This window comes from Quercus lobata, chromosome 8, assembly GCF_001633185.2.
Source record: "Quercus lobata isolate SW786 chromosome 8, ValleyOak3.0 Primary Assembly, whole genome shotgun sequence".
NCBI classification, from domain to species: Eukaryota; Viridiplantae; Streptophyta; class Magnoliopsida; order Fagales; family Fagaceae; genus Quercus; species Quercus lobata.
The window spans coordinates 37,274,337-37,418,515 of record NC_044911.1 but is presented as its reverse complement, the minus strand read 5'-3'; the positions used below and the strand labels follow the sequence as shown (position 1 = coordinate 37,418,515).

The 144,179-nt window shown below is 35.4% G+C and overlaps 9 protein-coding genes and 10 non-coding genes across 21 annotated transcripts; 4 read left to right on the top strand and 15 right to left on the bottom strand.

Annotated features, from left to right (window-relative positions):
- The first annotated feature begins 7,809 nt into the window (after window positions 1-7,809).
- LOC115956824 (F-box/LRR-repeat protein 25-like) lies at window positions 7,810-8,754 on the top strand. Its single transcript, XM_031075110.1, has one exon. The coding sequence runs from the start codon at window positions 7,810-7,812 to the stop codon at window positions 8,752-8,754; it is 945 nt and encodes a 314-aa protein (XP_030930970.1).
- A 31,594-nt stretch (window positions 8,755-40,348) lies between these two features.
- Window positions 40,349-42,729, top strand: LOC115957438 (putative pentatricopeptide repeat-containing protein At1g03510). The gene is made up of 2 exons (XM_031075676.1): window positions 40,349-42,083; window positions 42,396-42,729. The coding sequence occupies exon 1, from the start codon at window positions 40,601-40,603 to the stop codon at window positions 41,885-41,887; it is 1,287 nt and encodes a 428-aa protein (XP_030931536.1). The 5' UTR covers window positions 40,349-40,600; the 3' UTR covers window positions 41,888-42,083; window positions 42,396-42,729.
- A 5,990-nt stretch (window positions 42,730-48,719) lies between these two features.
- On the top strand, window positions 48,720-49,454 carry LOC115956823. The gene is made up of 2 exons (XM_031075109.1): window positions 48,720-49,025; window positions 49,338-49,454. The coding sequence occupies exons 1-2, from the start codon at window positions 48,720-48,722 to the stop codon at window positions 49,452-49,454; spliced, it is 423 nt and encodes a 140-aa protein (XP_030930969.1).
- A 7,600-nt stretch (window positions 49,455-57,054) lies between these two features.
- On the bottom strand, window positions 57,055-57,157 carry LOC115958704. Its single transcript, XR_004084627.1, has one exon. It is a non-coding gene; the product is annotated as a small nucleolar RNA snoR97 (small nucleolar RNA).
- Window positions 57,158-57,597: 440 nt separating this feature from the next.
- LOC115958682 lies at window positions 57,598-57,714 on the bottom strand. The gene has a single exon (XR_004084607.1). It is a non-coding gene; the product is annotated as a small nucleolar RNA Z278 (small nucleolar RNA).
- A 2,706-nt stretch (window positions 57,715-60,420) lies between these two features.
- Window positions 60,421-60,526, bottom strand: LOC115958679. The gene has a single exon (XR_004084605.1). It is a non-coding gene; the product is annotated as a small nucleolar RNA Z278 (small nucleolar RNA).
- Window positions 60,527-60,596: 70 nt separating this feature from the next.
- On the bottom strand, window positions 60,597-60,689 carry LOC115958675. Its single transcript, XR_004084601.1, has one exon. It is a non-coding gene; the product is annotated as a small nucleolar RNA Z223 (small nucleolar RNA).
- Window positions 60,690-61,920: 1,231 nt separating this feature from the next.
- LOC115958702 lies at window positions 61,921-62,023 on the bottom strand. Its single transcript, XR_004084625.1, has one exon. It is a non-coding gene; the product is annotated as a small nucleolar RNA snoR97 (small nucleolar RNA).
- A 141-nt stretch (window positions 62,024-62,164) lies between these two features.
- LOC115958683 lies at window positions 62,165-62,286 on the bottom strand. Its single transcript, XR_004084608.1, has one exon. It is a non-coding gene; the product is annotated as a small nucleolar RNA Z278 (small nucleolar RNA).
- Window positions 62,287-62,513: 227 nt separating this feature from the next.
- LOC115958678 lies at window positions 62,514-62,629 on the bottom strand. The gene has a single exon (XR_004084604.1). It is a non-coding gene; the product is annotated as a small nucleolar RNA Z278 (small nucleolar RNA).
- Window positions 62,630-62,814: 185 nt separating this feature from the next.
- LOC115958674 lies at window positions 62,815-62,907 on the bottom strand. The gene has a single exon (XR_004084600.1). It is a non-coding gene; the product is annotated as a small nucleolar RNA Z223 (small nucleolar RNA).
- Window positions 62,908-63,007: 100 nt separating this feature from the next.
- LOC115958710 lies at window positions 63,008-63,097 on the bottom strand. The gene has a single exon (XR_004084633.1). It is a non-coding gene; the product is annotated as a small nucleolar RNA U36a (small nucleolar RNA).
- A 332-nt stretch (window positions 63,098-63,429) lies between these two features.
- LOC115958713 lies at window positions 63,430-63,576 on the bottom strand. The gene has a single exon (XR_004084635.1). It is a non-coding gene; the product is annotated as a small nucleolar RNA snoR134 (small nucleolar RNA).
- A 2,181-nt stretch (window positions 63,577-65,757) lies between these two features.
- Window positions 65,758-69,102, bottom strand: LOC115958081. Of its 2 annotated transcripts, XM_031076444.1 has the most exons (3): window positions 68,646-69,102; window positions 66,327-67,049; window positions 65,758-66,135 (listed from the first exon to the last, which is right to left on the bottom strand). In XM_031076444.1, the coding sequence occupies exons 1-2, from the start codon at window positions 69,007-69,009 to the stop codon at window positions 66,352-66,354; spliced, it is 1,062 nt and encodes a 353-aa protein (XP_030932304.1). In that variant the 5' UTR covers window positions 69,010-69,102; the 3' UTR covers window positions 65,758-66,135; window positions 66,327-66,351. The 2 variants fall into 2 exon arrangements, with proteins under 2 accessions (XP_030932304.1, XP_030932303.1); XM_031076443.1 differs by having other exon boundaries at window positions 65,762-67,049; window positions 68,646-69,101.
- A 5,958-nt stretch (window positions 69,103-75,060) lies between these two features.
- Window positions 75,061-78,985, bottom strand: LOC115956822. The gene is made up of 3 exons (XM_031075107.1): window positions 78,824-78,985; window positions 75,673-75,810; window positions 75,061-75,591 (listed from the first exon to the last, which is right to left on the bottom strand). The coding sequence occupies exons 1-3, from the start codon at window positions 78,983-78,985 to the stop codon at window positions 75,061-75,063; spliced, it is 831 nt and encodes a 276-aa protein (XP_030930967.1).
- Window positions 78,986-81,990: 3,005 nt separating this feature from the next.
- Window positions 81,991-82,758, bottom strand: LOC115956821. Its single transcript, XM_031075106.1, has one exon. The coding sequence runs from the start codon at window positions 82,756-82,758 to the stop codon at window positions 81,991-81,993; it is 768 nt and encodes a 255-aa protein (XP_030930966.1).
- A 9,960-nt stretch (window positions 82,759-92,718) lies between these two features.
- LOC115955899 (external alternative NAD(P)H-ubiquinone oxidoreductase B1, mitochondrial-like) lies at window positions 92,719-100,297 on the top strand. The gene is made up of 10 exons (XM_031074291.1): window positions 92,719-92,961; window positions 95,097-95,373; window positions 95,822-96,028; window positions 96,221-96,471; window positions 96,831-97,050; window positions 97,267-97,371; window positions 97,727-97,993; window positions 98,107-98,228; window positions 99,757-99,876; window positions 99,981-100,297. Exons 1-10 carry the CDS (start codon window positions 92,876-92,878, stop codon window positions 100,066-100,068), a joined length of 1,743 nt encoding a protein of 580 aa, XP_030930151.1. The 5' UTR covers window positions 92,719-92,875; the 3' UTR covers window positions 100,069-100,297.
- An 8,047-nt stretch (window positions 100,298-108,344) lies between these two features.
- LOC115956085 lies at window positions 108,345-110,150 on the bottom strand. Its single transcript, XM_031074543.1, has one exon. The coding sequence runs from the start codon at window positions 109,963-109,965 to the stop codon at window positions 108,571-108,573; it is 1,395 nt and encodes a 464-aa protein (XP_030930403.1). The 5' UTR covers window positions 109,966-110,150; the 3' UTR covers window positions 108,345-108,570.
- Window positions 110,151-112,819: 2,669 nt separating this feature from the next.
- LOC115955764 (vacuolar sorting protein 18) lies at window positions 112,820-133,873 on the bottom strand. 2 transcript variants are annotated; one of them, XM_031074085.1, is made up of 23 exons: window positions 133,525-133,872; window positions 133,042-133,254; window positions 132,822-132,961; window positions 132,171-132,266; window positions 131,966-132,033; window positions 131,662-131,763; window positions 131,278-131,422; window positions 130,867-131,010; window positions 130,647-130,766; window positions 130,428-130,484; window positions 128,942-129,001; window positions 128,214-128,321; window positions 127,731-127,873; window positions 123,291-123,369; window positions 121,827-121,889; window positions 121,603-121,733; window positions 119,498-119,603; window positions 118,714-118,902; window positions 117,776-118,003; window positions 116,527-116,682; window positions 115,854-116,015; window positions 113,778-113,894; window positions 112,820-113,358 (listed from the first exon to the last, which is right to left on the bottom strand). In XM_031074085.1, the coding sequence occupies exons 1-23, from the start codon at window positions 133,688-133,690 to the stop codon at window positions 113,185-113,187; spliced, it is 2,967 nt and encodes a 988-aa protein (XP_030929945.1). In that variant the 5' UTR covers window positions 133,691-133,872; the 3' UTR covers window positions 112,820-113,184. The 2 variants fall into 2 exon arrangements, with proteins under 2 accessions (XP_030929945.1, XP_030929946.1); XM_031074086.1 differs by having other exon boundaries at window positions 113,351-113,379; window positions 113,735-113,894; window positions 133,525-133,873.
- Between the last annotated feature and the right edge of the window lie 10,306 nt (window positions 133,874-144,179).

The window sequence follows — 144,179 nt, the reverse complement described above, 5'->3', positions numbered from 1 at the left end:
TGTATTACTAAGTTTATAGTTTATACTGTTACTATAAACTTACCAAAGTAACAACTAAGACTAATGACATAGTTAAGACATATTAAAGTAAGTTAGTTATAACCCTAAGACATATTAATTTATTAAAGATAGTAAGACATGTTAAAGTATAGCATTTTTTATTTTATTATTTTTTTAGGGGGCTAACCAGATACTTATTAGACTATATAATATAATTGTCTTTCCAGCAGTTTCCAGTCCACTATTAAAGTCTTATATAAAAATCAATAAATCACAACCTTAATCAAACAGCCAACCTTAATCAACCTTAATCAAACACGAAGACATTCATGCATCCATGTATATCATATATATACACAAGCTTTGCTTAAAATATAATATATGTAAGCAGCTACTTGGACCCCCCCCCCCCCCCACAAAATAGAAAGACACAAACTTTGCTTTGAGAGATTTTAAAAGGTGCTATTGGCTTAATTGCTAAGCTTTACTCAAACAAATCAACGTGGTTTCTCGGGTTAGAAGGAAGTGTGTAGGCAAAGAAGTTTTGGTACAGTGAGTCTTGGGGTTAACAACCAAACTTAATCAAACCAACTTAAATCATGCTTTTAGCTTTCCCAAACAAATGAAAAGGAAAAAACACGAAGACAAACAAAATTTAAAACACAAAGAAGCTTACTGTTGTTTTGCCGTGATTGGTGAGTGACGGCGAGGCGCTGCGTTAGGTGAGAGGTGAGAGCAAGAGAGAGAGAGATAAACGATTCTAAGAGAAAAATATGAACTTATACCCTTGAGAATCTAAAAACCTAGCATAAAATGCACTTATATAAATATATATATATATATATATATATATATTATAACACCCATACATACGACGTTGTTTTATTAGTTTCATAAAAATAAATAAAAACCAGAACGATAGAACTTGGTATCGGTTCGGTTCGACCACTTTCTCGGTTTTGGATATCTTAATTCGTGACTCCACTGCACCGCATCGGAAACGGAGGGTGAAGTCCGAATGCCAGCCTCAGCTCATTCGGTCGGCACTAGAGTCGGGACGGTGTCGTCGGCGCCGGTAGGTTGGGTCGGCTCTAGTAACGTTTTGCTCACCCCTAGCAAGAAGGGGCAGGGCGGGGCTAATATGTCTAAAACCATCCCCTCTCTGCCCTATAGTGGGGTGAGGAAAACTCTTGCGAGACAAAGTGGGGAAAGGAGGGTCAAGGCGGGGTGGGGAAAAATTATTATCCCTACTTAAGATACGTAAAAAAAATAAATAAATAAAAAAACCAAATGCAAAATGAATTGTTTCAATGTAAAATTATATGGTTACTGTAATAAACTTCTAAATTTATACAATTATATACTCACTCATTGATGTGGGTTATTTTGAACAAGAATATGTAAATTTTACACTTTTTATTATTATACATCAATCGATACAGGTGCAAGTCAATGTTGAAAAGTAAAAAAAAAACCTAACCTAATGGCCAGACCCATTGAGGCAAACGCCTAAACTTGTGGCCCCATGTTTGTAAGCCGAGGTTATTTATTGATCCTCAAAAGCATTCAACCAAGGACCGAGCTTTCCTAAATCCTAACAGATGATTGACTAAGCTCAAGTTGCGCCATTGAATGACTCAATCCGTGCACCAAGGCATTCCACACCAAGTTGGGTACAGAAAAGGCCCAAGGAAAGTTTGGTGCTCAACCTTCCACTTGCCCCCTCCCAATCTAGCTAGACAAAGGCCAACTTGTGGGACCATCCCCCTAATTCTATATATTTATCAAGGCAAACCTCACATTATCTACTAACTATATAAAAAGAGGCAATATCCATACAGTGCCCCTTTTGGTTTTTTTTTTTTTTTAGTCTTCTGTTTGTACTTTTTTTTTCTTTTAAATATTTATAAGAATCCCATATATATTGTTATACTGATACAACAAATTTCACAATATTTTCACAATTATTGAGGTGTCAATTTCTTATAAGTAAAAATAAAATAATAAAATATGAAACTATGACTAACCATAATTGAAAATAAATATTTTGTGAAAATCTTATGACACTTGTTGGGTGAATGTGTAAAAACTACGATACTTTTGGTTTATTCAATATGTACTGTTTATCACTTTTTTTTTTCTTTTTTCTTTTCAATCATCGATTTATGCTCTTTTTTCTATATATAAAAAGAGCGAATAGACTCATGAATAGCGTTATAAACAATATTTTTGGTTTAGTGACTTACTTTTCCGCCCCTCTTTTTTTTCTTCAAGTTCACCAACTTGTTTTTCTTTTTTTCTTTTTTCTTTTTTTTTTCCCCCTAAAGGATCTTTATATGTTTATTTTATACTTGTAACTACAATAGCTACAGTGCTTTTTTTTTTTAGTCTTCCGTTTGTACTTGTAACTACAATAGCTACAGTGCTTTTTTTTTTTAGTCTTCTGTTTGTACTTTTTTTTAAAAAATATTTATAAGAACCCGCATATATTTTGTTATACTGACATAACAAATTTAACAATATTTTCACAATTATTGAGGTGTCAATTTCTTATAAGTCAAAATAAATTAATAAAATATGAAACTGTGACCAATCACAACTGAAAATAAATGTTTTGTGAAAATGTTGTGACACTAGTTAGGTGAATGTGTAAAAGCTATTGTACTTTTGGTTTATTCAATATGTACTATTCTTTTCTCTCTTTTTTTTTCCTTTCTTTTTTCATCGATTTGTGCTCTTTTTTCTATATATAAAAAGAGCGAATAGGCTCATAAATAGCGTTATGAACAGTATTTTTGGTTTAGTGACTTGCCTTTTTTTTTTTTTTTTTTTTTTTTTGTTCAAGTTCACCAACTTGGTTTGAGCATTTTTTTTATTTTTTAAAGAATCTTTATATGTTTACTTTGTACTTGTAATGTAAGCTTACATTGTATACACACAAAAAGTAGCAAATATTATATACATTTAATAAGCTCTACAGTACACATTTGGTTTTTGTTTTTTTTTTTTTTTCAAGTTTTGAATAGGTACTACAGTGCCACTTTGGATTGTGCAAGTGGCACTGTAGCTACAATAGCTATAGTGCTTTTTTTTTTTTAGTCTTTTGTTTGTACTTTTTTTTCTTTTAAATATCTATAAGAACCCGCATATATATTATTATACTGACACAACAAATTTTACAATGTTTTTATAATTATTGAGGTGTCAATTTCTTATAAGTTAAAATAAAATAATAAAATATGAAACTGTGACTAACCACAACTGAAAATAAATGTTTTGTGAAAATATTGTGACACTTGTTGGGTGAATGTGTAAAAGTTACGGTACTTTTGGTTTGTTCAATATGTACAGTTCATCACTTTTTTCTTTTAGTCATCAATTTGTGCTCTTTTTTCTATATATAAAAAGAGTGAATAGGATCATGAATAGTATTATGAATAGTATTTTTGGTTTAGTGACTTGCCTTTCCCCCCCCCCCCTTTTTTTTCTTCAAGTTCACCAACTTTGTTTGAGCTTTCTTCTTCTTCTTCTTTATTTTTTATTTTTATTTTTATTTTTAAGGATCTTTATATGTTTACTTTGTACTTGTAATGCAAACTTACATTATATACACATAAAAAGTAGAAAATATTATATACATTTAATAAGCCCATAAATAGTGTTATGAACAGTACTTTTGATTTAATGAGTTGCCTTTTTTTTTCTTTTCTTTTAAAGCATCTTTATATGTTTACTTTCTACTTGTAATGTAAGCTTACATTTTATACACACAAAAAGTAGCAAATATTATATACATTTTCCAAAAAAAAAAAAAATTGTAAAATTTTTGCAAATGTGTACAACATTTGCCAATTTTTATGTGTTTACAATATAACTTTACATTGTAAGTGCAATGTATATTTATATATATAAAGAATGAATGAGAAAAGTTACAGTGATTTAGTTACAGTAGTTTTGATTTGTTCAACTTTCACCGTTTTGCTGGCCGCCCTTTTTTTTTTTTTTTTTTTTTTGTGAATGCATAAAGTTGTAGTATATTTTCTATATTATTTTTGGTTTGTCCAATGCATGCTGTTTCGCATTATAATAAAATATAACATCACAAATTGGCACAATATTTTCACAATTGTTAAGGTGTTAATTCATTATAGGTCAAAATAAAATAATAAAATATCACACTAGAACCAGTTACAACTAAAAATAAAAGTATTGTGAAAAAGAAGTGCAATATCCACAATAATTTTCACAATACTTTCGTAACAAATCAAATATGGTAAATTATTATTGGTTCTCATTTAAACTTACCAATGAAACTACTTTTTTACCTACCAATAACAACTTGTAGTAACTTATTACTTATAATTTGTTGTGAAAATGTTATGGACATAACATTTTTGTGTGTGAAAAATGTTAAGACATCTTAATGTTGTCACAATATTTTCAAAACTGTTGAGCTGTCAATTCTTTACAAGTTAAAATAAAATATAACAAAATTATAAAGGTATTATGAAAATGTTGCATCATTTTGTTGTGTTTTTAGAAATTTTTTGTTGGTTTAATCAACTTTGTTGAGCCAAAATTCACTATTTCACATACAATTTTCTTGGGTTGACTTTTTTTATATTTTTTTCTTTACACACTATTTTAAGTAAAAACACCTAGTTTTACACACAAAAACAAAACCTTGGGAAAAAAAACATTTTTCATCCTTTGTGTTTGGGGTAGTTAGAAACATGCTTAAGCCTCAAATGAAAAGCCTCACAAGTGAAAACTAGGGCCAAACACATTTCTTCAAGGAAGTTTCTTGATGTGATCAAGGATGGTGTTCTTATAGCTTTTCACTTGCGATTTTGACAAAAAAATCTTTGCAAGAAGGCTTTGTTGACCTTGGCATACCTATACTTCCAAGAGAAGGAAACAACTCAAGATTGATCTTGGTTTCTCCAAAAGATTCTCCATCATACCAATCATTTACAGACCAATATCCAAGAAAGCTAAGGGGGTGTTTGGTATTGTTGTTTAGACAACAGTTTTCAATGTTTAAACACTATAACACGTATTTCCATAATATTTTTTAATCCACACGTATTTCCACAACACTTAAACAACATTACTAGAAATCTCTTATCAAATGGGCTCTAAGTGTGCGTTTGGGAAGCGCGTTTGCATTTCCCAAACGCACGTTTTGCGTTTTTAGCTTTTTTTTTTTTTTTTTTTATGCGTTTCTGGCCCTTTTTTACTATTCATTCACTGTTGCGCAGCAATATTTGACTTTTTCCCGTGAACAGTGCACACTGTGCACTGTTCATGGACCCACAAATTATACTTTTCAACAACTTTTTCATTAAAAATGGGTCTCACGGTACTATTCACATATTTAAAAATTATTTTGCTACAGTATTTTTCAGTTTTCAGTTTCAATTTTTAGTTTTCAACTGTATCCAAACGGACCCTAAATATCACATCGAATGAACCACGACTTTTCTCAAGAATATATTACCTTTTCTGAAGACTTGCAGTGAGCTTTTACTGTAAGAGAGCAAGCTTTTAGGATTAGCTCTACATTGATTTCTATGTTTTCTCTGAGCTTTAAACTGGCCATCCTTCTTGAGTTATCTTCTTTCTTTAGCAATTAATTTGCAGGTTTAGAAGCTATTTTTTGAGTTGGAGCTTGAAGCAACAAAACAGTAAATTTATATTGCAAATACACTTTGGTTTTTTTATGAGATTATAACGTGAATTCTGAGTTAAACAATCATCGACCAAGACTTCCTTTAATTTTTATTTTTGTCTTTGGCTGAATGTACACAAAAGAAAGTCTATTACATCAAGTATTAATACAACAAAATATATATAGTAGTATTAGACAAAACACTGCATCTACAAGTTAAAATTGTTGAAATAGTAACTTAAAAATATTAAATTATTGCATCAACAATAATAAGTTACTATAGCTTATAATTTTCAGTTGCAATATAAGCTTTAATAAATTAAGAAAAATTCTTGCAATAACTTAAAATGAAAAAATCATTGCAATAAATTGATACCAATTATTTTTGCAATCTGTTACAAGGAAAATTTTGAACTAATAGCTTATTGCAACGAAGTTATCATTGCAATAATTTGATATTAATTCTTTTACAATAAATTGCAATGACAAACACGAAACTGCAACAAAATATTGTTGCAATAACTTGGTATCAATTATTTCATAATCTATCGCAATGACAAAATGAAGTAATTATCTATTACAATAAAGATATGATTGCAATAATTTAATCCAACTTATTTTGTCAATTATTTGCAATTTATTGCAATAAGTTCCGTGAAATAATAGCCTATACCTACAAGATATTCGAAATAGTAAATTTTTTATCGCAACAATATATATATATATTGTTGCATTAAAGTTGTCATTAAAATATTTGGAGTTTATTGCAACAAAATTTTTTGTTGTACAAACCTATTACCTCAAATTTTATTATAACATTTTACATAAACTATTGCAATAACTCTAATGTTATTGAAATGATTTTTTTCATTGCAATAAACATTTTTTCTTATAGCGGTATGTCATATGAGAATTGTATATGAAATGAAAGATTGGAAATAAAGTTGTAGATGAATAGTTAGTACTTTAGAAAGCACCTTAGCATGGACTCTTGTTTGAAACTTTTATCATTTTGTTTTTACTCTTTTCCTAATTTCTTTAAATAACTTGACTATTTAGAGTGCCTCTGAGCAACCCCATTAGTTGTTGGTCTGTGTTTGAATATTATTGTTTAAAATGATGTGGAAACTGTGGTTTAAAAAATATTGTGAAAACACGTATTTAAAGTACTCATAATGCACAAAATATATATATATATATATATATATATATATTTGGTACTATATTTCTAATAACGTATTTTCAAAAGTGAAAAAAATTATTGCGTGTTTGGTATGTGTGTGTGTGTGTTTTTTTTTTTTTTTTTAAGTGATAACATATAGTCTAATTAGTGGGACCTAATTTTTTTTTTTTTTACTTATTTACAAAAGTCTCATTGAAAAATGTTATTTAAAAATTGAAAACTAGTAAGAAGGGTTTTTTAAATTCAGTATTTAAACACCTTAAAATAAGAAATGTAATTCAAACACTCCTAAAAAAAATCTCTTGCCAAACGCTTTATTTTTTTTTGGCCCACAGTATAGATTTTAGTGTTTAAATACTAAAAACTATTATTTGAGTTACCTTACCAAATAGGCTTTATACATTTTACAAATTTCTCATCAATAATCACTAGGATTTTTTACTTCATACTTACACGGTAATCTATGCAATGCACAAAAAATTTTAACATGATGCAATTATTTTGTCTAAATATAAAATTAGATAATTATATTAATTATCAATAAACATTTATTAAGATTTTGTTTGTATATAAAATTATCTATTTTACCATTTAAAGAAAATATGATATAGCAAGTTTCTTATGGAGTGTTTAAATATAGAATAAAATATAAAAATTAATTTAAAAAAGTATAGTAAAATAATGATATGTAAAATTGCGAAGTTATAAAAGTTTATATGATAAAATATTATAAAGTCAACCAAAAGTCAAATATTTTTTGTGGGCTAATTTTAAATAGATTCCCAATTCTCTTTAGTAATTAAGAGAAAACTGGTTTGCGTATCAGCCCATGCTTGTGTGGATCGGCTAAACCTATTTATTGACGAAACATTAGTGTGGCTTATTGACATTCACCGTCAACTTCCTAGTTTTATAGGATTTTCTAGTTTTCTAGGGTTTTACTTTTTATCAAGGTATGGGTTCTATTAGGGCTGCCATAGACAGAGCAGCCTCCATGATCAGCTTAAGAATGAAACAAAGAAAAGAAGAAGGTTATGCAAAAAAGACTGATCGAATATCAGTATTACCTGATAGAGTTATCTACCACATCCTCTTGTTGCTTCCAACAATAGATGTTTTCAAGATGATCTCCCTTTTTAAGAACTGGAGACGTGTGTGGGCTTCTTTTCCACTGGTACTAGATTTCCATCATAAATTTGCATATGGTACTGAACGCCATAACCAACTAAAGTTGATAAAGTTTGTGGAATACGTCTTTCTAATTCTAATGCCTCGCAAACACATTGCACGACTAAGCACGTTCAGACTCAATTTGGATTACTTCGATGATGATGCTTGTATACATACATGGCTAAGTTTTGTTGCTGAGAGCAACGTTGAAGAGTTGGATCTCGCGGTCAGTTACTATAGATTACCTCAGACAATTCTTCATGCAAGATCATTAAGGGTTTTGAAGTTGGCTATGCTAAGGTTAAAGGTTAAATTTGGTTCTATAATGCTTCCATCCTTAAAAACTCTATCTATGAACATGGTCATGCTAGATGACAAGACAATCTACAAACTTATATCAAGTTGTCCTGCCCTTGAGGATTTGGATATCAATTGGTGTTGCGGTTTGTCAAATCTTCAAGTTTCAAATCCAAATCTCAAGTCCTTGCAAGTTCAGCATCGTTGTCCTCTGCCGATTCAAATTGAAGCTATGAATCTTGAGTCTTTTGCATATAAGGGAAATTATGATCAATGCAAGATTCGATTTGTTGCTTGTCAAGCACTTAGAAGTCTATCATTGTCGGAAACAGTGTTTGCAGAACAATGGTTGCGAGACCAAATTTCTAGGCTTCCCCAGCTTAAGAATTTAAAGGCACGGTCTTGGGGTATACCAGAAAAGTTGTACCACTAGTACTAGACTACTAACATGCTTTTGCTATCTTTAATATCATTAATTGGAGTATTATTGTGTTTATGTGGTCCATATTTTCAATGATTATGCTCAAATTCTATTGGAGGCTCCATGTGCCTATTAGGCTACATTTTTTTAGCTATAAATGAAATCAGGAAAACATTTTACACCATGCTTGCTATATGGGATGCTTAGAAAATTCGGTCAAACCAAAAATCTCATTCAGTGATCTTAAAATATGTGGACCTTGAGTGTAAAATAGATTACACTTCTATTTTACTTTCAAACCATTTCTGAGAGAGAGAGAGAGAGAGAGAGAGATTCGACCGAGTCTAATCGTCGCTGTCATTGCCGCCACCCTCTAGATCGTCTTGTCCTCCTCTCAATGTTGTCACTGTTGTCACTGCCACCCTTTGGGTCAGATCATCTACTCTCAATCTCGTTGCCGCCGCCCTCTGGGTCAGATCGTCTCCTCTCGATCTCGTCGCTGCCACTCGCCGATTTGCCTTCTCTCTCTTTCCCTCTGACCAACCAAGGCCAGATCGGACATTGCATGTCACTGATCTAGTGTCTTCTCTCTCTCATCTTACTTTTTCTCTCTAACCCGAACCAAACCCCTAACTTATTTGTGTTTGATTTTCGTTTTCTTTAATCTCTGATTTTGTTGTCGTTGTGGTGGTGTGGGTGGTGGTGTTTTGGTGGTTTTTGTGTGGTGTGGGTGGTGGTGTTTTGGTGGGTTTTGTGTGGGTGGTGGTGGGTTGTCCTTTTCCTTGGTGGTGGTGGCTGGCTTGTGCTTACATTTTCTGAAAATATATTTTTTACATCCAAGAGCAAACATAAGAAATAATTTTCCAATCTAATTTCCATAACACAGTCAAGGGAAAGAAGAGACAGAAAACAGAGGGATGGCTGAAATAGAGGGTGTAAGATACAACAAACTGAGGGATATTATTAGATTCAACAATTTTTTTGCATTAGACATAAGAAACGCTGGAATACATTTTACAACAAGAGCTTTCTTTTCTTTTCCTTCACTCTCTCTTGCCTCTTCAGAATTACAAGAGTCCTATTTATAGACCTTAGAGCTTGCAGATAATTTACAATATTCATATCAGGACAAGTAGGGGCTGTCCTTATGGATTTACAAGTGTCCAGAGTATAGTGGCTTGGCTGGATTTTTATCTTCCTCCGGATAAGCTTGCCATGGGATAAGAGCAATAATAGAGTCCTTGAGTGCTGGGCTGGCGAACAGGTGTCAAGTGAGGTAGGGGCATATCTGCATTGGTGATCTTATTCAAGCATCTTTCTGACAGGGAGGAGATATGGTACTGTTGGGAGCTATTGGGAGCATTACGTCTGAAGACGTTTCTAGGACTTTTGACTGGCTTTTTTTTTTTTTGTTAAAGATATCTAGTCCCATCCATCTCTTCCTTGGAACCACTCTTCATCAACATCTTCATCAGGATCATGATTATGATATTGCGGGTCATCATATCTAATAAGAGGATTTGGCATTTCCCAATGATCTTCATGTGGCTATTGTGTCTTACAAACATCCGGGCCAGTTGGAATTATTTCAGGGAAAATACCCTTATTAAAGGATTCTACCATGGTAAGAGCATGATAACAAGATATCCAAGAGACATCCAAATGTGTGTGGAGACTTCCGTCTGAATTGGTGACCCAATGCATCTCAGCAGGGTGGAAAATTCCTTGTGCTCAAATGTTATTTTTAGAATGAAGTTTGGCAACCAAACATGCTGAAGTGACTTTGTGGCCAAATTTGGGGTGTTATGTTTTAGGGTACTTTATCCATTCACCATCATGAGCATCATTTTTCAAAATTTCAGACCAAAATTTATGAAAATATGTATTTCCCTAAGGGAAAATATAGTTGTAAAACTCTAGTTCGAAATGAAGACACAAGTAATATTCATTGAGTAAGTACCACATATATAGGTAATGTGCAACAGTCCAATTGGTTATCCAAAATGCAAAAGGGGTTTTCCATGGTTGGTCTATGTCAGGGAAAATAGCAAGGAAATGGCATTGGTTTTTTTTAAGGTAATCATGGAGGGTTTTAATGATTCTTTTAGTTTTGGCTTCAAGGGTCAAGGTTTTGATTTGGTCTTTTATTTCTGAGGGAAGGTTTTCTATCATATTAAGGATATCATTAGGGTCTATAGAGGAAGAGCTTGAGGATGAGGATGGGTCTGTAACATGATATACACATAAAGGTGGAGGGATAATTGTGGTATTAAGGGTTGGAGGTTTCCTGGAAAGGTAATCAGTGATAAGGTTGTCCTTACCTTTAATGTGCTTGACTTGAAAAGACCATTGTGAAAACCAATTTGACCATCTGAGTAGCTGAGGATGTGGGAGCATTTTCCTTTTGAACTGGAGCATCTTAGGAAAGGAAGACATGTCCATTTCTACTAAGAAATTATGTCCAAGAAGATGGAATTGGAATTTTTCAATTCCATGCTTGACTGCAAGAATTTCTTTGAAAGTAGAATGGTAATGAAGTTCTGAGGGCTTGAATGCACCACTTTTGTAGCCACAAATATTCCTTTTGCCATCAATTTCTTCAAAAAGAGCTGTTGCCCAATATTCATCACTTGCATCAGTCTGCAAGATTCGTTTACCTGGTCCTGGAATCTGTAAGGGAGAAAGTTTTTCTGATAACCTTTTCAATTGTTGAACCGCTTCTGTGTGAGTAGAGTTCCATTCTGGGGGAGATTTCTTCAACAATTGAGCCAAACAGTTCCTGTATCTAGAGACTTTTGGAATGAAGTCCGACATATAATTTACAATTCCAAGGAACTGTTGTATTTGCTTAGTGTTTGTGAGCTTATCTGGAAATTCACCTAAGGAGGACGCTATGTGAGGTTGCAGAATATACTTTCCATCTGAAATATTTACTTCCAAAAAGTCTATAAAAGACTGTCCTATGACCATTTTCTTTTCTGAAAGCATTATCCCTTGGGATTTCACTAAATTATAAAATTCAGTGAGCAACTTGGCATGGGATTCCTCATCTTTTGAGAACAAAAGGATATCATCCACATAGATTAATGCATTGGCTAAAAGTGGTTGGAACAACGTTACCATTGCTTTCTGGAATTGGGATGGAGCATTTTTAAGACCAAAAGGCATAATAGTCCATTGGTAATGATGGTCTGGGATGCAAAAAGCCGTCTTATATCTTTCTCCTGGATGGATGCCTAGCTACCAAAATCCTACATTAAGATCAAACTTTGAAAATACTTTTGCATTTGAAAGATGCTGGAAAAGGGCACTCTTGTTTGGCAAGGGAAATTTGTCATCTGTGAGGAAGTGATTAAGATCTTGGTAATTGATTACCAGTTTGAGATTGCCTTGAACTTGCTCAGCATGCTTATTGACATAGAAAGCTTCACATGCCCAAGGAGAAGTTATGGGTTCAATAAGGCCTTCAGTTAGGAGAGTAGATAGTTCCTGAGTGGCCAGGGCTAAATGTTCTGGATTCATCCCTCTGTGACTGGCTTTTATGGGGTTGACATCTTCATTTTTCTTGAATGGAAGGTATATGAAAAATTTTGGGTTTTTCCACAGAGGATTTGGATTTTTAAGGAGGAATTCAGAATGGCTATTTGCATAACAGTCACTGATAATCTGGAGTTTTAAGGAGTTAAAGGGGTCCACAGTGAACAGGTGGGGTACTTGGGTCCAAGTAAGAAGGTGTTGTTTGTGCATGAGCCCTTTTGAAGACCATCTAAGACTTGGTATTTGATGAAGGAGATCAAATCCGATGAGAATGTCTCTGCCTGTAAGAGGGGATCCAAGGACTTGATGTTTAATAGTTAAGGTTGGAAAGATTCTGATGAGGATAGGGTTATAAGGAATGTTTCTCCATTGGCTGCTCTAAACATCTGGTGATGGGGTAGCCAGAATTCTTGAGGTAAAATTCTGGGATGAAGGATTGTTGCTGCTGCTCCTATATCAAATAAGGCTATCACCGGAATAGGTCTAGAGTATGTATCAAGGAGAAGGTGCACTTGGGCTATAGGAGTTGGGTTGGTCAAGGGAGCTATTATTGGTTGGGATGTGTAAATGGTTTGGATTTCTGGCTTTGAATCATATTCACTGTCTGGTTCTGAGTTTTCTTCCGAAGTAGAATAAGCCACAACTGCCAAGGCTTGAGGGGAATATTCATCATCCAAGGAAAAGAGTGACTCTATATCCGAGAAAGGAATATCTTCTGCATGAATCTGGGCTTGTATAAGGAGCTTTGTTGCTCTTTCCTTTTTCGGGCAATTTTTAGCAAAATGGCCTGGTCTCTTGCATACAAAGCAAACTTTCGAAGTTTTGCTTTTAAACTGCTTCCTCCTAAGAAACTTCCATTTCTTTTTTTTGAAAGTGGTTTTCTTTTTTCCTGCATAATGTCTTTTCTTTCCAAAATATTTTTTGAAATGATATCTTTTTTTCTGTGGACAGGCACAATTTTTCTCATAGCACTTTATCTGCAAATCTTTTCTCTTGCAATTTTCTTTGAGTTTGCTATGGACCTTGTCAATTTCGAAAAGAAACTTCCTTTGATTGCAGAGCTTTTCCAGGGCAATAAGCACATGTTGATAAATTTCTCCCAAGGAAGCTTGTTGTAGAGTTATTTTTTGGAGATTCATCATGCAAAGAGTTTCATCTCCCAATGGTTCTGGAAGGGAGTTGAGAAAAGTATGCTTGGCATTAACATCATCCATACCATTAAAAGAATAATATCTCCTTGACATTCTATCAAAATGCTTTTCCAAATCTTTCCTTTCAAATGAGCAACATTTCATCAAAAGGAATTCTTCTCGTGCTACCTCCGTGTAATGAGTTACGGAGCCAAGAAATTCATTATGGACAATTGTGAAAAAATCTTCCAACGTGTTGCACTGGGCTGCTTGTCTTTGTCTGTATTCTCCTAGATTGATCCACCACTCTCTTAGCCTTCCTGTAACTCTTGCCACAAATTTAGCAATTATCTGGGGCACAGTGGCATTCGGGGCTTGTAGTTCTGCAATACACCAGGAATACGTGCTAAAGATTTCATCATGCCATCTGGAAGGAGGAGCATTATCTAGGGTAAACAAATGTTTTGAATCTGTAGTTGGCGAATAAGCCAACCTTGTTTGGTGTTCTAGGATAAATGGTGGTGGGGGAAAAATTGGTGGCGATGGGGGTGGGCGAAGAACATCATCTTCCTCTTCCCCTTTTGGTTCATTATTTGTCATGAACACCTCTTCTAGGCCAAGATCAGACAAATCTAGGTCAAAGTCCTCAATTACTGGGAGCACGAAAGGCTCTCTAGAGTCATTAAGGGTGAGGGTTTTAAGGAATGACGAAATTGGGTTTAGGGGGTCAGGGTCCACTGTCAACATGTTCATATTTGGAGGTCTTGAGGAAGCACCTATAGTTGGGTCTGGAAGTTGGTATACTGGTTCTTTGTCCTTTTTCATGGAAGGAGAGGCATTTTGGGGTTTAACTTGTGATTCTGGTTGGGATGGAACTGGATGTATAATGCTGGGGAGAATTCCACATGGCCTAAATGGATTATGATTAGGATGTGTCATAACCAATGGTTGTAGGTTTTGAGAAGTTGGTGAAAACGGTGAGGTTAAGGGCATGACGATGTCTTTATACAATAATTGTCGAGGCTGGTAGGGCATCTGGACATGCATTGGAAAAGCCTGAGTAGCTTCTCTCTGTGATCCTTCCATAGATTGGAGTTGTAGCAGCAACTGCTTTTTCTCTTTTTCTTTTTGTCCAATAAGAGGAAAGGAGACAGACAAGTCCTTGACTGTAGAAGCAATAACTGCCAACTCTTGTTCAACTGCCTTGATTTTCTTCTTCAAATCTTCAATAAGAGAATTGGAAGATGAAAAGGTATGATTGACTGCTTCAGCCATCCTTTGCTGATTATCCAAAATTTTTGAAAGGACTTTGTTTTGTGCTACAGCATTCTTTGCTTACCAGTTTAACGCTGCTTCTGCCGAAGAGACCTGTTTCTTGGTACCATCAGAATTAGTTCCAACAAGATTCTTTATTTTCCAAACGTGTTTGGTATTGGTTTAAGGGTGATCAAAGTTTTCTAATGGAGGAAAGTTCTGGGAATAGGAAGGGGAGGCTTGGTCAAACATGTAACAGGGGAAAAATTCTGACATCTGGGTTGATTTAGTGGGAAGAGGTTGACATTTTAAGGTCTTGGGAAGGACTTTCTGGTAGTATGGGATTAATGGAGGTTTCTGGTTTTGGTTATGATCTTCTTTGGATGAAGAAGGAGAGATTTTTTTCTTGGTTCTAGGATAAATGACATAATAATCAAACTTTCCAGAGGGCTCTCCTAGAAGGTCAACTTCTGGATCTCCTACTTCATATCTTTCTTTGAACTTTTGTTGGGAGGATTTTTTCTTTCTCTTGGAATAGTCTTCTTCAAAGCTTTCTTCTTTCTGGCAGTCAACACAATCACAAACGTCCCACCATATGTGACCGGAGGATGATTTCCCTTCATAACAAGGCTTTCCATCTTCTCGAAATGCTTTGATTTGAAGTCCTTCTTCACCAATATAGGATACTGGTTGGAGCATAGCAATTTAAGTTGGGAAAACTGTGACATCCTTCTTCTCTGATGGTGCCATCAAGAATTTTGTTTCTACTTCACCATTTTCTTTTCTGATAAAGAGAGGATCTTTAGACTGGATTGGTTTAGTTGCTTGATGAAGCATCTCATATTTCGTAATCCATGATTCTGGGAAAAGAGACATCATCTGGTCTTTGTTGAGTTGCCTTGGGACAAAGGTACACATAGGTGTCATTCCCGGATCAACTTGAATCAGCAACATATCATTGGATTGGGCTATGTCTGGAACCGCCATGTCAAAAACATGATTCTGAAGTCTATAAGCTAGCTGATAGTGAAGTGTGGCAACAAATGTATCCTGCACCTGAGAGGCTCCTGTAATTTGAACCTGTACTTTAAGAGCATCATAAAGATGGGGGTCCTTCAGGGACATGTTAAAGTTAGGAAAAAGGGTAACAAAAATTGTTCCCACATTTAAGGTGGTTTGGACCGTCCCTATGACAGCATTTTGATATTCCAAAAATCTAGAGTCAAGAAGTGAAATTCTAGAGACTACAGGGAGTCCCTTTCTTCCATGGAAAGTTAATGCCAACCTTACTGCTCCAAAGTGGAGGTGTGTATATCCTTGTTTCTACCATGGAATTATAAACTCTCTAGGAAGTGCAAGGGTAATGAAATTTTTTGTTTCACTGGCTGGAATATTATACTGGTCAAACTTAGAAGCTTGGACGTATTCTTTAACAGTGGAAGATTGAGAAGGACCTAACAATTTTTTTATGGATTTTTTGAAAGAGACTTGAGGTTTATCAAACAAAGTATAAGGATTTACAATAGGAAAGTCAGTAATAGGGATTTTACTATCTTCAGGTACATGAGAGATTTCATACAAATAGTCTAACCTATTAGCAGTAGACTTGCGAAGAGAAAGATCAAAAGTAGGTCTAGTGGTATCAATTACTTCCGAAGATGAACTTGCCATGATAGTTTCCTATAAAAAGAACTATTTACCAAAGACCTATCAGGACTAAAACACCCACTCCAGGCTTAAACGTCCCTAAAGAGACTATGGCAAATAGGATTCTCTAAAGACTTTTAAAACAAACTCCTCAGTGTTCTACTCTGATTATCAAATCCAGTGTTCTGATGTGATTAAAACAGAGGATCCACGTAAAAAAAAAAATAATAATAATTAAAAAAAAAAAAAAAAACCTTCCCTCAGAAATAAAAGACCAAATCAAAACCTTGAAGCCAGAACTAAAAGAATCATTAAAACCCTCAATGATTACCTTAAAAAACACCAATGCCATTTCCTTGCTATTTTCCCTGACATAGACCAACCATGGAAAACCCCTTTTGCATTTTGGATAACCAATTGGACTGTTGCACATTACCTATATATGTGGTACTTACTCAATGAATATTACTTGTGTCTTCATTTCGAACCAGAGTTTTACAACTATATTTTCCCTCAGGGAAATAAATATTTTCATAAATTCTGGTCTGAAATTTTGAAAAATGATGCTCATGATGGTGAATGGATAAAGTATCCTAAAACAGAACACCCCAAATTTGGCCACAAAGTCACTTCAGCATGTTTGGTTGCCAAACTTCATTCTAAAAATAACATTCGAGCACAAGGAATTTTCCATCCTACTGAGATGCATTGGGTCACCAATTCAGACAGAAGTCTCCACACACATTTGGATGTCTCTTGGGTATCTTGTTATCATGCTCTTACCATGGCAGAATCCCTTAATAAGGGTATTTTCCCTGAAATAATTCCAACTGGCCTGGATGTTTGTAGGCAACAATGGCCACATGAAGATCATTGGGAAATGCCAAATCCTCTTATTGGATATGATGACCCGCAATATCATAATCATGATCCGGATGAAGATGTTGATGAAGAGTGGTTCCAAGGAAGAGATGGATGGGACTAGATATCTTTAACCAAAAAAAAAAAAAAAGAAGCCAGTCAAAAGTCCTAGAAACGTCTTCAGACGTAATGCTCCCAACAGTACCATATCTCCTCCCTGTCAGAAAGATGCTTGAATAAGATCACCAATGCAGATATGCCCCTACCTCACTTGACACTTGTTCGCCAGCCCAGCACTCAAGGACTCTATTATTGCTCTTATCCCATGGCAAGCTTATCCGGAGGAAGATAAAAATCCAGCCAAGCCACTATACTCTGGACACTTGTAAATCCATAAGAACAGCCCCTACTTGTCCTGATATGAATATTGTAAATTATCTGCAAGCTCTAAGGTCTATAAATAGGACTTGTAATTCTGAAGAGGCAAGAGAGAGTGAAGGAAAAGAAAAGCTCTTGTTGTAAAATGTATTCCAGCGTTTCTTATGTCTAATGTAAAAAAGTTGTTGAATCTAATAATATCCCCCAGTTTGTTGTATCTGGTGTTGTGCTCTATTCCGCATTTCCATGTTTTCTTTTATATGTTCCTGTCTGTCTCCTTTCCTCTTATTGGACAAAAAGAAAAAGAGAAAAAGTAGGTAATGTGCAACAGTCTAATTGGTTATCCAAAATGCAAAAGGGGTCACCAATTCAGACGGAAGTCTCCACACACATTTGGATGTTTCTTGGGTATCTTGTTATCATGCTCTGGCTACCCCATCACCAGATGTTTAGAGCAGCCAATGGAGAAACACTAAGAAATTATGTCCAAGAAGATGGAATGGGATTTCACTAAATTATAAAATTCAGTGAGCAACTTGGCATGGGACAGAATGGAACTCTACTCACACAGAAACGGTTCAACAATTGAAAAGGTTCCAAAAATTTTGAAAAAACTTTGTTTTGTGCCACAGCATTCCCCACTTGCCAGTTTAACGCTGAGGACAGAAGGTCGTAACTCAATTGCTCACCCAATAGTAATCGTTGTTACCTACTTATATTATTTAAAGGGTTAAACTTATTGGACAGAAACACCCTCAAAAAAGCAAAGCATTTGATTACAGAGCTCACAATTTTTTTTTCTTTCTTTTCTACTTGTGATTGATTGAGACTTGATCTTCCTTTTTGCCGAAAACTGTAAAAAAATAATAATAAATAAATGACCCCAATGAAGAGCTATTAGTTGGGGGAAAAAACAAAGCTATTAATCTTGAATTATGCTCCCAATTCGTACCTCATAACCATTTGTATCACAGCTACGAAGTGACGTGGCTCCTTGAGAAGAGACAATTTAAAGGGCATTTAAACCTCAATTATTAGGGTCTGAGAATTCCGATACATAATCACTAACATCATAGAATCTTGCTTACAAAGCTTGATTCACCATTATTAGAATATAATAATTTCAATCCCTAATGAAGATTAAGGAAAGCATTACTCCAACAACGAGTATAAAGAAGAGAGAGGTGAAGAAAAAAAAATGTACAACAACAGTACAAGAAAATCGATCATATCCAAAAACCTTAAGCTGATTTCATTTGAGATATTTAATATAATTTCTGCAGACTTTTGTATCAGAAAATCCTCCCGTGGCAACCCCCAACGGTGATCATCTGACGATTTATAATTATGATGTTCATTTTGACAAGTGTTCTTGGATCAAAGGTCCTTTCCTTGTGATCAATTACATAAGTGCGAATCTGATATTCAATTATTTTTCAATATTTTGTAAAATGTAATTCAATTAAAGAGTCTTCTCTTCGGATTGGGTTAGGCTCACGAGTTGGTGACTTCCTGTGTCTCCTAATGATGGTACATTACTAGATTTTGACGAATTTTTGTGAGGTCGTAATTTTATTTTGGTTGGTTATGTTCATATCAACTCCAATGTTTCTCACCCAAAAAAAAAAAAAAAAAAAAACTCCAATGTTGTTTAAAAAAAAAAAAAAAAACTAAAGATCGACATAGCGGGTTTCAAGGATTGGTCCGATTAGATCCTAACATCTTAGGATCTTACTTTCCCTTTAAAAAAATAGAGCAAAAAAATTGGAATCAGTAATATATGTTAAAGAATTATGAATAAAATTAATGGAAAGTTGATAATAAAAAACATATATAATTCAATTTCTACATTATACTTTTCTAGTAATTAACTACAGAAATATTTTTTTTTTCAAAAAAAAAAAATCCAAAAAGTTAACTGATGAACTGGTAGCAATGTGATACACCTAATATATAATAAAATTCATATGAAAGAAATAGAAGGATGTCAAATTAATTTGATATAATTTAATAACTAGATATAAAATAATCATATCAAATAGTCTTTCATTAATTTGACAATTTTTTTTTTTTTTTTTGAGGTAAAAGGCAGAAATTTTATTGATATAAGTCGAAAAGTACAAAAGTATGCCCCCTGTTTCGGCATATTGAAAACAGGGGAAGAGAAAATTGGTAGTATAAGCCGTGTACATCATTTTCCATTTTAAAAAACAAAATACCAGTGCTGTCCCGATGCCACCTGTGCTTCAAGGAGGAAACTCAGCGTCTCTGTCGTGCCGTTGAGCTGCCATGCATTTCTAGTACTCATGCAGAAAACCGAGAACCCCATTCAGGATTTCCTTCGGGTGAACTTGTATTCTTTCAAAATAGTACTTGTTTCTCGCATTCCAAATTGCCCAAGATGTCACAGCCCACTTCTCCAAGTCGTGCAAAGCTAGTCTATCAACCATCATCTGTAGGAGCATGAAGAAGTCGCATCTCTTTGTTTGGCCCCCACCAGTATTTGCCTATTGTGGAGTTTATTGTGTCGCATAAGGCCTTTGGGATTTTAAAATTCTCCATACTGTATGTAGGAATGGCTTGAACAACCGTTTTGATAAGTATCTTCCTCCCTGGTTTTGAAATAAATTTCTCCTTCCAACCCATCACTCTCTTAGTTATCTTCTCTTGTAGGTTTTTGAGCGTGTTCACCTTTGATTTTCCACCAACAATAGGCAAGCCGAGGTAAGTTTCACAATCCTCCATAATTCTGCTCCCAAAAAGTGCCTGAATATCCATTTTAATTGAATGCCTTGTATTTTGGCTAAAGAAGATGGATGTTTTTTGTCTATTAATAGCCTGGCTCGAAGTTGCCTCATATTTTCCAAGGATATCTAGGAGGTGTTGACCTTCTTCCATTGTGGCTTGACAGAAGATAAAGTTGTCATCAGCAAATAGAAGGTGAGAAATACATACTCCTTTTTTGTAGGATAAAATGTCATGCAGTTGTTGTGTCTCCATGGCCTTTTTGATAATGGAAGACAAGCCCTCTACACATAATAGGAATAGGTGTGGAGAGAGGGGGTCGTCTTGTTTTATCCCACGTGATGGAGTGATGTAGCCCTGTGGTTCTCCATTTATGAGCATCAAATATGTTGTTGTATGAACAATTTCCATGGCTAAGTGCACCCACTGAGCATCTAACCCCAGTTTTAGCATGATTTCCTAGAGAAAAGCCCATTCGACTGGGTCATAGGTCTTGCTAATGTCCAATTTGATTGTCATCTGCCCTTTCTTTCCTATTCTTTTTTTCCTCATCATGTGTAACACCTCAAAGGTTACAGTTGTATTATTAGTAATGAGCTGGTTAGGAACAAAAACACTTTGTGAATCCGATATTACATTAGGTAGAATAGCTAAAACTTTTGAGACAATTTTTGACACAACATTTCCTAGACTGATGGGCCGGTAATTAGATACATGTTTGGGTTCATTTATTTTTGGTACGAGGACAATGTGGGTATAACTCATCTTGTGCAGAAAGTGACCAGAGTGCAGCACAGATAATACAGCATTAGTGACGTCAATACCTACTATATGTTAGTATTTTTGAAAAAAATAAATAAAATAAAAGGAGACATACCATCACACCCAGGAGATTTGGACGGGTGCATATTGAATAATGCCATTTTAACCTCATCTGGTGTGTAAGGCTGGAGGAGTGTATGATTCATATCTGGGGTCACCACCTTGTCCACCAAATCCAATACCGATTCCAAGTTTGTTGGATTTGGCAAGTAAACAAATTCGGAAAGTAGGTTTCAGCCACTCTAGCTGTGTTAGATTCTGATGTACACCACTAGTCATTCTCATCTAAAAAGCCATAGATATGATTTTTTCATCGTCATTGGCTGGCTCTCTGATGGAAATATTTTATGTTTTTATCTGCTGCAGGAAGCCAAATAGACCTCGACTGCTGCCTCCAAAATTATTCATCCCGTAATAACAAGCAATTAATCTCATCCCTCACCTTTTGAATCAACTTTTGGTTTTCGGCCATATTCATAGAGGTCAGTGCCTCTAATTCTTTATGCTTCTCCTCAATTTTTATCTTTGAGTTACCCAAGGTTCAGCTCCATCCCACTAGTGCCATGCAGCAGTGTTTTATCTTGTCAAACAACCAGTACATAGGACTACCCGTCGGTGCCACTCCATTCCATGCCTCACGGATCATACCTTCACATGCCAAATCTGATGCCCACTTCTCCTCAAAGCGCTTTGGCTTTCTTTTTCATCTGCTGACCAATGTGTTGGCTTAAGTGGTAATCAAGATTAGAACGTGATCAAAGTATGCAGCTTGGAAGTGGTGCACTTTTGTATGTGGAAAAATGTCTCGCCATTCAATAGTTGCACAGGCACGGTCCAATCTCTCTTGAACAAGCCCATTCCCTTTGCCATTTCTCCAAGTGAAAATATCAGTGAAGTCGAGGTCAATTAACCCACAGTGTAACGAAGTGCTCCAAAACTCCTCCATGAATCAAAGTGGTCATGGGATTTGCCCTTGTTTTTCATCTGACGATAAAATTTCATTGTAGTCTCCCATAGACAACCACGGCAGAGAATCCCTTGAGTGGAGATGTCTCAAATACTCCCAAGACTCATGCTTTCGATGCTCTTTTTATGGCCTTCCATAACATAGCAAGACCACCAACTCTACAGACGCACGTAATTGCTAGCATGGAATTATAGTGTAAATCGGCTTGAATATTCTCATCTACTGTTTGTTTTGTCTTCATAAGAAACAAAACATCGAGAGCTTTTTCCTCACCAAGTGAGAGAGTACAGTGCCTACACAAAGGTTTCCAAGCTCCCGACAGTTCCAATTTAGGACGATCATTGTGTTCGGTAGGGTTTGTCATCAATCACCACCGTTTTGTTTTTGTGATCGTTAACCGAAATCTTTGATCTTTTCCTTTCACCATTATCTCCCTTTTCCCCTACTTGTGCACATTTTTTTCTAGTAGCCTCACCACTAATTTATCTTTTCTTGCTAGCCGATTGTTCTCTTGCGAGTCTAGTCCACTTTGGAGTCTTTGCTCGTGGAATTTTAGTAACCTCACGTGCCTGCCCATCAGTAACTAGTGCCGCTAAGGTTTCACACTCCATATGTTTGCCTGTGTTGACCATATTGCTCACGTATGATACAGGAATGTTGATAAATTCATTGCTAGCTGCGTATCCGTTTCTCCATTATTGTCGTGGCTGTCGGGATTCCTAGGTCTGGTAGGTTCTGTTGTTAGCCAATTTTATATTAACATATGTTTCTAACATGATTTACATATGTCTTAACATTGTTGTTATTTTTTTTCTGAACTAATGAGCATATTTTTTATATTGTTCAGTGTTTCTATTCAGATATTTTATATGCAAAGATATTGAACATAACAAACTGTCATTAAGCTGAACGATCCCATGTACTTATCTCCATTCAATTTAGGAGATACTATTTGACCAAATTTTTTTTTTTTTTGTTATATTTAGTAGAATTTCACATACAATAACTGTGAATTGATATTGTATATATAGTATCCAATAGTGATTTACAAAATTATATACGTAATAGCAACGTAATGAGAAACTTTGCGTAACTAATATCATGAAAATTGTAAAGAAAAACTATTTTAGTGCCTCCAAATGTCCAAGTCGAACTATGTCTAACATGTTTAATAACTCAAACTAACATCAGTAGCACCACTACAACACACGAGTTACATACTATATAATAAAAGTTGGGCTTAAAAGCCAAGGATATGTCAAGTGGTTTTACTAAATTGCATAAATTTTATTAGATTAAAATATATATATATATATATAATTTTTCTTCTCCTATAATTTCTAAGTTGATAAAAATCATAATTTGATTACAATCCAATTCATCTAATACTTTTATTATTATAATATATGAGTTGAAAAAAAAATTAATTAAAAACAAAGCAACAAAAAAGTCTTACACGTTTTAGATTTAGATTTTTAAAAAATAGTTATAATTGCAAAAATTTTATTAGATTTTTAAAAAATAGATATAATTTTTTATTTCTTATTATTGATACCCATTTTCGCGACACATTTTCTACAAGCCCGATTCAACCAAGCCCGACTTCCTTGTGGGCTCAATTCATGTATTATATTTTATTTTTTTAAGCATAGCCCAAGCCCATGTGACTTATTGGGGGAAATTGAGGAAGTGTGGTTTGGAGGGTATGGGTCGGTTCCTTTCGGACCTTTTGCATGAGCCCAGCCCATGCGTGCTACCAAGTGGGCAAGGGACACTGGTAACACCTCAGGCTCATGGAATAGGTCTTGTATCCAAAATTTCCATCCCAAAAAAGTTTTTATACTTTGGGTGACTGTAACCTAAAGTTTCTGCTCTAACCCACTTTTACCTTTAAAACAGATTTGGCTCCTATTGGCGAACTCCATCTGCTAGACCTCACTTAGGTGAGCCTCCCAATGGTCTGAAATGTCTGACCAAAGGCAATCAATTAAAGCAAGCCTCCTTTATTTCCAAAATTATGTAAAAAGCTTACCAAACTCTTCCCTAAACAAAAGCAACCCAAGCCAAAACACCAAATTGCTATCTTAGGGGATAAAAGTCTCTTCCACTACTCAAAAATCAGTCAAAAGCAACACCCCAAACTCTATATAAAACTCTCTCTTCAACTCATAAAAAGGAGCAGCCACGTTCTACCTAGAGCCCTGAAACTTTAGAGCAAAAAACCCATTAAGCTATTCAACAATCTTATAATTCCGAAGTTTGGGGGTGGAAATATGGGTATAGGGGAATCTTCCCTCTTTTCCTCACCACTTCTCTCAATTTCCTCTTCTGTGTGACTGTGGGTCGAAATTTCAGATCTATTAAACCACATTTTCCCTATAAAGCTGAAACTTGAGAGTAAAAACCCACTGAGTCAAGAGACATTCTCAGTTTCTCACAATTCTGAACCTTAGGGGTGGAAATATGGGTACAGGGGAACCTTTCCTCTCTTCCTCACGACCTTCCTCATTTTCTTTTTCTGTGTGCTGTGGGTCGAAGTTTCAGACCTGTTATGTTTTTATGCTTTTTCTATACTTTCATTATTAGCATTTTGATTTGCTCTTGTCAAAGCACCATTAGTCTTTTCTTCATTATACATTTGGAATTTTGGGCTTGATTCTCCACAAATAAACACTTCCAAAGAACCCAAGGGGAGATTTGGGCCATTCTCACATTTTCGGCCCTTGTCGCAAAAACGTCCCCGACATTTTGGCAACTCCGCTGGGGAGTCAAGCAGCTGACACAAGAGAAATGGTGCCTCTAAAGGTGTGGAACCAGCGAAGAGATGGTGTTTCTCACACCAACTTGTCGTTCCAAGGGAAGTTGTATGATACTTTACCGCGCAAGAAGATCATTGTGAAGTTGAGCTTGAAAAAGTTCTATCCTTAGCTCATTGAGCTGCTGGAGATGCTCCAAATCATGTGCCAAAATCGCTCCAACCTCTGAAAACCACCCAAGAAGTGAAGGATGGAGGGAGAATCAACTTTCTTATTCAAGGAAAAAAAAAAAAATTCTTCCACTCATCCATATATATATATATATATATTAGATATCATTCTTATGGATGAATCATCATTTATCTCTTGCTTTACATGATACTTGTGAAAAATTTTGTTGTAGCTTGAAAATGCAAAAATGGCAAGCCACAAATCCAACCGTGAAGGGTATGACAATTCCAACCAATAATCAACAATGCAAAGCTCTAAACATCAATTTCAAAACCAAGAACCCCTCACGCGCTGAGCATATGGGAGCCATAGGTGATTGACTCATTTTGGTATAACAATAATTGTCATTGTGTGCGACCCTTCGTAGCTGAATATTTTTGGCGTCACCGCTAAATGAAGTCTTCACCAAATAGCTAAAGGCCATAGCTAAATGGCCCACCGCAAGATGCTAGATATTCCATCCACCAAGCCTTGAGGTAGCAACATACCATACATCAAGTTGTATTGTTGCTGAGTTAGCGCCAAGCATATGGGGGCTACCGCAGGTGATTAAATTATTATGGCACAACAATAATCGCTGCTGTGTGCGACCCTTCGCAGCTAACATAGTTTAATTATAGCTTAAATCTATGATTTTTTTATAAAAAAAATTTAGATAATGCAATTCATCTTTGATTTGGTGTTCTTAATTGATTATGCTGATTATTTCCTCACTTATGGCAACGTTGAAATAATTTATAGGTAAACTTTTACATTTACATTGCAGTCTAGAAACTCTAAATACTTATATTTTTGTAATTTATGGAATTTGTTTTTGGTTATATATGCAAGAAATTTATATATGGTTAACACTTCTACTACTCTACATGTTAGCAATATAATGGAAATATTTTTAAGTGCCATATATATATATATATATATATAAACAAATTAAAATATTTTTACTATTTTATTTGTTATTAAATTTAATTATATTATCAAAAAATAAATATTTTTATATAATTTTTTTATTAATTCATGCATCGCATGAGCATAATACTAGTATTAGTATATATTAAAAGCCAAAACTCACAAAAAATCCAATTAAATTTCAATTGGATTCTTAGTTTTGCACCACGTGTCCCATCTAATTTAAATTTTTGTACAAAATAAATTATTGTGTGTAAAAATTAAAGAGTCTAAATCCAATTAGATTCCAAATTAGATTTCAATAGGAGTCCAATTTTGCACCACGTGTCCATCTAAATTTTTAATTTTTGTGGCAAGTGAATTCTTAAGTGCAAAAATCGAAGAGTTTAAATCCAATTAAATTCTAAATCATATAATAAAAAAACATTATATATTTTAGATATGAATAGTTTAAAAAATTTATTAGCTAATACCATGTATAATTTGAACATCTTCTAAAAAAAAAAAAAATTTAAATCATATAATTGTGATTGTTTTTAATTATACACATACATATACATGGAGTTACACTAATATGGATAATGCAAAGGGAGTAGTATGTAAATCCCACTTACCTCAATGTGCAAACTAATTAAGCACAAATTTAATCTGCACTAGCTTTGTCACCAAAACTCTCAAAACCTAAGTAAGAGAAATATAATATTTCTAATGAGAATACAAATAATTCTACAAGGTTTCAAATCCGAACTCCACACCCCACAAACACTTATACTTGTGGAGTAATCATCACACCAAGGGTGTGCGGTAGTTTGGATAAGTTTGTTTTGAAGACATGGATTAGTAGGAAAGAACCCCATTTTGTAGGCATTTTAAGTGGATTTAGATATATATTTTTACTAGGTTGTTCTCAAATTTTAACCTTGTTAAACGTAAGGTTTAGGAGTATATCTAAACCCAGGGACGGAGCCACTGTTGAAGGGTAATGGCCCCCCCAATTTAAAAAAAATATATATATATTATTATATATGTGTGTACTAACTTTAGCAATTTTATTTTATAAAATTACATTTTACTCCCCTTAAACAATATAATTGATTTTTTTAAGAGTAATGTTATACTCACAAACCTTTTTACAAATTGTTTACGTAGCAAATTCTTATTAGTTTGCATATGGACCTACTATTTATATTATTTTTTTACTTACTTATAACAACTTATTACCTTAGCAATTTATAAAAAATAAAAATAAAAAAAAGTTTGTAACTCTAGCATTTTCCTCATTTTAGTGGCCATAAAATAAAATTATAGATCTAAAATCTAAAACAAAATATAAAAGCAAAAAAAAAAAAAAAAAAAAAACTCAACAACAAAAATTACCAATAGTAAAACTAAAAAAAATTAAGCCCAATCAACCAATTTTATCAAAATAAACAACCATACCCTTTAAAAAATTCTAAACAAAAATAATTTTGTTCTTACCCAAAAAAAAAAAAAAAAAAAAAAAAAACTCAACGATTAGTAGTAGTAGAGTCAAAGGTTGAAACTGCCGCACACAACAAACAATAAAACCGCCCCCCCCAAACTCAAACTTCTGACTTCGTCCCTGTCAGAACCACATAGAAGTCCAGTTTAAAAATAGAAATCTTTTTATAAATAGTATAAATTATCATGTTTTATACTACTATTTAAGGGGCTCCTCCTATTTAGAATAAACATTTCTTTTGTTCAAAAATATCCTTATTTCCTAAGTTTAAGTAAAGACAAAACTCGAGGATAACATAGTATAAGTACATCTCTAACTACCACATATAATATTGACTACAAAATAGGAGCACTCTCCAATTAGTTTTCAAACTGAGCATTCAAAGATTTTAAGTTTTTTTTTTTATCAAAAAAATAAAGACTTAAGTTTTTCTTTTCTTTTTTTAACTATTCGGATTCCCTTGCTCCTTAATCTCATCTCACATTGGTTTTTTTTTTTTTTTTCCTCAAATATCTTTGTTTTGAATTTGAAAAAAAAAAAAAAAAGTAGAGATAAAATTTGAGTGTAACATGCTAAAAATAATCTCTAACTCCCATGTAGAACACTGCCTACAAAATAGAACAACAGTCACGTTGGTTTCAAATCTCAACTTCTTCAATTTATTTCTTCCTCAATTTCTCTCTTCTATGTCCTTTTTCTCTACACCATCATCATCAATTTTTCTAAATTCAAAATCCAAAAAAGAAAAAACTTTACTTACAAAAACAAAAGTGCAGTTCTAATTGTTTCGATTCAATAGGTATGTCAATGTACATTGCTCTTTTCTATATTGTTTTTATAAAGAAATCAACAGCAGTCTAATTATTTGGACTCTGGGTCTTCTTCATTTTCATATTTCCTTATGATTATCCTTTTTTTCTTTACTATGTGTTTGTGGGTTAAATCTTACTCATTGCTTTTCTTTTCTTTGATTACAGTATTACGGTGAATTTCTTTGATTTCAATGTATTACAGTAGAACATAAATTGTGTAATTTGGATAAGTATCAAATTGTGTAAAAGAAACACAAATTGTACTATTTGGATAAGTATCGCATATTAATTAATTATATTGCACTTAACTCTATTTCGAAGCACAAAATATATACATAAAGGAGAATGATTGACCATTATATACAACCATATGACTAATATATTTGTTAAAAAAAAAAAAAAAAAAGCCTCTCATTGGATCATTGGGCTTTAGTGTAAATAGTTTTTTTTTTACTGGGAATTAGGCAAAAGATGCTACTTCTTCCGTTCTCCCTACTCCATAATCAACTGGAAACAAATTTTTTGAAGCACAAGGTACAACAACCATGTGTGATGCAGGGTACAAGCAGTTGAAACTTGAAACATGTTTTATGTTTTTTTAATAAAACAAAGATTATTAATGGGGCAGCTTTTCTTTAGATATTTTTTTCAATTTTCTATTTCCTAAGCGAAAAGAGTGCTAATCAATTTACAAAGTGTACAGGTTTTTTGTCTTGGTTGTTTTTAGAACGTTGTTGTTGTTGTTGTTTTTTTATTTTTTATGAAACTTTTTAGAACGTTGTTAGATTTCATATATTAGTGCCTAGTTTTTATTGACTTTGTCATATGTATTCCCTTAAGGTAATAATTGTTTTACTATTAGTGATAATTGTTTCATTTTTCTCAAGCTCATCTCTTTCATATGAAATTATCCCTAACAATTGTTGTACCTTTTTACTACAACTTCTTTTCATTTTTTTCAAGAAAATACGTTTTATTTTTAAAAAATTAAATGATATTATTGGTGATTAAGTACTTGCTAATGTTGACAACCTTTCTTATAATTTTTTCTTTTAAGGATTAAATATAACTTCACAAATCCCATTTAAAAAAATAAAACAACATAAGAGTTGAGACTGTGAGAGCCTTTCCTATTTAATTTGTTTATTTTGGTTTTCAAGTATTTGAATTTTTTTTTTGGTTATGGATGTGTACTTAGTGGCTACATTATAGGACTAAGTGGCTATCTTATAGGATTATAAAAAAAAAAAAACTTGATAACTTTCATTTAAATAAAAATTTAAAAAAAAATAACTTGATAACAAAACAAAATAATGTGAGAGATTTTCCTATTTAATTTTTTTTTTGGGTTTTTTAGGCATTGAAATTTGTTATGAATGTGTACTTAGTGACTACATTATAAGTTTCATCACACCCCTAGTTTTTTTTTTTTTTTGGGTAATTGGAAATGTAGTAATGTCAAATTATAATATATGCAAATTACTAACTTTTACTGAAGAAAAAAAAAAAAAAAAAAAAAAAGTCGTCATTGAGCACGCGCGTGAGAGACTAGTTTTCTTTATACTTTTGGCCAGAAATTATTATTATTAGTTTATATATTACTTTATAGACAAAACTTAGCTACGGTACCTTAGGTGCTATTCCTTAAGTTTCCTTCTTAAAATTCTATCATATGGCTACTTAATTAAAAAATACACTTTTACCCCATGAAAAAAAAAAAAAAATAGTAGAATTTTAAAAGGAAAATATAAAGAATAACACTTAAATACCGTACCTAAATCTTGTCCAAATTTATTATCCTAAGATTGGTGCAACTATTATTCAAAGCCATAACCCATAACGATAGCGATACCTTCCCTATATATATTCTTCTATAAGAGGCCGCGCAGCTTAATTACTACTACATATTATCTTCTTTCTTTGAACGGAAATCAAAATCCTAGTAGATCTCGGCATCTTTAACCCTTTTTATTCTTCCTGAGAGATACTAACAGACTAGACAGATAGAAGATTCAACCTCCTCCTATATTAGCCGCGTTGTTTTCCTACTTTCGTGAAAAAAAACCCAAACCAGAATTCCGCTTCGAAAAAGAATTCCGAAATGAAAAGAAGAAGAACAACACCACCACAACAAAAAAACGCTGCCATGAATCCCAATTACCTTGATCGGTTTTCAGACTTGCCCGAACCCATCATCCACCATATCGTGTCCTTCGTCCCCACCAAATACGCGGCTCGAACCAGTGCCCTCTCGAAGAGATTCAGGTCCGCTTGGCTTTCCTTCCCGGTTATCGATTTCGATGCAACTTTGTTTCCAGGACGGTATAGAGAGACGACCAGTCAATTCAGCACGTTCGTGCGCGACTCTCTTAATCGTCGTGATCCCAATGCTTGTTTAGAAAAGTTAAGGATTAGGGGTCTCTTTGATGGTTCTACGTTCAATCATTGGCTCATCAACTATGCTTTGGATAAGCACGTAAAAGAGATTTATCTTTTCGATGATTCCTACGTTGATACGTGTTTGCCACAGAGGATGTTCTGTGCGAATTCAATTCGGGTTTTGGAGTTAAAAGGATTTAAAGTAGAAGTCCCCGATTTGATTTTAAGCTGTCCTTTGATTGAGGATTTTAGGGTTACTAACTGTTCTGGGTTGAAAAGTATTAGGGTTTCAGGAGCTAAAAAACTCAAAGCTGTAAAATTGGACACCTGCTCTGGACTGGAGAAAATTGATATTGATGCGCAAAATCTTGAATCTTTTTCATATACTGGGTGTCGTGATGTTGATCCTAGTCAGCCTCCTCAGCCGTGTGAGATCCTTATGGCCACTTGTAAGTCTCTTAAAAGCTTATCCTTAGAGTTTGCTAGCATCATGGACCTGTGGCTCTATGACCATGTTTCTAAATTTCCTTTTCTTAAGATTCTGAAACTATATGAATGTCGAGGATTGAAATATATCAGTTTATTTCATACTAATATCGAAGAGATTGAGTTGAAAAATTGTGATGGACTAGAGATGGTTGGCATTGTAGCACAAAATCTTCAATCCTTTGTATACAGAATGAATCGGCGCAAGCAATGTGACATCAATATTTCTGCTGGCAGATTCCTTAGGAATTTAATTTTACACGGTGCTACAATAACGGACAGGTGGATTGAAGATAACATGTCCGCGTTTTGTTTACTTGAGAGACTAGGATTGGAATGCTGCAATGTGTTGCAGAAGATTGAGTTTCATAATGCCAATATCAAAGCAATCGAGTTGAAAAATTGTGACGGACTAGAGATGGTTGACATTGTAGCACAAAATCTTCAATCTTTTGAATACAGTATGGATCGGTCCAAACAATGTGACATCAATATCTCTGCTTGCAAATACCTTAGGAATTTAATTTTGCGTGGTGCTACCATAACAGACAGGTGGATTGAAGATAACATTTCTGCATTTTGTTTACTTGAGAGACTAAGATTGGAATGTTGCAAGGTGTTGCAGAAGATTAAGTTTCATAATGAGCTGCTTACATGTTTTCAATTGCATGATTGCAATGTGGAGGAGGCCGAAATCGATGCTCCAAATCTGAATTCATTTGAGTACACTGGGCAAATAATGGCACCTCCGGTGATTATTTCTTCTCATTGGGATGCTATGATCAAGTTGAAAGAAACAGATCTTCCCCCATACTTGTGGTTCAAAAAATTGAGAGAATTTCTTCTGGGCTTTGATACTTGCAAAGTATTGACATTGATTTGCAACAATGATAAGGTAACTATTCTCTATAATTTCTTTATTTTAATCTTCACTTCTTTTTTTTTCCTTATTTTGTTTTTGTTTCCCTATTTTGTTTTTGTTTCCCCTCATACATACGTATATCTTAAATTACAAATATATGAGACATATCTTAAATTAATTTTAGATATATGAGACATATCTTAAATTAATTTTAAGATATATGAGATATATCTTAAAAATAATTTAAGATATATTATATGTGTGTGTGCGCTGTTGTAATGGCAGAAACTTTGATATTAGTGTGTTGAAATTTGAGACTAGTAGAAGCATAATCACACAAACAAGAAATAAAAACATTCACATTAGGCACCAAAATTTATTGTGATTTGGCTAGTTTCTTATCTACATCTATGAGCAACCTAATTAAATTCACTAGCACCGATATGAATTACAACCATATGGCAAATTCTCACAAAACCAAATTCATGGACGCCCTCACAAAAAACACTCACAACATTTACAATCAAAACTCTCAGAACACAAGCTAACTTAGATCCCATTACGCCTAAAGCAAACTCTTAATTCCAACTGAAAAACAAACAAATGAGACACTCGCTTTCCCGAAACCCCTTACATTCAATGGTGCTTTCTCACCTCAACAATCATCAAACAATCAAATTACCCTTCCAAGCCAATATATTCTTTTAAGAGTAGTCTCTTCTCCTTATGTGTGAGGACTTTTGGGTCAAAATCACTAAACCTTTCACTATGCTTCAATTGATAGATTAGGAATATATATCTAAGTGGACAAGAAATACCATAATTATTTTTTTTACTAAGGGATAGACTTTCTTTTCAGTATAAAAAAAATCCAAATTATTTAAGTCAAAATAGGGAGTTGAAGCAATTGCTAACACATATATTAATATATATTTTGGAGAATGGAAGCATGCAAGTTTGAATTTGTGTGGGGTGTTTGCATGAGGTGGGGGAGTGTTGAAATATTGAGATAAGTGGAAGCCTAGGGCATATGACCTTAGGGTTCACCTAGAGCCCCCAGTAGAGGATATATGTATAATATGCTTGCAAGACTTTTTACAAACATGTTCATATTTTTGCCTTACTGATTTATTTGATCATTGTAGTTTGGGTTCTTGATTGTATTACCCCATAGGATATTTTTTAGTGTAGTTTGGTCGATTTTATTGTTAATACAATTTTTGTTCCTTATTAAAAAAAAAAAAAAAAAAAAAAAAACTTTTTACGATTAATTTGTGAATGTTTTCTTCTTTTGGTTTCGGGCTCCTTACACACGATTTTCACAAATTAGTGTAACTACAACTACAAAGGCTTTAGAGTCTCTAGATACTTGTAAATTGTTTTAATATAAACGCTCCTTTACAATCCCCAAGTTTTCTCACATTTCTAGATAATTATTTTCTATACTTATTCTAGTCTCACCCCACATGATAAAATTGTAAATACATATTCTAGTCTCACCCCACATTATAAAATTGTAAATTATCCTGATTCTAATGAGTGGAACCTTTTTCCTTTTTATTTTTGCTCTCAGGAATTGATAATTCCAAAAGAATTGAGAGAGCAAATGCTTCCTCCGCTATTTGATATCAAGCATGTGAAGATACAATTACTTTGCAGAACAGATCTGATGGGATTACTTCAAAGCTTGGTCTGGCTCGTTCCTCGTCCAGAGACCATATCATTTGTTAAGGGCTCCAATGAAGAATCCATAAAGGTAATGTAAATTATCAGTTTTCAAGTTTTTTTTTTTTTTTTTTTTTGAGAAGAAACAGTTTTCAAGTTTGTTAAATGTTGTTATACAAAGATATCATAATTCATAATTAAATTTATGGAGAAACTTTTATTTCTATGTGTCTTTTAAGTCCAAGAATTAATGTTAGAATTGCTGATTTCTTGTTTGACCTTACACCCAATTGTTAAATGCGGCATTCAATATTGATGACACTTTAACAAGGTAACAAATGAGTATGAATTACTTTTGTGATTAATGATACATTAATTTGCAAGGTCTATGTAATAAAATTTAAAGTTATTCTCTGGTATCATTTTTTATTCTTTTTATAACCAAGTGTTTTTAGTTCATGACCATAGTGTCCACCCTAATTTGATCTGAACCTTGTTTGATATCCTTTTGTATTTCAAAAGCAGCTACTTGTATACTTTTATGTGGTTGAAGTAGTGTCACATGAAATTTCCCTGTCCCCAGTATCCAGCTCAACGTCTCGAGCTAACATGTTTGGTATTTTGTTTTAAATTTACAGTTTCAATATTATATGTCGGTAGATATGGAAGAAGACTCATGTTGTTGTCGGTATCGCCTTATAAAGTGTTGTGCTCATCGTCTCAGAAGTATTGCACTGCATAACTTTGGAGATGTTGCTGACAGAGATAATGTCATGAAGTTTTTTATAAGGAATTCAAAGAGGTTGGAGATGATCTATGACAACTCAGATGCCTTCAAAATAGTTGAGGGCCAGTTAATATCTTCCTAAATTATTGATGAATGTGAGTCTTTTATTTCAGTAAGGCAGTAAAGCTTCAATATGTTAATTCCTTTGTATTCACAGATGAAGAGGGTAAGACTGTCAGAGCACTCGGTATGCACTTTAGCCCCACAGACCTGAAGATTTTCTGCAAATTTTTTTCCCCTTTTTTTTTCTTAAGAAAAAACAAAAAAAAAAAAAAATGCAAATTTTGTTAATATTGCTGCTTCTAGCAAACGTAGCTTGTGTCATGTAATATCTGTAATATCTGTGTATCAAATTTATATGTATTTTTTTCAAAAAAGAAATTTATATGGTTATTTCTCGCTAAAAAAAAAATAGAGAATATCAATGCGACAGTGATTGTCCTATTTGTCTATTTAAGCTACACACATAATCTCAGAAAAATACTATACGAGATGAACAATAAAATTTTTATAAAAAATGTGCAGTAAATTAGCTTCTTGCTTTATTACTAGAATACAGAACGAAATTGAGAGTTATTTATTTATTTTTTAAATAAATGGTAATACTTATTAGAATAAACACGAAATAGTAATACAACACGAAATTCAGAATTTGAGACTAGGTGCAACTTTGTGATACTTTCATAAACTTACAATGGCACTCAAAGATTGCCTGAGTGAAATTTACGACTGGATGCATTGATTGACAAAATTTTTTCATTCAGACTTCCTGGTGTATGGTAAAAGAATAAATTAGCGCACAAGTAGTGAGATGGTTTTTCTAAGCCTTGGAATTGCTTGCTTCTTTATATGTATGTATATATATATATATATACAGAAGATGTACATTACATACCTTACAGCATTAGTATTGGTGGTATCAATTGCTGGATTGCCAATTTTAACAACCAATATAAGAAAAATAAGGCTACATCAATGGAGCTAAAGGTATAATTTTTTGCTCTTGAGCTACAGTGCACTATAGCTCAGATGTTATACTTAAAAAATATATATTATTTGTCCTCTTATTATTATAATGATTATTTCCTTTTTGTTGTGGTTGTCGTTGTTGTTTATTATAGTTGATATATTATTTTATTGTGTTGTTTATATTATTTTAATGTGTTGAATGTTAAAATAAAACCATTGACGTTAGGTGTTTTGTAAAGTGAGATGGTAAAATAGATAGAATAGTTTTTTTGTGGTGCCATAAGCTAAAATTTATGGCACCACCAATGCTGATGTTAGCTAGTTAAAAAAAATAGTCAAATTCAAATTATACAAGTGTGACTATTGTAGTGGGCCTTTTTTACAATGTTGGACTGGGCTGCCTCCTGCGATATTTGACCTAAATGTTTATTTCTTGTGCACAAACTATGTCCCGTTTGCCAGAGTTTAATCATAGACCCATGGCAGGCAGAACCACTGTGAGTAAGTTATGGAGGGCGGATATAATAAAGATGATATAAGAAACACAATCACTACTTTTAGCCACAATAAATAAAAGTGAGCAACAAAAGGCTCTTTGTACACATAATAAGCAAAGTGAAAAATAAAAAGAGTTAGGCAAATCAAAGCGTTAGTCTGCCATGCCAAGTAATACACGGGATTGAAACCAAGAAAGGAGAAGTCGTTCCCTCAACGCGAGTAATCTCAGAGAAGAAATTAATTTTTTTGAGAGAACAGACCTAAATGGTCCATGCCTAAATCCAAATCTTTTGCCTTTTATAGAGAGCAAGGCTATTGAGGGAAAGAGGAAGTCAACTTATTGGTGCATGCCTGCCATTCTAAACTCTATGTTTTTCTTTTCCTCTCCTTCCTACTTCTTAGTTTTCTTTTTCTTTTGTTTTACTTCCTTTCCTTCTCAATGCTTACTTCTGGGTTGTGTTTTTCTCTGGAAATTCCTATTACTGTGATTTCTCCAATCCCCTTCTCAGTGCACAGCAAAGGGTCCTTTATAGAGCCTGTTGTGACTGTTATTTACTGTTTTAGGCCTTAACTGCCTTTGTCTAGTGTGGGTGTCCTTGCCGACCACTTACTGGTCGTTAGTGGTTCAGCCACCACCACTTACCTATGCTGGCTGTGCCACTCCCCTCTACCAAATAAAGAAAACTATTTTGTTTGTTTGCTTGTTGTGGCTTTTTCTACCTGTTACAGTGTGTGTGCTCTCTCTTTCTATCCCTTATGGCATGCACTTGGTGGTTCCAACTCATCCTTGCTTCTTTTGGGTGGCATGTTATCCCAGTAGAACATTTCTCCCAAAAGAGCCTGAGCAAGAACCCTAGAATAAGTTTTTTCCCTCTCCCCACCGCCAGACCATGCCCTCTGACCCATGACCCACCACTTCCTATATTGACTGGGTACAGGCTGGTGGTGTCTGGGTCTCGCGCGTGCTTCACCTTCTTCACCTGCTGCTCATGCACTTGTCGTGTTTTGGAGATTGTTCTGTACATTCTTCCATGCACTTTTGGCTTCTTATGGCGTAGGTTGTTTTCCAATTTTCCATTCTTAATGACTTGCTTCTTTTGGGGATTGGGCCTTGTTGGATCATGGGCCTTTCTTCCCCCGGCCTATTCTATGTTCACTCTGTGGCCTTGTTCCTATGCCCCCGCCGTACTACTCTGCTATTCCTACTGTAATATTGTTTGACTCAATCTTGCTGGGCCTCTTTGGGCTTGCTGTTTATTTTCCTCCCAATGACTCAGTATGTTCACTGGGCCTTTTCTTACACTGTTTGCGGGCTCCTGTGTCCCATTTTCCTCTTGGGCATCATTGGCCCATTTGCTTTCTTTGAGCTTCCTCAGCCCTTTTCTAATCCTACTTTCACATAGGCCTTTACTAACTCTCTTTGGGCTTCCCTGGCCCAATTATTTTATACTTCATCCTTGGGGCTAATGAATCTTCCATTAGCCCCTTACTTTCTTTGCTTACATTACTTTGGGCCTACTATGGCCCATTCTCACTTTTCTACATACTGTCCATGGGTTTGCTTCCTCTCTTTCCGGGCCCATTCAGACCCGTTTGCTTCTTCAGGACCCACTTTATGAGCCCATGAGCCATTCATTCCTGCCACTTGAGTTCAATGGCTTTTTCTTGCTTGCTAACTTTGGTCTGCCGGTGTTGCTGGGCCTTTTCTCTTACTAGGCTTGCCAAAGATGAGCCTCAACAACTATGTACTAACTACTAACACCACATTAGGGTTGTCCGAGACAACTAAGAACCCAACCCACCTGAAGGACCCAAGCTAAAACCAAACCGATTCGGCGAAGTGGCGGTCGATGGCAAATTGGAGCCTTTAAGACTTAATTCTGCCAGGTCAAGTCTTGGTTTCTCTCCTCCAAAATACGATCAAACTGACCCGACCCATTATCTAAGTAAACTCCGACTAGATCTCAACAGATCCAACAAAATCTCACTAGATCTGGCGAGATTTCCACTGGATTCAATGATATTTCAGCTCGTTGAGATTTCTCAATAGATTCAACAAGATCTCGCCAAATCTGATGAGATTTCTATCGAATCTGACTAGATCCGACCAAAATCAAAGAAATTTCTCTCAAATCTAACAAGTTCCAGCAAATTCCAGTGATTGTCACCGTTGACCGAACTGATTGGCATCCACCTAAGCTTTAAACCGACTTAACCCATTGGTGTAAGAGGTCGACAACGGGTCTCTTTGCCTACTGCCCGCTGAAGGCGGGTTAGGACTGGGTTGAATCTAAAACCGAACCAACCTAAACTGAACCAACCTAACTCGTGGACACCCTTACACCTCATTATTTAGATAGGTCAAATTGGGTGGTGGGTTGAGTTTTTTAAATCACCAAGACCCAACTCAGTCCACATATATTATATATATACATTCATTTCTTGTTAGTCAATATATCATATCAAATTTAAGTTTTTTATTCTATTTTATTTTATTAACTCCATGATATACATATGCTAAAATGGAAAATGTAATATTTTTTCAACATATTCGTAAGCATACATAATGATATTGATATGTTTAAGATTATTTTGGGGAGAAAATGTTAGAAAATTACTCATACTATAAGACGTGTACTTTGATCTATGACAAAGTGGACACTTCCTATAATTTTCTTTAATGGTTTATATTTTAATGCAAGTCCTTCAATGATTAATAGGAAATAATTTTTAAATTATTCATAAATGATAAAATCAATTTTGAAATTTAGTATATATACAACACATAACTAAAATTAACCTGCCTAATCCATCGAGTTGAAACTACTCAAATTTTCAACCGACCTACCATTTTTGTGGTTTGCTAGGTTGATGATGGGGTTTGGAATTTTTCCAACCTACCAATGGTGAATTAGTTAAAAAAATTTCCTCCTCAACCCCTCCAATCTGACCCACAAATGGTGAATTAGTTGTTGACATGTCTTTTTTATTTTTTTATTTTTTTTTATTTAAGATATCATATGATAGTGCTCCATTAGCCAAGTTATATTACTCTATATTATATAGTTTTAATGGTAATCAGGATCATATTAATTTAATTTTACAAGTTCAAGGATTAAATTGACTTAATTGATAGTTGGTGGACCAAAATGAACTTAAGTCCATAAATGGAGGACCACATGAATAATATAACATTTCTCTCTCTTTTTTCTCTCTTTTTTTTTAATATAAGTATCCAGGATTCTTAAAGCACCTTTGCATTCTGAGTTCTTTTGAAAACAATTTTCAAATTGTTTTAAAAACAAAAACACAAATACTCTTATTAAATGAGCCCAGGTTTTTAAATACCTAATTAATTAGGGGTGTGCATGGGTTGGGTTGGGTCGGGTTGAGGGAATTTTTGACCCAATCCACCATGGTGGGTCAAAAAAAAATTCAACCTAACACAACCCATCACATAAGTCCAACCCAACCCACATGGGTTGGGTTGGGTCGGATTGAACCCATGAGTTGAACAATTTTTTTATTACTATTACTATTAAATTGAGCAGAAAAAAATATATCACACTTGCCACCTGAGTTGATAAACAAAATATACATTAATATATAAACTAATATTCCAACTTAGTTGTAAACAAAATATGTTTAAGTATCCAACTAAGTTGATAAACAAAATATAAATTAACTACTATCCTAATTCACTTATAAACAAAAATATACGTGAGTTCCTAAATCAGTTATAAACAAAATATATCTAAAATTTTTATATTTTTTTATTAATTATATAATATATTTAAATATATATTAAAAGAACTAATAGGATTTTATATTATATATGATAATAGAAACCGAGGAAGTGCTCTACAGCTGGTTTTAAAAAAAAATTTATTAAATATATAATATATTTTAAACATATATTAAAGTATGGGTGGGTCGGGTCGAGTTTGGCGAGTTTGTAATTTTATGACCAAAATCCAACCCGACCTGCTATAAAAAAAAAAATTTTGTAACCCAACCCAACTCACTAAGCCCTAAAAACCAACCAAATCCGACGGATTGTGTTAGATTGGGTCGGGTCGAGTTTGACGGGTTGGCAGATTTTCTACACACCCCTATAATTAATCATTCGTGTGTTTGTAATTTGCACACCACACTCCCATACTCTATTGGAGTAGCAATTTTTTTACTCATCTTGTTAATGACAAAGTTCATTCATGTACAAGACTTTCCTTAAAATTCGTAAAGAAAACATTACAATTTCTCCAAAAATCTGTAATTAGACACCAGTTCTCTAGGTGAGAGAGAGAGAGTGTGTCGAAAACTCTTAGAACACCTTACATTAGTTTCCAGTACTCTTTAAAACATTTGACTATTGATTACCAAAAAAAAAAAAAAAAACATTTGACTATTTTCTTAAATCAGCTCTGCGGAGTTGCTATTTACCAAGTCTTATTCATGACTAAGTTATTTCATTTGCAAGACTTTTCCATAAAATTTGTAAAGAAAACATTACAATTTGATTCAAATTTCGTTGATTAGTGACGCTAGTCCTGCCATTTAATCCAAAAGGGTCAAGAATAAAGCTTATTACTATTAGTATTAGAAGAAAGTTTATTACTATTAGACGACCACCACCTTGAATAAAGCTTTCCCTCTCCATTGATCATAACCCCAAACAACATGGCTTCCTACACCTCCAACTACCTACGTCTCCTTTCCTTCACCAAGCGCTTGTCATCATATGTGAACCAAGGTCGTCATGACCAAGCCCTTTCTCTTTTCCACCACATACAAGCCTCACTTGCCCTTGCTCTCGACCCCCATGTCTTCTCTATCGTCCTCAAGTCCTGCGCAGCCATTCACCGCCCACAACTTGGCACCGCTATCCATGCCCATATCGCCAAATCCTCCTTCCTCTCAAACCCATTTGTCGCGTCTGCTCTTGTTGACATGTATGGTAAATGCATCTCAATTTTGCCTGCACGCAACTTGTTTGATGAAATTCCTCAGAGAAACGTTGTGGTGTGGAATGCCATGATATCGCTTTATACACATTCTAATCGTGTTCCTGATGCTTTAAAATTATTCCAACTCATGGACATTGCGCCCGATGTGTCAACTTATAATTCAATTATAGCGGGTTTGGCAGAGTTGGATGATGGGTCATTTAAGGCGATTGCTCTTTATCGGAAAATGAGGGAAATGGGGTTGATTCCAAATGTAATTACGCTTCTTGCTCTATTACCCACTTGCATAGGTGTGGCGGCTTTGAATTTAATTAAGGAAATTCAAAGTTATGCAATTAGAAATGACATTGATTCCCATCCACAGTTGAGTAGTGGCCTAGTAGAGGCCTATGGGCGATGTGGGTGTCTTGTAAATGCACATAATGTGTTTTGGGGTATGAAGGAAAGAGATGTGGTTGCATGGAGCAGCATAATATCAGCATATGCACTTCATGGGAAGGCAAGAACTGCACTGGAAATGTTTCAACAAATGGAATTGGCAAAAGTGCAGCCTGATGGAATCACTTTCCTTGGGGTATTAAAAGCTTGTAGCCATGCAGGATTAGCTGACGAAGCAATGGATTACTTTGCTAGAATGCGTACAGATTATGGCGTGGAAGCAAGTAGTGATCACTATTCATGTTTAGTAGATGCGTTGAGCAGAGCCGGGAGACTATATGAGGCATATCAGGTGATACGAGAAATGCCAGTTAAGGTGACTGCAAAAGCTTGGGGTGCTCTTCTTGGGGCATGTCGGACTTATGGAGAGTTAGAGCTTGCAGAGATTGCAGGGAAAGCTTTGTCTGAGATTGAACCTGATAATCCTGCCAACTATGTGCTGTTGGCTAGAATATATGCTAGCCAAGGGAGACATGAGGAAGCTGAAAGAATGAGAAGTGAAATGAAGGAGAAGGGAGTGAAGGCTGCCCCTGGTAGTAGTTGGATAGTTTATCAGGATTGATGACAGTGACCTTTGAACTACTTTTTTTTTTCCCCTGCTGAAGAGGGATGAACGTGCAAGATATATTAATTACTTCAGAGTTCAGACAGTGTGCAAAAGCCTCCACTTGATACAATCATGCAGAGCCGAAACCATCCCAACAATGACTAACATATGGCGCTATGGTGTGAGAATCAGTTTTGCCTCAGTTTTTATGGTACCTCCTCCATCACAAATTTATTAAAATCTTACTCATCTTTTTGAAATGAATGAATTGGATTTTTTCACATCATCAATAATTTTAATTGATATTAAATAATAATAGTAATCATTTGTTCAAATATTGATGCTGTGATAAAATTTAATCCACTCATCAAAATGTTGAGAGTTATCACATATGAATAATGTTATACAATAGATACGCTCAATATCAGACTACATATTTTCTAGAATACTGGTTGTCAACATGTGGTCTATGTGGTGTCATAGAAATCAGGTCACATTTGATGGTGTTTGTCTATCTTCCCAGGCTTTTGTAGAAAGGGTGCGGTGTCTACAAGTAGCTTACTAGAATGCCAAGATCAAGGTGTGCAGGACAGACAAATTTTTCTTTTATCGCCAAGTCGTCAAGAGAGGTTCAGCATTTTCTCGTTCACTGCTACAGCTCTCCATATCAAAATCAACAAATGAATCAATGTTTAGGGGTAAGAGAAGCATTAAGGAAGACCAAACTGCTTGGTTTGCGGGTTTATCATCCTAACTAGCAGCAAATAGGCAGAGGTTGTGCGCAAACTCCAGCATTATGCACAACAAGGCTTACAATTTTTTGTCTATACAGTCCATAGGAAATCTTGACTGAAACATGTAAGGACACGATTTGGTGACGAACCTAAACAGTATTGGGTTCGTACGTAAAAGGCCCAGACAATATGATTTGTAGAGCGTGGGTGTAAAGAGCTAGATTAACGGTGGTATCTACCTCCGAAATTTTCTTTCAAGCCCATACCATGTTTTCCTTCTCTTTTGTTGGTATAATCAACGTCTTTTCTTAAATCCCTAGTGTTACTCTCTCTCCCTCTCTTCTTCCTTCTTTCTCTTCAGTTTTATGTGTGTTCTCCTTTTTTTCTCGATCCCCTTCTCCATGTTCCTCTTTTAGTTTATATACTCCCCTGCGCGATCCATCTTCACCGAACACGTGTAGATTGTGCCCGGGGGATTTCTTTCTGTCCCATCTGACGCCTCCTGGAACTTCCTATGGGCAGCTGTAAGGCTGCTTTCCTGCTGCTCAGGTATCACCTCCACATTAATGCGGCCAGAGAGTTGGTTGAGAGGTCATTAATGCGGAGGCAGCTATAGTTTTAGATATTTGTTGGCCTTATCTCTTTCATCTTTAGTCGGCTACTCTACCCCTTGAGATGACCTACTTCTGAGGTCTGATCGTGGTGATACCACGTCCTGATCGTCTTCGGACGCGATCGTCCTCGGACGCATACTGTCGAGGAGGATGGCGTCCTCGGACGGGTGCACGACCTCGGATGGGCCACTGGCCCAACAATCCTCAACCAATTCTGAATCCTATGGGCCTATCGACCGAATGATCCCCACAAAACATATTTGGTGGCTTATTAGTATCTTAGTCTTCGAAGTGCATTAACATTAGACTGGACCAAATTTTAGTCATATGTAACCCAAAAGGAAATTTTTTCTATTTTAACTAGTCCAATTTTTCACTTCCAGTAGACTCTATTTTTCTTTTCACTACTCTAATTTTTTTTTTTTTTGGGTAAGGCACTACTCTACTTTAAATTTTAATACTATTCATTTATTCTATTTTATTTATTAAAAAAGATATATTTCTTATTCAACTATCAGAGACTTTACCAGTTGAACTAACTGAAACAATGAAATCCACTGCTCTTAACATTTCTTAAACAAGAATCTTTACACTATTTTTAATGTATCTAACATTTGTTGTACTGCCTGTCTCTATTTTTTATGTTATGTATAAAAAAATAGATGTTATCAATTGGTTACCAATTATTCAATTGATGAAACATCAAACGAAAGTATGGGTAATTTTAAAAAAAATTACCCCCCCCCCCAAAAAAAGAAAAAACCCTTCCCATAATTCGACATGTTATAATAGCAAATGAAGAATTAAAACGCTAAATGTCATGGATACACCAAGAGATACCAGTTAATTGCGTTACAAAACTCTAGGTACATATTATATTTTACTTGACTTAAAGGATTTATCCACATAAAAAGAAGTAAATAAATAATAATAAAAAGACTTAAATGATTCATCTAATTATCATTTTGAAACATGCTTGTAATTGCAAAGCTAAAGTGGGGAAGGGATTCTAAATTCCAAATAATGTCAAATTTTACTAGCAAATCGAGATGCGTAATGCTACGTCTACAATTTTTACAATAATTTCACAACAAATATTAGATAGCAAGTTATACTGGTTCTAATCTAAGCTCATCACTAAAATTACCTTTTTGCCTAATAGTGATAGTCAATAACAACTTACAACTTGCTACCTAGCATTTGTTGTGAAATTGTTGTGGATGTAACTGAATGATACCATGTTAATCCACTCTTAATAGAATCGTAGATTTTCAACAAGGAACCTTGTTGTTCAAGACTTCAAGGGGCCTTTTAGTAACATTGTCCTAGTAACGTTATTCAAGTAACATTGTTTGTATTTTTTGGAAATACGTGTGGGTGAAAAAGTGAATGGAAATATGTGTAATATTGTTTAAAAACTGAAAACATGTGTTTAAACACATGTACCAAACGACCCCAAGTGATTGGCATCTCTTGGTGGTTTTAACCTGAATTCATCACTAAAATTACGTTTTTACCCAATAGTAATCTATATTACTTATAACGGAATTCTCCTCTTTAATTGGACTTTTTTGAGGTAAAAAATATTTCATTTGCTAACCAATTACTTCTCCTATATCAATAACATCACAAGATTCCCCATAAAATTTCATTTCTTGGATTGAACTTTTATGTGGTTCAAAAATACCCTTACATCACTTTCAAATACACATTAAAAAATATAAAATAAAAAAAAAATAAAAAACAAAAACAAAAACAAAACAAAACAAAAAGTTCACCTCACAATCCATTCGAATTCAATGTTTGTGTTCTATTTGAATTCAAATACTAGTCCTTAGCCACATACATTTCCTACTCCTTTTAAAAAAGCAATATTCCTCCTTATCCCAATCTTTTCTCTATATGACTTTTATTATTATTGCAGAGGGATAAATCTATAAATTATTCTTTATTATTGTAGAAAGACAAATCTATAAATTTTTCTTGCAACAAGGACAATTTAGGGGTATTTAACAAGGAAGAGGATACCGTACCGTACTAGTACGTGCACTGGTACCGAAAATCCAATGTTTCATACCAATTTAAATACTGGCTGATTTTGGCCGTTTCAACCGGTACCAAGCATATTGGCTGATATATATAAAATAATAATAAAACTTTCTTTTTTTTTTTGTAATTTTCGAATTTTTGTAAGAGCGGAATGGTAACTTATTTGTATTATTTGTTTTCTTAGTATGCAATGAACAATTAAGCTTTCTGCTTTTTGTATTGTGTTTTTTTTTTCTTTCTTTTAGTTGATGCTAAAGTTTAAAATCATGAATAATTTGTTCTGAATTGAGATAATGTTTTATGGTAAATTTATTATTATTATTATTATTATTATTATTATTATTATTATAAAAAATAGTGGTAAATCCAAAACGGTACACCGGTATTGATCGGTGTCAAAATATATAGTTCAACTGGTCAAACCGATATAAATTCCGGTGTGAGATTGACTTCCTTGGTATTTAACTCTCTTGGATTAATGTATCATGATTAATTTCAATTCCAAATCTGTTGCTTCATTCTTCTAACTCGATTACACTATGTAATAAAAAATCACTAGATAATTCTTTTTCTTTTCTTTTTTGGGTTTGTAGGTGAAAAAGCAAATCCTAGAAGCAGTCTAACTCTAATAAGAAATAGTACGCTGAGGTATAGTTTCCACGTTATTAAAATCTCTTTTATTATTTTTTTTTTTTCAAAATTAGTGGCTTTAATGGATTGCTTCTTTGGTTATTAAAGTAAAAAAGTGGAAAAGATTCAACAAGATCGAAGGGTTTCAATACTTGGGTTAGGATTTCATAGCGGCTGATTTGCTTTGGTCATAATGGTTTTTGTTGGAGGCTGCTTGGAGATTGCACAACTATGATGGTAGAACTTGAGATTTAGCCGAGGGTAGTTAATTGACGGGGTGAGTGTTTGAAGGTATGGGTTTTTTATTTTTTTTTTAATTCGAGAAATGATATGTCCACAGCATTTTTACAACATTTTCACAACAAATCATGAGTGGTTAGTTGTTACCGGTTGTTATTATTGGGTTAAAATAGTAATCTCAATATTAAATTCAAATTTCAACCAATAACAACTAACCATCCATGATTTGTTGTGAAAATGTTGTGGACGTATCACTTCTCTTTTAATTCAAAGAGATTTTGCGTGTCCTTTAAAAGCAAAGTTGTTAATTTCTGTCTAGAGGTTTCAACTTTAAGTTCCAATTTAACCTTTTTTTTTTTGGGTCATGTGCTTCACATATTTTTTAATACAAAATTGAAAAATATGTATTCTAGAGAAAATGAATCTCTTTGCGATAAAGAGGTTCACTTATGAGATATCAAAGTCTTTTTCCCCCATCCACAAGCTTCAATTTTTAGATCTAAATGTTTGAATGGTGTTAATTTGGCTCATCAGTTAAAATTTTCTATTACTTTGATTTTGCAAGCATATAAAAGTTTAGAATGTATATATTTTTTGAAGACTTGCCCAAGAAGTGCATTGGTTGAATCAAGTTAAGATTTCAGAGGGATTGAATAAAAAAAAGTATTATAAAATAAACTTTTATCTTTCCTGTGATCCTCTCATGCAGTCATTGAAGGACAGTGTAAAAAAATTGGCTACTTTTGAAATATGCTAAAAACACCCTAGCATAATATTTAGAACCCTTAACACAAAGTTTTATGACTAAGTTGGTTTTAACATTAAATAAACAATATAGTCCAAATGTAGGTTACTTAGCAAATTTCCAAACTAACTAACTACACTACACAAACATGGCAATATAGAAAGATAGAGAAAATAAAGACCAAGAAAGCAAACCACACATAACATCACAAAGTGTTATGGAAGAGGAAAACCCAAGCCCCGAGTGTAAAAACCTCTCCCCCAACCACCCATCAGAAAACTTCACTAGAATGAATAGTTGTAGTACATGGATAACTATAAACCCTCCAAACCTATATCTTCCTATGTATTTAAGTCCTCCAAGCTTCAGCTAACAACTAACTCTATGAGTCTGTTCTTCACCTAGCTTCTTGCTACCGATGAGCCGCCAACAAAAAGCCACCAAAGGATTTGGATTTGGACAAGGCTTCTAACATTTCTAATGCCATTCTCTCACTCACAAGGTTTGTGTTTGTGGATGAGGAAGTTGTTTATAGAATCTCTAACAATAGAAAGAGATGGAAAAGAAAGATGGGAACTTAGGTTTTTCTTAAGGAAAAGCTCTCTCTTTTCATACAAAGGCTTAGCTTCAATAATCTTTTCTCTCTTGCATATTGTAGGATTTGTTCAACCCTTATTTGAAGCCCTTTGCCACGCATCACAGTTGTGTGTGCTAGTAGATGTGTAGTGGACAAGTACGTAGCAGAGTACAGAGATCATGCATCTCGTGACTTGGTCGCCCCCTAAGGTCGCGAGATGGTCGTGAGGTGCACGTCGGCATTCTCATCCAAGCTAGGTCGCAAGAAGGTCGCCTCTAGGCCGTGAGATCACTAGCCAATGTTGCTTCAATTCTTCAAGGAAAGGCTCAAGTACTCTACCCAAAAACACATGAAAACCTAGAAAACAATACATCAACATTAAAAGCATTACAAACAAAACTTTTGTCACTGAATTAAGCCAATACTAAAACAAGACTTCTCAACATTCATGAGTCGATGAAAAATGCTTAATGATTCCAATTAGTTTGCCGATAATCCACAACTGTTTTAATGTGTTAGCTTAGGACAAATATAAAATGAATTTGGTATTTATAGAAAACTAACCTGTGCAATTTTTTTCTTAGCATCCGTTTCGGATGAGTTGAGAAATTTAGCTTATCTACACTTTTAGTTTATTTTTGCACTTTTAGCTTATTTTTGCTACTATCTATGGGTCTCATTGCACTTTTTGATACTATTCATGGGTCCCACGGTATTATTTAGCTTATTTTTTTAACATATTTTCTACACTTTTAGCAAAAAGTTTCCAATTTCAGCTAAATAAATTGTTCCCAAGCGGACACTTGATAGTGCTGAAACTTTTAAGGAATGCAATTATTGCTAACCTAATCATGTTTTTTTTTTTTTTGAAAATTTTGACAAATGGCTAGAGTCAAATTATGAAAAACTAGGCTTTAGGTGAATTAATTTTTCACCATCATGTAGAACCATTTAGTTTTTTTTTTTTTTTTTTGGTTAAAGGGATAATATATATAAGGGATAATTACACTTTGCCCACCTGTGGTTTGCCTCTTCTATGTGCCCACCCGTGGTTTAAATTTTGACACTTTGCCCACCTGTGATTCTAACCGTGAGTGCTCCGTAACCCACCTCAATGTTTTCCATTACTCTAACACCAAATAAGTAAAAAACACATCCCAAAACAGATCAAACGACCAAAAAAATAACAAGAACATACCCAAGACACAAAAATCAACAAACACAAACCCAAGAGAAAATTATCTACTTAGAACCATTGATGTCAAAAGAGCTTCTCTGCAAATTACCTGACAAGTCATCGGCTTTCAACTTCAACTACACGCAGAGCTCAATATGGTCCCCTTTGGTCCCTCGGGCTTACAGTGCCATGGACTTGAATTTTGATTTTGAAGATTTGGATTTCATGACACCCACAAATAAAAAGATCTCATTTGGTGGTGGCGCTATGGTGTTGAGCAACAAAACCAAGTTGAAGAAAGTCACTTACAACATCAAGAAGAAGCTCAACATAAATCTTAATCTTAATGTTTTGAAGATGAAGCACATGCACAAGAACAAAACCAAGGCAAAGCCCACTTTTACCTATTTTACCTTCATCTTAATGTTTTGAAGATGAAGCACATGCCCAAGAACAAAGGTATTTCTATTCCTATTTCTTTCTAGAGAATTTCTATTATTTTATTTTCTTTATTTCTATATTTTTTTAATCTGAAATTTTGAGATGATTAATCTGAAATTAATAAGCCCTTTTGAGAGAAAAAAATTGTAGGGAAACTTTGTCTCTATTGAGCACAATTTACTTTTGGTTCATCATCTGATTAAAAACAAAAAAACAAAAAAATATTTTTCTTATCATATTTTACACTGTTCATTACAGGCTTGGACTAAGGCGTTGAAAGCTGCCTCTAAACATTTCAAGAAAAAGAAGAAGAAAGATCCCACGGCCCATGTGAAGATCTCCAACAATTTGAGAGATGGGAACATTTCAAGATGATTATTCAATTGAAAATTTCTCTCTGTTTTTCTTTTTGGTCAATTCATTCAAATCTGTATTGCCCTTGCAGCAAGCAAGTATACCGTACATTACTATCACGTGATTCAAAAAGTGTCCTGGGTTTGTGTTTGTTGATTTTTGTGTCTTGGGTATGTTCTTGTTATTTTTTTGATTGTTTGATCCGTTTTGGGATGTGTTTTTTACTTATTTGGTGTTAGAGTAACGGAAAACATTGAGGTGGGTTACGGAGCACTCACGGTCAGAATCACAGGTGGGCACATAAAATTAGAGGCAAACCATAGGTGGGTAAAGTGTAATTATCCCTATATATAAACTAAGAAGCCAAAATAGCTAGGTTCACGGCTGTAAGCCTACAATAATTAGTCCCATTTACATCAACGCAGATAAGATCAGTAACAAAGGATGGGGCAGCATCAAAAACACAGAATTCTACATCAAGATTACATCCATTCTTTGCTAGAGCATCAGCACATTAATTAGCTTCCCGAAACACATGCTTCACCGTGGCTTAAGGCACCCTGTTTAGCAACCACCTGTAGTCCACCAACAGAGAAGAATAAGCTGCATTAGAGCATTTGCTGGAGTTAATCAAGTCAACAACAACTTTTGCACCTAGTTCAATTTCCAGGTGCTGAATATCCAGTTGGCTGGCTAATATTAGACCATCTCTTAATGCCCAAAATTCCGCTACCATATTCGTTGCTCTTCCAATGGATCTAGAAAATCCTTTAACCCAATTCCCCGAGCTATCCCTGATCAGTCCACCTCCCCCAACTCTCCCTGGGTTGCCTAATGATGCTCCATCAGTATTTAACTTATAACAACCAGGTGGGGGCTTATTCCACTTCACAGGAATAGCCACCATATTCCATTGCCTCTGAATCTTCCCCACACATAAAAAATACTCCAACGCTTGGCTTACACACTACTTATGCAGATTAAGATGTAGGGTGGTATTATCAAATACAACCTTATTTCCATGTTTCCAAAGATTCCAAACAACAAAGGGAAACAAATACTTCCAAGGTGCTGAGGAAGGGTGACTTTCCTTGCTTTGGCAATTTACTCTAAGCCAATCTTGAACTTCATAATTAAAAGAACCAACCAAAAAAGGAGGAATGCGCAACCTGTGCCAGAATTCCCAAGCTATACACACTCCTTCAGCAAGTAAGTAATTGTTTCATTATGGTCTTTGCACAGTGGGCACCTTCCTTCACAATTAATTCCTCTTGATGCTAACACCTCCCTTACAGGGATACTATTGTGTAGACAGCCAAAGGAAATGAACAATCTTTGGTAACACATCCAATTTCCAAATCCATTGCCCCTGAAATTGAAGCTCTTGATCCTAAGGAGGCTTGGCAACATCATAAGCTGACTTTATAGAGAAATCACCATCCTTAGAGAATTTCCAAAGAATGGTGTCATTTGCCCTTCCAAACTTTTGACATGGGATAGCTCTAATCTTTTCTTTGATGCTAGATGGTAGCTCAACAGACACAGCACCCCAATTCCACCCTTGCCCATGACCACTGATCAAATCAGCAACCACCATGTCACTCTCATGCCTTGTTAAAGGGCCTTCCACAAGTTCCCTAAGGGATTTACCTCTTATTCAACAGTCATACCAAACTTTAACCCTGGTTCCATCTCTTATACCCCAGCAAATACCTTTAACAAAGGTTTGGAACCCAAGCTTAATTGCTATCCAATTAGGAGAATATCTGGGTCCCTAGAACTCCTCCTGTCTGTAAAGCAATATTTTCTCAAAATTACCTTAGACCATAAAGCATCCTTTTCTTGATTCATCCTCTAGTTCAACTTGGCCAACAAAGCAATGTTTTTTGCCCTGGCTTCTTGAATTCCAAGTCCCCCATTCTCCTTGGTTTGTATGATTTTGTTCCACCCAACTAAGTGCATCTTCCTCTTCTCATTGGTGGTTCCCCAAAGGAAATATCTATTGACTTTATCCAACTTCTCACATAAATGGACAGGCAAAACCCTTCCCTGCATTACATAATTAGGAATAGCTACCATAGTTGATTTCACCAACACCGACCTTCCGGCAAAGGAAAGGAATTGAGTTTTCCAGCCTGCCAATTTGTTCATCACTCTCTCCACAATGAAGTTCAAATGATTTCTGGCAACTCCTCTATGTTTGATTGGAAAACCAAGATATTTCCCGATCATTGTTGTGGCTTGGATTCCCAGTTTTTCACACACTTCATCTCTAACTTCTGCCTCCACATTTGGGGAGAAATAAATCTTGGATTTTTCAAGGCTAACCTTCTGTCCAAATTCATTGCAAAAACTCCGCAATACCTCTGAAATCACCTAACAAGCTTCCTCATTAATCTTAGCAAATAATATTAGATCATCTGCGAAAAATAAATGTGAGATGCCAACATTTTTCAGAGATGCTTTAAAAGGCTTCCAAACACCCTCAATACATTTCTGCTCAATTAAGTATCCAAGGTACTCCATACACAAACTGAATAAGTAGGGGGATAGAGGATCCCCCTGCTTGAGTCCCCATGAAGGAGTAAATGGTTCCAAGGCACCCCCATTGAACAATATTGAAATTCTTGTAGTGGTTACATGACTCATTATCACACGAATGAGATTCTGGGGAAATTTGAAAGCTTGGAGCACTTTATGAATGAAGCTCCACTACATCCTATCGTATGCTTTCTCCAAATCTACCTTGATGGCCATGTACCCTTGTTTCCCTTTTTTCCTATCCAAAGCATAGAATAGCTCCTGTGCAATCACCACATTGTCTATGCCCTTCCTACAAGGGACAAATGTTGTTTGGACAGGAGAAATCAGCTTACTGATCAAAGGTCTAATCCTCCCAACAATGATCTTAGAAATCACTTTATAAACTGTGTTACAAAGGCTTATAGGTCTGTAATTGTTCAGGGACTCTAAGGATTGACATTTCGGGATTAGTGTAATAAGAGTATCATTTAGATATTCAGGAACAACTCCACCATTAAAGATAGGGATTACCTCCGAGCACACTGAATTCCCAACATCAAACCAAAAGTGCTGGAAGAACCCCGCATGCAATCCGTCAAAACCCGGTGCCTTAAAGGGTTTTAAAGCCCATAACCCTTCTCTGACATCCTCTTCAGTAACTCCCCTACCAACCCAGGCTTGTTCCTCGTCCGTGAGATAACAGCAAGAAAAGTTGGATATTGGCGAGGCTATGGAAGCCTTTTCTAACCCCATGGTATAGAGTTTCTCAAAACTAGCAATAATGTGTTGCTTTACACCTTCCTCATCAACAATCCACTCCCCTCTATCATCCTTTATACATCTTATTTTGTTTCTATGCCTCCTAACAATCGTAGAGACATGAAAGTAAGAGGTATTACGATCCCCAAATGTGGCTGCATTCAGCCTAGATGTTAGGGCCCAAAATTCTTCTTCCTGAAGCAAGATTGATGAATATTCTTTAATAAGTTGCTTCTCAAGGCGAATAAGAAAATCATTGGGACTATTAGCTAATGCTTTCTGGGCACCACCAATTCTAGCTAGTACTCTTCTCTTCCTAGCAAACAGATTCCCAAACACCTCATGGTTCCAAAATGGACATAGAAAGTGAATTATCCCCAAGCCAAGCTTCTCTAACAATTCTGGGGAAGTTGGGGTGAGTGATCCACATAGTTTGAAACCAAAATGGCTTGCTCAAATGGTTTGGATTGGGCCTACTTAACTCAATCAGAACAGGATGGTGATCCGAGAGGTTCTGGGTAAATGAGTTACAATAGCCTCAGGGCATAAGATTCTCCATAAAGAATTAGCAAAGCACCTATCAATCCTTTCAAGAATTAGATCTGTAATTTGCTTCTTATTGGACCACATATACTTAGGCCCTGCAAAGCCCAAATCCACAAACCTACACGCATCCAGACATGCCTTAAAATCCATGGCCCTACTGAGATTTATTTGACTTCCTCCAAACTTGTCTTCTCCACATAAGACCTCATTAAAATCCCCCACCATTAGCCAGGGAAGATTATGCAGTTGACTAACTTCAACAATGTTAGACCATAAAATTTTCCTTTCCGCTAAACGCGGACTAGCATAAATAGCAGTAATTAACCAAGAAAGGTTAGTGGAGCATACCTTTACAATGGCATGAATTTCCTGTTCAGTGGTGGCCAAAGGCAAAACTTCAGCTTCCTCCTTCTTCCACAAAATCCAGAGACCCCCTGCATAACCAATGGTATCCGTAGTGATGAAACCATCAAACGAAAGCCCCTCAATAATTCTCTTAGCTCTCTCTCCTCCCACTCTCGTTTCAGTAATAACCATAATGGAAGGGTGATGATTTACAGCCATTACAAAAATCCTTCTCTTAAAATCCAGGTTTAGAGCACCCCTACAATTCCATATCAAAATATTCATCTGAATAGATTGACCAATTGGTACCTCAACTTGATTAGGATTCATCATAGCCGCATCTATCATACTCCACCCTAGCCTCCTCAACAGGTCCTTGGAGGTTGTCCAATTCAACTTCCATATCATCAAGTATTTCAGGATTCCCATCGTATCCTCCTTGCAACACACTAGCACGTCGCAAACTTGGATTGGAGTAAGAATCTGAATTAGTTTCAGCATTGGATGATTGCCCATATGCAATGAAGCCATCCCCCTGAAATCCACCAGCCTCCTCTCCTGAATGAGCCACCTCGATTTGTCGAAGTGTGGTACTACAAATGGCCTTCGTTGCCTATTCAACATCTCTGCATCCTCCCAAGACACCAGTGGGGTGTCCGTGAGGAATTTCCACCATTGATTAGGAGTTTGCCCCCACGCTAGATGATCCATTGGAAGATCGCCCTCTCTGATGCTTGAAGGAGTGATCGGAAATAGATTTTTCCAAGCCTTGCTCATTTCAGCCTCGAACCACCCCAATGTTTCTGTCGGAGTCGCTTGGATCTGCGCAATTATCTTGTTTGCCACTACAATACTTTTGCCCCTATACCAGATCACCCATCCTATCTGAGGCATTAGGCTCTGACCCCATCTCTGTGTCTCCATCTAAACTGGACTGCGAATGCTTGGAGGAAGAAGCTCTATGGAGCGTGTTAAAGAGCTAACGTTTAAGAGCTTTGGATCCTCTTACTCCCAAGTTTTTAAAACTCTTGGATTTTGAAGTTACTGAAGCCTTACCTCTAGTCCCATCATTCTGAAGGCTATGCATTAGTTTAACTTGAGAGGGTAACTTGTTTCCCTCACTCTCACCCTCGGGAATGACCATCACGTGGTGTTGCTGAACCAAGTTCTCATGTGTTGAAGCAGCCTTATTGACAGGCAAATCTTCTTCTAGTGATACCTGTGGTGTGTCATCATCCATGCTGTCCCATCTAGTCCTGGAAATTACCAATTTACCGTTTGAGTTATTTACTTTTCCCACGTTAGGCTTCATGGGGATTCTAGCATGTCCATTCCTAATTGGATTTTTCTTCCTTGTCACCAGCACCCACGGACCATAGTTAGGATCCAACTGGTTGTCCTCCTGACTTTCCTGATTTATCTTTTCCACATTCTCCTCTCTGGGTTTCTCCATTTTCCTGACGCTATAAGGACAAATTTCTTGCTTATGCCCTAAGCATCCACAACAGAAGCATAAAGTTGAAATTCCTTCATACATCACCCGTTGAACTAATCTACCCACTTTAATTGAAGTTATGAGGGGCTTATCCATATCAATTTGGATACATAACCTTGCATAGCTGCCCCTTGAACTTGTGGCAGTGTAGGAGTCAACTCAGAGAACTGATCCAATAACACTACCAATTTCCTTGAGCACTTCAAGATCATAAAATTCAATAGGCAACTCTGGAAGCCTCACCCATACAGCTATGGAATTCAGTTTTGCCTCTAATGCCTTAAAATAAGGTTCCCATGACTTGATAGCCAGGAAATGTTCCCTAATAAACCAGGGCCCCTCCTTGGAGAACTTTGTCACAGTCTTCAGAGTTTGAGAACTTTATCAGGAAGTAATCCTTTCCTAAATTCACACAATCCATCTTAGCTATTGGATTCCATATAGCATTGAGCTTGAAAGTGAGGTAGCTGAATCCTACAGTCCTACCAAACACTTTCACTATCAAGGCTTTGGACCAAGGAGCTCGGATACGAGCTTTAGTTGCCTTAGAAAGCTTCACTTCCGCCATACCTTCCACTAAGGGCTCAACATCTGTATCAGAATCTTCCCCATCATCCCAAATTTTCACATATCTGAATGTTTGCTCATATGCACCTGGTATATCTCCTACCAGACTATCTTTATAGCTGACAAGAGTTCAAGGAGGAACAAACTGCTCGCACCCCTACTTTCTTTAAATTTCTTAGCGCTGCGCCCTAGCTCGTCTTCCTCCTCCCTCGACCTAGGTGGTTCATTGGAGAACTCAACTTCCATCGTGGGATTCTTACGTGCTCTGTTTCTTGCAAACCAGACCAAAGTAAACAGTAAATTGGTGTTCAAAATTCCTTGAGCGCAAAAAACTGACGCACAATAGCTCCTAAACCATTCGGTTCGACTTATATTCTACAAATTTTAATTTTAATTATACTAGAGTGCTAGAAGTTTTTTTTTTTTTTTTTTTTCCTTCTAAAAGCTAATAACTTTCATTCATCATAATTCGGAGTAATACATTTTCCAATCTAAAAAATACACAAAAATGCTTAGGAGTGTGATGAGATTTATACGTTTGTGGGTGAAAATATAATAACTTCAAATTATGATGAAAGAAAATTATTAACCTTAGGAAATAATAACTTAGAATTATTATGATAAAAGAAAATTATTAACCTTTAGGGGGAAAAAAATAAAAGAGCCTCTAAAGCATGTACGACAAAAATTCCCTAAGGGTGTGATACATTGTTCAATCACCAAAATCCCGTGACGAGATGTATGTGTTTTTATATGAATTTATATTATGTACTACATCTCATCACACTCCTTTCCCTAGGGATTTTGGTGATTAGAAAATACATCAATCTTGAATTATGATGAGTTGAGAGTTGTCAATAACTTGTTATTTGTTGGAGGATCGTAACTAAATGATACCATGTCAATCCAATGAGCTTTGTTGTTCAATTAATTGACACCTCTTGATGTTTCTAACTAAATTATGATGTTTCCCTAAACATTTCTATCATATCCCCTACTATTATAACTATCAATTTTTTTTTAATCGCAGATTTTCAATTTTTATTATTGAGAATCGTTGTGGGTGCTCTACTAGTGAGTAGTGAGAACAAGAATTGCATCCAAAGTCAATGCAGAAGATCCTTGAAATGGAGACTCAAGTTCTAAAAATGCCCCATAGCAAAAATGGTTGGGTTGGAGCTGTATTGGGTTAATGTGGTTCTTTCCTAGTGAATGCGAGCGTCGATTTAGTGGCATGATTGTAGAAAACAATTTGAACATAGAAGCACTAGAGCTGGCTAGTCTAACTACTACTAAAATAGAAAAATCCAATCTAGTTCTAATAGCTTCATAATGTATCAAAATTTTGTATTAGTGTAAATAACAATTAGGTTCAATAGAGAATTGGAATGTAGTGCTGTTATTTTACTCCAATCTCGTGAATGTGGAGAAGAAGCTGATGACAATAAACAATGTCTGAGTTTTTCAGACTCAATTCCCACAACAGGTTTCTCAAAAAAAAAATATATATATATATATATATATACATACCCAAAACAGGATATGAGTATAGTTAAAACTCAACATATATAACAAACCAAACGACAATGCTATGCTCCATGAAGTAGATTGCACAAACTCTAAGCAATAACTTAGGATGAGTTTGGTTCAACTTTTTGATATTATGTTAAAGTTGCAGTATGTGTGTGTATATATATATATATATATATATATATGACAATTATTTGTTTTAATTATCAAATTTGATTAACTCTAGGTGCACAACATTTTGAAAATCATCATAGGCTAAAACACAAAACAAACAGAACAGCAATATCAAGACGGTTCCATAGGTCAACAAAGGAATCAAAATATATTACACTAAACATATCCATCACATATACTAAAACAAGGGACATAAAAAGAAAACTAATTTCACATATAATTATAGCCTCAATTAAATCCATTAGTTTCATATTAAGTGTAGCTTCACCGAGAAGGTTCACCTTGCTAGGCAGGATCTTGGCTCCACAACACCTCAACAACGTGGATTGGATCATCATAGGCATCTATAAAAGCATAAAAGCTAAACTATAAAAATTGGTAATTAGGTTAAGACTTTTTTTTTTTTTTTTTGGAGAATCCGGTAAGCAAAGTTTTATAAATCAAACAAATCCGATTGGAATACATCCTCCAAATCAGTGGGTAGTTCTTCTACCCATACAGTAGTGTTAGCAGATAAAATTGTTCTTCGAGCAAAGGCATGGGCTAAATTGTTACGCTCCCTCCTAACATGTTGAAAACTAATCTTAATAAAGCTAGAACATGAGCCATGAATCTCTTTAACCACATGACCAAAGAGTGTCAGGTTCTACCTCTTGTTGGTGACTGCCTGAACAACCCGCATGCTGTCACCTTCAACAATCACAGAAAAGAGGCTTAACTCCCTTGCAAAAGAAACTGCTCTACTACATGCTAATGCTTCAGCAGCATCCACCGAATAAGGCTCACAAATCTGTTGACTAAGGGCAACAATAATTTCCCCTTCACTGTCGCGAACAATGACTCCAATACCTGCCATGCCCAAGTTGCCAAAATAGGCTGCATCAAAATTGGCTTTATACAAGCCTTCGGGTGGAGGTTGCCAATGCATTGGTGCAGTTCTCCTTTGAAACTTGGGTGGATGCTTGTGAATCTCAAAGTATTCTGCTACCATATTCTTTGCTCGCAAGCTAACTTCGTGAAGGGGCCAAGAAGGTTGCTTTTCTCGAAGCCTATTGCGTCTCTACCATAAGCTTTAAGCAGTCGTTGAGAACCATGCCACGTGGAAAACTGATCCTCTGCCCAGCACTGCCTCAAACAGATCCATGAATGTCCGAAATTGGGTCTTATACAACACAGCAAAACTAGCCTCAAATTTCCAAACCGCCTTGGCCTGATCACATAGCCAAAGGGCATGCAAGGTTGTTTCTTGATGCTCATCACAGAGGGAGCAAATCACGTCTAAAGGAATATGTCTCTTGTGCAGATTCTCCTTGGTTGGCACAGAGTCCTTGACAGCTCTCCATATAAAGTGACGAATTTTATTAGGGGCTCGGATGCACCAGATGCCCTTCCAAACCTTCTGGTCCCCTGACGAAGTTGAAGCTTGTTCAGCCAAGACTGAACCTGAGGCAAGCATGTGATATGCACTTCGAACAAAATATTCCCCATCTGAGGTAAACGGCCAAACATAAGCATCTTCCTATCCAAATCCACTAACATGGATCTGTTTAATCTCTTTGGCCTCCTAGCTCATAAAAGTATGATCAATCAAATCCACATTCCAAGATTGGGCGTTGGGCAATAAGAGTTCACTAACCCGTGAGATAGCAGAATTCAATCTAGGAGATAGGATTTTACTGTGTGCTGGATTAGTTAACCATTTGTGCTCCCAAACCTTTATTGATAGTCCATCACCCACACGCCAAATAGCACCCTTCTGAACAACCTCCCTAGCCTGCAGTATACTACGCCTCGCATAGGAGCATTTTGCAGGTACAATAGCATCAAAAATGTTCTCACTTAGGAAGAACTTCGATTTGAACACCCTAAATAGAAGGGTATCTTTTTGGTGAAAAAGTCGTCACACTTGCTTAGCCAATAAAGCGTTGTTGAAGTGCTGAAAGTCCTTAAACCCCATGCCACCTATAGATTTCGAGGAACACAATGAGCTCCATTTCACCCAATGAATTTTCTTCTTCTCTTCTTGACCCCACCAAAATTTCCTAATCATTGCCTCAATATCCTTTCATAGACTTGTAGGTAGTCTAAACACACTCATTGAATAGGCCGGTATCGATTGTATGACAGTCTTATTCATGATCTCTTTGCCAGCTTGAGAGAGCAACTTATCCTTCCACCCCTTCATTCTTGCCCAAATTCATTCCTTGACTAGTGTGAAGCACGCTTTCTTGTTTTTCCCACAAAAGAGGGCAACCCCAAGTATTTTTCGTAGTGCTGAATCGCCAGTACACCAAGGGACTGTTTTATGACTTCGTGGGACTCTTCATCAGTATTTTTGCTGAAAAACAAAGTGGTCTTATCTTTGTTAACCATCTAGCAACTCTTGAATTTTTTCACATTCAACAAGGGTGGAGTGGCACAACAGCAAATAGTCGTCCGCGAAGAAAAGATGGGTAATCTTTGGCCCCTGTTTGCATAGAGAAAACCCCTCAATTTCCCCGGCCACGGCAACTTTCCTCAAAATGGCATTCAAGCCCTCGGCACAGAAAAGGAAAAGATAAGGGGAGAAAGGGTTCCCTTGTCTTATACCTCTAGTCGAATAGATCATTCCTTTTGGTTCCCCATTCACCAAGATAGAATATGAAACCGTCGTCACACACTCCATAATCAGATCAACCCATGACTGTTGAAAGCCCAATCTCAACTGTATATTCTTCAAAAAAACCCATTCCACCCAATCATAAGCTTTACTCATATGGTGTAGTAATTCGAACACTATCAAGACATTGTCCGTGATCAACCTGCCAGCTGTAAAAGCACTTTGTGTTTCTGAGATAATAGAGTTAAGCAGTGGTTTAAGCCTGTTTGCTATAACTTTACTAATAATCTTATAAATCACATTACAAAGGCTAATAGGCCTGATTTCAGTTACTCTTTCAGGGTTTTTAACATTTGGAATTAGGGTGATAAATGTATGACTTAAGATTGAAAACACAAACAAATTTCTAAATTACAAAACACAATTTTGTTTATAGAAAATATTAGAATAATCCAGAAATTTCGTACTATGATATAGCAGCCTCAAGTAGGTTCTCTCTGTAAACAGGGGCTTGAAGCTAACTAGCCTCAAAAACATGGAAAAATCATCATGGCTCAGATCCGAGGCTTTTAAAGATACAAGAAACAATTTTTAAAATCCAAGGCTTTTAAAGATATTATGGATTTAATGGCTCAGATCATAAAACAGCTCTATCAATCAAGAATTTTCTGAAGCAGAACTGGCATTAAAGCTGAAAATTTCATCATCACTGCCGATTTATCAACAAAGATCACACTTGCTAAACTCAAAAAAAAATGTGCATAAAAAAATTCAGAGAGAAATAGCATTTTCTAAAACCAAACTTTAAAATAAGTTGGCTCATATTAAGAAATTCAGCCATTGTTTTTCCTTTTATGCTTCATCGATGGGTTTATTGGGAAAAGTCCAATTTAAATAGCTTTGAATTATTGGTCCTGTGTGTAAAATATAAAAACTCACAAGTATTTCTCACACGTATTTTCATAACATTTTTTTACCCACACGTATTTTCACAATACTTAAATAATATTACTAGAATAATATTACCAAACGAGCCCAAAGTGGTTTTCATCTCAAAAGTGAGAGTAAGACCACAACCACAAAAACAAAATGAAAAGGAATTTTTTAAGTTCTTCGTTACAATACAATATTTTTGGGGGGTTTCTAATTCAAATGTTCTCATGTAATATTGTAAGAATTTCGCTAACGTGTGCCCTTCATTTCGTCACCTAAAACTGACCTTTGCAATCACATTTGATCTCGTTTGTTGGGTTTAGAGGGATCAGTGAGCAAAGTTGTGTGTTCTACTTTTGAGGTAATTTTGATGGGTCTCTTTGAGATGTAACCTTCAAAAAAACCATATAAGAAAACTGGCCCACTCTCTATTCATTGGGGTTGGGCTAAAGCGAGGATAGGTTCAATTGGCAGCACCAATAAAAGAGTTAAATACAGTACAACGCGAGGAAAATCAATCTATTTATGAATAAAATTAAAATCTAATAAGACCTTGCTGCCCATGTGAATGGACATATTCTGACTCATGCAAGTGCTTGATCAATAAGAAAAGCTAGCCCTTACTAGCTAAGATACTCGACTAGCCGACTACCATTGCCCTCTGTCATATGTTGAATTATTTAGACAGTAGTGAGTGAGGACCATTGATTTATCATTAATTCCTGCTCTTTTGGTCACTGAAATTTTCCTCGTTCCAATGTTATCACATCCGAGGCCATACAGCCTTGCTCAGAAAGCCAATTGTTACATAGAATGATTATGTTATCCGTCCGTTTTGGACCATATAAATAAGCAGTTGGGAAGTAACAACTGAATAATTGGTAAGAAACCGATTCCTCCTATAACAATTGAACAGTCCATTCACCAGTTTTATGATTGAAGAGCACCATTTAGGAAAATTAATTTATCAAAATTTTGTATTAATGTAAATAACATTTAGGTTCAATAGAGAATTGGAATGTAGTGCTGTTATTTAACTCCAATCTCGTGAATGTGGAGAAGAAGCTGATGACAACACACAATGTCTGAGTTTTTCAGACTCTATACCCACAACAGGGTATGAGTATAGTTAAAACTCAATATATAACAAACCGAACAACAACACTACATGTTCAAGAAGTAGATGGCACAAACTAAGCAGTAAATTAGACATTTAAAGACAGCTGAATAAGAAAACAAGAAGAAAGTAATTCAACCAGCGCCTCAGTTTACATCGTTTCAGTCAAAGGAAAACGCAGATACACCAAGTAGGTTCTCCCTGTAAAACAGGGTCTTGGGATCCAACGCCCCTCAAACAAGTTGGATTGAAAAACATCATAGGCTGATTATATTTTATAAAACACAAAACTTGAAGGCAGCCTAAACATTGTAACATGAGGTAATAACAAACGCAATTCCAAAACACTATAACGATGGAGAAAAATGAACATCAATATCAAAATAGTTACATAGGTCAACATAGGAATCAAAATATATTACACTAAACACATCTATCACAAACACTAACACAAAGCACATAAAATGAAAACTAATTTCACATATAATTATAGCCTCAGCTAAATCCATTACTTTCCTATTAGTGTAGCTTCACCAAGTAGGTTCACCCTGCTAGGCAGGATCTTGGCTCCACAACACCTCAACAAGGTGGATTGGATCATCATAGGCATCTTTAATCTATAAAAGCATAAAAACTAAACTAAAAAATAGGAAGTTTAGTCAAGATTGAAATTTTTTTTAACAAAAGTCTCAGAACCTATCAATTGGGAAATAATAGTCTTAAAAACAGAGTGTTACACGAATTTGAGAAACAGTTTTCAAACAAGATATTTTAGAGATATATTATATGTATTTAATGGCTCAGATCACAAAACAGCTCTATCAATCAAGAATTTTCTGAAGCAGAACTGGCATTAAAGCTGAAATTTTCATCATCACTGCCAATTTATCAACAAAGATCATATTTGCTAAATACAAAATAAATGTACATAAAAAAAGAGAGAATTAGCATATGGGTATTTTCTAAAACCAAGCTTTAAAATAAGTTGGCTCATATTAAGAAATTCAACCATTATTTTACCTTTTATGCTTCATAGATTGCTCTCAGAAGCGCGGATAAATATCAAATCATCGCCAACATTAATTCTAATATAAAACTAATTAACTATTTCTAATCTAACAACTAATTACCGAAAAAGCATTTGAAAATTTGAATCTCAGATTAAAGAGAAAAAGCTATAGCGGACGTTTTTAGAGGCAAAACTATAGGAAAAAAGAAATGCTCCACGTGTACACCGCGACATCAATATTTGCCTCCATGACTAGCTTTGTTTTCATTAATGTTTAATGAGAAAACAAGCTAAAGGTGTAGCTGAGGCAAAACAGAAACTACAATAAAAAAACGACAGCGTTTTTTGGGGAAAAAAAAAATTAGACACGAACTTGAGGAGAGAGAGAGATTTAGATTTAGATGTGGGCGTCATTTTGACACAGCTAAGCCGTGGAGAGAAAGTGGCGAAACTGCAACACTAGACGTCAGTGGTTTTGGCACGATGATTGGGGCTTTCATCGTCATTGTTGAATTTCAGAGAAGCCCGGGGTTGTGCATCGTGCGTGCTATATATGCCGAAAACGAAACCCTAATACTGCTAGAGCGAAATTTGAAATTGAGAGAGAGTGAGAGAGAGAGAGAGAGAGAGTTGAAAACCCTAATTCTAGAGCTGAGGCTGGCTGAGAATGAAAATTGTGATGTTATTGAAAGAGTTGAGAGAATGGTTGCGTGAGAATTTAGAGGAGCTTGCGTTTGTTTATATAGGCGTTCTGGGATGAAAGTTATAAAAACCCTAGCCAGCTCTCAGAGGCAGTAGTAGGTTGTTTTGTCCGGGTTCGGGCCGGGTTTCAACAAACAATGATTAGGCCCAGCTAGTGCAACTGAGAGAGAGACCAAGTCCATGCTCACTCAAATGAAGACGGGCTTTGCCCAGTACAAGTAGGACCATCCGGCCCATTATTAGCTCTAATTTCTTCACATAAAATTGACTGAATTGCTATTTTGGACTCAAAATCCACTTACATCTAGAATCCAAATACCTTTCACAGCCCATTCGCTAAGATCAGATGATGGGGAAAGCTGTAACTCGTTTTTTTTTTTTTTTTTCTTCTTCTTTTTGGGTTAAATTGCAAACTACACCCTTAAAGTTTGAGAGTATTTTGATTTTACATCTGAAATTTTAGAATTTTGATTTTATTTCCTATATAGTTCTATTCCGATTACATCAACAGTTTGATCCATCAAGCTTCTTTGCCTCTAAGACATGGGCTAGAAGATGGAAGAGCAAAGTGAGAAGGGCCCTAAAACCATTACAAAAAAAAGAGCTTAAGTAGATAAGCCGTGGGCAGCACAATTGGTTTGCCTAACAACCACACCACAAAATCAATTTAATGTTTGTGCCCATCTTCATTATTCATATCCATTATTATGGGTAATAACTAATAATACAGCAAGACGAAGCAGAAATCTATTAATAAAACTCTACATTTTACCTGAAAGTTATTCATAAGTCAATTTGATGGACATAAAACACATAGGGTAATAAATAAACCTTTATTTAGAGAGAAAATTTTGCTTAGATTAAGAAAATGAAATTGATTCTTCTATGTTAGAAAATGGAAGACGCAAAATTTTTATCAACAATTTCTTGTTTTTCTATTCCTCCTTACCATCAAGAATATCAGAAAAATAAACAGATGCTTCAAATTAAAAAAGTTTCATAAATTTGGGATTTTAATTAATAAAATTTAAATTTATGACCTAATATGAAACATGATATAAATTCCGGGAATTTTTATTTGGATATAGACATTGCTGACTAGAATGTAAACATAGTTATCAAAACGTGAATTGTATCATGAATAAATTTTTAGTTTTTCCGTATTATATATCGTAAGATACACAAACACTTAATAAATGATATATTCATTATAAATTTTGAATATATTCAACTAATGACTAATTTATTCATCACTTGTGTAATAATATTTAACAAGCTAACTAAAAAAATCAAACTAGCATATATTTATAACATACACATTCAAATTACTTAAATTCAAAAATGATAATATATATTTTATCCAAAAAATATGTAATATATTACAAATGACCCAAAAATAATTATTTATTTTCATCATATTCATCAAATTGTCTAATCAACCCATCTAAGTCAATGCTATCATCATGTTTATAATTTTGCAAACTTATTTCTTCATTAAAATTTTCTCCACCATCATTCGTTGTTAACATTTACTATCTCTTCTTGTTTTTTTTATTTTAACAATTTTTTTATAATTTTTTTTTTTTTAGCTTTCTAGTTTCTTGGACTTATAAAAATAACGATAAAAAAAAATTATATTGTCAATTAATATTTTATTCATAGTATATAAAACAAATTTGTAAATATCAAAATAAAGGGTAAGCGTATACTCTGTAGTCCAATTATAGGAGAGAGAAAAAAAAACTTATGAATATATTATTTTAGTAAGCTAAATTAAGTATACTAATAATTTTGTGTTAAAAACGAGTCCAACAACTTGTTAGATTCAAATAAAAGTACAAATTTTAACAAAAAAATCTCATTTTAAAGCATTTGCCTATGTATCATACGATACATATGATTTTACAATACAATTCATACAATACGCACACTGTGTCGTTCGATTCATGAGCACTTACGATATGCCGATACAATACAAAACTTTTTACACACAATACGATACCTATCGTACGATACTGACAAATATGAATGTAAATACTTTTTCGTTTATTCACTGAATGCATTATGTTAAATGAAAATCTCATCTGATTGTGTGCATAGACTCTATTCAGATTTCAGCTTTCCCCATCATCGTCCCTATTAGAAACAAGACAACCCTTATATCTAACTTGGGGAAACTTTTTTGTGACTGAGAAAATTTCAACAGGAAACAATTTTCAATAAATAGTTTCTAAATTATAGACCTATCTCATCAAAGTTTCCATGCAAAGAGTGCAGATCCATGGCCATCTACCGGCAGTTGAGATACCAGTAAAATTGTATGTTGCAGATGACTCTGAAACCATTACTATATGCCACAAATTATCTGATTTTATCACATTTGCATAGTCTTTGAATCCTAACCAGCATGAAGGAAGAAGAGAGAAGGGGAACAACATAAGCAAGAAATTGTAGTCACCATTCTATTCTACCCATCGACATGGAAAGATTACTAAGGAATTGAAAAGAATGAAAATTATATTGATTGCCGCCACAATAATTCCTCACACAAGCCAACTCAAAAATGTACAAGGGCAACTTTCCTCAAAACCTATGTAGGCACAAGTCAAGTTATCATGCTCAGACTATCTTCCATGTCAAGTGCCGGTACCCAGCCCATTTAGCAGCAAGATGGATTCCAATGGTAAAGGCTGCAACCAGCAACGGCATTGGAAGCCTCCTATTTGCCATTACAACTTCCACTTCTTCCTTTCCATTGGAAACCTTTTTTGAATGGTGAGAAATAGAAAGAGCCAGATATGAAGCTATTACCAGAACTCTGACCCATGGTTCTCCAACTGCAGCCAGCACAGCTGCAACAGGCAATGCAGATGAAACATTATCTTTCTTCTTAACAATCCGTGAGAAACCATATAACAACAACAGAAGGGTCCAGAAGAATGGCTCCAAGATGTAACCACACACAGCTGCATACCCAATTAGGCCAGATACTGTGAGAAGATGAGTTTGGCTGTTTACAGAGTTGGGAGAAGCAACTTCTGCAATGGCAAGAACAGCTGATGCCAGTAGGATAATTGTGGTCAACTCTGGGACAGGTGTATATGCCACTATGGCAGAATGGAGAGCTCGAATGGCATAGAGAGCAGTCTCAATACATCTAATTATTGAAGTTATGGGATCACCAATGAAGTGGAATACGAGAGCCAGGGCAAGTTTGAAGAGGTATCCCACAAAACTAACAATACCAAGTGCAGCCTTTCGCCAATTAGAAAGTTCAAACAAGACTGCCCTCCATGCATAGACAAGGAAAGCAAGGGCTGCATAATAATCGACAGTAAGTATGAGTTAGTCAGCAGCATATGCATTTTATTTCTTTGAAAAGAAAACGAAAAACAAAATTCACTGAATATTTTAAGCAAGTAAAACAAGTTGTTTATTTATTTATCACTAATTGAAAAGGTTCTATTAAAAAGAAGAGAAACATGCTTCCAATGTACATAGGCAGTAGACTAGGGCAACTACAAAAAACCATCTAAAATTACATAAATCTAAACTCGTCAAGTGAAGAAAATGAATAACCAATCAAATCAGCCATCTAATCATACGAGGAACGTGACAAAAACAACCCAAGTAGTTTCGTTCTCTCCAAAAAAAGTCCACATAACACATAGTAGAAATGCCCCCCACAAATCCGCCAGATGATGTCTACCAGGCCCGGCCCTTCCAACAAGCAACAAACCCACTACTTGCTTAAGCATAACCCAAGTGAGGCTTTTGGCCTCTATCTAAGAGTGAGTCCTTGCCTCTGTGTTTGTGCGCAAATGCATGCAAGCTTGGCAGCCTCTTTTACTACAATGTCAAGGAAAATATTCTTTAAAGAATAATTTAGTATGGAAAAATTTGGTTGGTAAGTTACATACATGCACCGGTGGGTTTTGAACCCACAAGCCACCCTCCACCTTGGTCTTACAAAAGGAGGAGATACCATTTTGAGCTAGAGCTTATTGGCAGTTTATATCACACAGAAATTATCCAAAACAGCTCATGAACACTCGGAAAATTTACACCTTTAAAGATTTCAGCAAAACAGGAACCTCATCAGTTCTAGTGCATTTAAATAAAATAATTCACATCATACGATTCCGCAAAGATACACAGGAAATAGAACCATGAAAAAATGGTAATTAGGTGCAGGAATCTCCCTCACAAAAACACTTCTCTTAAACTACATTTCTTCCATCCCTCTACAAGAAGCATGCAGTTTATCAGTTACAAACTTCTTCCCATAATCTCTTAGGTGAAATTGGCTTATTGTTTTCCACTTTTGCTTACAAAATGTTTGATTTCAATATTGAGATTTTAATTAACTTTCAAAAAAAAAAGACTCCATTTTGAGTACTCATAGCATGTAAAGAACCATGATGACATACAATTATTAAAAAGGAGTAATGAAATAGACACATTTATCCAGTACAAAAACAATCGTATTACTATAAAATCCTTAATACTCAGCTACGATATTGATTCCCAGTTTCCCACAATTAGTTCATGCACAAGTATAGTAACACTAAAAGCCACACTACATGAAAAATAATAAACAAACTTGAAACTTCTTTGCTTCCGTTCCTTTTCATTCATTTCTCCACAACCAAATAAAGCACAAAGTAAATTTCCAAACATTTATCCTCTGTTTATAAGCTAAGACAGTCAGGCAAAATGATAAAACAAAAACGAAAATCGAGCTTTATGTTGCTCAACATTTATAGGTAATGGAAAACCCAACTCAACCCAAGATCAATACTTGGATCAGACCCAGATTTTCTTTTCTTTTTTATTGTTAAGTTAAACACGCACCAAGTTGAACAGGACCCAATTGAGAAAGAAAAAAAGAAAGTGAAAGAGTTAGAATTTACCTACAAACAAAGGCCATCTGAGTGGTGGGTCAGGAGCTTCTTTGGTCAAGTACCTGAACCGCTCTGGCATAGTGCTTTCCCCTCGAGCCTCTTTCTTAGCTTCTTCATCATCTTCAGCACCACCGCTAACATTCCCTGCACTAGCACAAACCTTTAAGTCCAACTTTTTCTCAAACACAAAACCCAGTCTTTTCCCGGAAAACCCATGAAAATTTTGGCTTGGTATGGGGCCAAAAGATGGGGGTTTTGTTGGTAATGAGCGAAATGGAATGGCTTGGACATAGGTTTTAATTCTGAGGTGAGAAAAGGGAGTGATTTTGAGTGAGGCATTTGGAGATGAGAGTGTGGGAAGAGTCATTGACATGGTGGATTGGGACTATAGAGAGGGTTTTTGCCATTATCTAAGGACGAACAGGGGTTTGGAGAATTCGGATCTTGACCCGATAAATGTTATCGGATCCTACCAATACCCATTTTAATTTTAGTTTTTATATATATATATATATAAGATAATTTTAGCTTTAGTTTTTAGTTTTGTTTTATTTTACGTTTTTGTGCTGAAAATTTTGGAAAAAATGACTGTATGACACAATATTTCATCTTACTTGTTTGGATACCGCTTATTTTGTTGAAATTGAAAAATTATTGTTGAAAGTACAGTAGATAAAGATAAAAGTTAGTTGAAATAGTATAGTGGAGTCCATGAATAATGTTAAAAAGTACAGTGAGACCCATAAATAGTAAAAAAATAAGCTGAATAGTGAAATAATTTTAATTTATAATTCCTTTCCAAATGCACGCTTAACCTCCATTTGGATACCAATGAAAAATGAAAATTATTTCACTATTCAGTTTATTTTTGTTACTATTCATGGGCCCCACTGCACTTTTTGGTACTATTCATGAGCCTCACTGTACTATTTCAACTAACTTTTACCTTTCTTTGTAGTACTTTCAATAATAAGTTTTCAATTTCAGCAAAATAAGTGATATCTAAACAGGCCCTTAGAAAGAAGTTTTGGATTTTAATTTTTCTATATATTTTTAAATTTTTAGTTTAAATGATTTTAAAGTATAAAGCAACAATTCTTTAAGGGGTAATGTAAGAGCACAAAAATGGCCCTCGACCACACTTAGAATAGTAATACTAGGTATTTCTAGCCAAACACAATTAATTTATAAGAGAGTGGGCTTACTAAGTCAACTATAATACCCTGCATGATCCAAGTATGAAATCAATGAAGTCGTGACTCTTAATACAATGAAAATAAACATAAAACAAGTATAAACTCCTCCTCGAGCTTGTCAGAGGATGCAATGTTCATATATTATTTGCTCAAATCTTAATACAAGTTGATACTCTCTTCCCTCTTGTTTAAGTTCTATTATTTCAACCTCCTTTCTAGAGGGAGCCCCTTCCCTTATATAGTCTCTCCTAATGCATCTGAGCTCTCCACCTGTACATCTATGGGTAGTAATTGGGATGCTTGTCCCATCAGGACTTTGCTGGAGGTAGTAGAGAGTGTTGTGAGTTGTGGAACTACTGTAAAGGTGTCTTTTCCTCATTAATGCGGCCAACTAAGTTGGTACAACGCATTGAATATGGAGGTGATGGCTACCTTCCCCAAATATTTTCTCTCTTCTTTACTTGCACGTCTATGATGTCTTCCACGGTGTTTTATCTTTTGGTGCAAGTGGTCAAATGAGGCAATCCTAAGGTGCATTTGTTCCTCAAGCTCCTTAGACGATGGGTTTGTTCATTTTCCATCCTCGGACCTTTGTCCACATGTCAAGTGTGGATTAGAGTGGTCTCTCTGTCTTCCTTCCTCGGACTTTAGTCCACGTGTCGAGCCCAAATTGGCGCATGAATGGGCCTTTGCCCATCCTCGGGCTAGGCCCATGGACTCTAGATTATGTTCAGATCCTTCCCTCCCACAGGTAAAATGTAAAACACACCCTGAAGTTTGGGAATATTTAAATTTCACACTCCAAAGTTTCAAAATTTTAAACTTTACTATTTAACCTTTATTTTTAAATAAAGGATTATATATATATATATATATATAAAAGAGTATTTTGAGAGTTTTAGTAAAAAAAAATTCATTAAATCTAATTTCATTCCCTCTCATTTCTCTCAATTTCGAAGGAAATGAAAATTTGAGATTTTAAGGGAATAGAGGAATGAATGTTCCCTTATACCCATTCCATTCCCTCCCACTTAAACTCTCAAATAAGAGAATGGAAAATTCATTCACTCTATTAAAACTCCCAAATAAGGAGAGAGAAGAATATTCTAATTTTTTTTTTTTTTTTTTGGAGAAATGGTAGAAACTTTTATTTATCAAAAAGAGTATACGTAAGGCTAGCAACAATTGAAACTAGCACTATACCATAGTTATCAAAATCATGATTTAGATCATAGGATCGCATGATTTTACGATCACATCTCATCAAAACATTTAGGATCACACTAGGATCATAAAAATGGTAGGATCGTATGTAGGATCATATGGGATCCTACCAAAACATCAGTTTTTGTGTTTTTTTTTGGATAAATTTTTGGTTTTAATGAAGTTTTAAGTGTTTTTTTTTTCTATGTTGTGATGGTATGACTTTTTTTTATATATATAAATATGTTAACTTAAGCAAATTTTTTCTAGTTTATAGTTTACTTGTAATCAAAATGAAGGAATACTTCATCATTTCTAAATGAAGAGATTATATTGGTTTTGCTACCTTTTAAGCTATAATATTGTTAAATTTGTTTGATCAATCTACTAAATTGTGTTCTAATATCATTGAAATGTTTTTCTTATATATAATTTTATTAGTATGCTTGTATTTGTATATTGATTAATTGATTGATTTTTTTTTTTAGCATGCTCAATAATTGTTGCTGAGTGGTATAACTTGAATAGTTGAGTGTGAAGTTCTATCATGATCTCTTTTGCAGTATACAATGGATACATAAATGATGAATTGGATGATGATGATTAGGATAGTGGTTATAAGAACCCTAGAATGGGAATATGTTCACTTCACCTTAATATTCATCTTGCATTGGATTTCATATTTTAGTTAACTAGTTTCCATTTGATAACTTATTTTGGATTTTAAACTTGGAACTTGGAAAATATTTCCATCTATGTTGATAAATATTTTGGTATTTGGTTGCCAATTAAAAATTTATTGAACTCTTTAGATACATTGAGTCAAAACATAGATATATTTGTTTCGTTAGTATAGACGTAACGATGCATGACATGCAAATTGTATCATATGATGCAAATCTTTGTTGTTGTTGTTGTTTTTTTTTTTTTTTTTTTTTTTTTTTTTTTTTTTTTTTTTTTTTTTTTTTTTTTAATGGATAAAATCACAATTTATATGATTATTCAACATACAAAGCCATTGTCAATGTGTTTTTTGCTTTAAATCTGAAAAAATGTAGGATCTTATGATTCATGATCCGATCCTACGATCCACGATCCCACCTACCTCCTACGATCCTACATAGAATCTTGATTTTGACAACCTTAGGCAACACCAACTAAACAATGGTGTCGCCAAAACGAGGGCTAAATGTATAATGACTATACTGTTTTGATTAGTAGCCCCTCTATCAGTTAAGTGTTGATGTGTCCGTTAAGTGCCACGTCAACTTGCCTTGTATGTTAGTTGATCCAATAAAACTATGGCACGTGTATAACACTATCATATATAACTAAAACAAATGCTCTAAAATTCAAAGATTACATAAACTTTTTATAAAAAAAGTGCATAAAATATTTTTTCTTTTAAAATATTTCTGATTTTCTGAGCATTCAACATTTTCCCAAATATATCAAAAAAATCCCAAATAAACACTAAAAAAATTATAAATCAAAACACAAACCAATCTTGAGCAATCCAAAGCACCCAAACCAATCTCCAGTAAATCAAACCGTTGTTTTCCATGGATTTGGATCCGTTTTCTACCATTCCAATAATTTAGTGTAAAAACCCCCCATCCACCTCCCTAGAAAATTGAAACCAAAAGATCTGAAACTGGCCTTTTTTGCCAAATAACATAATTTTAGGAAAAAATATCTTGCAAAACTTATGTAGTTATGTAGCACTTTTTTGGAATTCGAGTTCCAAGTGAAATTGAGTTTACCAAACTCGAGTTTCAAGCATTATGGTAACTGATCAAACATAACACTTGGAAATTGAGTTTAGTAAACTCAATTTTCACTTGGAACTTGAGTTTGGCAAGCTTGAGTTCTAAAAAAGTGCTACATAAGAGCATTCATAATAATGGAGCTAAAAATTTTAGTTTTAAGCAACTCAAAAAACTACTTTACAACCCATTTTATAATATACCCAACATCAATGGTTCTATATTTTTACCACTTTCATTTAAATATTCTTTCTTTATTATTGTTTTATTCTTTCTCTTTTCTTCCATCTCTCTCTCTCTTTCTATGAAGCATGAACAAACCCACATCCTCTGCCAACCATTACCAACCACCACCACCACCACCACTGCCACCCACAACTCCCAAAAATTGAAACCCCGGGCAAAACCAAATCACAAACCCACAACCCTCATATCACAACCATCGATCCAACCTTGCCACAACCACCCACTGCCATAACCAACCACCAACTACTACCACAACCATAACTAGCCTACATCATAACTCTGATTTAAGAAAAAAGAAACAGCAACAACAACAACCACCAATACCACCACTACCACCACAAACCCACCTCAACAACCACCACAAAATTGCCACAAAACCGAGCAACCCACTACCCCTGCAACCCACCATCATTGCCACAAACACCTATAGCCCACCCACTGCTACCACAACTAAATCCAACCAAAGCCAACAAAAACCAAATCAACTAAAATTGAAAACATCAAAGAGAGAGAAGGAGAAGATGGTGGTGGTGGTGGTGGGCTGCTGCATGTCAATGATGGCCTTCTTATGAGCTTCAAGTTGGGGCTTAGGTTCAGTGGCTTCAGTCTTAGGGCTTCTGTTCGGAGGTTGGGTGAGTAGGCGCTAGAGAAAGAAAGGAGAAAAAAAAAATCAAAGGAAGAGAATGACTAAAGACACTAGGTGAAGAAAGAGAAAAGAAAAATAGTAAGAGAGAGAGAGAGAGAGAGAGAGAGAGAAATGCACTTTTTAATTAAAGTTTAAAAGAAGGAATAAAATATTCATTTATGTGTCTAACTTTGAGCTATAGTGGACTGCCATAAATGGTAATTTACTATAGTTCAATTGCTAAAAAATTTAGCAATAGCACCTTCATTGCAACTTCATTTTTGCTGGGTTGGTTGTTAAAAATAGCAATATAGTAATTTGACACTATCATTGTGAATGCTCTAACTAAATAAGTTTGATCAGACACTTTTATCCTAAGTATTTTCTAAATTTATGCTATTTGGAAAAATTATCCTCCTAAACCCACTAAACAAAACACAAATCTTCTCTCTTAAACAAAGCAACTACTACTCTTTCTCTCTCTCTGAAAACCGTCAACAACAAAAAATTGGTGAATGAAACCATGCGGTCTAAACTTTGAACACGACAAGGTCTACTAGGTGATCGAACACCTGACGAATTCGACAAGGAGAAGAAAGACTTAGGGTCCGTTTGGATAAAACTTATTTTGTTGAAAATTGAAAACTTAGTTAGAAAGTTTTTATTGTAAGCTAATCAAAGAGAAACAAGTGCAACAAACCAGCCAACCAATAGCAACCTGCCTTGATGGCTATAAATGTACCAAGCCTACTACTTTATAATCAGTTTTTGGAGCATTGAATGAACACTTTCCTGATAGGTATCATACCAAGAGTGTGTCTCTTGAAGAGTTTGCATTTCCTAAACTACTCTAAGTAACTTACATTGTCCAAGCATTCCAATCCAGAGGGCCATCCTACATCAGAGACCATATCAAATGCACAGCACTACAAAGTTGATGACAAGAACTATAAGCCACCATCCAAATGAAGTTAGGTAACCTTTTTCAACAAGTGTATGATACTAAACAGAAACCTTAAAAAAATAAAGAAAAAGTTTTACTAGTTTCAAAACTCATCAGAAAAAGAGAAAATGCAAAAAGCAAAGGAACAGGTAAGCATAAGAAAAAGGAACAGGTAAGCATACACTACATGACAATTAATTAGTAACTATTGTCTTACATACACACCCATGGTAAGCATAGTTTCTACCAATAAAAAAAAATAATAGTGTAACAAGTACAACACTGAAAATTCGATCACTACAACACCAAGCCCAAGCAACCCTATCGAGACAATTCCCTTTCCTTCAGGAAAAATGATATTCAAGGTGCCTTTGGTACTATCTCTCTAGCCACTTCAGCTAGACATCCTTGTTATCGCCAAGTGCTGCAAATATGTGCCTACCCTTTACTTTATCATAAAGAAAAAGGTGCTGAATAGATAAAGGTGATCACCCGATTGCACCTTAGGAAGACTCAACACCATGTCCAGAATTGCTTTAACCTCAGTAGTTGCTGTGGAAGCAAATGGTGTACGAGTACTTACACTTCTATTTTCAACAATAATATCTGAGATGCTTTTCAAAGAGTTGGACATCTCTTGCGCAACTGAACACTTTTTTCTTGGTTTCTTGCAAATTGGCTTGAAAATGTGGATACTGGTTGCCAAGCCTTTCCCCTTATTCACTGCTGGTTCTGCCCTTGATGATGATGGACCTTCAACCTCCATTGGGTTAACATTCACAAAGGGTTCACATTGAGGGTCAACAAATTCTGTGCTATCAGCGGAGTCCCCAGATCCTTCGATGCTTTCCTTTGGTATTTGACCACTCATGCCGAATGCATTTTTCCCTGTTGCAACCGTGCCTCCAAACATGATATCCATGGAGTCACAATTCGAAAAACTTTTTTTTTTTAAGGTTTTTGCATTGAGACATACCTACATGTAGACAACCAGTAGTTAGAACACAATATAGTTATAGACAGTAAAGTTTTTTACAATTATGTAAAGTGAACTAACCGCAATCTTTCGAGTCCACCACTCATCACTGGCCTCAAGCATCCCAATTCCAGCATCAATACCCAACCCAGTCTCATTGTCAAAACACTTGTTATACTGCTTCCACAGTTTTCTCAGATGATCCCATTTGTTTTTAACCTGCAGGTGAGTCACCACTTTTCCCATGTCACTCAATTACTTAATCACTGCATCAACCCCAGTTTGGTAAAAAATCCTCCGACCCTCTTGCCTTCTAGGACTCGAACAGCACAGAACTTACAAAAAGCTTGTAGTTCCTTAGGTTCTTTCCAATCAACTCTCGGATCATTACCACCGTCCTTCGATTTCCCCTTAACCATTTTTGTTACAACTTCCTTCTATACTCATAAAGGCATTTCAACAAACAGTTCGTGTGCATTGTATAAATCAGTTAGGCATGCCCACATAAAAAATGCAAAGTAAAGTCACATATATCCAAATACAACAAAGGTAGGAAGAGAAACACACAAAATTACACGAAGGAGAGAGAAACCCACATACTAGTGTCATAGAAAACACAAAAAAACCACACACAAACATTGAACACAAAAAACCACAGATTGATGAAGCCTCATGGAAAACAATATAACCACACACCAACAAATCAAAATGCATGAGAAGTTAGACACAACTTACCCATGAATGCAAAGACCCACAATGGCGACAACGATGTCCCAAGCGGAGAGAAGGTGAGCTTGAGCGAAGGAAGAACAGAGGGGATCAGGTAAGCACGTTCCGCGTAATGGGTTTGCAATTACTGTGTGTGCTTTGTTTTGATGGTTTTAGGGTTGGTGGGTAGGTGCAAGTCATTGAAGAGGATTCAGACGGAGCATTGAAGAGCTTTGTAGACATTCTACCACAGTAGTTGAGAGAAAAGAAGAAAGCTGAAGAGAATGCGAAAATAGCCGTTGAACAAAGCACACCGTTTTGATTAGATAGCTGTGCTTGTGCAATGAATCATTGTTTTGATCAGATCGTTGAACAGAGCGCACCGTTTTGATTAGATAGCTATGCTTGTGCAAAATGAATCACCGTTTTGATCAAATCAATTGTGCTTGTGCAATGAATTTTGCTGGCTTGTGTCCATGAACAGTAGTTGCACACGCGTTTGGAGTTTAATGAAACGGTGTGTCTTAATTTTCATTCCTATGTTTCAGCTCATTCCTGTGTTTCTCATCTTAGTGTTTATTTTTGTTTACTGTAGCATAGGTCCCATTTGAGTTTTAAATGCAAACGCTGAAAGAATCTCACAAGCACGGATCCAAACAGTCACTTAAACCCCAGAAGGAAAAAGCCAAGGAAGACAAATCAAAAGTCAACAATCTTAGAAGCTTTATTTTTTTCACTCAAATATTTCTTTTTTAGGTAAGCTCAGGGGCTCAGTTTAACAGATTTCATGCTCTCCTATCAATAATCAATTACATGGTAAACAAAAAAGTTTTTAGATCTTATAAGCATTATCCCACTTTACTAAGGAGGGAGTTAGATAATGCTTTATTTATTATTATTATTATTTAGGGGAAAAAAACTATCATTCACAAAGAGAAGCATTTACATCAAAGAACAAAGCCACTAAAGGTAGGAGAAGGAGGATCTTCCATTCAAGTTACATTAGTAAAGATAGATTTAGCAAACATAGCTAAAGGGTGCGCCATTGAGTTACCAAATGATGCTTTATTTAAGCAATTTTAAGTCAAATTATTTCTTTAAGAGTGAGCTTGAGGCTTATACTTAATGAACCCCAGCAACAAAGCTAGTACGGCATTCTTTGCAATGTCTCATATTTATAATTTGAATACCATACCCCCTCCCATTTTCAACAAAAAGCAAAAAAGAAAAAAAATATATTAAGTTTTTTTTTTTACTGGGTTTGATAGAAAAAAAGTCTATTCATCTTTTTTTTTTTTTTTTAATAATATATATAGAGAGAATTTATTGAGGAGACATATTATGATTTGTGTACAATAAAACTGATATTATGATTTGTATACAATAAAACTGGTATTAACGACAGGTTTATACAAAAGTAATATTGAATTAATAATTAAACAACTTGTTATCTCAGTAGACATAGGTTAACATAAGGAAAAAAAAAAATTATTCATACCTTTAAAAAGTGATTAATAAAAAAAAGCTAATAATAAGACCTCAAATTCTTAATGTAACAATTTATTCTCATTCATAAAAATTTGTCTAATAAACAATAACATGTAGGGATAATTATACATAATAACGTAATATATGTAAGTTGTACTTGGTGTCTATTTAACGATTAAAAATCTTTTTATTCATAAGTGAAAATTTAAACTTGAAAAGATAATAAGAAAACATAATAATCATGCAAAAAATCTTTAACGATAAACAAATGTAGGGAATATTTTATATTTTTTGGGTTTTCTTACATTAAAATATCAGGTTTATTTATTTATTTTATTTTTTTTGAGAAACAAAATACCAATTAAGGTACACATAAATGACTTTTAGATTTAATATTGGTTGAAAATAGGCCAAAATGCATAACTCACTCTCTAAGTTTGAGTTTTGTTATTTCAGTTCTTAAAGTTTTATTCCTTCCCAATTAAATCTCCCGTTAATGTGCTGTTAGTTTCTGTCATTAACTTACCAAAATGGGTCATTTTAAACCTTAATTAATATTTATTTTTTATTTATTACTTAATTTTATAAAAAATGTTAATTAAAAAAAATAGAAATCCAATTAGAGGAACACGTCGTCCCACCCACATCTGAATAACAATTCAAACCCATCTTTGAAACTCTCCAACCTCACTAGTCTCATCACACGCGCTTCGTGCTGCAATGAGACTTTTTTTTTAGCCCAAAAAAAAAAAAAAACTGTGTTTTTATTTTATATATATAATTTTTATTTTGAGAATCTAATTTATAAGTGGATAATGTAATTTGGAAATTAACAGGAGAGTGGTCCTATCTTTTAGGCAATGTTTTAGTAGAAGTTAGAGTTGTATTTTTACTGGATTGTCTTTTAGTTTTGTCTCTACTTAAATATAGGGGTATAAGGATATTTTTGAACTAAAAAATGAGAAATCCAAACAGGAAAAACCCCGTAAATAATAGTATAGATATACCCATCAATCATTGCCGTTCAAGTAACTACATTCCTCTCTGGCATGATATCAAATGAATTTCCAGCATCACCCATCCTTTCCCCTTTGCAATACACTTCAACCATAGAGCTCCAAGAAACCCCATCTCTTTCCATCATACCCTCAAAAACTTGACCCACCATAATGTGAGGCTTGACTAGTGCTGGGTCCATGCCCGTTGGCCTTCAACATAGAGATCCGAAGCTAGGTGCTATGATGTGAGTTTTGGGTATGGTGGTTTACATTTCTATTTTATTTTATTTTTTAAAATAGACCACCTTGCAACGATGAAGGTTTGGTAAGGACTGGGTTACTTTTGATTTGAGTATCCATTTGCAGAAATTGAAGGAAAGTTTTGTAATTTTTATTTGGTTTTATGTGTGGGTCTAATTGGATTTCTGTTTTTTTTTTTTTAATGTTTTTTTTTTCTAAAATTAAGAAATAAATAAAAAATAAATATTAACTAAGGTCTAAAATGACATTGTTTAGGTAAGTTAACAACAGAAACTAACAGCACAGTAACTGAGGACTTAATTGGTAAAAAAATGAAACTTTGAGGACTAAAATGACAAAATCCAAACTTATAAGACTGAAATGAAAAATGTTGAACTTAGAGGTTAATTTTTGCATTTTAACCTTTAAAATACTATATATATGTTTGAGTATAAATTTTACGGCTTAAAGTCAAATTATAGTTCCCCACTGACTGACCAGTGGTGTAGCTAGGATTTCAATTAAGGGGAACAAGATTAAAATAATATTAAAAGGAAATTAAGTATTGTTTTTTCTAATAATTATATGTTACTTATGGGGACCAGTAATTGGATTGCTAGGAAAAAAAATGGGATAAGTAAGATTTTCACAATACTTTCACAATAAATCATAAGTGGTAAGTTGTTACTAGTTCAAATTTCAACCCACCACTGAATTTTTTTTTTCTCACCAATAATAGCTAGTAACAATCTGTTACTTAAGATTTGTTGTGAAAGTATTGTTAAAATGTTGTGGATATAGAATTTCTCAAAACTAAAGTGACTATAAATTCTACTGTAAAAATCTCACAAACTGATGTGACAAGAATGTATGACAGTTAAACAATGTAATAAATAAATATTTAAATGAATTTTTTTATAATTGATAACACGTCAATTTGTAAATTTTGTAGTATTTATAATATTGTTCCACAAGAAAATAGTTGTGAATAGTAAACTGAAAATAATGATTGAGAAAAAAAAGAACAATGAAATGGTTGGAGACATACATGGTGAGATAAAACTAATGAGAATAGTAAATTTGGTGAAAAAGTTACATGATTTGGTACATGGGAGAAATTTCTTTTTTCTTACTTTCTTGGTGTTAAGGGTCCATACATGTATTAAAGTGAGAGTCTTTTTTTTTGTCAAGGTAAAGTACCAAAGAATAGTTCATAATATACCTACTTTAAGGATTTTTTTCAAGGAGCCGGGGGGCAACTGCCCACCCCTCGACCAGCTCTGGCTCCGCCCCTGCCCCTACCCTTGACCACCATCAATAGGTATAAAAAAATTCATCCATTCATAGTATTGCTCAAAAAATAAAAAAAGTGTGGACAACACGTCACTAACGCAGCAAGAGTAGATACCTGGAGAAATAGAAGTATGAAACACGTTGTATTAAGAAAATGACACCTAGTGGTCCAATAAGTCTAAATTTGTATTTTTGTGATTATAACTTGACCACGACATGTTTTTGACAGTAGGCTTACAAGTAATTAGAGACCAACAATCTAGAGAAATAGAAGTATGAAACACGTTGTATTAAGAAAATGACACCTAGTGGTCCAATAAGTCTATATTTGTATTTTTGTGATTATAACTTGACCACGACATGTTTTTGACAGTAGGCTTGCAAGTAATTAGAGACCAACAATTTAGCCCTGTGTTGTGCAACCTCGATTCATTACTTAAGTGGCTTTTTTAAGTTTATATAATCATCGTGTATTTTTGGTGTGATGGTCACTTCATAAGTATAAGTATATGTGGGGTGTGAGGGACAAAAACTAGACTTCAAGTCTCCAAAAATGAGACTCTCACACATATACACTTTTTTTTTTAATAAAGATTAGGTTAAGACAAAACTATGCAGGACGAGGGTGGAAACCCCATCCTTTGGCACCACCTCACCCTATTGTTATCCCTATTACACAAATTTTGCACTAAAATATTTCCAAGTCTCAATATTAGCTTTCCACTACACTTATTCTTAGAGTTTGTTTGAAATTTTATTTATCATGTTTATGCAAAGTTTTGTGAAAGCTAAATCGTTACAACTTTTTAATATATAATTTATTGTTTAAAGAAAATGAGTCAATAAAAATAAGTTCATCTAAAATTACTCTAAATAATGATAATAATAATGAGAAAAAGTTCAATATAACCGTTATGAATAAATTATTACAAAAACTATTACATTATTTAAAATTTGCTTGTAATCCAGTTTGTGAAGCTCCCTCCGAGCATTTGCACTGGGCATGCTAAATGGCATATGTAGGTGAGTTTTACCATTTTCACACAAAAACCAAGCTTCTTCCGAACTTCTAAAACTCAACTATTGTAAAAAAATTTGCAATAGTGCTACAGTGCAATTCTACCTGTAGAATTGCATTGTAGCTCAATTCTAAAACAAAATAATAGTTTTTAATACTCTCTCTCCTCCTTTTTAACCTCGAAATTTCTCTCTCCTCTCTCATTATTTCTCTTCTTTTCTCTCTCTTTCTCATCTGCTCTTTGCTCTCTTCAGACCCAACACCTTGTGCTTTCTCCAATGGCAAATTTGGCACGGAATAAAACCAATTAGATGGTTGAATAAATTCAACCTTACAACCTTATTTTTTGAGAAACAAAATACCAATTAAGGTACACATAAATTACTTTTATATTTCATATTGGTGGAAAATAAGCCAAAATACATTATTCACTCTCTAAGTGTGGGTTTTGTTATTTCAGTTTTTTTTTTTTTTTTTTTGGAAATTGGAACATTCATCTATTTATAACAAAAGAGAATCATGGTACAAGGCATTCAAAGCTAGTGGGGGTGAATCCTCCATCCATAACACATCTTCAGAAATTTTCCTAGCATACTACGCAAGAGCATGAGCTACCCAGTTACCCCCTCTCCTAATACAACTGAAACTTACCCACTACAGCCCACAAACTAAGTTGTGCACATCATCCACCACATTGCCTAAGTGCGACCGATCAGCCAAAGAAGAAGATAAAGCTTTCATTACATTACTATTATCTCCTTCGATCACAAGCTCAGTAAAGCCAGCATCAGTGGCAAACTCTACTGCCTTCCTGCATGCTAACAACTCCGCTTCTTCACTGCTACTCACCGGGGGTCCTCCTGCTGACATCCCTACCATAACCTCACCCTTATCATTCCTTATAATGGCACCAAACCCAGTCTGTTTAGCTTCCAAAAACACTGTTGCATCAAAATTTAATTTGAAGACCAAAGTTGGAGGTGGTTTCCACACGTCACCAACTGAATGCACCACACCATCAACACGCAAATTTCCTTGAGAATTCTGAAATTCCTCCAGGTACTCCACAGCTCTTTTACATAACATGTTTGGATCTTGAAGCTTTACCCCATGCAGCGACTTGTTTTGTTGATTCCAAATTATCCACGCCTGAACTAAGAACAACTCCATCTCCTGCACAGAAAGTCTACTCAACAAATACTCCATCAGCTCTATCATATTAGCTTGGCCATGTGCACACTTCTGTAACTTCAGCGCACTCCCAGCCCACACATCCACAGCGACCCCACAGTCCCATAATGCATGTACTGTTAACTCAGGAAATTTGGTGCAGTTCGGACATATATTATCATGAATAATTCGTCGCTTTGTAAGGTTTAAACGTGTTGGCAAAATCTCCTGACAAGCCCTCCAGCCAACCATTTTAATCTTATTAGGAATATGTAACTTCCACAGAGCATTCCACACCTGTTTTCCAGCACAGCCACTAGAGTTTTCAGCTCATTCTTCACCTTTCTGAATCTACACAGCCACCCTATAAGCCGATTTTACTAAGAACACACCATTCTTATTGTACATCCAAACTAATAAATCTGGCACATGTCGATGACTCAATGGAATTCTACATATTGCCTCTGTATCATCAATATGAAACACTGATGTGATCAGCTCTCTTCTCCAACATTGCAGGTCCGAATCAAGGAGGTCAGCCACTAACATTCCATCAGTTTCCTCACTGGCTGGGTATAAAACTTTATTGGTTGGATGATTTGGAATCCATCTATCCTCATGAACTCTAGTTGAATATCCATTCCCAAATCTCCAACAGCACCCATTTTTCAGGATAGGTAGCACCGCCATTATGCTTCTCCATACAAAAGAACAATTAGGGGATACAACAGCTTCAAAAAGATTAGATCATGGAAAATATCTAGCCTTGAAACACTTGTATAATAGAGATTCGTTATCCTGAAGCAATCTCCATCCTTGCTTTGCTAGCATAGCAAGATTGAAAGCTCGTAAATCACGAAACCCCATGCCACCTTCTTTTTTAGGAGTGGCTAATATGTCCCACCTTCTCCAATGAATTTTCCTTTCATTCCCTACTTGTCCCCACCAAAACTTTTCACACAAAGCATCTCATCACATAATTTCATTGGAAGTTGGAACACACCCATTGTATATGTTGGAATGGAATGTGCCACAACCTTGATGAGAATCTCTTTCCCCGCTCTTGATAGTAACATGCCCTTTCACCCTTGCAATTTCTTCCATACCCTATCCTTTAAATAAGAAAAAGACTGATATTTTGATCTTCCAACCAATGTAGGCAGCCCCAGATAGGATTCAAACTGGTCCACCTCTCTTACCCCTAGAATCTGCTTGATCTCCTCTTTTTGAGAATTTGGGGCATTGCCGCTGAAGTATACAGATGACTTCTCTAAGTTTATACTTTGGCCTGAGGCTTGAGCATATGTTTTAAGGATATCGGTAATCACCTCCACTTCAGTTTTAGTAGCTCTGCAAAATAGCAATGAGTCATCATCAAATAATAGGTTGGTGATTTTGGGTGCTCTTCTGCAAATAGAAACACCATGGATTTTCCCTTCCAAATCTGCCTTCGCCAGTAAAGAAGTGAACCCCTCTGCACACAACAAAAATAAATAAGGTGAAAGAGGATCTCCTTGACGGATTCCTCTTGATGGGTGTATATTGCCATGTCGTTTGCCATTAATGAGCACAGAAAAAGAGGGCGTTGTGACACAACTCATCACTTTATCAATCCACCTGTCAGGGAACCCCAACTTATGCATAATTTCCTTCAGAAAAGGCCACTCTACACGATCATAAGCCTTATTGATATCAAGCTTCAGTGCTAAAGACCCTTTTTTACCCTTCGTCCTATAATGCATAGTGTGCAAAGTTTCATAAGCCACCAACACATTATCCGTGATGAGAGGACTAGGCACAAAGGCACTTTGAGTGAGAGAGATGATCTAGGAGAGAACCTGCTTCAATCTATTCGCCAAGACCTTAGATATAATTTTATAGATAACGTTATACAGGCTAATAGGTTTAAAATCAAACATCTTCTCAGGGTTCTTAACTTTAGGAATAAGAACAATATTGGTATGATTAATATCAGGCACCATGTTACCAAAATTTAAAAAATCTAACACAGCCATAGTAACAGACTCACCCACAACATGCCAAAACTTTTGGTAGAAAAGAGCATTCATATCATCCAGCCCAGGAGCTTTTGTTGGTCCCATTTGGAACAACGCCACTTCCACTTCCTCAGTAGTAAAATCATTGGACAACATTTGCTGCATCTTAGGGGTCACCTTTCTAGAGATTGCATCAAGACACTCCTCCATTTGATCACATGAACCTACACTGAATAAATTATCAAAATACCCAGCAGCTACATTGACTATATCCTCCATCTCCTCCACCCATAGACCGTCCTCATTTTGAATCCCATTTATATGGTTCCTCCTCCTCCTTTTGCTTGCTTTGGAATGGAAATATTTTGTATTTTTATCCCCATATTTTAGCCAGGGAATTCTTGACTGTTGAGCCCAATAAATCTCTTACTTCAACAATAAATCATCCAACCGTTTGCTAACCTCCAAATATTCAGTTTTAGTCTCCTCAGTAGTTTCGGCTTCAGTAAGATTCTCAAGTTGTTTCTAAAATTTTTTAATTTCCTCATCATTCGGATCAGCTTTGGATGTCCCCCATGCCATCAAATCCGAACCACAGTGTTTAATTTTCTCCCTAACCAAGGCCAGCCCCACCTCATTGTTTCCAGTTGCATGCCATGCCTCACCCACCACCTGCTCACATTCCTCCCACATGAGCCATGATTCCTCAAATTTAAATAACCTTTCCCTTCTCTGTCTCAGCTTATGATAACTCAAAGTCTGAAGAACAATAGGCATATGATCAGAAGCATGGGAGTAAAGATAAGTAACCGTGCTCAACTGATATTTTTCCCTCCACTCCTTAGTTGCTACAGCTCGATCAAGGCGGATTTTTGTATTTGCATCACCCAGCCTCTTATTACTCCAAGTGAAAGGGTAGCCTCTATAACCCAAATCTTCAAGTTGACATAATTCCAAAGCTTCTCTAAAAGCATCCACCTGTGCTGCTTAGGCAAGTCGCTTGCTTTGTTTTTCTGATGCATGGAGGAAAGCATTAAAATCACCAATACAGAGCCATGGACCATCCACAAATGTTTTCAAATGATGAGCTAGTAATTTCCACGACTTCTCTCGTTGATTTGCTTTTGGCCAACCATAAAATCCTGTCAAAAACCATTCAAATCCATCTTCCTCCACAACCTTAGCTAGTACATGATTAGCTGTGAAATTAATAAAATCCAATGAGACTTCACTCTTCCAAATCAAAGCAATACCTCCTCCTAAATCTGGGTTTTTTGCAATAATTCGGTTGGGAAAAGGTAAATCATCATACAGTTTCTTAAATCCTTCTTTGTCCAGCCTTGTTTCCATAAGAAAACATACGTTGGGAGCTTGTTCCCTCACAATTTTGCGAAGACTTCGACCTGTCCAAGGGTTTCCAAGCCCTTGGCAGTTCCAGCTTAATAGCCTTATTGCTTCCGGCAAGGGTGGCTGTCCACCCCCGCCGATAAATCTTCTGAACTTCCACCCTCATTGACTACCTTTCCTCTCTTATGTTCATTCTCCTCAACCTGCTCACTAACTTCATCTCTCGTGTCTCTCTTCCCAAGTGTTGGGAGTGTGATTGCACGGGCTAAACCACCAAGCCCAAATTCCATTCTATTAAATCGGATCCATGTAGATTTGGGCTTATAATTAGACAGCCCAGCTTCATCCATAACTAGCTGCTTGTTAAGTGGCACGTGCTCAAGAATCCTTTGACCTGGACATTACTTGCACCTCATTCCTATTAGCACTTTTAGCTTCCTTCTCAATCCACGTATTCAAATTAGGCATGCCATTTAATAATAGCTGAAAATCTGGTTTTGAAGTTACTGCCCCATAAATATGCTCCTCCACGTCAGCTTGGTTTGCACCCAACACGGCATCAGTTTGCATGGAGTCCGTAACTGATCCTGAAATCTCGGCTTCAACATTATCAACTTCCCTAGGGTTTTCGTTACTTGCTTCAGTCGCTGTATGCATGGAAACAGCCACCGGAACTTGCACCTGACCAGTACTTGCACCCTCCTCCATACCGGATTTAGGATTGGAATAATGACGAGCTGTGTTTCCGTCGTCTCCAGTGACTGCATCATGACTGACCTGCCAGTCTGTTCCATTCGCCTATCCAGCTCCACTCCGACCTCATCTCTTTCATACTTCCTGCGAGGAGGTGATCGAGTCCGTCCCCCCATGGCTTTAAGCCAGTCACCATTTTGACAAATAACCTCCCCATCATTCTTGGTTGTTGCGAAATAGGGAGCACAATGCTTTAAGTCATGGCCGAGTAAATTGAATATTCCGTCATTCTTCCCAATTTGGTTTTTGCCATTAACTTACCAAAATGGGTCGATTTAGACCTTAGTTAATATTTATTTTTTTCTTAGAAAATATGTTAATTAAAAAAATATAGAAATCCAATTAGAGGAACATTTCGTCCCACCCTTACCAAGAATGGGTCGATTTAGACCTTAGTTAATATTTATTTTTTTCTTAGAAAATATGTTAATTAAAAAATATAGAAATCCAATTAGAGGAACATTTCGTCCCACCCACATCTCCAACCGCATATACCCATCAACCTCATATACCTATCCTTTCCCCTTTGCAATGCCCATCAACCACATAGAGCTCCAAGAAACCACATCTCTTTCAATCATACCCTCAAAAACTCAACCACCATGATGCGAGGCTTGACTAGTGCTGGGTCCATGCCTGTTGGCCTTCAACATAGAGATCCGAAGCTAGGTGCTATGATGTGAGTTTTGGGTATCGTGGGTTACGATTTTATTTTTTTTTATTTTTTTTTAAATAGACCACCTTGCAACGATGAAGGTTTGTTAAGGACTGGGTTACTTACTTACTTTTGATTTGAGTATCTATTTGCAGAAATTGAAGGAAAGTTTCGTAATTTTTATTTGGTTTTTATCTGTTTTTCATTATTAGATTTTGGTGAGGCTCATTGCTTCAATATTGCAATCAGCTGTAGTTATTCAGGCGTGGGTCTAACTGGATTTCTGTTTTTTTTTTTTGTCACATTTTTTTCTAAACTTAAGAAATAAATAAAAAATAAAAAATAAATATTAATTAAGGTCTAAAACAATGCTATTTTGATAAGATAACGGTAGAATAGAGGATTTAATTGGGAAATAATGAAAATTAAATGATTGAAATGACAAAATCCAAACTTATAAGATTGAAATGAAAAATGTTAAAAAGTTAGAGGTTGATTTTTGCATTTTAACCTTAAAAATACTTTTATTTATTTTTTTTTTTTAAGAATACTAAGTATTTTTAAAACACATAAAAAGAAAAAAGAAGGTCTTAAAGAAATTGATAATGGTGTATATTCAAAAGAGTCTAACTCTTGGATACATAATAAAAACTTTAAAACTTCTTTAACTCACATTCATTTTCTAACGTTGGATTAATCCACCGTATTTTCCTTAAAAATATTATATATATATATATATATATATATATATATATGTTTGAGTGAATATATAAGTATAAATTTTATGGCTTAAAGTCAAATTATAGTTCCCACTGACTACCGTCAATAGTAGGTATAAAAAACAGTAATATGTTCATAGTATTGCTCAAAAAATAAAAATGTGTGGACAACTAGTCATTAACGCAGCAAGAGTAAATAAATGGAGAAATAGAAGTATGAAACACGTTTTATTAAGAAAATGACACTTAGGCTCTGTTTGGATATAGCTGAAAACTGAAAACTGAAACTGAAAACTGAAAAACACTGTAGCAAAATAATTTTTAAATGTGTAAATAGTACCGTGGGACCCATTTTTAATTTTTTTTTTTCTGAATAAAGTGATTGTGGGTCCCATGAATAGTACATAAACAGTGTATGAATAGTAAAATTTGTCTCCCGCACAGTACATGAACAGTACTTTTACTGTTCATTCGCTGGAAAAAAAAAAAATTTCCTGAAACGCAAACGCGCTTCCCAAACGCACTCTTAGGGTTTATTTGGATGTTGTTTATTATTAAAAATTGAAATTTAAAAATATTGTAACAAAATAATTTTTAAATATATGAATAGTGCTATATGACCCAATTTTAAAGAAAAAGTTACTGAATGAAGGTACTTATGGGTCCCATAAACAGTGCACGAGACTCACAAAAAAAACGCTTTTGCTGAGAAACGCACAATATGCACTTCTGAAATGGAGGCCTAGCGGTCCAATAAGTCAAAATTTGTATTTTTGTGATTATAATTGACCATGACATGTTTTTGACAGTAGACTTGCAAGTGAGTATATTAGAGACCAACAATTTAGCCCTAAATTGTGCCACCAACCTTGATTCAATACTTCAATGGCGTTTTAAAGTTTATATTACTATTGCACATCTTTAGTGTGATTGTCACTTTACAAGTATAAGTGTATGTGAGGTGTGGGAGTAAAAGCTAGAGTTTAAATTTCTAGAAAGGAAACTCTCACACTTATACATACACTTAGATTATACTAAAGTAGAATTTCTATCTTATATATAAAAAAGAAAAAGAAAAAAAGGTTTATGCTAGGCTCCTATCTCCAATATGGATGTAGAAAGATTCAGATAAGGTGCAATATCCTAATACATGATTAAGATTGAAAGTTTAAAAAATAAACTTTTAGTCTCAATCATTGAATAAAAAAAAGTTTTAAAAAGTTAAAAAGATAAAATTAAAAAATGAAAGTAGTAAAAATTGATGTGAGTGGGTGTGGTGTAATTGTACATGTTGCAATACCTACCTTAAGTATTGTATCGGATTCAAATCCGATTTACAATATGGATTTTACTAATATGTGCCTTCTAAGGATATACAATAATTTTCATTCTTGAAAATTTTTTTTTTTTGAGAATTGAAAAATCTTGAAAAAATATTGACAACATTTTCAATTTTCAAAAAAATATTTTTAAGAGCGAATGGATTAACGTGCGTACATTAACATATCCTTATAACAGTAGCGCATAAGTTTGTCAGTAGAAGTACAGAAGTAAGTCAAGTAACAGAACTCTTTCTTTATCCAAATCCGATGTAGAACATTAGCACATGGTTTGTCAGTAGAAGTACAGAAGTAAATCTTTTCTTTTTATTTGACTTGTGGGGACGATAATGTGAATGTTTGATCCCTAAGGCTAAAGTAGTACTTAAACTTTACCCAAAAAGGTTACTACTCTACACCTTACCCCTCCTGTGCTGTCTTAACCAGAAAAAGACGGATCGAAAAATTAAAATGAGAACATTTAAATTTTAATGGGATAATTGCGCCACAGCCACACATGGTTCCATTAAGGTAAAGGCAGAGCAGAGGTAGGGCTTATTTGGTTTTATTTTATGGTTGATGCAGACGTATTCTATTTGTCTTCTATTTACTCTTATCTCTAGAGGCTAACCTACTATTTTATAAGGTAATTAATAAAATAGATCTGGTAAAGTTTTTATTTTTTATTTTAGAATAAGAGATCTTTGATTTGAATCTCATTTATACTAAAATTGATTTGTGTTTTGACATGATAAGTAAGAGTAACAATAATGGAGCAAACACATAGGATTAAAATTCTATTATATATAAAATTAATTTAAGAAGAAAATTATTGATATTTGTCAATGTGAGACGTGTTTTTTATACATATTTATTAAACACAATCATAATTTGCAGTAGAGATGACAATTTTTTTCCTGCGTAAGAGTGGTAGGCGAGGATGGAGCAAGAGTTTTTTTTTTCTCACACCCTAAGGTGGGGCGGGGATGTGTTTAGGCTTTTTAACCCCACTCTGCTCTGTTAGTGTTAAAAACTTAATTTGTATCACTAAGTATTTAAATGTATGAATATTAAGATTTTTTGTTTTATTATGATATAGTCCTGTTAAATACTTTGGATAATATTATTCGGTTCTTACTAAAAATTAATTTAATTTGATGTAATAAATGTAACTGTAATTTCAAGTATAAATTTTTTTTGAGAGAATCATTTCAAGTATATTTGTATTAATGAAATATGTTTTATAAAAAAAATTGTAATAGGTGTAGGGCGGAGTGTGATAGTAGATTAATACAAAGTAAATTTTTACAGATTAGGGCAAAGCCCATTGAAACCCTAAGGGGCAGGAATGGGGCAAGGCAATTTGCCCCACCATGTGGGATACGACGAGAATGGGGTAAGACAAAACCATGCAGGATAAGGGTGAAGACCCCATCCTTTGGCGTCGCCCCACCCTGTTGCCATCCTTGTTACACATATTTTGCTTAGAAATATTTCCAAGTCTCAATATCAGCTTTCCACTACACTTATTCTTAGAGTCTATTTGACATTAGTTTCTGTGGGGACCGGCCCAGAATAATAGGTTGGCTGGGCCCTGGGCCCGTTCGAGGACCAGTCTGTCCGAGGAGATGATGTGGCCCAGAATCCTTATTCAGGCCCACTGGGGCAAAGAGAACACGTCCAAGGAGTAAATTCCTCCTTGGACGTTCCAAAATCCAGGTCAAAGGTGCATCCCAGCTACTGTAGTCCTCCCTCCAAGCACGTAAAAAGAAAGGAAACCCAAAATATCTCAGCAAAGGCTGCCACTACCACATTAAATGCACCACAGCTACTCTCCTGGCCGCATTAATGAAGAGAAGACCCCTGAACAGTGCTACCTTGATCATTGCAACTCACAAAGAACTGATAAGGGTGTCTGATGGGACAGGTGCTCAAGTAGGAGTTTGGATAATCAACAAGTGTAAAACCCATATGATAGAAGAGAGTCTACATAATATGTAAAAGTCCCCCAAGAGAGGAGGACGGGAAACGGAGAGAAAGAGAGGAGAGAACACTGTAGAGAACTTTTATTTGCATGAATCTGTGCCCATTAGTCAAGTTTGAGACCTGATCATTTGAGAAGGATCTCTCTTCACTGCTACCTCCTTTTATTTTTGTCTTTGTACCCCCTAAACCCATGCAACAAACCGTTCAAGCTAACTGAAACCAAGTTCTTTAGCCCATACTCTACAAAAAATTCATTGTGTGGGACCTTTTGGGCCAAGGCCTGACCAACAAGGATCGGGTCAACTAAAACCGTGCTCCTACAGTTTCTATCATCAATTTTTAACTTTTATGTACAGTTTTTTAAAACCTCATTTAAAAAAAAAAAAAAAAAACTTTTTCTTACTTTTTTCAAGTTACAAGTATATTTTAGTATACTTTTAGCAAAAAATTTTCAGTAAAAAGTTAGATAAGTGAGTATTGTCCCACGTCGCTTAAATGTAACTCTTTCCCATTGTTTAGTATACTACAAGAGTTAGACTCTTTTGTAATGATACTTTGGGTTAAGTAATGAGTTTGAGCTTGATAAGAGAGTATAATTAAGTATGTGTGTGACAACACTCAAGCATGAGCCAACTAAATTATTAAGCACAATGCACATGAATAACCTATATATTTTTTACATAACAGCAAAGAAAAAGTGAATGATCAATCCCATAGTTCAATAATACATGATTACAAAAGTTGCAATATACTTTATCTTTATTTGATTGTTGGAATTTTTTTTTAATCTCTTTCCAATTAATCATACACAATTTTTGTCACAAATCATTAAGGAAAACATTAATAAATACTCTAAAAACATTGGCATAGAAAATATTTTTAGAAACTTTATATACAAAATGAAAAAATTATTAACTTTTAACTTTTTATATATATATATTTTTAAATTTATACTTTTCATATAAGTGATATTAAAATTTTATTAATAAATATGTTTAAGAGCAGCCCCTTAACAATACAAAACGGTGTCCACCTCCCTGATTTTCAAATAGACACTCATAAGCCATAGGTCATAACTCCAATTTTTTAATGGAAGATGCATCAGGCATTATCTTTTAAACGAAGATGTCTCCAATCAAAATGCGCCATGTTAAATAAAAAAATCAATTTAATTATATTTATACAACTCATGACATGATTGATCAATAATCCCCATATATATAATGATATAATAAGACTTAATGCAACCAAAAATTTGTCGGGAATCTCCAAATGAAAGATGATACTACACTATCATTGGCGTTCAGCCGTACACGTGTCCTTTTTAGTGCTACAGATCTCATAACTTCGGTCCGAGAAAAATACACAGAAACCCCATCTCCCAGCAAAAGTACCAATAAATTATAGCCACGTGTACACGGCGAGCAGTTAAAACTAAAAGAAAAAGTGATATCTAATTCTACATAACTAATTAACTGTGTCAACCAAACAAGGAACAGACATCTATGTTATGGGTCTGAAAAAGAGTCTCTCACATTGCTGGTGGCTCTTCTTCTTCGATTTGAGCTCTCAAATCCAATAATTTGGGTAAACATGGCGATTCTCTCATTCCTTAGTAGAGCTTCAAGAACCTACAAAGGCTACCCTAAGCTTCTGGTCCTCTGTACTCTGAGTCTCAGGTTTCTCTTTCCCTTACCATGTTTTCTTTCTCACTCTGCGCTGCTAGATTAGATTGACACTATTTCATTGTTTGTTTTGTTTCTTGTTTGGTTACTGAGAAACTTTAGGGAGTGAAAAGGAATGGGTAATTTGAAAGTTGGTTTTTTGTTGCACAGGACTTGAGAAACCAAGGCCTCTGTTCAATTGTGCCTAGTATTTGTTCTGTTGTTTTTGTATAGCTGTACATCTAGGAAACCACAATGGCGTTTTTTTTTTTTTTTTTTTCCGATTAACTATATATATACAGTAACTGAAAAAAAAAACTCAGAAATGTTTACTCCACTGAGCTAAATCTCCACAAAATCTTATTTTATATCTGCGGCCATCAGAACAAAGGAAATTAGTTTAACAATTATGATTACCTTTTAATGTGACAAATTATCGAGGGAGTCATTGTTTTTTTTTTGTTTTTGAGGGAGTCATTGTTAAAGCATCTAAATTCTAATACAAAAAGCTTGAGCTAATTTAGGTGGTCCAAATCCAATGACCCACTGAAAATTGAAATAACGACAAAGGGGCACATGGAATCCGAGAATAAACAAGTCAGGTTTTGACTTTGTTACCACTTACCACGTAAAGCATCTAACTTGAAGCTTTTTTCTTCTTTTTTTTCTTTTTTTTTTTTTTTTTAATAAAGAAAATCTAAAGCTTAAACTTTTGGGTGAAGACTGAACAGGCCAACAACTGAACTACATATACCAATAGCCAATCAGCCACCACCAATGTTGGATTTCTTAACAATCATAAGCTCTTGATTATGTTCTAATTTTGTAGTTTGTATATATACAACATTCTGTTTCATTGAATCTACCCATCCTCGCATATTGTTGTAATTATCAAATAATAATAATAATAATAATAGGATAAAACTTAGGTACAGCACTTTTATGTTATTATTTAGTTTCTCCACTTAAAATTCAGTCACATGGTTGTACTTAACTAAAAATACACTTTCATTTATGAGAAAAAAGCCACATGGATAAATTTTAAGAAGGAAACTTAAGAAACAATACCTAAGGTACTGCACCTAAGTTTTGTCCCTATAATAATAATTTTACCCATCCCCATTGACCATATGCATCTTTTTATGTGGATTATTGCTGTTTTTGGCCACCTTGAATGTTTTTAATATCCAATATTATGTATAGTTTTTGTATAACTAAAAGGTAGTCTTTTATTTATTTTTTTATAGGTTAAATTACAAATTGCACCTTTTTGACCTATTTTACTTTAAAAAAAAAAAAAAATTGACTTGTTTTCAATTCAATTCTTTAAGTTTCATTTTTTTTTTCTTTCTTTCAGTCATTTCACTTTAATTTGTTTTCAATTTAGTCATTTTATTAGTTCCATTTGATCTCACTATTAGTTTTAATATTTTAACTTTCCAAAACTAAATTGTTATGGTGGACATAATGGATTGGATAGAAGGATTACATTTGATACAAATGGAAGTTAAGGATTGAAATGAAAAAAAAAAAAAAAAAAATTAAAGAATTGAATTGGAACATATCAAAGTTAGAGGTAATAATTTGTAATTTAACCTTTTTATTATTATTTACATTTATCTCTATTTTAAGTTCTATATTTTTTTAGTTCTCTTTTAAAACCAAGTGTTGATGATTTGTCTTTTGGATTATAAATGTCATTATAAATCTAAATAAATATTATGTTCTTATATGTGTCATGGGCTTATCAATTTATAGATATAAAACCACTTGATTATAATGCTTTAGTTATAAAATCATGTTCAAATACCTTTCACAACTCCTTTTTAGCCATTTAAAAAAAAAAAAATGTCAACAAATGCAAGACTGGGGTTTCCAATTTGTAAGTTAAATAGTTATGATAATGATGTGTATTTTATGTAAGGTCGCTACCTTAATGAACTATATAAATTAACATAATGTTTGTTAATTTCCCGTTGTACGATTTGTGCATAGAATTAAATTGGCTTTTGAATATTATTGCCTTGTCAATAGACTGTGAATCATCTAGATATATTGTTATTTAGTTACTAACTCTAAAATTTTCAAATCTCCATATAATCATGGCCCTTTTTTTTTTTTTTTTTGGTGGTTTCACTACTATATTGCAGTAGTGGAGGCCTTGTGGCTTACTCAGAATCACAACCTGACACTAGAGCTCCTCATGTTGACCCTAATGAAAAGGAGCCCAAGAAAAAGAGAGTGGTGGTGCTTGGAACGGGATGGGCTGGCACTAGTTTACTTAAGGACCTGGATGCTTCATTATATGATATTCAGGTTGTCTCACCCAGGAATTATTTCGCTTTTACCCCTTTGTTACCTAGTGTTACATGTGGAACAGTTGAAGCTCGAAGCATTGTGGAGCCAATTCGAAATATTGTGAAGAAGGTAAGACAAAACAAGAGATGGAAGAATATATATATATATATATATATATATATAGGGATTAGAATCATGTTACTCTTTTTTTCTCAAAAAAAGAAAAAGAAAAAAAAGAATCATGGTACTCTTGGTGTAACTCTTTGTGATGCCACATAAGCTTTTATCAAATGAGTATTTTAACAAATCAACTGTAGGTAGTTATTGGAGGTGGATGTATTCAATTGCATCATATAATATGTATGTATGTATGTATGTATGTATGTACACATTATGTGCACATACATACGTGTGAGTTATGTGATGAAAAGCTGGATATTTAACTCTGCTTATCTTGAGATTGCATTTATCACACTTCCATTAGAAGCAAAATTAAATAAATCAAATTGATTGCTCTTGGAAATTCTTTTGATGTGGCTGTGGCAAGTAAAAATATCTTTATCATCCTTTATGACAGAGAAAAGGAGAAGTTAAAATTTGGGAGGCAGAATGTGTCAAGATTGATGCTGCAAACAACAAAATTCTCTGTAGGTCTAATATTGAGAACAACTTGGTGGGTAATAGAGAATTCTTTCTGGAATATGACTACTTGGTCATTGGAGTAGGAGCACAAGTAAATACTTTTAACACGCCTGGTGTCAAGGAAAATTGCCACTTTCTGAAGGTAAAGTCTTTCAAATAGAATGGAGCTATACATGATACAACATTAGTCTCTGGTTGCTTCTTAATGACCCTGAGATTCTTAGATGATTGCATTTTTCTGAACAGTCAAAGTTTATTACTGTAATCAACTTAGTCTCAACAAAACTAAATCTTCTGTCATCAATTAAATAAGAAACAGTGACATCTCGTGCAGGAAGTAGAGGATGCTCAGAAGATCCGAAGGAGTGTTATAGATTGCTTTGAAACGGCTATCCTTCCTGGTCTTAGTGAAGAAGAGCGAAGAACAAATCTTCATTTTATAATTGTTGGAGGGGGCCCCACTGGTGTGGAATTTGCAGCTGAATTGCATGACTTCTTGGAAGAAGATTTAGTCAAATTATATCCTGCGGTCAAAGATCTAGTGAGAATAACAGTGATCCAATCAGGAGATCATATCTTGAACACGTAAGAAAAAATGTAGCTGTCATATCTTATTAATCCTTATGCTATCAACATATTTCTCATGCCTGTATTTGTCATAAATGAAATATTGGGTCCAATTCTGTATACCATAGGGAGATTTCTTCTGTTAGTCATCCCAATCTTGCATCAAAGCAACTTAGACTTATTGTTGAATTTATTTCTGTACAAATATTCATGTGAGTTCAATTCCAAAAGTCTTTTGTCATATTCTATACTTGCCCTATACCATATATACATTTGAGTTTGGGTTCATATTTAAAATCATGGAAGAGTCTTTTATGCCAGTTAATCATTCAAGACCACAGCTTGAAAGTTTATAAAATTTCATATTTTCTCTGTAGATTTGATGAAAGAATTAGTTCATTTGCTGAGACGAAGTTTAGAAGAGATGGCATTGAAGTTCAAACAGGATGCCGTGTTCTCAGTGTTTCTGATAAGGATATTACAATGAAGGTGAAGTCAAAGGAAGAGGTTTGCACCGTACCTCATGGATTAGTTGTGTGGTCTACTGGAATTGCGACTCGTCCAGTTGTAAGGGACTTTATGGAGCAAGTTGGGCAGGTGTGTTACATAATTTTAATGCCCTTGCACCTATGAAAAAAATAAGTAAATAAATGAAAGAAAAAGCACTTGTGGTAAATGAGTAATGTGAAGTTTCCAGATAGTTGAATGGTGTTTTTGGAGCTAAATATCAAGTTAGATTTTCATGTAATCCTTGCTTATGCTTTAACTTTTAATTCAAATGCAATTGTCACGTTAACTCTGCTCTGTATGCAGGCTAAGAGACGAGTTCTTGAAACTAATGAATGGCTGCGAGTAAAGGGATGTGAAAATGTCTATGCCATTGGTGATTGTGCTACAATAGATCAACGTAAAGTCATGGTAAGTGAAGCCTTTAACTGTTTGATTTTACTTTTTAGAACTGCAGTAGTCCTTCTTCATTATTCATGTAATGTATCATTTTACAGCAGCTTGTCCTAGCCATCAGAGATTTAGGTATTTGGTGATGATACCAAGCCCGTTGTGCCAGTAATTTGTTGAAGTTGTGGGTTACTTGGTCACATTAGCACCAATTTATTTTGTATTCACCTTGGATACTCGTTAATTAAGCTATACAGTTTCTAAATTGTTGTTTTTGCTTGTTGAGATGGAGTTAGAGAAAGATATATTTACCAGGTTTACACTGATATTTGTAATCTACGGTAATATTACATTTTTGATATCATTATGTTTTTAGGAAGATATCTTGAGCATATTTGAAGCTGCAGACAAAGACAATTCTGGTACCTTAACTGTTGAAGAATTCAAAGATGTGGTAGATGACATCCTCATTAGGTACCCTCAAGTGGATCACTATCTAAAAAGCCAGCGGCACCTGAGGGATGTGACAGATCTGTTGAAAGATCCCCAGGGGAATGATTGGCAGGAAGTGAATGTTGAACAATTTAAGTTAGCCCTTTCTCACGTGGATTCGCAGATGAAGAGTCTGCCCGCAACTGCACAGGTATACGTCTTTCCTCTAATGGTTAAGCCCATCTGGATAAATTTGATGTAGATTTTTGAATGTTTGATATCCAAATAATGGTACACAAATTTACTTCATCTTTGGGTATTCAGGTCGCTGCTCAACAGGGTGCATATCTTTCTAGGTGCCTTAATCACATAATTCAGTGTGAAGAGAATCCAGAGGGTCCTCGGCGTTTTAGAGGTTCTGGGCGTCATCGGTTTCGTCCTTTTCAGTAAGCCATATAGTTTAACATGCTCATTATCTTACCTTATTATATTGGTCATCTAGAACGTGCAATTGCACTATAATCTTCTATGAATTTTTAAGCAAAAAAAAAATATAAAAATTCTTTCAGGTTGCATTTGGATGTGAGGATTTGAAATCTAGGGATTTGAAGAACAAATGTTATTATTTGCATGATATGAATTTCAGAATACAAGGTAGTTTGAGCTTTGGGAATTTCGCTGCAACAAAAAAAATTTGTGATAAAGCTTTTGGGGATTTATCTCTAATTTGATTGATTTGAAATGACATTTTATGTCTAATCATTTCAAATCCATCCATAAATTTCATCAATAGAAAAAAAAATTACTTTCTCCTTTATTCAAGCCATTTAAACCAAAAAAAAAAAAAAAAAAAAAAAACACTTTAAAATATATGCAGCTAGAAGCATTTAAGAGGAGGAAAGACAGATACTTCTAGAAAATCCCTCCTTTTAAATACTTTTATCAAATCAAACCATTAAGACAATACAATTATTATTTTGAAAAGGGAGATCCATTCAAATTGTTTAATTGGCCTCATTTCCTAGTTAGTTGTTAGCCATTGTATGATATAGCGACTAACATGACAGATATTCAGAAATTGTTAGCACAATCCAATAAGTTTCTGAACGGAAGTATTGTAACAATTCAATGGAGCCCTTTCCTAGACATCCAAAAAAACCCTACGTGCAATGATTAACTCAACAGTTTTGTAAACAGAAATTGTGTAGCCAATTTCAGAGACTAAGGTCTGTTTGGTTTAGCAAAAGTGACATATACAAACTATATCATTTTAATTGGACATGGTAATCTTCCTCTCCCCCCCTCCCCTCCCTATCTCACTGTTTTTCCTTCAACAAGCAAACAACCGTTTTTTGACGAGTACATTTGAAGAATGGTAAGTAAAAGATCTATCTGGATTGTTTGACTGGATCATGGTACCAGCAAGCAATTAATTAAGTAATCTAGTTCCTAAATTGATCTTTGAAACTATCTGGCATGCAAGATATTCGCATGTTGTTGGTAAATATTAAGAAGTAGCCAATTACAGAGTAGCTGAATCCCCCACCCTCACTCCCCAGGGTGCAAAATGATCTTTTTTCTTCCAATCAGTTCTCATATGTGTCATTTTGTAGTCATCACTTGTGAATGGAGTATCTATCGAGTAACATTCCAAGGTTATCAGGTGAAAGTTTTCAGGATGGTTGAAGATTCTTTGACAAAGATATCAAGTAAAGCATGTGCTGATATTAACCACAGTCTAGATTCTCAAAAAAAAAAAAAAAAAAAGTCTTAAGAAAGTTTTGCTTTTGCGATTTTCTTCATTTGTCTCTCACAGAAAAACTTTAGAAATATTTGAATGCCCTCTAAACATGGGTCTCAGCTGTAGTGAACAACTCTATATCTATTGACAAAATGTTGCAAATGTTTTTAGCTGCCATTTTTTTATGTATGCCCTTCCTAACTAATGAGGTGCTGGCAATTTGTTGACACAAGGTACAAGCATTTTGGGCAATTTGCTCCCTTAGGAGGAGAGCAGGCAGCTGCAGAGCTACCTGGAGACTGGGTTTCAATAGGTCACAGCACTCAGTGGCTTTGGTATTCTGTATATGCAAGGTAATTATCTTCTGCTTCTGGTGTTTTATGTGTCTTTGCCTTTTGAGATTTAATAGTGTGTGCATCATTGTATCTGATTTGGTATAATTGTTTCTCACGTTTAGCAAGCAAGTGAGCTGGCGTACAAGGATACTAGTTGTATCTGATTGGACAAGAAGATTCATTTTTGGGAGAGATTCAAGCCGAATTTGAGACAACATTTGGGAGGCCCTTAAATTATCGAGTTGTATTGGTTCTTGCAAAGTCAGTCTTTGCACCTATGAAGCTATCACATTATTGTCTATTATTTTTCTGTAATTTTTGTTCCCATTATATTTGGGATAGATATACTTTATCCTTCTTGATAAATGAACACTTCCACAAAATGTTTAAATTTTCAAGCAATGTTGATTTCAATCTAACTCCGAAAATTTTGGATTAAGGCCTGGTTGTTGCCAATTTATGATGAACTTGCAGATGGCACTTGGCAACTAAAAAATTTTCAGTGGGTTTAACCTCTTAACGGTTTTCGTGGGGGCTGAGGGGTGGGTGGATATGATGTTAAATTGTCTCTCTTAGAGGCTTATGGTTTTATTACTACTGGGAAACTGGTGGCTGCCTTTACAAAAATGGAGTAATGATGGCAACATAGACATGCACCTATCGGAAAATCTGGTGCAACCATGCAATTTCTACTGCCTTTTGTCAGGAATGACAAACGTGAATTTTAAGTTTTAAAACAAATATATGGAGTGTGATACAATTGGTGGTTTCCATACCTTGGGGCACGGTAAGGAATGTGCTCTAATACTATCACAGAATTTCCCCTCGATATGAGATGAGTGATATCCACCAGTTCATGTTCAAAATATGTCCCAACTCCCAATAGGTATGTCCCTAGTCAATAAGCATATATGGCCTCTTTCTGATTTGTTAGTTTAGTAAAAAAAGGCTAGTGATTGCATTTTGAGTTACAAAAATCCAAAATAAAGCATTCTTGGTTTATTCACAAAAGAGACCATTTGCAATGTTGACAATGCCATGGCTTCAGTTAATTCAAACGAATGAGGAAGTAAAATATTTTATGGCTCAGGGCTGCTATAATATTTCCATCATCAGAGTATCGGATCACCACTCCAAACCCAGCTAGTGAAGAATCCGAGCTGCATTCAAAGTTAGCAGCCTTATAGAAACCAATTCTGGCCGGGGAGGAGACCAACGTGGGGAAGCTTTGATGTATGGATAACCTTAGTAACTTGCTTGTGAGTTGTGAATCTCAAGAAATTCCACCAACAGTGATATCACTGAGAAGAGGGCTACAAAGTAGTAGGCTGAACCATGTTTGATCTCAGACGGTAAGAATCAAAGCTCTTGTGGTTGTGGTTGCGGTAGAGGGCCAAAATTGGGAATTAACCCTGTTTGTCAAATAATATAATTAGTAGGCACTGTTTCGAAACTATATTTTTTACTAACATCTTGAGTTTTGAAAACTCGATTTAGGGGTTATAAATTGACTGTCAAATACTCGATTTCAGTATTCTGATCACATTTGATTTGGCGTATTTTCTAGGTGGCATCCACTTGGAAATCGAGTTTCTAAAACTCGATTTATAAGCCAAAAAAATTTTTAGTCTAAATCTGTACACGCCATTCCCAAAAATACCCAAAAAAAAAATTTAAGAAATCACCACCAACCATTCAAAAGACAGCCATCAAAACCATCACCAGCTACCACCAAAGATTCAAAAAACCACCACCAACTACCAAAAAAACAACCACCAACCACCCAGAAAACAACCACCAACAACCCAAAAATCCATATTAGAAAGGCAAAAATACCCACAAAACCAAATCAAAAACCTGAAAAGAAAACCCACGAACAAAGAATCTAATCTAAAAATCCAACAACCCAACAAATCTAGGTGCGGCAAGATCAAAGCAACCACCAAAAAACCCAAGCCACCGCTTAGCATCTAGATTTTGATGGATTTTGTGAGAGAGGCGAGAGGAAGGAGGAGGTGTGGAGTCTGTGGGTGGCGTCGCTGGTGGGTGGTGCTGGTGGGTTTTTGGAGAGATGGAATGGTGGGTGAGAGAAGGAATGGCTGGTGGTGATTTCTTAAATTTTTTTTTGGGTATATCTGGGAATGGTGTGTACAGACTTAGACTAAAGTTTTTTTTTGGCTTATAAATCGAGTCTTTAGAGACCCGATTTCCAAGTGGACGCCACATGGAAAATACGCCAAATCAGATGTGATCAGAACACTGAAATCGAGTCTTTGAGACTCGATTTATAACCCCTAAATCGAGTTTTAAAAACTTGAGATGTTAGTAAAAAATATAGTTTCGAAATACTACTAACTATATAATTGAGAAATTGGGGTTAATGGCCAATTTTGGCCGGGAATGACGTGTACAGACTTAGACTAAAGTATTTTTTGGCTTATAAATAGAGTCTTAGAGACTCGATTTTTAAGTGGACGCCACGTGAAAAATATGCCGAATCAAATGTGATCAGAACATTGAAATCGAGTCTTTAAGACTTGATTTATAACTCCTAAATCGAGTTTTAAAAACTCGAGATGTTAGTAAAAAATATAATTTTAAAACAGTACCTACTAACTATATAGTTGAGAAATTGGGGTTAAAGGCCAATTTTGGCCGCGGTAGAGCATCTGGGAATTAAGTTGGTTCGGACTTCCGCACAAATTGGACATAGGCCTCCGGATGAATAGAAATAGATAATTTAGCCACAATTTTACGACCATAAATGTCATAGAAAAACTTGGACCAAAGTACATTCTAGTAAAACGTTGGACTCAATGCTTGACCTGCCAAAATTCATTTACTGTAATTGCTGTGTGCGTATATACGTGAATTGCTTTTGAATGATTTTTTCCAATTAGATTGTCTGACGATGGGACTATTTTTTCAAAAAAGAAAAAGAAAAAAAAAACATTATAGTACTTAATACATGTGAGCTATACAAAATTACAAATCCTCTATATTATTTTTTCCTGAACCTATTGTGGTATGTCAAGTGTCTAGTCTAATTCTTCTTAAAAAAATGTGTATAGTATAATTTTTTTTTTTTTTTAAATTTTAAACGATGGGACTATTTTTTCAAAAAAGAAAAAGAAAAACATTATAGTACTTAATATTTGTGAGCTATACAAAATTACAAATCCTCTATATTATTTTTTCCTGAACCTATTGTGGTATGTCAAGTGTCTAGTCTAATTCTTCTAAAAAAAATGTGTATAGTATAATTTTTTTTTAAAAAAAAATTTTTAAACTTTAGTTATTTTATAAGAAATATAAAAATAATACATGACAAGTTGTAATTGATAAAGTATAAAGTAGAACACAGAAAATAGTACAAAAATTCATATTCAGATTTAAACTTAGACATCTTTTATTAAAAATAATAAGCGTGGAAGACAGAGATTTGAACTTAATAGTCTCTATTAAAAACACCAAACATGCCACTTGAACTATAGGTTATCAACTAAAGGGAAATCTTTATTTGATGAACAAAAATACAATTGGGTTTGTCAAATAAAAGGGCATTAATAACCCTCCTGAGCTCTAGCATTCTAGGAGAGAGAAAGAGGACTGATGACCTGAGTAACCAACTAAAACAAGAGTTTTTAGTGATTTTGTTATACATTACAAATGGAAGAGAAAGATTTCAACATATACGTCTTTACTCTAAATACCAAAAAAAAATGCCATTTGCATTATAGATTATTGACTAAAGGAAAATATTTATTTGATAAATAGAAATACAATTGGGTGTGTCAAATAAAAGGGAATTAATAACCCTCCGAAGAAGTCTAAGGCCAAGTTTCCATTCAACCCATACAAAAAACCCATTTAGCAAGAATATGGGTACTAATGTTACAATTTCTGAGGGGCCTAACCCAAGTAACCTAACTCTATGCTGTGTGAAGGGTTTCAAACAAAAAAGATATTGACCATCCGAGGCCATCTCAAAGTTGTGGTCATAGAACTACATGCATAATGCATAGACCAATGCTCTTCTTTACTAATTTTTTTGCATCTCTCTCAATAACTCGATGATGATTCAAAAACAAACTCAATGATGATTTCTTTTCAACGCTTCTCTAACTGCCAAGTTAAGCGAAATAGCTTCTGCTGCCTCAGCTAAACTGCCATACTTGTATGTGGTTATATATGCGCTCATTATTTTGCTTAAAAAGGTGAGTGTAAAATTTTCATACTTAGTGAGACATGACTAAACTAATTGACCCCAATGACTTGTTTCTTGGTTTATTAGGTTTGCCACTACAAAAGGGATGTTTTTGGCATTTAGCATGATTTTGCTAACAATTTCATTAGCTGACAAGTTTTGCACACTATTGTGTTAAGTAGCATCTCGAGTCTTAAAGCCTCGAGTTCAAAATAGTGGCAAAGTTGAGGTGATTCAAGAAAAGATGATTCATGTGGTTGGGATGGGGAAACAAGAAAGCTGACACAGGAAGCAGGACAAACTTTCAGCTATTGATTTGCCGTTGCTTTGGTGAATTTGTTTTGATGGGACATTTGCCGTTGCTTTGGTGAATTTGTTTTGATGGGACATCAAATTTAATGGTGGGACATGTGAATGGGAGGCATGGACTTCTCTTCTTTTCTCAGTCTTTGAGAATTTTTTTTCTTTGTGGAACTCAAGTCTTAGAGACTCAAGTTTCACGTGAATTTTTTATCCACATTATTTTTGCCACCTCTTGGTAGACTTGAGTTCCTTCATTGAACTCAAATTTCAAAGCCTCAAGATGCTAGTTTATAAAATAGTTTCAAAAACCTGCCAACTAACAACATTATTAAGAAAATCATGTTAAATGGCAAAAAATCCCACTACAAAATAATCAAAGGATAATGCCTTTATTTCCTCTATTCTTGGTTTGGGTATAAAGCCCTCATTTCCCACAACAAAACATATAACCCTTATTTAAGCGTTTTTAGCTTCTCTCTCTCTCTTATGTGTTTTGTTATTTGGCCATAAGAACTTGGACAGAGAACTTCTTTGGTCTGAAACCTACCATCCATCCAATCTTTGCTATTAGGGCAGTGTTGATCTCATGGAACTTCCTAAGTCCAACCCCCCTACATTTCTTAGGGGTTGGCAAAAAGAGACCAAATCCTTTAACGCCAATTTTTTCCTTTTTTTTTCAATTCTCACATTTTGGAAGATGCCAAAATCTCCTCACTATTCATCTAATTCATTACATTACTATGGGCCTGTTTGGATAGACTGTTCATAAAGGTGCGTTTTAAAAACGAGTGTTTTTACAACGTGCGTTTTGAAAACATCATTTTAAAAACCACAGATAAGCGTTTAGTAAGAGTGCTTGAGCCATTGATTTTAATATCTTATCAACGTTGCCCTACCAGCCCAGGCCCCAAGATAGACATTTGCTCCTCCACCCATATAATTAGATTTTATCTTCTATTTTCTTGTGATAATTTGCTATTTACATTGGGGGGAGGGGGGATGAACAATGATTGTTTTCGTTTGGAAGCACAAAGAGGAGCCAATTGATTACAAAGCTCTCGGCTGTGTCTTCTATTTTAAAAGGCTAAAATCTTTAGTTTCTCCTCTTGACAAAAACAAAGGAGATTCCAAATATTTCGACTTTAGATTAGTCCTACAAATCAGATGCCAAAATTTGGAAAGCAAATTAACTGAGAACTTTAGTAAGAAGCTGCTTGGGAATTTGCTTAATTGAACTCTCATAAAACAAACCAAATTATGCTAGGTTTATAATGACCCAGCCAGACCCTGCTATGCCAATGTGCAATGCTAATTGGACAAATTTAGTCGAGTTACCTGTCATACTGGTTCCACAGTGAAGCATCTTTGTATTTCCAAGGTCTATTCTATGAATTGTTAATGCTCTCTATTAAGTAGACATGAGGTTCTGCTGTACCACAGTAACAGTAAATTCATTGAGGCACTGGAATTTGCCAGGAAAAAAAAAAACTTCCAAGCTACAACCATTTGACATATCAAGGTTTTTTTAACTTCTCCAAAAGCAAAAAGTTCAAATGTCCCCTAACGTCATGAGCAATAGGAAAAATTGTGAATGCTTGAATGATATGAATAATAATACACTGGTTTAACATATTTAGAAAACATTGAGATTTATACAGAAGAAAAAGTTGATCCATATGACCACGTGCTCTTCTTTTTTTCCACCAAGGAAGTTGATCTATTTTGGTACAAACAAGATATTAGCTCTCTCTTCAAACAACGCTGGCATATTCATTTGAAAATAGTAACCTCTATCTCGAGATTTAGTTGTAGCAGCCTAAGTGAGGTGCATGACCTTAAACTATTAAACAAGCTTAAGAGCGAGTGGTACATTCTGAATTTTGATGACAAAGGACCAAACTTGAAGCATTCAAGAAAGTATGACACAAGTATTAAATAGTCAATAATATTATGATTTTCCATGATAGGAGACTTCTGTTAAAAGGGTTTCAACAGCACCAGAATGTCAAAGACTAGTATATGACAGATCATGCAGGTTTCAGGCATCTGGGATGAATAGTAAAGATATGTTTTTGTCCAGGATAAAGATAACAGCATTTGATGAGCTCCCTTTCTCACACTGAAAAAGCTTTATGTCCTTGAGTACTATGGTAAAGAAAGTAAACCTTCTTTGAATGGAGGAATCTTCTCTCACACTAGAATGATTGTTACCAGGCACACATTGGTATGGTGGTCAAGAGCAGATGGGAAGTATGCCACAGGTATATCTAATCATATTTCTTGCCTTGCCAAATTGACCATCAAAGACTGAACCTGATCCTTGCCATTGAGTCAACTCTTGGACAAGTAGGTCTTAATGGGTCGGTGATAATGGGGTTGGCTGCCAAAAAGCCTTCAGAATAAGCAATGATTCTCTTCTTTGTTAAACAATTCAAAAAATTTGACTTCTGTCCATTTTCGTTTTTATAATTTGTTGTCAAATACTGGCAACCTAATAACATCACAGAAGCTTTTTAAATTTTCAATTGAAAATCTGAGTTTCTCAAAATCATTATTTCACTTTTCTGCATTGAGATACTGCAAAAGAATGCAGTGTAATCTGCTCAAAATCCAATTTTCATTAATCCTATCATTGAGAGAGTAAGATATATGCCAGCATGATCATCTGCATTTTTGTGCAAATTGGTAATCCTTAATACTGTTCCGATATTAATAAAAACTACTCAAATTTCATTCATTTGGAAATCCTTAATCCTGTTCCAAGTATCTGGACCAACATTTGCCTTCAAATGCATACTGAACCTTACAGATTGCCATCACTGCTTCATTTCCTTCCTTGTCCATGGCTTGAAGGTCTCATCTTTTAGTCCCAAAGCCAACTGTCCTTCTCCTCTCCATATACATAAATCACAAATGAAAAGACCATATAATACATGAGCGCCAGCAAGCATTAGATGAATGTGTTGACTCTGTATTCTTTCAAACTCAATGGCTATCACCAACACGTATTAACACCAAAAGAAGGTAACTTTCCCACATTCTTAACCATCATGCAATGTTTAGCAATCATGAGAACCTTACAATTTTACAAACATTTGTAAGTACTGAGGTTCAAGTCACCAAGTATAATCTAATTGTTAACCAAATTCATGATGCAATTACGTGAAACTCCCCCTAGATTGGTGGGATGCTCACAAGGACAATAAACATCTAGCATTTAGGTAGAAGAACTACTTTGCCTATATAATAAGTATGCTGCTAGAGATAAGTTCAAATACATCCTGCATAAATTCTAACAATAATGATCAATTAAAATATGATGGTGATGGTTCTATCCAGATGCCAATTACTAGATTGCTTTGAATTGCTAAGGTACTTTTAGCTTGATTTTGGTATGCGTTAACAGTAACACAGAAATTTCTGCCAGAAGATTGCTGCTATATGGCTTTGTCCTAATAGACAATAGATCTTGAAGAACAAGACTAAAGTAAAAAAAACAAACAACAAAATATGGCAAGTTCCAGATATCAGAATCAAATAACAAAATATTTTTTTGAGTTACACAGTACATTCATCTTCACCTTCTCATTGCACATATCTTCATCTTTGTTTCTTCTTCTTCTTCTTCCAGAAGGTGTTCATGCAATTTATATTTCATCAAAACAACTTGACCAAAAGAGGCATGTGACTCATGACAGTAAACTGTATTTTACCATAAAAACCATCCTGAATGAAGTTCAAGACCTTAGGAAATATAAAGACATATGATACATTCAGGTAAGCTAGTTGTCAGAATGAAACCTTAGGAACTCTCCCTAAATGCAGGTATTATTGATTGGAAAATTTTAGTCAACCAGTAAAAGATGATAACAGATTCAAAAGGAAGAATAGAAACAAGTTCCAATGTCAACTAATTTGAAAGTTGAACTTTCAGAATAAGTATCATTCAAATGGTTTTGAGTCCTAACAAAAAGAGTATCAAATAACATGCTATTCATTTTCATTGACTTCAAAACATGTACCGCCATTATCAAGCAAGAGAAAAGCTTAGCCCATTATTGCATAATAGATGAAGTAATACAACCCATTCACAGAAAAACAAAAGCTTGCTAAACCCATAACAAGAGTTATGGCTCACAACAATGAAGCTAAAATTTTCAGTACTAACAATCCACTCGGTCCTTACTTTCTTATTATTCAATTCATTTTTCCTCTGCATCTCCTTCTGCAAAACTCAAAGCCTGACAAACTGAAGGCTCCACCTCCTCATTATTGCAAAAGTACGACCTCCTTCCAATCAATTCAGCCACTCTTTTCGCCGGCCCTGAGTCCCTTGGAGTCTCATTCACACACCGGAGTGTCCTAATCTTTGGAAGCACGCCACCCACCTCAGAAATTGACACTGCATTACCATCCTCCTCACCCTTGTACACCATTACCTCACTGGGAATCTCCCACCGCTTCTTCACCCGGCTCTCAGTCCCTTGATTCCCACGCGATTTTCCCACTGATGAAGCTCGCCTTTTGTCACACCTCTTCCCATCATCCTTATCATTCTCCGGTAGAGACCGCTTCCTACCATCACTCAATCTCAAATTCCCATTACTCTGATTAGCAATCTGATTATACCTGCTAGCCACAACCCGGCCTGGCTTCACTGGCTTCTTCACCGACTTTTCTCCATCTTTAAACAACTTCTTTGGCTGAATTGATGCAATAACCCCATCTTCTTTCTTCACAGGCCTTTTAGACGTCATTGTCGTGGCGGCTTGCTTAGGAGCCTGAATCTTTGACACAGTTTTGCGTGATTTCGGGCTAAGACTCAGACTTTTACCCCTTTCTTTTGTCACCTTCAACTCATCTATATTTTGAAGCTTCCAAAAGCACGATTTCCGGCGATTCTGTATCGACTGGACCGGCGTGATCTCCGGCTTCTGCCGAGCTCTGGCTCCGGCAAGTATTTCAGAAGGCCCTAAACTCATACCCCTTCTGATAATCTTTGATTTCACGCTTGAGGGTAAAGGTTCTTCAATCTTTTTCATCAAATCCAAATTCTTCCCACTCTGTTTCGGCTCCATAAACTTCGCTTGCACAATCTTTCCACGCCTTTCAACCGTCTTCATCGCATTTCTCTCAGCCTTTTCCAGCCGAAGCGCTTCAAGTCTCAAGGATAACCGAGAAATCTCCTTCTGAATTTCCTCAATTTCCAAATCAATCTTTCTTTCATCGGAGACCCTATCATCTTTTTCTTCTCTTTTTCCATGCTCCTTCTTTGGTACCACTGGGGTTTCAAGAAGGCCCTCCTTCACAAGAACCTTGAATGGCTTCCCTTGTGAGTTTACGACAAGGCTATTCTGGCAAAGAGGCCTAACGGGTACCGAAGATTTCACAGGGGCAGGGGTTTTAACCACAAGAGGGCTAAGATTTTCTTTGCTGCAATCGGATTCAAACGATTCGGACAGATTGACAGAGTGAAGATTGGACCAAGAATCTTTAAAGGCCGCAGAGCCTTCGGATTCTTCGTTGTCAAAGGCGGCATTGTTCCAAACCTGGAGATCTGGGGCGTTAATGGCATCTGGGTATTGAAGAATACTCATTGTTGAGTGAAGGGTTTAAGCAATTCTTGAGATCAGAGAAAATTGTTTGTTTGTGAGGGTTTTTGGTTTGTGGATTTCTTGTGTGATTCTTGTTGATGATCAGAGAGAGAGAGAGAATTGTGAATCTGAAGTGGGGAATTTTTTTTTGTATTTTGAGATTTTTGACCGTTGGGAGAAGAAATTAGACGTTGTTGGAAGTGGTATATTGGCCGTTGGATGCTAAACGGCTCCTGTAGACGCTCCGATTTGATTTTAAAAAAAAGGTTAATTTGCCAACATTTGTATTTCTTCGCATTTAATAAGTACGTTTTTTTTTTTTTTTTTTTTTTGGGGGGGGGGAATAAATGGGGTCCATACGGAGCGCCTTAGATACGGTGCGTTTCATTCAAAAGGAGTCTTGTCTTGGTATTTACCAGACTACCTCTACCTTACCAAAAAAGGACAGAAAAGTATCTAACTACCAGTGTTGTTTATGCGAGTGGATCAAAAACAAATCATTGAAGAATAAGATGATTTACTATATTCTAATTAAAAAAAAAAAAAAAAAAGATGATTTACTATATAGAAATTATTGAAACAAAACAAAATATATATGGCTAAATGTTTATTTGTTTTGTTTCACTTGAATGAAATAAAGTTTAATTTGTTAATTTTTTTAGGAGTTTTATTTGTTAAGTTCGAGAACAACACAACTAATTCATCCTTATGCATTTCAGATACAATACCTGTTTAGATGATTTACTATGAAGAATAGAATATCATCATACAGATTCTAGTAATGTAACAAGTCAAAGAAACTTTCATAATGTTTCTCTTACATTAATAATTATATGAATGTAGAAAACCCAATTTAGAAAATTATTTTAGCTAATAGGACATGATGAGGTGCAAGTTTGTGCTATACTAAATGTAACAGCAAGTGATGCACAAAAAGATTATAGGACATGATTAATTGTTACAGCGATAGTAGATACTCAATGGCAAAACTTTTGTGTATTGTAGTTTTAATATTTGAGACATCTTTGTTTGACTTTTGGGACAGATATAATTCAATAGTTAAAAATAGCATAAAAATTGTCTAGAAGAGTGGACTGGAATCATACTTGAGTTAGATGGTGCTTTAACTAGTGACAAATTTGTTGAATCTTGGTGTATGGTATTTTGGGTGGAGTATTCAAAGAATTGGAAAGAACACATGAACCACGGAAAGGAAGTGACTATTAATCTGATCTACAACTATAACACAGGAAATTACTTAACATGAATCAAATATCCAATCATAACTTACGAAATTTAAATTATACATTTCACATCATCATCCAAATTTATTAACTTCAATTTTCATCATCATTATTTCTAGGACTATCATCTTTTGTCTCTTTCTTTGTTTTACTATGTCTTTTCTTATACCTAATCTTTTACGTAGAGTTTCATCCTTTGAATTGGTTTGTTGACTTTCTATTCTTTCATACATTTCTTTCATGTCTTTTACCATTCCTTTTTTTATTATTTCTTTATTATTATCTATTAACTTCTCATGTAGAGATTCTTTCTTGCTTGTCTCTATTAGGCTCTTTTGTCTATCTGTGTCTAGCTTTTTACATATAATTTGTACTGAACTAGAAACTTCTCTATTATTTTGCTTTTCCACCATTTCTTTTAGTCTGTCATTTTCTATAGTGCTTCTTTCTTTTATGAGATCTTTTATTTTATCTTCTATACGTGTTACTCTTTCCTTAATTGGGTCAGTTTCTTCATTAACTCTTCTGTCAGTTGCTTTTAACATCTGAAAATTCTTATCTATATCTTCTTTTAAACTATTATTTATACACCAATTATCTGTCATGGTTTTTGTAAAAGATGATCTTTGATGGGGTCCAAATTCTATTTCTTTTTTAAAATGTGAATTTAAAGCTTTCATTCTTTCATAGAGGCCCAAAAAACTATCATTTTTCTTTTCAACTTTAGTATATATAGTGGATCTGTCAATATCTTCTAAAGATTCTAATTTTCTATTAATTCTATCTAAAAAACTATTATTGTGCTTATCAGTCTAACGGTTGATTTTATCTCCTGTGAAATTACTCCAATTATTTGTATTATTATTATAGTTATAATTATTCATTTCACTGTCAGAATCAGAATCTGTTTCATATTCCATATCACCATTTGAGACTAATGCATGAGGGTTTTTTTTTTTTTTTTTTTTGAGCTTTTAGCTATATATTTGCTAAAATATTAAAATAGCTATACTGATGTAAATACTCTTACACCCCTAAATTATAAGATTTAAAATGAAAATTTTCCTTTTGTTTTTGGTTTTTTAATCCTTCTTTGAGTTTTGTTAATTCCCAAAAGGTAAGGTTAATGTTTTATCATCAAACTCTTTATTTGTATAGTTTGAGTCTTATTATTATTTAATAAAAAAATTATTCTTATCTTTATATTATAGTATTAATATGTTTAGTTACATTTTGTTAATTTTATTTTCTTAATATAAGGAGTGGAAAACTCACTTTAAAATTGTATTCTTTAAAGTTTAAACATTTTTTTTGGTAAATACATTAGTCATATACTTATGTTATTTATTTGAATAATTATAAAATTATTTATGACAACATTGATTTGACCGGACTCCAATTTGGCAATTACATTGGAGAATGATGAACCAATTCTTTTTCAGTTATCTATCTGGTCCGATTTTCAGAAACCTTAAAAAAGAGAGCACTAAGGAAGGAAAAAAGAGATAGTGTTCGAAATAAAAAAGAAGAGTCTGAGCCCACAAAACAACATTTACTGAAACGCATTGTTTGTGCTTCATTTGTGTTCGAACTGCATTATCGAGAACAAGAAAAAGAAAATCCTAAACTTCCATCAACTTCTAATATGGTTGATTAGAAAACAAAAAAACAAACCCGTTGAGAAGGATTTTACAATAGGAAACAAATTAAAACTGTAACAAATCAATCATTGGGGAAATTACATTACTACAAAAGGAAAATTCTGCGCTTAAGAAGGCAGGAATTGACCCGACTACCTCAGGGCTCCATAAAAAAATTATACATTGAGGGCCATTGATCATGACCAAATTGACATTAAGACAATACAGTTGCGAAAAAGGAAAAAAACAAAAAAACAATAGAAACAAAATAGCAAATCACCATAGATAATAACACTTCTGGGGAAAGGAGGCACTGAATACACAGACAGACAACATGATCATAAAGGTAAAGAAAGAGTCCTTTGGCTTCCAAGACTACTTGGTTTTATCTCCCATGAAGCAACCTGAAGTGCTTCCTCCGGGAGGATAAAATTCAAAGATATCTCACGGATCATCAGGTCACCGCAAAAAGGGCATTCACTGGCTATGGCATCGTCCAACTGTGATCGGAGCTGGCCATCATTTGGACATAACTTAGTCAGTTAAGCTTAACTTTTGAGAAGCAATAGGCTTGTGTTCAAACACTCATATATGAAGATGAGATTTTTAGCATTTTCTTGAAGAGGCTAAACTATTAAATTGCTAAACTATTAAATTGCATCAGAATTAAAAGCAAAAAAAAGTGAAAACAAACATTACTAAAAATTTGATTGGTAGATAGTGGTCAACAATGAAATGCTGTTTACTAAGGAAGGAAACTAGAAGTAAATGCAAATCAGATGCAATTCAGAGCAATGCATTCTCAAATGGTATCAAACTCCATATGAACCAATAAAGTACAGGTCAAAAGGAATAGCGCCATGGCCTCTGATTTCCATAAAAAGATACATGCTGCTAAAATGCAAATGAGGAACCACATGAAAGTACAGACCTTATCTACCGGGGTCACACTGGTTATGGATTCCTCAGTTAGGCTACCATTTGAATCCTTCCTTGCTTCACCCCCAATTAAGGTAAGTTGCTTCTGCAGATCCAGTATATACTCTGCCTGCAAGGTTCATTCATTCAGGAGGGAAAAAAAGAAGAAAATAAGTTTGACTGGGCCAGAAGGATCTTGTTACTGGAACATATCTTAAACCAAAAAACATCATTCTAAATGTATCAGCATAAGCATTCTCATCAAGGGTGTTAAAAATGCTAAAATGCTATTTTTAGCATTTATAACCCCAAAAACCTACTCCATCAAAGATGCCATCTGCTAAAAAATTTTCCATCTTGCTACAGTGCGCTCTCATTTTTGAGACCACACTATAGCAACATGCTATCATTTTTTATTAATTTCTTTCTCTCTCTCTCTTCCATGCTTGTCTCCTTCCCAAGTCTCTTCTCTCTCCTCTCTCACTTCTCCTCTGTCACACCATCTCACCCAAGCTTTTTTCTCTCCCTCTCACCAACTCAGCCAACTCTTTCACCACTGCAATCCAGAAAATACCCAGAAAATACCAGAAAGAACCCCGCTGCAATCACACAGAAACCCAACCAAAAAACCCAGAAAGAACCCCACTGCAATCACACAGAAACCCAAACAAAAAACCAGAAAATCAGCACAAAAAAATACCCAAAACCTCACTGCCCAGAAAATACCCAAAAAAAAAACACAGGAGCTTCCAAAACCCAGAAAATCAATCCTAAAAACACCACCAAAAATAGCCCCAAAACCCAGCAACAAACCACTGAAAACCCTCAAAATCTCATTGCAAATCCACTGCTGAGATCGTGTGCGGTGGTTGGCATTGGCATTGGCATTGGCTGGGTTCAGTGGTGGAACGGGGAGGCTTTGCCTCGTTTGGATCAAAGGGATCGAAGTCTAGATAGGCTTGGATCAGGTTTGAATTCAGAGATAGAGCAGAGAATGAGGTTGTTGAGTGCTGTGGTTGGAGGTGATGAGCTTGAAAAACTCCAGCCATGGAGGTGGCTCAGTTTTAGAGAGAGAGCTCGAAGGGGGAAGAAGTGTTTTAGGCCGATGGAGAGGGTGAGAAGTGTTTTAGGCTGACGGAGCTTGGTGGTCAGCCATGGAGCATGGGTTTGAGAGCAAAAGATCAGAGAGAGGGAGAAGGTTCTAGTCTTCTACAGCTATTGGGTTTTGACAGAGGGAGAGAGAGACAGAGAGAGCGAGAGAGAATAAAAAATGAATAAAAATAAATAAATAAAGAATATTTAAATAAAGTGGTAAAAAAATAGAAGTTTTGATGTAGGGTGAATTGTAAAGTGATGTGTCAAATGCTATAAAGTTGGTTTTTAAGATGGTAAATGCTAAATTTTTTAAAACCCTTGATGGGAATGCTCTAATCAAGCAGTCAAAGCATGTGCTTCCTTCAGTCTCAAGAGTACCAAGCACATTAAGTTTCAATTATATACAATTTTGTGAGAAGCCAACAATGACAGAAGCTAGTGACAAAACAGAATTTAAGTAATTGAACATTTTTCTACCCATGATATTCTGTAACACTCGGTGTCAGACCCAAAATTATTGATTGAGCTTCCCAGTTTTTTTTTTTTTTTTTTTTTTTTTTTTTCCTTTCCACCAATTTAAGGGAAACAGACAAATGAAGTGGTACAACCCATTCACATTCACAGGGGCCATATGTCTCAACTATGTGCTTGTCAATGCAATCAAAATCACTTTTTTTTTCTCCCCCCTAGTTTTAACAAATCTTTTAATTATTATTATTATTATTTTTTTTTTTTTTGATAAGTAATAAAGCTTTTGATTAGTATTCCTTCAGATGATGTTTGCAGTAGAACATGTTAAAAATATGATCCCTCTAGTTAACAAACCTGAACATTACTAGTCATCTAAGAAATATATCATAGTTTTAGTCTAAACTTATCTCTGATACACTCACAAATCTTTTGACACAGCCAGTGATAAACTAACCAGAAACAATGATAGCCATAAACTTATGCTAACGCTAAAATCCAATAAAGTAATAGCACCACAACTTACCTGAGCTTCATTGGTACAACGTGTCACGTGAGCAATCAGGCATTGTGCATGGAAGGCATGTCCACATGGAAAGACATAGAAAGGGGCCATTGGTCCGATGGATGTGTAACCCCGAGCCATCTGGTACTCTCTACCCATGGTTAAGATTTTACGCCTACAAGCCTGATAATTCACAGATGCAGAAGTCACATTTCAGATATAGGCACAAAGCTAACTAAAAACTCAATCAGTTCACAACGGCAGAGAGATGTGTCTTTCAACTTTAAAGCAAAAAACACAGTAAATAAAAAAGTAATAAAGAAATGAAAGCATCAGAAAGATTGCAACAGAGTCACTCTCAACGCCTAAATCATTATTCAATTGATGAGGGGAAAAGAAATAGGGTTTTCTCTTGGGAGATAGTGGGGGAGGGGTGGCGGGGTCAAAGAGATTGCTCCATTATAGGTATTTAAATCAGAGATGCCAGTTTTGGAACTCTAAAAAGTTTTTAAGTAATTAGACGGAGCACTATCAAAGAAAACCATATGAAGTATGATAATTTGCTTCCACTCCAATCTAAGTGGTGCATAAGTGAATTCACATTATCTTCAAACATGCACAAACTAACAACTGTAACATTATTCAATTAAATTTTGGCTTGTCCATGGCAACTAAAAATCAGGATGATTTATACCCCACATTCCTCTTCACGCTCAATCACAGCATATCTTTGAGCAAGTGCACTGATATCATTTCTGATGTTGTCTGCACCATGTGTTGCATCATTCATCTCCTGTTTCAGTAGTTCAATTTGCTTGTTGTAATCCTCTAGCGATGAGCAAATTGCCTCCTACATACATATAAAAGAAATTAAAGAACTAATGGCATCCAAAGACAACTTTAAAAGCAAGTAGAGTGAATAAAAAAAAGCGAGTAAGAGTAATCCAAAAGTTGGTTATATTAGACATAGGATCATTTAGACACATGCCGTCTTCAATTTTTTATTAAAAAAATCAACTACTTTCAGAAAGAACATGTATCACACAATATTTGTTTAACAATATTTTTTTTCTTTTAAAGATAACAGAATCATATTGCACCCTTGAAATTTTGACATGAGGTTATAAAAATGAGATTTGAAAGGTAAAAAGGCACATAAGGAAAAAATTCTTTTCTGTTTTTGGCACATTGAAGAAATGCTATATAAGTTTCAAACTCCGGAAAGCTTACAGAAGTTTGGGTTTTCTTCAAAACCTTTAGGACTGAAGCATTTGTTAAAAAAAAAAAAAAAAAAAAAGTGCAAGAGAGCAGAAGTTATGTGGTAGAAAACCAAGGCAGAACCAACAGAGGGATGCAGCTCAACTACTGTATGCAAGGCACAAGAAAGTATTAAGCCCATTAACCCTTGGGAAATAGCAAGCTTATGGGTTTTTATACATTCATTATGTGGCATAAGATGAAATCCAGATGCAGAAGACCAATGAAAGGGATAACTCTAAAATATTAGATATGGGGGTAAACTGCAAGCTCTTCCACATTGGAAACACCAGCAAATGGCCACCGAACTTGATCAGGCAATAAAGAAGAAAGAATCCATTATCAAAAGGAGGGAAATAGCCTGAGCTAATGTTAAAAATCATCTGAGATTTGAGGATATAACTGAAAAGATTCTTCTAAAGGCAAATGAACTGTATTTAATCGGCATTTGAGGAGGAGAATTATTTGAAATGGAGTTGCTTTGTACAAAGAACAGTTGAATATAACTAACATGGAACTTAAGAATAATTAGTGAATATAGATTTAAATCAATTATGAAGCAAGAACAGGAAAAAAAAAAAAAAAGGAGTGTCCAATTTTTCAAAAGAAGAATTGTAGCCCAAGGTATAAATGGAATCGTTGTGATCACTGAAACTAGAACAAAATTGAACGTGATAAATTCTCACTTTGAAGTCATCAATCAGAGCAAAGTCTGGAAAGAATGGTAATATATCCTCAATCTTTAGAAGGCCATCAGTTTCCTTCAGAAATGCTATAGCCTTCCGTATGTTCTCCCGTTTAGCCCCCTTTTCCTGTTCAATAACATGCTTGGCAACCATAAGCCAAAGCTTCTTTCTTAAGTCTTCATCATCTTCAACCTTGTCAGCTTCAGCCATTGCAAGCTCAGGATCAACCTAATGCACCAAAAGGAGAATTACATAAGATAAAAATGCTGTCTAAAGTGAAAGCAAAGATAACCATTAGAAAGTTTAAAAACAAGTATGTTGCCTAAGAATCTGCATACGTTCCACACATAAGAAGACAGTGCATGGTGGGGTATGGTTAAACCAACGAGTTTCTAGACTTCTAGCCTCCAAATATGAGAGATTTCTAATTATTAGGATGCAACAACCACAACTTACCGGCAAGGGCATGGAATAGTTGAACATTCAAGGGCATGAAATCATTGACCTTAAGTCTAGTTTATTTGCATCTTTTATTCAATGTTGCTCTATGGGGTATCTTGTACTTCTTTAAGAAGCTCTACCATTTGAGCTTTTCTTCCATTAATAGAATTTTATTACTTATTAAAAAAAAGAAGTTCAAACACGTTTTGATGACAAAATTACCCAAAACCCCACAGGTAAAATGCCATACTTCCAGTGGGGGATTCTTCCCCACCACCCCCCCCCCCCCCCCGGGGGGCAATAGATAGATAATGGGGGAGGGGAAGGTGTGTTTAGAACCACAAAAATGGTGCATCACAAAGAATGCCATTACCACTGGGTTATCACTTGAACCCCAATGGGGGAAAAACTATTGAAACAGCTATGGAAAAATTAAACTACAACGTATTCAAATTAAACAAGGCAGAATAACAAAATTGTTAGCATTAAATTGCTACCTGTAGGGCAAGCGCAACTGCTTCTTCATGCATAGACATCATGCTGTATATATGAACACAGGCACGCATTCGCTTTTCCTTTAGGCATAGGCGCAAGGCATACTTGGGATCATAGAAGAATTCAGGGCCATTTTCCCTTCCTTTCCCAAACTTGAATTGTAGGAAACGCAAAAGTGCACTATCATCTTCCTAATAGAATATGAAAGAAAAAACAAAATTCAATTTCTATATGCAGTGTAATTTATACTGTACACAAATGCCAGAGTAATATATATAAAAAAAAATATATATATATATATATATAAAATAACTGCATGAATTTTACCCAAAAGAAATAATTAATTTTTGAACCCAAAAGAAATTCAATTCACTCCATAATATCTTAAACTAACAGAAGGATAAACATGTGTTTCAGAAGTGACAAAAGAGTCAGCTTTAAGTCACTGTAAAAACTGACCAACTTCCACTTTATTATATGATCAAAACAATTTATGAATGATAAAAAAAAAAAAAAAAATCAAATATATTTCAGATACTATTTTGACATTGAATTCATAAAAAAAGGGAGACATAGGACGTTTTGATAAAAATGCTTGGAAATATTGATAGATTTATAGCATGCATCGGCCAAACCATATTCCACCGACACCATGACATCAATAATTCAATACAGAGTGCATTAATTATAATATATGATAGAGCATGAAAAAAGAATTACAGTGCAATTAACTAAAAAGCATATAGTACAAAAATTATTTCAAAACTCTAAAGTAAGGAAATCAACCTGCTTGGCATACAAGGAGAGAAGCAAGTTGTGAACTCCAGGATCCTCATTATGCAAACGATGAACACAGTATTCCAAATATTTGATGACCTCATGTGTTTCATTCCTGCATGTGATATATGGTAGCAACAAACCATTAATACAAAGTTTATACTTAAATATAAAAAAAAAAAAAAAAAAAAAAGTCTAAATGCATAACTAACCCCTAAACAGAAACAGAACTTCAAAAGGTCATAGTAACTTCTAATGTTGGTTTTTATCAATTTAAGTGTTGTGTCAGACAGTGACAAGATGTAATTTTCTCCATAATATGAATTTGTCGAGGCATAAGCAAAGTACTATAACTACTCAAATCCAAATGTACTTGTAATTTATTTCAAAGAAAAGGCAAAAATATAACACAGAAGATAACTGAGTATATCCTCAATCTCAATTGGTGATCAGAGAATGCTCCACATCCAAAATTCATGAATCAAATAACAAAACAAAAGAATAATTTTTTTTTTTGTTCCTGGAACATCATATAGGTGCCTTTAAGGCTTCAGAAGTAAATACCTTGTCTGAGCTCCCTGGACATATGTATAAATTCTACCCCCCCCCCCCCCCAACCAAAGTATTCATGCCATGTCATCAGTAAATTAATTTCAGCGCTGAATCAAACCAAAAAGTTTTTTTATTTTTTATTTTAGGACAAAGACATAATTTGCTTTTTATGAGCAAAACCTAAAAGCATGGTCTAGTTTTTAATGCCTCCTTGCTTCGAACATACACTACTTGGAGAGTAAGCAGGCTACTTTGCTTGCATTATACTAGATCCATAATAATTGGTGAGTAGGAATATGTACAAATATAACCACATAGACCATCAGAGAGGCCTATCAAAACAATAGAAAGCTAAGGGGCTTGACATTGCAAGAATTATTGAATCCATTGGATTCAAGGGGGTGAAGAGTTGAAAATCTCGGCATTTAAAAAATGACCAATGGTACCATTTTTTACCACAAGAAATGCACAAATTTTCTAATGTATCAACTGATGATTTCTTCCATTGGCAAGTTACATATTCACCCAGTGGGTATTGAATCCATGATCCATGACCTCACCTTAGGAGCGATCATGGATAGGTCAGGCTTGGGATAAGTGTCAACTTGCCAACCAACTTGATCAGATCAGGTTTGAAGATAGCTCAACTGCTGCCAACTAGGAAGATGCAGGTTATAGACAGATCAGGAAGGTTATGTTGACAATCAGATTGGGGTTTTGCTGGTTCACCTTGTCAATGCCAGCAATTTTAGGTGGTGTCAAGGCCAACAAGCAATCTCTGTTGGATTTGGCAAAGATCTCTGTTGAATCTCATTATAGATCATATTGTGAGGGACATGGGCCTGGAAAGGTTGATGGCAAGGTGGGCAAAGGACAGAAAGGAGGCAAAGTGGGGACATGGAAGTGAAACAGTGATGATCGGGGAGGTGTAATGGGTGAAGGTCATAGGGGTGTCATTTGGTTGGGTGCATCAGGTTCATAGGATGAGGCCCCAATGTCTAACAAAAAATGATCACGTTTTGCATTCTTAAATCCAGTCTCTCTCAACTAATTGAGTCGGCAAAACTGTCTGATCTGGATTGGGTTAGTTTTCTCGGGTGTTTGATTAACCTTACCCTTCAGCCATTCTTATTGAAGAAGGAATTACCATTTGGCCAGAGCATTTAATGTATCAAGTAAAGAGCCTCTACATAGATTTTATTTCACTTTCTCTTCCACCAGATGATGTTAAGTCTTTGATGTCTCTTAACTTGTACATTATTTGCACTGCTGCTTAGGTCTTTTCAACACATTTCCTTTCTACCAAATTAAAAATTGAAAAAGGTGAAGGGCCAAATGAAATAAAAATTCATTACCACTACAAGCGATCATGCCAGATACAGGTGTTAGCTGCAACTGCTTTGAATCAATAATCTTGACCAAATTTAGAACTACGACAATTTCCAGGATCACATGCAAGTTTAACCATGAACATTACAACATAATGCTACTATCACGAAAAATTTGTGATGAATCTGAAAGGAATATATGGTTGATCAAAGATGCAAGTTGGTGCACATTACTTTGCATGAGGTTCACTTGAATAACGCATCATTGCTGGAATCAGTTTCCGCGGGTTCAGGTTGTTTGTGGCCATCCATGACTCCACAGTCTCATATGCATCAAGCATGATGAGGTCTGGGGCAAACTTATACTGCAAAAAAGAGTTCAATGATTATGGAGGGCCCAGAGTGGGGAAAAAATCACCCAACATGTAGATTTCAGTGTTGAAATTTTCTTATCCTACCTGAAGGTCTATAGGAACAGCAGGTTTTTGAAGTACTTCAAGTGCTTTCTTTGCTTCTCCTTGCTGAATACAAAACCGAGAGAGAGAGAGAGGAAAAAATGACAACTATAAGTAGTGATGGAGACATAATTTTTCTTCAGTTAGTGCAACTTTAAAAATTAATCCCAATTTTTTGGATAGCAATTTGAAATTTTAGTCCATACTCCAGGATTTGCAAGAAGATTATAAAACTTAATTTCAACAAGATTTACTTGGCCATGGCAGCCCCGTGGGCATGCAGCCAAGGCCATGGCTATGTTCAAATGATACCTCCTCCCCCTATAAGAAAGGGTGGAGGGTAAATTTATGGGTTTAACACCCACTGGATAATCAAATAACTATATCAGCTTCTAATTTTAGCCTCCACTCACCCATAAGCCCTAGTTCCAACAGCACCTCCTATCTGATAAGAAAGAATGGAGGGTAAGGTCATGGGCTTAACGCCCACTGGTTGAGTGTGAAAACTTACCAATCAAAAAAAAAACCTTCCACCACTCTTTATTCATTTTCTTTTGAGCCAAAGAGAAACTGCACAACTCACAAGTGCCTGGATTTTTAAAGCAAAAGCTAATATGTGTGGGACCCTATAGCAGAGGCAACAAGCACAGGTATGGTATATTGAGATTTGTCTGTATCAATGCCCTCTCCGGATATGTCATGTTGAGAGTTGTCTGTCAGCCTCCTCAATATTATGGGGCTTCCTTACTAGAAATCAAAGAGTTGAGAAAGATGTTATTGGTTTGAGGAGAGTGCCAGTGTTTGTTCTCTACTAAAAACATCTTTCAAATCCCATTGGATAAAACACTAAGCTCAAAACATCTAATTTTATTCCATCTTTGGACTGATGCAGTAGAAGGCAAAGGAATCCTCTCTAAGAATCTTTAGAATTTGGTATGCAGTCCAGGGTTTATCTGCCAAAGAAGGATAAGTATTAGGTAATTCTTGGACTTGTACCATATATCCTCTCAATGCTGGTAGAATATTGCTACTTATTAGTAGGGCTTCTGTGTAGAAAATTCCTCAGGGTTATGACCTTTTGCTATTAATAAAATTAGGGAGGGCAGAACAAACCCAAAAACCACATGGAGCTACAAAGGCTGGACTAAGTTTCCCCAAAAAAAAAATCTCCAAGACCACCTAGTGTTTGCATTAGACAACTACATGAGACCCAAAAAGATGTCAAAGCTGAACCTTAGAAAAAGTAAAGAATTACAAGGAATTGAATATACATCAACAAGGAAAAACATAGCATGACTATGAACGAGAAAATTAAAATCAGAAGCTACACTTAAGAAAGTGTTAGTCTAAATGTAACAATCACTATTTTACGTTTAAAAAAAAAGGATATAAGAGTTGATCTATAAGTAGTAGTAGCAACAGGTGACAACAACATTCCACAAGAAACTCAAAGCTTCGAGAAAGCACCTGAATATAGTGGTGAACAACAATTTCATACTGCTCCTTTAGACTAGCAAAATATACTAGTTCTTCAACCCGACCATAACTGTAGCACATTACAAAAGAAAAACAAAGTTTTTAGCATTCTTTAACTTGACTAGAAATTTATGAGAGGTTTACATGCATAAGAAATGAGTTTTGCCTTTTCAATATAAAGCATGGTGCTGCATCAATAGTCACAATAACAAAGAAATGAGATAAGTAAACTAAAATAACACTTTTTAGGGTTAACAGTTAATACCATGCATTATAATAAGAAAGGTAATTACAAACTACAAATTTCAAGCTAGCTAGGTAAGAACTTGGTCTCCATGATTATTAATCAACCAGATGTTGGGGCAATTGAGCAACTTCCCACCTTATACTTTGCTAATTAATTTTGGGACTAATCAACCAAACATGAAATTTGACCTTGAGCCACCCCCCCCCCTCCTGCCCAAAGAAAAAACCTTTGGTTTTCCAGAAAAGTTAAGGTATGAGGAAAAGGGTGCTGAATTTATTTTAATCTGTAAAATATGATTCTAGGAAAGGGCATAAAAGGGCATTAGATCAAAAAGGAGAAGGGTCTTGTTTGTTGAATCATCATGTAGCTGAATATAAATTCTTGAAATGAGCATGGATTAAATGAAGGAGAGAAGCAATTAAGGATCAGAGATTTACTGAGGGAATGGAAAGAGAGGAGTATGCTTACAAGACACCAAAATCGAGTCAATCTCTAGAGAGCATGTCTGAAGCAGACATGTTATGCTTACTGAGGGAATGGAAAGCAGATGTGGTATTCAGAATTGATGAAGCAGTGGGTGATTTTCTATGTCTTGTAGATTTAAACATGTACGTGATGACTATTCTTGGATTTTCTACAGAATATATGTCCCCAACAAAGACTCGGACAGAATTATTTTTGGGAGAAACTAGGGGGTTGTATGATTGGTGGGGGGACCCATGGTGCATTAGAGGTGATTTCAATATAACCAAATTCCAGAGTGAAAGTATGGGAGCTATAAGGGGCCATTCTCCAACATGGGAGTTCTCTAATTTTATTTTAGAGCATGGGTTCATAGATATTCCTCTACAAGGGGGCGCTTTCAAGTATTCTAATAACAATGATCCTCCATCCATGTTGAAAATTGGCAGATTTTTTTAAATCACCAGAGTGGGAAGTGCACTTTAGCAATTGAATCAAAGGCTATCACTCACTTAGCTCTTGTAGGACCATTTCCCTATTCTTCTTATTAGCAATGGGATAAATAGTAGTGGAGGAGGATCTTTTAAGTTCAAGAATATGTGGATGAAAGTTAAAGGTTTTGTAGTGAAAGTTCAAAATTGGTGGTGCAGCTACTACTTTTCAGGATCACCAAGTTCTGTCTTGGCAAAAAATCTAAAGCCTTTGAAGAATGATTTGAGGATATGGAATAAGGTGAAGTTCAGTGATGTAGGCGGAAAAGGAAGAATTAGTAGAGGAAGTTTGGAAGATGGACAGCTTAGAGAAAGAGTGGATTCTCTCAGCAAATGAGTTGAGTAAAAGGGAGATTTCAAAGATAGAACTATGGAAGGTGATTCTTTTGGAATAGATGAGTTGGCATAAAAAATCTTGAGCATTATAGCTTAAGGAGGGAGATCAAAATACTCAGTTTTTAAATAGATTGGCCAGTTCACATGGGTGACAATTTTATAGGATAATTTGGACAACTAAGGGATGTTGAATCTGTCACATAGAACCAAGATGAGATCCAGAACAAAATACTGCAATTTTATAGTAATCTATCTAAACGGTAAGCCAGAAGACTGAAGACCCAAGTTGGATGGACTGTCTTTTAATTCAATTGATGCTAATACATCAGCCAAGTTAGAGAGATCATTTGAGGATGAAAAGGATTTGCAAGCATTGAAGAGTTTGAAGGCACCTGGACCATATGGCTTCTCTGTAACCTTCTTTCAAACTTGTTGGATTATGGTGAAGGACAACGTTATGGAGTTATTTCCAAACGTCCACGAGAAAGATATGTTTGAAAAAAGCTTAGAAGCAACATCCATTGCTCTGATTTAAATAATAATAATAAAATAAAACTGCTGTAAATGTCGAGAATTTTAGCCCTATTAGCCTTGTAGGTAGTGTATGCATTAATTCATTGCTAAGGTGCTCTCAAACAGATTGGAAATTGTGAGGGGACTTTCTCTCCAATACTCAAATTGCATTTTTCAAGGAAGGTGGATTTTAGATTGTCTTAATTGTGAATGAATGTCTAGACAGTAGAATAAAGGAGGGCTCCCAAGGGTGTAATGTAAATTAGACCTGGAAAAGCCCTATGACCATGTATATTTAGAATTATTTTTGCATAAGTTGCAAAGATATGGATTTGGGGAAAAGTAAAGAAGGTGGATAGCCTTTTGTATTTCCATAGTTCGCTTCTCAATTCTGGTGAATGGTAGTCCTAGAGAATTTTTTGAAAGTACTAGAGGCATATGGCAAGGGGTTCTCCTATCGCCTATCCTTTTTTTGGTTTTGCTGTGGAAACTTTTAATCCGGCTGATTTCTAAGGCTGTAGAACAGGGTTATCTATCAGGTTTTCCTGCAGATACGGCTAGCAATGCTCTTATGAAGATCTCTCATTATTTATCATGGATGATTATCTTATTTTCTGTGATGCAGCTTCAGTATTTAAGGCACGCCCTTAGCTGTCTAAGGCTTAAAGCTTAATATGAGCAAATCTGAGATAGCTCCTGCGGGTGAGGTAACAAATTTGGAAGAGCTAGCAGAAATTCTTATGTGTAATGCATGCCATTTGCAATTGAAATATTTGGGTTTACCCTTGGGTGCTCACTTTAAATCCAAGGCTGTTTGAGATGGGATTTTAGTGTGAATGGAATGCAGATTGGCTAGCTGGAAGTTTTTTTTTTTTTTTTTTTTTTTAATATATATATATATATATATATATATATATATATATAACGGATGATTTCTTTTTATAAAGAGTACACTCTCTAGGCTCCCACTTATTTTTTGTCTTTGTTCCCTATGCCTGCAGGCCTAGCCAACAGAATGGGAAAAAAAAAAATTCCAACAAGACTTTTTTATTGGGTGGTTTGGGGCAGGAGTTTAGTTCTATTTAGTTTATAACTTTATTGGAACATAAGTTGCAAAGATATGGATATGGGGGAGGAGTAAGCCTATGGAAGAACATCAAAAATGGGTGGGCTACTTTTGTTAGGCTTATTCACTAGGAGGTAAGGAACAACACTAAATTCTATTTTAGAATGACCTTTGGTCCTTGAAAAATAATTAATCTTAAAACACTTTCTAATAGCAAGGGATAGAGGTGCTATAGTGGTAGATTTTTTGGATTGTTCTATAGGAGACATTCATTGGAAATCTCCTTTTTTGAGACCGGTTCAAGATCGGGAGCTTGATTCCATGATGTTATTTTTAGATGAGTTGTTTACTGCTATAATCCTTCAGGATGTTGGAAACAAACTGCTATGGTCTCTTTCCAAAGGTCATGGTTTCCATATCAAGGACTACTGTAATGGGGATGACAGAATTCTCTTGGAGAGGTATGTGGTGAGTCACAGTTCATCCTTGTATGGCCTGTTTGGGTGGAAAGCTACTATGAATCAAATCTTAACGTTATATACCCTCCAAAGATGAGGTATCATAATCACTAATTGGTGTTGTGTGTAAATCAGATGGAGTCCATAGATCACCTATTCCTACATTACTAGAATGCACAAGACTTATGTTTGTTTGGGGTGATGCCAAGATCTGAGATTAGCTTATAGGCTTGTTGGACTAGAAAATTTTAGAAGTATGGTAGGGTTGAAATTTGGTAGGCTATTTGGAGGCTAATGAATAAATAATATTTCTTAATTATCAAACAAAAAAACTATTTGGAGGAGGAGGGGGGGGGGGGGGAGTGTTTGACACATAATTTGCCATTTGACCTAAAGGTCAATGGTCTTACAATGTAAATGAGTGGGGATAGGCTAATATCAAAATTTTTTTATTTTATAAAAAAGCATAGTCCCATTACCTGTTTGCCCCTGCTTAGGTTACAAGCTCGCACTAACACTTCAACTTCTTTGACTAATTTTCTAGATTTTTTATATCAGCTGAATTTTAAATGTTAATTGATTTTTTTCCCTCTTGTTTTGGTTTTTCCTTTGTATGCTTCCCCTGTACTAGGGTTTGTGTCCCTTTTTGCACTTTTCTAATAGATTTATTTACAATACACCATCACAGAACATATTAGATTTAAGATACTGATAACAAATGCAAATGTGACACCCTCTCCTCCCCACCTCCCCCTTGGTGGTGGGCGCAGGGGGCAGAGAATAAGATTAGAAAGAATAGTTCAGACACATGTATTCAAGGGAGGCAAACAATTTATAGCAGATTGCATTAACAATTACCTTTCCAGAAGTCTCATTGTAGTTGCTTCATCTAATACGTCCTTGCAATCACCAAGAAAAGCACAGAACTCTTTAATAACTGATTGGTACTCTGAACCATGATTAACCACAGCAGTGTCATCTTCCAAGAGCAGCCGATTTATCTACAAATAATTGATGAAATATAAATTTAATTTTAAAAATGGCAACATTATAATCCATGCTTTGCAATCACTGTAGTCAAGGGATAAATAATATATTTTCAAATGATACAATACATGTGATGTTGAAGATAACTAAAACACCTAATCTTCTTTCACATGTCTCAAAAATGGTTTTCACGCAATTTTTTTAGTACGTAATGGTGGTTTATTAAGGGAATATGCCCACATAATGGTGCAGTACAAACAAAGAAAGAAACCCTCTTAGGAGCCTTAACATACCAAATACTATAATAAGGTAAAGAGATTGCATTGGTACAATTCAGTATAGAAAGAAGCAAACCTTGTCCAAGTACAATTCAGTAGCCCAAGTGGAGATCATTGTTATTTGGCATTTATCATCCTTTGCAAGATTATCAAGCTTCCGGAGTAAGAAAGTTCTCAAGGCATCCTGCAAGTAAGCAAAGCAAAATATAAAATTGTAAATGTATGCTTCGCTATTCCAGTTAAAGGATGTCTAGCTAAACTCATGCAATCTCATAATTATAATTTTGGAAGGCTCAAAGACAAAAGTCATAAATTATATATCAGATATTGTATGCAATATACATCTACCATAATATTTTCTACAGCTTACATCCACATGGAAGTTAGGAGAATTTTACACACCTAGCAGCAGTTATAAGTCAAAGATAAAAATATGCATTTTTCATGATTTTTCTACATACGTTCATAATGATTTGCCTTGCAGTAAAAAGAAATGTGCACTGGGTCAAGGATATTTGACCAACTGGAATTAACATGAAAGGCAACATAAAATCTATATTCCCTACTTCAACCCCAGTTCCAGCATCACATCTGCTAAAGCACAAACATAAAAAATCAAAATAAAAATAATAAAAAAACAAAAAATCAAAAAAGAAGGAACATATAAACTTGACGTACAAGAACTTCCAAAATTGGGTTACACTTGCATCCAACATGATACATTGCATGCAGCAGAAAAAGCAGTTATATTGATTTTCCCTACATATTTATTGAGCCAAAAGAATGAAATAGTATTCCAACTACCTGTTCACCTATGGTAATGAACTTTAGAGTGATCTCCTCAAATGACAACATATAGTTAATCTGCAAAACATTTCCTGTCAGTTACAAGAGATAAAAAAATAATAATAAATAAATAAAATTAACACACAAGAAGAAAACACACACACACACACACACATATACATGAACTAGAATAATGCTCTCAAGTTAAAAGAAAAACGCATCATCAGTTAAATATTATTCATGATTTATGTGATTTCACCAACAAAGAATTGTCTGTATATTCTCAAGTCTGTTAAAAGTTTCAATATTGTCGCATTAACTGATCAGAGTTATATGAACTATATCAAGTCTGCTACCTCAGAAGACAGTTAACGAGTGAGTCAGAGCCAGTTTGATAATGATACAAGCCAGCAACATAATTGCAATAAAGGCACCAGAAGATACAAAGGACCATTGAAAGAGAAAGTGAAGAAAGATAGAGTGAACAATAGAGGTGTCTTCTCCAACATAAGCTAGAAATAGTAATCAACAACACATACATGGAAAACTGGTTGGAAGGGAAGGACAGTGTTATGAATTAAGAATTAGAATGAGTAGCATGCATGTTAGACACCTTCAAATTCAGAAGACTCACAACTGATAATCAATATCTTTGTGATAAAAATTAAATAGATCAAAATTTACTATCCTTCAAAATGGGGGATGAGACCATGCACAATTGAGGGAGGAATCAATTAACAAAAGCATGAAAAACTGGTACAAAGGGGAGAACAGTGTATGAATTAAGAATTAGAATGAGTTGCATGTATGTTAGACATTTTCAAATTCAGAAGAATCACAACTGAAATCAATATCTTTGTGAAAAAAATTAAATAAATCAAAATTTACTATCCTTCAAATGGGGGATGAGACTATGCACAATTGAGGGAGGAGTCAATTATGCATCTGCAGATCAGGTGGCTTTGCCTTGATGAGTCACAACAGCTTGCATTTTACTCAAGTATAATAGCAAAAAGTTATTGACAGAGAAAAAAAAAAAAAAAAACACTTTTGCATTATAAAACTTATCCAAAAAAAGAAATTTGATGTCTGAGAAATCAGACAGTAGTAAGTCTTTAGGGTTTATAGATATAATTAAAATCTTTCTGGGCTCAACAGGTGAAAGATGTTTGGTATGTTTCACTATTTCCTTTTTTTCTTTTTCTTTTTTAGGTTTTTTTTTTATAAGTAACAAATTTTATTAAGACAAATGCTCCAAGCACGCAGGACGTACAAAGTAAAAATACTAAGTTCGCTCATAAGGAATCAATTTCCTTTTTTTCTTTTTCTTCTTTAGGTTTTTTTTTTTTTTGATAAGTAACAAATTTTATTAAGACAAATGCTCCAAGCACGCAGGAAGTACAAAGTAAAAATACTAAGTTCATTCATAAGGAACCAAGTAAAAATAACAAAATTTGTAACTTAAATACAATGACAGAATAAGATCAAGTGATGGATAATTCACTTTTGCAAAGAAAGATGCTGCTCTGTGATAATCCTTGGAGGCAAATGCAGCTTCAGCCTGCACCACAAATCACTCTATTATAGACTCAGATAACAAGATTTAGTTGATACATATATGCTGTCCTTAAAAGATTAAAAAAAATTGTGAGAAGAAATTACAAAAGAGGCATTTAATCAGAACAACCAAGAGCTCAACTGCAATAAAATCAATTAGTCTGACCTGTACTAAGTATACTTGGTCTCTCTGGAGTGGGTCACGACAATTTGCCAAAGCTCCAGCATACTCATTCAAGTCCAGATAAACCTTCCACATATCTCGGCCTTCATCATTGACAGACACCTGGCATGGTATTCTTAAATTAAGCAGTATGGGAGAAAGGTATTTTCTACTGTGACATGGACCAAAAATAGAATAGATGAAGTCATCAGAAGATACAAACTTGATAAACAGAGTTTTGGTCATATGCATAGAACAATCCAGCAGTGGCATCACTACATAATCCCATGATACCCCTGGAAACTGATTCTGATGTTAGGTCAAACTGAAGTTCCTCAATGATGTTCTCGCTAATTCTATTCACAACCTACCAAAAAAAAAAACATTCGAAGGACCTAGAAAATAAGTTATAGGGCTGAAAAACGGAATAAATGTATTATGTTATATGTAGGAAACTTCAGGTAGAAGACTGAAGATAATGCAAGATTACTGTACCTCATATTAATTAATAGTAGTAGTCCAAAACATTATACTTATTACCAGCATTGAGGTTGGAGCATTCATAAGGTTGACAAGAAAAGGGCACATTCATAAGTATAAATTAAGAGTGTCAACTAGTTAAGTGAATACGCACCTTGACCTTATTCCCAATAAGAAGCAAGAAATGAAATTCAGACACTGCCATAGAACTCGGTTTTACTGCTTCAGCACCTTCAGACAATTTTGAATAGTCCAATAGAGCCTTGTTCTCCACAAAATTTTCATCTCCATTTGGAGAGCTGCCCAAGAGTTTTCCAAACAAAAACTAATAAATACATAAATAAACAAAGCAAATTTCATAGTTGAACTGCAGCTGATACAAATCAATAAACAATCCACTCCTTATATCAGGGAAGCGTAATGAGCACATTCCAAAAGGCAAACCACATAGCACCCACTAAAGTAAGAAATCCAATAGTGTAAATGAACGGTTCCAATTTCACATGAAAGCTAGAAAATCAATAATGTTAAAATTTACCCATGATGTGCTCCAAAATTTAGGCCACCATGATAGATACCAGCTCCTGAAAGCCAGGCAAAATGCACAGCTCTTCGTTGCTTGATGTAGAAATGCAGTTCACTGATAGTAAACCAAAATCACAGGGAAACCTCATATTCAGAAAGCTAAAAAAGAAATGCCAAGTACCATAAATAATAGATTTTATGGAAGAGAAGCAAACTTCCAATGTAAGTATAAAAGAATACTCCAGCCTCTACAGTTTTAGTGTCTGATTTTGTAAATAAGTTATTCAAAATAATGTTCAAATAAAAAATGCATTTACCTGTTTGGTATTTCACCGGGAAGCTCCATGAAATGCACAGCACGATCTAAATAACTTGCAAAAACAGTCTAAATATTTAAAATGATCAATAAGCATAAAATTCAAATTATACAATAAGAAGACAAGCTATAAGTAGATAACAAATTGTCCCACCATAGAGTCAGACATGTTCATTGTAAAAATTGGGTGTTAGAGTTAATCTTACCTCCAAGGATCCAATCCCAGTAAAAGAGTAAAGTCGTGTAGGAGTAACAGCCATTACATAGTATCTAGTTCCATTCATTATGCTAGCTGTTTCCATCTGTAATAGAAAAAAAGAAACCAAAACAGAGTGCCTTAGAATTGTACACAGATAAATTCCTTTTGCGAATAAACTGTAGTGTCAATTTCTGAAAATCAAGACAGCTTTAATTTAATCTATCTAGCTCCCATTCCAATACCTAGCAACCCAGTTGCCCCCAACCAATTACCCCCACTCCCCCAAAACATAAAGATGGCATTCCAGTGTTTTGACCCCCTAAAGGTACTTCACAAGTTCATCTATCAGAACAAGCAAAAGAATCCTTTAATCTTCAAAACCTACAAGGTTTGAAGAGCTTGAGCAAATCCACAGTAGTTGATTAGGTATTTTCTGACAGAAAATTCATGGCCAACAAGCCAAATCAACTGGATATGTAGCAAATGCACGCAACTCAACACACCAAAGCATTAAAATTACTACTATCCAAAGAAAAACTTTCTTAGTTGCTTCTTGCGTAACGGAACACGCAAGTTAGTCAGAAATATGCAGCAACTAGCAAACAAAAATCCTTATTCTTTTATTGCTTTCAGAAGAAAAACACAGAAAAAGAGAGACCTGTAAATCCATGAAAGCTTCGGGAAGTTCCCCCAATTGGAACAGAAACTTAATATACTTCTCCCTCTTGTCCTTCTCATCAACCGCAATCTCATGAAGTTGGCCATTATCCGTACCAAGAATAACTTCCTTTGTCGAAGCTGTGTTTTAAAACAACAAAATCAAACTGCATAAATGTTTGGCGATATCCACATGTATGAATCAAACAAACAAGGCTTACCTTCAGTAATGAGTAGTCTATTCCAGGCAACAGCATTGACAACAAGACCTTTCAATTTGGTTAAAACTCGAGGCTTAATCCACTTGGCATGAGTATAAAAAGTATCAACACCTCCACTACCAACTACAGTGGCAATGCAATGACTCCCTCCTGGATCAACAAACACCCTGTGGATCGATTGCTCTCCGGGTCGACCCGTAGACAGATCAATCTCTAAAACATACCTCAAATAAAACCAATAACACAAATATCAGAAAAAAAAATTACTTTATTAGTAACACGTATCAGACTCTCCCTCTCCAACAAATTAGGCGAAAGGCGGACCCCCGCAAAAGTGGGAGGTTTGTGTACTAAGTACGACATTTTTAATGGAATTGACAATATGAAAGAAAGAAAGTGTTGAATTGTGTTGAATCGGGAAAAGATTTTTTTTTTTTTTAATTGAATTTCAGAAATTGGAGGAAATGGAAAGTAGGAACGAACCGGTGGAGTCGCCGAGGCCGAAATCGTGGCGGATGACCCAACCTTTACTGGTGCCCAACAAAATGACGTCGTTGCCGGCGGCCATGCAAGTTATAACTCCGCGTCCCTTCGCAGCGTATCTTTCTAGAAGGTCCACCGTGAATACCTGTCTTCCTGCTTGATCCATCTTTCAATTCAATTCTCACCCGTGTTGCTTAAGTCTAAGTGTACTCCAGTTGATTATCCAAAAAAAAAAAAGTGTACTCCAATTTTGATTTACCGGAGATCAATTATCGATCAACTATCAAAGAAAGGAAATGCCAACGGCCAACGGGAGAAAACCCAAGAATAAAAAAAAAAAAAAACGTCGACGTTTCGTTTTGTGAAATTATTCAATGAATCAATAGTACTGACCTGGCACTGCTAGCCAATAGAAGTAGGGATTTTTTTTTTTTTTTTTTTTTTTTTTTTTTTTAAGACTACTTCCAATTTATAGGACAAAGGTTAGTGAGCAACCTTTCAAACTTATTATATATCTTTTTATTATTATATGTAAATTTTAAAAATTTAACCATTAAATTATATGTTTTTCTTTAAGTTTTTCAAAAATAAAAAATTATATGTCCTTAACATACATGTTAAATTTTGTTTAAATCAAATGTTATTTACTATTTGATCGACAAACTTATTTTTATGCATAATTTTAGACCACAAAAATTTGAAATTGAAACATTTTGATTGATGACATAATTATTAATTTTTTATCTTCTTAAAATTTTGCAATCATAAAGGATATAATAAGAACATGACCCAACAGTTAGATTTTCAAAATTAACATTCAATAAAAAATATATATATATATATGAGGAGCTTGGAAGGTTTCTTTCTAAACTAAACATTTTCCTTCTTTTTTTTCTTTTTTTGAGAAAGAACACTGTAATGTTATTTAAGAAAAAGTCAAATCAGCTTAAATTACAGCGGAAATGTGTGGAGGAACATCTTGCATTCACACCGTATACTCGCTAACATGTCTAACATATCTAGCAATGTTATAAGCGGCACAATTACCCTATCTCTTAACATGACTATAGCTCTAAGCTCACATCAACAAATTGACTTGCTAGCATCTTTGCTTCCTCTACCAAGTTTCCAAAATCAGCGTGCGAAGAATCAGCTCCCAACAGGGCGTCGATGGTGATCTTGGAGTCCCTTTCTAGAATAATAGATGCAAGACCATTTTCACTAGCAAACCTTAGAGCTTTTATCACTACAATGACTTCAACTGCAATAACCGAATATGGCAGTGGGAATTTCTCGGCCATGGAAGCTACCACCATACCTTTATCATCTCAAATCATGACACCGACCCCTGCTGAATTAACATCTCTAAAAATAGCCCCATTGAAGTTCACTTTAAGCTTAGGCTAGGGAGGAGGTTTCCAGATGATCTGTTGTGAACCCCGAGTGGACAAATTAGGAGGTTTTGGTGGAATGGAATTGACATAGGCAGCTTGGACAAGTCTGAACCTCGGGAATGACTTGCTGAATCGGGAAGACTTTGGTGCTAGTTTGCAAAGAATTCCACAAAACCATGCCATCCATGTTGTGGTAGCAAAGAACGCCAAATCTAAACCTTCCACAGTGATGTACTCAATCAAGTCCTTGAAGTTCAGAAAGGTCATGGTAGAGCGGAAACTCCAGTAGTGATCTTGAGCCCACACTGGTGATAGGAGAGGACACGACTAAAGCACATGTACAGTATCTTTTGAGGTGCTTTAACAGTGATCACAACAATTATTTGGAATTACCTTTCGTCGTTTGAGATTAATCTTGGTCGGGATAGAATCTTTAATAGCTCTCCACAGAAAGTTTCGAATCTTAGGTTGCACTGCTAACCCCCACACCTTCTTCCATAAAAGCATCATTACTAGGTTGATACGAATGGTCATTGAAACTTTGTGATTAATAAAGGAATCGGTACCCTGACTTAACAGAATATATACTTGTTGGAGTAACGGGTCATAAGAGCTTGTCCTCAATTGGATTGGAGCTTAAGGAAATTGATTCAATCAAGGCAATGTCTCTTAGGAGGAAAAGAGTTTGTGAAAGAGAAGAATTCCAATTATTTTGTGGCTGGATTGATAAGGGCCTCCACTTGTGCATCTTCAAACTCGGTGACAATTGGGGAAGTAATGAAGGGCAGGAACTCTGAAGGCAGCCAAGGATCAAACCATATCCAAATGGCTGACCCAGTTCCAACTCTCCATTGCATCCCTTCTTTGAGCACCTCTCTACCTATTAAAATGCTTCTCTATGTGTACGAACCTGACTAAGACTCGGCTGCCTCCATGATGGAACAATAGGGAAAGAACTTAGACTTGAAAACTCTATAGAAGAGAGAGTTTGTATTTTGAAGTAACCTCTAAGCTTGTTTGGATAAGAGAGCGTCATTGAATAATGCTACGTCCTTGAAGCCCATTCCACCCTCACTCTTTGGTTTGCAAAGCTCTGCCCATCTAACCCAATGAATTTTCCTTTGATCTCCCATTTGTCCCCACCAAAATTTTCAAATGAGCCCCTCAATCTTGTTGCACAAACCAATAGGAAACGTGAAGCAATTCATGGTATAGGTGGCTATAGCTTGGGCCACCGCCTTTATTAAGATCTCTCTACCTACTTGAGAAATGAGTTTTTCTTACCAACCTTGAAGTTTTCTCCAAACACGCTCCTTAATGTAGTTGAAGCTGATTTTTTAGTTCCTACCCACTAGAAATGGCAAACCCAAATACTTCTCATAACTCCAGATCTCTTCCACTCCTAAACAATTTTTTATCATCTACCTCCGCTCTTCACTAGTAGACTTGCTAAAGAAAACTATGGTTTTTGCCTTATTTATTTGTTGTCTTGAACCCATCTCATAAACTTGTAACACTTCCATTACTTTATGGCACTCCTCTGCATTGGACCTGCAAAACAGCAAACTATCATATGCAAATAAAAGGTAGGTTAGTGAAGGGCTCCTCCTGCTAAGGGAGAAACCATGTATGTCCCCTCTCAAAGCCAATTGGGTGAGCAAACCATGGAGTCCTTCAGTACATAATAGGAACAGGAATGGAGAGAGAGGATCTCCTTGCCTTATTCCTCTTGTAGACTTAATGAAACCCGTAGGTACTCCATTAATGAGAATGGAATAAGATACAGTTGAAACATAGAGCATCATGAGAGATATCCACTTCTCACTAAAACCCAATTTTCTCATGATGGCCTTAAGAAAGACCATTTTACTCGATCATACGCCTTACTCATATCAAGCTTGAGAGCCATGAAACCATCCTTAACAGAATTATGATTTTGCATACAATGAAGGGACTCAAAAGCTATAAAAATATTATCAGAAATAAGTCGATCTTTTGTAAAGGCGCTTTGGTGCTCTATGATTATATGTGGTAGTATTTTTTTCAATCTGTTTGCCAACACCTTAGAAAATATTTTGTACAAGACATTGCATGGTTTGATGGGTTGGAATTCAGAAACTAATTCTGGATTTTTGACTTTAGGTATCAAAGTTATGAAAGTGTGGTTGAGGTGCTCAGGTAGGGAGGCCGAATTTAAGAAAGAGAGAACAGAGTGAGTGATGTCCTTACTAACCAAATTCCAGTAGTGCTGGTAGAATAAGGGTGACATACCATCTTGTCCTTGTGCTTTCAGGGGAGCCATCTGACTGAGAGCCACCTGAACTTCACTTTCCAAAAAATCTTATGAAAGTTTTCTAATCATGTCAGCAGTCACAATACTTTGGATTGAATCCAATGCCACTACAGGTTGGCAAGTCTGGGGAGAGGAGAATAAATTGCTATAAAATTCGAGCACCACATTAGCTACCCTTCTTGGATCCAAGCACCACTGTCTCGAGGAGTCCCTAATCCCATCAATTCTATTCTTCTAAAACCATTGGGTGGCTCTGCTATGAAAATGTTTTGAGTTTTTATCTCCATGGATAGCCTACAATGATCGAGACCGCTAAAACCACATTCTAGTTTCCTTGTCAAGGAGATTATTAATTTCATTTTTTAGCATTCTATCCCTAAAGTTAACCCCCGTTATAAATGCTTCCAGTTCTGCTTGAGCCAGTAGTTTCTATCTAGGCTTTAACTCTCTACAAATGGTTCTAATTTTTCCCACAATCCTCAATTTTTCCAACAATACTTGAATCAATGTTGTTGTTTCTGTGCCTGACCCATTCGGACTTGACAATATCTAAACAACCTTTCTCGGCAAGCCACATCTCTTCAAAACGAAATGGCTTATTTCGATTTACAACTTCCAAATTCTCAGGTAAAATCCAAAGAGGAGAGTGGTCCGAAGTGCTACAATTTAGATGATGCACTATGGAGCCCCCAAACCGAATCAACCACTCATTGTTCGCCAAACTTCTATCCAATCTCTCCCAAATGGTTTGCCCATTGTTGAATTTTTTTTTCCATGTGAATAGTGTGCCCTTAAATCCCATATCCAAAAAGCCACACTCATCGATAGTATCTCTAAAGAGCTGCATTTGTGCATGGCTTCAGTTGCTCCCTCCTACCTTTTTCGAACCTTTCACTGTCTTGTTAAAATCACCAAAACACAACCAAGGTAAGCAGAATTGGTTATTAAGTTGTCAAAGTAAATCCCATGTAAAGTTGTAATTTACAACTATGTGTTTTGTTGGCTTTAATTCCGTTTCAAATTTGATTGTAATTTTATTCAATCTTTTGTACCCTATATTTATTGTGAGATTTGATTGTAAGGGTTATGTGATAGAGAGAGAAAGTGTGAAGACTCAAGTAATTGAAGACTGAAGAGTTTTCGCGGGTATCTCGCGACTAAGCATCCCATGAAGTGACCCATGTGACTTACACATGCTGGAATGTGAAGAGTCAGAACAGGATGGAGACAGCTGTGTCTCACGAGTATCTTGCGGGTAAGGCCTTCCTGCGAGACATTCTGTTTTGCCAGACCGTCAATTCTGATACACACTTTTTGTGCCTACACTATTTATACCCACATTATCCACAAATGTTAAGGAGTGCTTTTGGGAGAAAACCCTAGCCAAACACCTTGAGAGTTAGAGATTGTTATACCCACAATTCTTTACACAATTGTTTATGGATTTTCCTCAACTCCTACCTCTCCATTTCCATACCATTGAGAGGTTAATAGCCCAAACACTTACCACACCCTTTCAAAGTGTCAAGTGATAATTTGGTGTTACTGGGAAGCATTGGAAGAAGCCAAGGATGGTAGATGCAATATGGTACTTGTTGCAGGATCCAGAGAGCTAGACAAGACACGGTTTCGAGAAGCCTTGTTGGAGTAAGAGTTTGGAGGGCTTAGGTACAATGGGTAGATTAGGCTTGGAGGGTCTCTTGCTAACCCATGTATCCCAACTAATTGTCTAGTGGATCGATTACAGCTTAAAGAGCGGCGAAGAGGTTTTTCGCCGAGTTCTTCGATTTCCTCTTTGATAACACATCGGCGTGTTATCTTGTATTTGCATCTCTCTTTCCTACTCTTTTACATTCCTTTTTATTGGTATGTTGTCTTGATTATGGATTAGAGTAGTTTGTTTGTTTATCCGCTCGCATTTACACTATTCTGCACTTAGAATTAAGTTAGTGTAAAATCTATCGAGCCGTAACTTTAATTTGGGGGTCTAAACAGCTCTTGTGTTTTTAACACATTTTCGAGCTTTCATGCCATAATTCCCACCTTTTATGGGTGATTGGCTTGCCATAGAAACCAGTGAATAACCATGCTCCTTCACTGCCCTTCCCTATGATGCAATCAATGTGGTTTTTTGATGAAGTTTCCACACTCAAATTTATTGAACTCTTCCAGAATAGCACAAGCCCCCCACCTCTGTGAACTCGTGGGACAATGAACATATGCTCAAACTGCAAATTGCGTTTGAAAGAAACTTGCTTGGTATATGGAACCATCTTATCAACCATGATTTATATTCTAAGGAGGAATTATTGTCTTATTGGTTATAAAGATTTGTCAAAAATGCAAATTGTACATTCTAAGTTTAACTAAAATTTATTTTAGTCTTATAACTTTACTTTCATTCAATTTCCTTTAAATTTCAAGTTCATTCAATTAAAGCATCTCCATCAAATTTCGTTTAATGTTGCAACCTCAAGAAAGGATCCAAAGAAGGAAGGGACGGCACCACGTCCTTAAAAACTGGAGGAACGTCCTGGTCAAAACCAAATTGTCGGAGCACCCGGTGTGCTGAATAATGGGTATATTTTGGGCCACTCGAAGAAGGCACAGGAAGCCAAGAGGGGCTAATGCAAGCAAGATAAGCCAGACTACCCTCATCACCATGGCGCAAGTCAAAGGTATTACCTGTAGAAGATAAAAAAGAAGACAATACAGAATCACACGCAAAGCTAGGGCCAAACTCACGAGGGGATCTCCAATGTAAGTTCCCTGCTTTGTCAAATAACTCCACAAGATTGAGGCCACCACCTTTCAAGCTAATCCAACGAAAAATAATGGGAAAAGCATCAGTCGAATTGCCACAAAGAGCCTTCACTATGTCAGGGGATCCTTGGAATTTGTCCTTCACAAATTTCAAATTCCTGCACTTGGCCAAAGTAGTTGCAGAACGGTCCCACATGAAAATCTGAAGGATAGCACAGTGAAAAGATGAGGTAATCACATAACAAGAATCACCCTCGGTCTCATCTCCATGAAGCTGGTCCAATTGAGAGTAAACATGACCCAAAAACAGAGGGGCCAAAGGATATTGGGTACCTCGAGCCAACTTGATCACTAACGGAAAAAAGGAAGACTTAACTCCATACCCAGGGAACTCACTAAACAAGAACTTGCTAAGCCAAAAAGCCAGAAAACCGGCCCACCTCACTTTCTTATTTTTCTCACGAGAGAGGGTCATCACCCATCTCCCCATTCTAGCCGACTTACCACCAGAAGAGGTAGCACGACCACCAAAATGACCAAACAGTTTATCTTCCACCACGAGATCCTCCCCAGAAAGGTTAATATCAAAGAGGCTCTCGTCACCAAATACCAGGAGGAGGAAGTTATTAACCACATCCTCCAAGGTAATCATCAATTCACCAACAGAAAAGAAAAAAGTATGAAGGGAAGGGCACCAACGACGTACCAGATGCCTGAGCCCTTTGGCGTCTCTGAAGCCCTCAAGGTTTCTGGAAATAGCCACTGCCTTTAGGATACCAGCGCGCTCCAAGCGACCCACAAACTCAGCATCAGACAGTTCCTTGTCTACCCAGATGGGCCAGCCTTGGATTTTTCCCGAGACAAAATCAAAGAAGATAAGCACCGCCTCTCGAACTCCTTGTATAATCTGAAGGTCAAAAATCTCTCTAGGGTCAGGAACCTAGGCGGAACCGGCGAAACCCGCTTGGCCAGAAAACATTCAAGCATGAGGAGATGGAGGAACATCGCCATGAGATACATGAGGGAAAAATGGACTGAGAGAATACCAAGGATCCCGTAAAGGGAAGGCCGGATGTTCGGTAACCTCGCAAGAATCACTCGGAGTAGAACCAGAAGAACCTTCGCCTTCAGAAGGACTGGGGGTACGCTCTCTCCTCTTTCGGGAAAAAGAAGAAGCCATTGGAACAACACGTACAATGAGAAGAGAAGAGATTGAAAATGCGAAAAGGGGGAAGACCGGAGTAACAGAGAAGAAGAGAAAAAGAAAGAGAAACCCAAGAATGAAAGACTCAGAGAAGCAAAGTGATAAGATGAAACGGCTACAATAAAGGTTCAAATAGCAGTTGGGGAAGACAGTGTATGGAAAGACGCGCCAATTGCCAAAAAAATTTAATTTGAAGAAGGGATTAATCAGCGGTTATTAATGAGAAGTAACGGGAAACGAGAAAAGTAGGTAGAGGAATTTTACCTCAAATACTCAACTGCCACGTCCCGTGCAAAGAGGAAACTGTAAAAAAAAATAATAATAAGGGAACGCAACACACAAAAAGGAGGTGACCAAAAGCAGCAGAAAAGGGCCAGGATCCCAAGTAAAAAGGAAGGGAACCCAGTAGAAGTTAAAAAAGGGGGGGATCCTACGAAAATCTTAGAAAACCTGAATTACTCACGTGTGGGCTTCAGGCAACCCACGAGCTCGGGGGGCTAAATGTTGAGGTCTAAAAAGGATCATAGTGAAGGAGGCCCAAAAGAATGAGTTAGGCCCAAAAGGGAAAATCAGCTAAGCTCAAAGTAGCAGATGCAGGAGAACCATGAAGGAATAAAAAGGCCCAGGGGATCTTGAAGCCCAGACGAAAAAGCATCCAAAAAAAAAGAGAACCACGGCAAGAGATAAGAAGTCAGGATCCTCAGGAACCATCAAAAGGCGCGGATCCTTTCAGGCACAAAGACAAAGGAAGACTAGGACAGCTCGAAAGAAAAAGACAGAAGAAGAAAATAAGAAACAAAAGCAAAAGAACACAAGCGCTAGTAGAACCCAGCGACCTCTCATGGCACAGACAGAAAAAAACCTCGGGGAACTAGAACAGGGAAGCACAAAAAAAAGAATGATAACAAGCGGCTTTCAAGTTGGCAGAATAGGATTTCGCCCAGATGGGAAAGAAAAGGGAAAAGTGGAAACTGCCAAAAAACGGGGATGCCGAGAAGGGCATACCTCAACACATCCTAAAGAAGATGGCCAACCAAGAACTTTCAAAAGAATCAGAGCTGAAAGAAGGAAAGAATGAGAAAAACGGGAAATGGGACTTACCAAGTGATAGGTACAGGACGTGCTCTGTTTGCAAAAAGGTAAAACAGGGGAACCAACGGTTCCCCGGGAAGACCAGAACTCCATTATAAAAGGAAGGGATGGGTTGCGAAGAAGGAGCAGCGAAAAAAGAGAGAAACACAAAAAAGAAGAGATTTTCTAGATAAAAAACTATCAGTAAATCTGTGGTGAAGAGAAAGAAAAACACTAAGGGAAAACGAACATTGCTTCTCGGTATCTTGTAAAAGCCACTATTGCACATACTCGGATTCATAGAGAATCAAACTTTGCGAGTTTTGAAGGCTGAAATAGCCACTCAAGACTGTAATTTTTGAGCTTGATTGAACCTTGTATCACGTCCTAGTGAGCTTTTTGTAACTTAATAGACAATGTATTAATGAAATATGCCTCATTAATCCCAGGATCCCCTTAGCATTAATTTTGTATCACTTTGCTAATCCTGTTTCTTTCCTTTTGAATTTACCTTGTTGTTTTTTTGACATTCTTCGATACGAATATCCTTGCTTGTCATTTTTTTTTATTGTCAGGAGCATCCCCTGTATATCACTTGATTCTTAAACAGCTTGTTAGCTGTGGTGAGTCAAGGCTCGGTTCGCCAAACCTTTTATTTAGGCCCGGGATCCTTGGGCCTGAGTGTCACCAAAAAAAAAAGGCACTCTCACAAAGAGGAAGATTGAACTTTGAACTCTAAAGTGAAAACTAAAGAGATTAGAAAGAGACAGTGAGAAATATGAGATATTAGATCAAAAGTTTGATATGTAATTGTGACTGTTCGATTTGGGTCTTGATTTTGATTATAACCGTTGATATAGAAATTAGGCAATTGTGCCACTGAATCATTGCTCAAATCACTGCTTAGCCTCAAATCACTGTTCAATGTACTGTAAACTCTAATCAACATCGTTAATTTTGAATTTTGAATTGATTTAAACGATTGATTTTTAGATTGAGAATTTGTGTGAAAAAAGCTGACTTTTATCATTGATACATGTTTTCCAGATATTGAAAACTTGGGTTGGTACAGTAAGGCATGTGAAATCAAAATTTTTTGGTATAAATAATTCAATCGGTTCAAGTTATTCGGGTGAAATTTTTTAAAATCCAAAACCCGAACCAATGATTTGGTTATTTTTATTACTAACAGGTAATCAACCGAAGACTAGAGTTAGAACCGCCCATGGACCTTTGGTTTGGGTAGGTTTGGGTTGGCGAATCGGTTGGTCCGGGTCAATGGACAGCCCTATTGTGTTGCAGTGGGCTTTGTAATAGAGTGTTGTGTAGCAATGGACTTCGTAAAGAGTGCCATGTAGTAACGGGCTTTGTAATAGAGATTGTATAATTTTGTGGCCCAATTTTGGTAATGGTATGAGAAGTATTTGTGTTGGCCCAAGTTGGGTAATAATATGGGAAAATGTGTAAGGGTCCAAATTGGGTAATATGAAAAATATTTGTGAGGGCCTAAGTTAAGTAATATGGGAGATATTTTTGAGGGACTAAAATAATTTATGGGACTTGTATGGGTATTTTTGGTGAATGGAAAAATGAAATTAGGACATAAAAAATTATACCTCAACAACTACCAATTCCTTTAGCATATTGAGCTAAAATATGAGTTGGTTCATTACCTCCCCCTTAACTTGTGACATTTGCACTGTCCTGAAAGCTTCTAGTTTATGACAAATCCCAGTTACAATATTAGAAACGGCTATCAGTGGATTACTCACTCCTCGAACAAGATCAGAGAGCAGAAGTGGGTCGCATTCAAAGTGGGCATACCAATACCAACATCCCAGGCAAAATCCACAGCTTCCTTCAGTGCTTTCACTTTAGCTTCCAAAGGCCCTAAAAGATAATGGAGTATCTTGTTGAATGCGGCACCCAC

What these genes read in the sequence shown, in the direction of transcription:
- LOC115956824 (XM_031075110.1), top strand. Translation starts at nt 7,810, where the DNA reads ATGGGTTCTATTAGGGCTGCCATAGACAGAGCAGCCTCCATGATCAGC.
- LOC115957438 (XM_031075676.1), top strand. Translation starts at nt 40,601, where the DNA reads ATGGCTTCCTACACCTCCAACTACCTACGTCTCCTTTCCTTCACCAAG.
- LOC115956823 (XM_031075109.1), top strand. Translation starts at nt 48,720, where the DNA reads ATGTCAAAAGAGCTTCTCTGCAAATTACCTGACAAGTCATCGGCTTTC. An exon ending in TGCACAAGAACAAAACCAAG is followed by an intron (nt 49,026 to 49,337) that starts GCAAAGCCCACT and finishes TGTTCATTACAG; the next exon opens with GCTTGGACTAAGGCGTTGAA.
- LOC115958081 (XM_031076444.1), bottom strand. Translation starts at nt 69,009, where the DNA reads ATGTCAATGACTCTTCCCACACTCTCATCTCCAAATGCCTCACTCAAA. An exon ending in CAGATGGCCTTTGTTTGTAG is followed by an intron (nt 67,050 to 68,645) that starts GTAAATTCTAAC and finishes ATTATTATGCAG; the next exon opens with CCCTTGCTTTCCTTGTCTAT.
- LOC115956822 (XM_031075107.1), bottom strand. Translation starts at nt 78,985, where the DNA reads ATGGACCCAGCACTAGTCAAGCCTCACATTATGGTGGGTCAAGTTTTT. An exon ending in ATATCATGCCAGAGAGGAAT is followed by an intron (nt 75,811 to 78,823) that starts GTAGTTACTTGA and finishes ACTCACCTGCAG; the next exon opens with GTTAAAAACAAATGGGATCA. An exon ending in GGTGGACTCGAAAGATTGCG is followed by an intron (nt 75,592 to 75,672) that starts GTTAGTTCACTT and finishes GTCTACATGTAG; the next exon opens with GTATGTCTCAATGCAAAAAC.
- LOC115956821 (XM_031075106.1), bottom strand. Translation starts at nt 82,758, where the DNA reads ATGGTTGGCTGGAGGGCTTGTCAGGAGATTTTGCCAACACGTTTAAAC.
- LOC115955899 (XM_031074291.1), top strand. Translation starts at nt 92,876, where the DNA reads ATGGCGATTCTCTCATTCCTTAGTAGAGCTTCAAGAACCTACAAAGGC. An exon ending in CTCTGTACTCTGAGTCTCAG is followed by an intron (nt 92,962 to 95,096) that starts GTTTCTCTTTCC and finishes ACTATATTGCAG; the next exon opens with TAGTGGAGGCCTTGTGGCTT. An exon ending in AAAATTGCCACTTTCTGAAG is followed by an intron (nt 96,029 to 96,220) that starts GTAAAGTCTTTC and finishes CATCTCGTGCAG; the next exon opens with GAAGTAGAGGATGCTCAGAA.
- LOC115956085 (XM_031074543.1), bottom strand. Translation starts at nt 109,965, where the DNA reads ATGAGTATTCTTCAATACCCAGATGCCATTAACGCCCCAGATCTCCAG.
- LOC115955764 (XM_031074085.1), bottom strand. Translation starts at nt 133,690, where the DNA reads ATGGATCAAGCAGGAAGACAGGTATTCACGGTGGACCTTCTAGAAAGA. An exon ending in CTGTTCCTATAGACCTTCAG is followed by an intron (nt 121,734 to 121,826) that starts GTAGGATAAGAA and finishes TCTTTTTTGCAG; the next exon opens with TATAAGTTTGCCCCAGACCT. An exon ending in GTGTGACCCCGGTAGATAAG is followed by an intron (nt 113,359 to 113,777) that starts GTCTGTACTTTC and finishes AATGATGGCCAG; the next exon opens with CTCCGATCACAGTTGGACGA.